The following is a 106,271-nucleotide window of genomic DNA, read 5'->3' on the forward strand; positions in this document are numbered from 1 at the left end:
AATTTCTAAGTTCTGTTTTATTTAATTAAATATAAAATTTAAAACAATTTTTCTTTCCTAAATTTTATCTTTCCAAAGTAATAATTGTGGATAAATTAAACTGGAGTTTTGTACCTACAGATTGATTATCGTGCATATATTCTTGGATTACGGTCAAAGTTGGTAAGTCTATAAATCATGTTATAGAGTAATTTTAAAGTTTTAGGTTCTCTAAAAAAAACACTCGGATAAAAAAATTGTGCAAACTCTAATTTTTCGAGCAAGCTGGACAAAAATTGGTGTTTTTAAAAACTTTAGCATGTTTTAAATACTTTGGATATGATTTAAGTTTCTGATCGGCAAATCAGCGGCCAACAAAGAAAACACCAGTAAAGCGGTCATCATGGCGGGTCCATCAGTTCTGACGATGGACACTACAGGGCTGTCTGAAACCACTTAATTTTTCTCAATTGTGGACTTACCAACTTTTGCCAGCAATCCCCCGTAATACGATAGTTGCCAAGCAACGCGTCAAACAAATAAAATACAAACATAGCGACGAAAACCTGCGAACGAGTCTTGTAAACTCACGTCAACAATACAGTTGTAAGTCCAGTTGCAAGCAAAAGCTGAATCGCGAATGGCCACTTCGACAGAAGATAATATTATAGTTCATCGAGTCGTGTGTTTTATTATTGTTGTCTGTGCAAACAATCCACGGTGGCGACCTGCATGGAGAAATGGTTCGGTGAAAAGCGACTGTGGCTTTTCGGAAACCATTTACCGCTTTTGCCGCGGAGGTATGTAATCAAACCCCATCAAAATATACTAATATATCCATAAACTATCCATCACGCATAAACTGCGTACCTACACAAGTATATTAATAGATTTAAAATTGGTAAATTATGCAGTTTCTATGACGAAATCTATTGTGATTTTTAATATGTTTACGTTTGTTACATGACATCCAATATAATATATTTTATTAGATGATTGTGAAAGCGAATGTGTTTTTGATATCAACGTTGTGGAATTATGTTTTATTAGCATTCATACGCAGTGCTATTTGTGTAGAAAATTAGGTTCTGCAACGCCGGTTTGGGTTACCCTTTGGAACAGGTTGTCCTGATGTAGTCCCTGCTTTAATGAATATACACTGCGATTGGGGTCAATTAATTTAAATTGCAGAACTCTGCTGCACGCTTCATACGCTAAAGTTTTTCAAAAATAATACGTAGTTCCAACTTAAGTACTACAATAAACATCTATTCATGTCGAAGGCGATAGTAAAAGATGCACAAAAGTAATTTTGGTAAATATTCGGAATCGCTGGACACGGATTATACGAAATATTTTTTAATAAAACCTTCTGATTGTCCAGCGATTCCGAATAATTACCGTAATTTTTTTCTCAATCAAAGTTTAAAATCTCACCATGTCGTTTGTCAAGTTAAGTTTGAAGGTTAGGAAATAATTTAAAATAAAAACCAAACTGATAACCTAATAGTTTATTGTGTGCGTGATTTTTCTTTCTCCCCCGAAGTTAAGAGTTGTTTCGTGGAATTATTAACTTGAACGCAATTTTTTTGCAAGCAGTGTAAATTCTGCAACTTCCACCACAAATTTAAAACAAAGTTTAAAAAAATATATGTAAGTATTTACATGTACAAAGACACACTAACTGGAGTTATCCTCCATTTTTTACGGATTATCTGCGATTTCGCTTATCTATAGTAAACAGATAAAGAAAACAATTTACAAAATAACGTGATATAGGCAGAAAAAAGAAAACAATGGCATAAAGATGACACAGGTGACAAATATTTTTCTCTGGCCTTCTGTAGCTTGCCGCGTAGCTCGTTATCGGGCTTACTAATAGCCAGATTTCTAGAGTTGGACTGAAAGAAGATTGATGTTTAGACAATGATGTATTATATTACCTTTGTATAAACGTTTTCTTTCTTTCTTGGATAAGATTGGTGAGTTAAGATCATCTTTCGAAGAAAAATTTGCCGATTCTAAAATATTCAAGTCCATATTAGATTTATTAAATTACCCCTTCGGAATTGTGCTTTAAAGTCTACAAAACGATGGTAATCTCGTCATAAAATGACTTTAATAATGGTTATCTGGTAAATTTATATCGATTTTTAGCAAAGAAAAAATTCACTCTCGGTGGAAAAATTATTAAAATGTTTGTCCACCACAAAATTTTCACCAAATGCGAAAGTAATGTGAACTAACTGTCAAATAAAGATAGGTACTTGTGTAAAAATACATATTGCAATACATACAGTAAATTTTTCAACATTAATTATTAAAGATGAATTTTGATATCTTCGTATGCGGCCCTCCTCTCGAAAAGTATATGTACTCCGGATTTAATTAACATTGACTGAAACTTCCAAACTTTATCCCCGCGCCCCTTTGTAATTCGAATCACTGAGATAAATGTACTGCACGGCACCTCTAACTGGAATTAGTGCCATGCGTACCGTCGGTCGACCGACGACGTAGCGCTGCCAGCTGGGCTCGTATGCAGCGTGTGGCGAATCGCGTGGCACTACAGCTCTTCATTAATTCACCTACATATTACCGCAAGCGACCGACGTACACGTGCATTATTTCCAACCATAAAATAAAGATTCTAAGTATATTGGAGCCATGTACGATATGTATGCGAAGAAATACAAATTTTCAGGCCGCCTCAGAACAGGAAATTTAGTGAGGACTGTGAAAACTGTGACAAAATTCTTATGTCATGCTGTATTCTTACATCATGTACAATGAAGGCCTCAGCACGGGCAAGCCACCCAGTGAGGCCTACATTACTGGAAAACATAAATTGTAACAAAATAATGTACCAAATAAAAAAAAAAAAAAAAAAAACATTGGCGTAGAAACTAATAAATAGATTAAAAAGAAAGAGAAATCAAGGCTTTATGATAAGATATTCACCTCGTGAACTTTAAAAACATTAGGACGGCTTGTTTCACAGAATTTGAACAATTCATCAATTTTCATGGTTAATTTTCAAGTTCCGTGAAAGTTTTTTTCAAGTTCTGTGCAACAATTGGCCCGTAATGATATAATAACAGAACTTGAATAGAACTTTAACCATGAAAATTGATGAATTGTTGTGAAACAAATGGCCTGTGATATTTCTTGTTATATTTAACCCTTTCAGCCCTAGTGTTAATTCAAATTAACATGAACTTTGTGATTTTTTTACCGTAACGATTTAGAAAAGTCATGTTTTTGTTTTCTTATGGCTTGTAGTCTTTTCTGTGGCGTTTTTCCGCTTTGTTGAAATCCTTATTCCCGCCACAACAACGATAAATATTTTGACTTCTGCTGATTGTGAGTTTCATCGAATTTCTGCCTTTATTGATTACTTAATTTAAGGTAAGGTATCAATATTTTCTACTCGAATTACAAATATTTTAACGCATTAAGATGTGTTCTATAATAATAACATCAGTTCAATTCACTGTTCACAGTCATTTGCCAGAATATTGTAAATGAATTTCAATGTTCATTCAAATTAACACTGGTAGTGACGGACATGTTTTCGACTAGTATGGCGAATTTTTAAAGATTTATTATCCTAGATTATTTCTTTATTTCTGAATGAATTTTAGTTAGAATGTTATTTGTTTGTACCTTAGAGACATGAAACAGTTATTTGTATTACGTTTTTGTTATGTTTATTTTACCTTACTATTTAAAAAATACCCTCTGACGCCCAGTGTTAATCCAAATTAACATAGAATAATATCTAAAAAATTAAACACCAAAAATTTTCAAATAATTTTCTGAGGTATTATCAAGCATTACATATTTTATATAGTGGAAAAAATAATGCAGATGTGAAAGGGTCAAATAATTCTAAAGGTTTTTTTACGTGTGAATACGTTGAATCTTACTTCGGCGGATGAAGGTATGAGTACATTAAGTATTTCATTTTAGCCACAAATCCATTACAAATTATAATAAATAAAAGAATATTGCTTAAACTTCGTAAAATTTTACACCTCGTTTAATTTTATAATTTATTGAAAAATAAATAAAATACCACATCATTCAAAACAATCTGACTCAAAATCTTATTGCCCTACAAATATTAAATCAGATATACCGTAAAAATAAAACAGGCTTAAATGAACAGGATTCTGAATTTTTGTACATAACATATATTGCAACATGCTTCCATACTAGAACTATTGTCGTGTCTAACGATCTGTGAACTGTAAGTAAGTAATGTTTTTCTTTAGCATATTATTATTTCCCAGTTTCACAGGCTGTTGGCAATTATTTGTAACCAGTTATTAAAAGGAATATAATTAAACGGGTGCCTAACTACGTCCCTAATTACACCAATGGTGAAATCTAGAATATTTTCAAAGACAACACACTACTTGTGTTGACGCAACTATATGTATCTCCCTCTTACATATGTTTCTGCTTTCCCACCCAAACTGTTATCCAATTACCTGTCCCTGTCTGACAGTGTGGAGTACCTTCATCAATGACATTTGTAACAATTTATGTTTACGTGACCAGTCGGTTAAGAAAACCGGCACAGTAAACGTGTTCCTTCAGTGCGTTTAATTCGAGTCTATTACGGAAGCCGTGCAGTGATGACCACGGAGTGTCGAAAAGGCGAAGGGTAAGTCATAATCCTTTCCAATTCACTGTTAACTACAGCTATTAGTTATAGCAATTAGTTGTGTCAAATATTGATTACACTCCGCAATAAAACCACAAACTGATTGGCAAACAATATTGCGACTAAAACTAGTAATCTATCTATATTCTATAAGTATAAATAAAAATGTAAGTGTTCGTTTATCAAAATCTTACATCTCGGAAAGTTTTTCACCGATTGCTTTAAAATTTTGACACAACATTGATACTGAAAAAATACAATTACAGAATAATGAATCTTTGACTGTCCAACTGGGAAGGTATGATCAAATTGTTAGGTTTAGTTCATATGAAGTGTGTAATGTAACACAAATACAAAACAATAAATTCATGTCATTGGAGAAATTACTTTTTACATTACAATAAATTCATATCATTGGAGAAATTACTTTTTACATTACAATAAATTCATATCATTGGAGAAATAACTTTTTACATTATAATAAATTCATATCATTTGAGAAATTACTTTTTACATTACAATAAATTCATATCATTTGAGAAATTACTTTTTACATTATAATAAATTCATATCATTGGAGAAATTACTTTTTACATTACAATAAATTCATATCATTGGAGAAATTACTTTTTACATTACAATAAATTCATAACATTGGAGAAATTATTTTTTATATTACAATAAATTCATGACATGAATGTTTATTTTCTTTAAAAATTCATATATCTTCAATTCACTATACACAAGAAACCATTATCATATTTATTTTATTTTAATTTAAAGAAAACTTCTTTATTTATTTATACGTATATTGGTTATTGCGGACCACAATTAATAATAATATAATTGGTAGCAGACTTAACTCTGGAATCAAAAATGATTGACAGATCCCTAATTATGTTCAAGAAATCTAGTCTACATAATTAATTATCATTTAATGTTGGTTTCGTTCCAAAAAAATACAAAATTAAAAATATTATGTTCCAAAAACAAGCATTAATTTACGATATTTTTTATTAATTACGTTGGCCCTTTTCACGATAATGAGTTCCGATCCCCGTGCAAAAATTTTATCTTATCGTTTGCGTGTGCATTTTTTAAAACTCGCGCCAATCTTTTACAATTTGTTAACAATTCTTTCGTATTGATAAATTCTATCTACCGTAGAATTTCAAAAGCGAATATAATATGACCTTCAAAACAAACTCAATCAGCATTGTTTTCCGACAAACAAACAGACATTCGTACGTCACAGCTACCCCATACTTTAAGGGCGAAAGAGCCAAACGACGCCTGGCACCAATAAAAACCCCAAGGTATTATCAGCGCCTTGGCTCCTTCGCTCCTTGGCGTATCGGCAAGTTCGCGCCCCGAGCAGACTGCTCCAGTTGTGCCTGCACATGGCTGGCCCTGTACAGAAGAAAACTAGAATTGGCTTCCATACAAATTTGGATGGAAACAAATGTTCCATTTAGCCCACTACCCAGCGATCTGTATCACTTACACTCGCCCGCAATCATAGATCTCCATCCCATTAAAATTTCGTAAAACACAGTTTTGTATTGGAAATTAAATGAACGATTGGACAAATATTTGGATCATGAACCACATCCACAAGGCATTTCTTGCATTCTCCTTTATTCCATGGTTACGAGTCGATACGTATATAATTCAATATTATACACGTTGCCACTGGGTCTTTATGAAAATTTTGTAATGAAGAAAGTTCTTTGTATAAAACCACTTTATATGTTTGTAGACGTTTGAGCGGTTTCGGTTGACCTCAACCTTCGTCAGGACAATAAACATATAAACTATTTAATGTCCTAGTAAAGGTTGAAATCAACCAAAATCAATCGACGTGCAAAACTGAAATAATGTGGTTTAAAAAAAAATATTTCAACCCAAAGTGTTTTCTTTCTTTGATAAGGTAACAATAATATATAAACTGTTAATTTTAAATGACGCCGTTTAGTGATTTAATCACCTCAAGAACCTCTGTGATGGACTCGCCCTGGGATAAATTTTTGTTATTGTTGATTTATTATGGTTAGAAAGAATTTTTCAGTTGATTTCACGAAGTAGGAGTTTACCAGATGTTGGCCTTAAAGCTGCTTTAGAAACAAGTGTTTAGATTTATTAGGGTAGAGAAAAAAAAATAGGAACATGCGCTGTATCGTCACAGACCTCCGTGATGGTCGTTTGAATTCTTAGATTTTATTCAGTGGGGTAGCAATGGATTTGCCAGAGTAGGGGGGGGATAGGAAAAAAAACCTAACGAGGTCGATAAGAAACAATTCAACTAGGTTGAGCAATGCTACTAAGAGGCTTTCTAAGTATGAAATACGCCGTTAAATATAGTTACGTAATTTTCTAAGGATTCAGACGAATTATAATTATGAATAGCGAGGTAAATAACATTTTAACAGGACGAGTTTCGAATTTGCCTAATTAAATTAAAATCTCGCAAGAAGATTAAAAAAATTAAAACTATCACATCATAATTATTTACTACATTCTAGAATTAGGTTGGTAATTTGAAAAGAGGCCAAAATGCTGGTGGGCCAACACGCCGCTGGACTGGGGGTAGTCAAGTTTCATCCTTTGAACAAAGAATTAGACTTTACTGGAGAAGTAACAATTTATTGGTTTTGAAACGATTTAAAATTAATGTGACAGGTTCTAGGGCCATAATTGATGTGTTCCTTTAGTGCATTTCTGTCTTTTGAAAACAAAAAGCATTCAGAATTCAAAAGAACATAAATTAGAAATCGCATATGGTGATTTGGGGGGTTGGTTTGAGAAGGGGGAGTCTGGATTTGAAAGCGCGGGGAGACGGTCAAGACAGTCAGCGTTGAAGGTCGGAAGAAGCAAGTCGATAGTCGTGGTTAAGGAGCGCGGGCGGGTAGTCAGTTTTGATAGTCAGGTTTTGAAAACGGTGGGAGACGGTCAGGAATAATCAGGATCGGTCAGCGTTTTAAGATAGTCGAGTTAGTAAAAACTAAGAAGCGCGTCAACAAGAATTAATCGTCGGGACGCAAACACGGCTAAAATCTTTTAGTGTAGAAGGTGCGGTTTTCTAACAGCATGAGTTTTCTGCATGTGACTGTGTTTGTTTTTTTATAATTATTTGGATTGTTGACACTAAGATGTATCGGTAAGTCTATTATAATCTAATTATTAACACTTATTTCCTTAATGTAAACCGAATAGTCCAATTGTATTTTGAAGTAAGGGTATTTAACTTGAGCACTATAGGTCCGGACCTGTTAGCAAGGGAGGCCATAAATCACCTAATGCGTTGAAGTGACCGGGTCTTGGCGATTACAAAAGGACTAAGAGCGGTTACCCTGAAGCCGCTTAAGATCATTCAACAATAGACATTGTTTATGAGCTAGACAATTTTGTTTTCTGCAATTTAAGATGATTTAATAATTCTCCAGTAATAATATTTAACGATTAGGTTATACGGAATTCATAAAATATATTTAATTAAATATAACTTATTCAAACATCACTCTTTTCATTCATTTTGAATCGGGATAACGCAGCGGGTTACAGCTAGCCGCCGGGAGAATTCATCTGTCTGGCATTCCTATTCTATGAAGTGAGATTTTCATTTTTCATAAGTTTGACGGGGACGGAGTGTACGAATTTTCCGTAGGCTGTCCTATCTTACCAAAGCGACAAAAGCGAAGGGAACGAAATTTGTAATTTGGCTTGCCTAATAGGGACTCTTGTGTTAGCAAAGTCGATAACCCTGGATACCGATATAACGTCTATTTTAGTATAGCAGCGCCGGCTTTTTCCCCTGCTATTGGTGTGGTTGAGTTATTCCCGTACAAGCACCGGTTTCTGTCGAAGGTGTTGGCGGACCAGCCTTAGATAGTCACCTGGAATAGACCCCTGTTTCGAGTATTTTCAGCTGGTGAGAGGACGCTTTCACTGAGTTCAGATCGAAGGGAACGAAAATTGCTAATGGGCTTTCCTACTTGAGTTAGCTGGTAGACGAAGGAACAAAGCGGATAAGGGCTATGCTATTCTTGGCTGGCGTGTGAGGAGGATTTTCTCGCTGACAGAACGAAGGGATCGTGACTAATATGAAGTTGTTTCGGCGCTTTCTGACGTCCTTCCTGTCAAATTCAATAAGTATTTACCCCACTATAGGAGGAGAAGTCATCCAGAATTAGGTTGGAAATTGACTCCGACTGAAACCGTTTGAGCTGACGGAGATCGGATGATTTCAGATTCACGACCTGATGATTCCAGTATCCCTGATCCTTAGCGCCGGAAGTCGAGGATATCAATTTCTACCATTCTTTGATATTTGAAGCGAACGGAGGGTAACAAACGATAGAGCGAGTGACCATGACTTTGAAGTGGGGTAAAATCTCCCGTCTAGGAAACATTCGTTATGTCGGATGGACGCCCTCATCCAAATTAAATATTGACATGACTATTTTGAGTGTGGACGAAAGACTTGAAGTATGTTCTGTATTGTACATATGATAAATATGTGTCATTACCTCTACTGGAACGAGAAGCTGTATAGACTGGAGCCAGGAGCTATTTGGAGTAGCGTGACTGCAGAGGCGAAGTCGAACAAACTGAAGCTGAATTCATCATTATCCTTACGAGCGTAAACCAGAGGGGTGTTCACGGGACTCCCGAACTCCTGACGTTGCTGATGCAAACCACTTCAGTATATGTTTATGTTTGAGGTTAGTAGAGTGGACTCCTAATTTTCGGCATGCTGGCGAAGCTCAACTCATCATCGATTTGGGGGAGGTTGACGCGACCTAAACCTCGCGCTACCCACGTGGCCCAAATGGTTCCTGACACCAGGCTATCATGCCACCGGACCAGAGCAGCTCCTTGTACCTAACGGTATAAGATGAATCTTCATCATTCATCATCAACATCAACATCAACAGCTACCACCAAGGACCCACATTCCACCTTCATCACCCTCCGGCAGGAGGCAAAACATGTCATTATCTCATCTGTCGCTGAGCGATATTCAATTCATTTCTGGAGGTGTTGGGATTGGACCATCAACTTGGCTGCTCTCGAGCTGGTCACGTTGATGGGTGGGATTTGGACGGAGACCAATCGAAAGCAACACATGTTTTGTCTCTAGCTATTCCCGAAAATACCTACTCATAGAAATAACTCACAAAACTAACAATCCATAGTCAAATCATTAACTTAGAATCTTGTGCATCTTGAATTGAATTGTCTATAGTGAATTTTATGTACTTAATTTGTAATTAATTGTCTCATTATATTAGCATATTATCAACTGCAGCAACCGGAAACGTTTGGGCGAGCAAACAAGGTAGGAAAAGGTAGTTAAAATCAGGGTAGTCGGTCATTGTCTTATTTTCAAACCATACAGAATGTAACACGCCTCATCTAAAAAGAACCAAAGTTACCACAACCAATTAACAGGATCCTTCAATGAATTAATCCCTGTCGAAACAAAAAAATTGACACAACGTGACATATTAATTCGTTAAGATTGAAGGGTTGATAAACCGCGAGAAGATGCAAAACAAACGAGCAAAATATTAATCCGTTAATAAGATCTATCTGGCTTCTTTCCTTTGTTTTGACGAAAGGAACGTTAAAAACATTACAGTGGTGCCGTGACCAGGAGGTGGGGTTTTAAAATGTTTTACATTCTGTTTGGTTCAAGACAATGGAAAAAATATATAAAAAGCTAGGGCTAACAGTTCAGTATTTTAAATACAAAACTGCGAAAAGTAGTGAATTTCTACAATAATAGTGAGCTATACGTGAATTTATCAGTAGGGTAAAAATCAGTTTATTTAAATTCCAAATAAAAATATACGAACGAAATTTTATGATGTTATCCAACCTCCGATAGGACACAGTGAGTAAAGGTATTACATTGTGGAGGGAGAAAATAGTCCCTTCAGTAGTAGACCTAACACCAGCGCATTAGTTTATTTGCTTTAAATGCTAAATATCCGTAATAAAAATATCCGTGAATTTATCAGTCGGGAATAAATTAGATTATTTAAATTTTAAATAAAATTGTAAAACAAAATTTTGTATTGTCATCCAACCTCCGATAAGACATAGTTATTAAAGGTATTACATTGTGGAGGGAGAAAATAGTTCCTTCAGTAGTAGACCTAAACCAGCGCATTAGTTTATTTGCTTTAAATGCAAATTATCCGAAATAAAAATATCTGTGAATTATAAGCAGAGAATAAATTAGTTTATTTAAATTTTAAATAAAATTGTATCCGTAATAAAAATATCCGTGAATTTATCAGTAGGGAATAAATTAGATTATTTAAATTTTAAATAAAATTGTAAAACAAAATTTTGTATTGTCATCCAACCTCCGATAAGACATAGTTATTAAAGGTATTACATTGTGGAGGGAGAAAATAGTTTCTTCAAGTAGTAGACACAAACCCAGTTCATTCTAGAGGCTGATGTCCAACCTCCGATAAGGACTGAATTAACAGATAAAACTTTTTTTTATGTTTCCTTATTCATTGAAATTATTTATTAAATGCATTTAGTATTTTTTCGACCACCATGCTAGGCACATACCCGTGTTACTTTGGGGGTAGAAAACCAGGGACAACAAAAAAAAATCACTTATGATAACAGTTTTTTTTGAAGTTCAACTTTGAAGGGAGAGTGCAATTTAAACAAAACATTTTAAAGTCAATAATACGTACGGTGAGAAAGTTAAGGCGGTTGTAAAATCTAAACAAAGATGTATTGTACTACTAGACCGGAGCCTCTTCCCGGGGGGGACAAAACCAAATAATAGCTTATTACGTCACTTATTATGAACTTGACCATTTATAAGTGGGTCGACGGAACAGATTTATATTATCTTGAAATGTTAGAAAAAATTCAGTGAACAATAAAAGTTGCGTATTATGAATAAAGGGTTCGTGAAAAAAAAAAATATGTATACATATAAACATATTTATACCTAGGGTTTCCCTGATACTTTTCAGACTCCCCATCGAATCAACATTAATTACCTCGGTAGTGTTGTCAACATTACTAAACCTTCCTTTGTCCCGATTTTCGACCAACGATTAAACTTCATAATTGGAGAATTAGATAGTTTCGCTGTCAAAATAATATCACACAAATATTAGCAAGCCGAAATGGTTTTTTTTTCCTGCGCTATCGCGTGGACGAAGACTCCAACATAAACTGGACAGTTCAGCGCGGCGTACTGAAAGCTTCACCCTTTCGCGGTTTTATGCAATGAAAAGGGGAATGACAGACAGGGTGAGAAGACATGAGTGACTCTGGGATGAAAAGAGCGTAATTCGCTGTTGAAGGCGTCTAGCTGAAGGTAACCTGCGAGGTTCCTGCAAGGTTATGTGGAAGAGATGTTCGCGCGATATTCCGTAGGAATAAACCCGTTAAAGTTCTATCAAATACTCCAATGGCGTCGACCTGGAACCTGATGTAAGCCAACGCAATCTTGGCTTAATTACAACAGATTCTAAGAGGTGAAGTGTAGGTCTGACAGCACGTGGAAGGAGGGCTTCATCAGACGAAACTTACATGACACATTTTCGCGTCAGCATCGTGATATGGGATGCAATTACTTTCCCCATTTAGAGACAGTAAAGTAGGTTCACAGAAGTGAATACGCTGGAACAGTATCTGGAAGTGTTGGGAAGTCTCAGTTCGTTTTCCTTCAGGCGTGGTGGGTTCTGGTAGGTCACGGTACCTTTGAGAAGTGGGTCGCCAGCTATTAGAGTATAGCCTAAGACACGCTGAGGTCAATGTTTGAGTTCTGATCACCATTCACCGTTATTGTTTGGCTAATGTAAGACAGCGTAGTTTGAAAGAGATTTCATTTGTATAGTTTACCCCTTTTTCCTTCCCCTCCCCCTCCACACTTCCTTTCCCATAATACGACTTAGTTGTTCAACAAAACTCTTATCAAAATATAAGTAGCTACTACAACATTAGGTTCCTTGATGTAGCCTTTCACGAAAACGGCGCTATATAAATTATTCAATAATAATAATTATTATTATTAGGCGTCCTGTAAGGAGGAATAGGAAATAAGGCACACGGTTTTACGAGAAATAATTTATCAATTAAATTGGTAAAGAGATTATCCACTCTAATTAGACGGAACTGAATTACCGCAAAACATATAGGTACACTAATAGATTGTTCATATAGAAGGAGTCCTATTCACATGAATTAAAACATCAAAACAAATTACCCAACGCTTAAAAATGCAAATAATTAGTGCGAAATAACTCTCAAGATCTTGGTTACTGTATGCTCAGTCATAAAACAATTAACAACGGCAGGAACACACAAAAAGTTAACAAAAGGGCCCCATAACGGACAAACCAGAGGTTTAACTGATAGCGTTCGGCCTAGGGAGAAAGATAAGATATAACGTCAAGTGAGACAGGGGCGGATTGGGAAATCTTTCGTAGAAAAAAAATAAATATATAAAAAAAAAAAAAAAAATAACATAAAAGGTAAAAGGGATTAGGAGTTTTTAACAATTTTAACAACAAGAACAGAGCAGTGGGGAGCAAGTGAAACCTAGGAAGGTTTGGGAAAAAAAAATGTATTATTGGCGAGTTCAAACGTGTTCTGCTGCTAAGGGTGATGGAACAATAATAGCTGACAATAGCTTATCTCCGTATCTACTCCCACTATTATTTTTCCAGAAGGGAGCTGTGATGGACTCGCCCTGGGATAAATTTTTGTTATTGTTGATTTATTATGGTTAGAAAGAATTTTTCAGTTGATTTCACGAAGTAGGAGTTTACCAGATGTTGGCCTTAAAGCTGCTTTAGAAACAAGTGTTTAGATTTATTAGGGTAGAGAAAAAAAAATAGGAACATGCGCTGTATCGTCACAGACCTCCGTGATGGTCGTTTGAATTCTTAGATTTTATTCAGTGGGGTAGCAATGGATTTGCCAGAGTAGGGGGGGGGATAGGAAAAAAAACCTAACGAGGTCGATAAGAAACAATTCAACTAGGTTGAGCAATGCTACTAAGAGGCTTTCTAAGTATGAAATACGCCGTTAAATATAGTTACGTAATTTTCTAAGGATTCAGACGAATTATAATTATGAATAGCGAGGTAAATAACATTTTAACAGGACGAGTTTCGAATTTGCCTAATTAAATTAAAATCTCGCAAGAAGATTAAAAAAATTAAAACTATCACATCATAATTATTTACTACATTCTAGAATTAGGTTGGTAATTTGAAAAGAGGCCAAAATGCTGGTGGGCCAACACGCCGCTGGACTGGGGGTAGTCAAGTTTCATCCTTTGAACAAAGAATTAGACTTTACTGGAGAAGTAACAATTTATTGGTTTTGAAACGATTTAAAATTAATGTGACAGGTTCTAGGGCCATAATTGATGTGTTCCTTTAGTGCATTTCTGTCTTTTGAAAACAAAAAGCATTCAGAATTCAAAAGAACATAAATTAGAAATCGCATATGGTGATTTGGGGGGTTGGTTTGAGAAGGGGGAGTCTGGATTTGAAAGCGCGGGGAGACGGTCAAGACAGTCAGCGTTGAAGGTCGGAAGAAGCAAGTCGATAGTCGTGGTTAAGGAGCGCGGGCGGGTAGTCTGTTTTTGGGAGTCTGGATTTGAAAGCGCGGGGAGACGGTCAAGACAGTCAGCGTTGAAGGTCGGAAGAAGCAAGTCGATAGTCGTGGTTAAGGAGCGCGGGCGGGTAGTCAGTTTTGATAGTCAGGTTTTGAAAACGGTGGGAGACGGTCAGGAATAATCAGGATCGGTCAGCGTTTTAAGATAGTCGAGTTAGTAAAAACTAAGAAGCGCGTCAACAAGAATTAATCGTCGGGACGCAAACACGGCTAAAATCTTTTAGTGTAGAAGGTGCGGTTTTCTAACAGCATGAGTTTTCTGCATGTGACTGTGTTTGTTTTTTTATAATTATTTGGATTGTTGACACTAAGATGTATCGGTAAGTCTATTATAATCTAATTATTAACACTTATTTCCTTAATGTAAACCGAATAGTCCAATTGTATTTTGAAGTAAGGGTATTTAACTTGAGCACTATAGGTCCGGACCTGTTAGCAAGGGAGGCCATAAATCACCTAATGCGTTGAAGTGACCGGGTCTTGGCGATTACAAAAGGACTAAGAGCGGTTACCCTGAAGCCGCTTAAGATCATTCAACAATAGACATTGTTTATGAGCTAGACAATTTTGTTTTCTGCAATTTAAGATGATTTAATAATTCTCCAGTAATAATATTTAACGATTAGGTTATACGGAATTCATAAAATATATTTAATTAAATATAACTTATTCAAACATCACTCTTTTCATTCATTTTGAATCGGGATAACGCAGCGGGTTACAGCTAGCCGCCGGGAGAATTCATCTGTCTGGCATTCCTATTCTATGAAGTGAGATTTTCATTTTTCATAAGTTTGACGGGGACGGAGTGTACGAATTTTCCGTAGGCTGTCCTATCTTACCAAAGCGACAAAAGCGAAGGGAACGAAATTTGTAATTTGGCTTGCCTAATAGGGACTCTTGTGTTAGCAAAGTCGATAACCCTGGATACCGATATAACGTCTATTTTAGTATAGCAGCGCCGGCTTTTTCCCCTGCTATTGGTGTGGTTGAGTTATTCCCGTACAAGCACCGGTTTCTGTCGAAGGTGTTGGCGGACCAGCCTTAGATAGTCACCTGGAATAGACCCCTGTTTCGAGTATTTTCAGCTGGTGAGAGGACGCTTTCACTGAGTTCAGATCGAAGGGAACGAAAATTGCTAATGGGCTTTCCTACTTGAGTTAGCTGGTAGACGAAGGAACAAAGCGGATAAGGGCTATGCTATTCTTGGCTGGCGTGTGAGGAGGATTTTCTCGCTGACAGAACGAAGGGATCGTGACTAATATGAAGTTGTTTCGGCGCTTTCTGACGTCCTTCCTGTCAAATTCAATAAGTATTTACCCCACTATAGGAGGAGAAGTCATCCAGAATTAGGTTGGAAATTGACTCCGACTGAAACCGTTTGAGCTGACGGAGATCGGATGATTTCAGATTCACGACCTGATGATTCCAGTATCCCTGATCCTTAGCGCCGGAAGTCGAGGATATCAATTTCTACCATTCTTTGATATTTGAAGCGAACGGAGGGTAACAAACGATAGAGCGAGTGACCATGACTTTGAAGTGGGGTAAAATCTCCCGTCTAGGAAACATTCGTTATGTCGGATGGACGCCCTCATCCAAATTAAATATTGACATGACTATTTTGAGTGTGGACGAAAGACTTGAAGTATGTTCTGTATTGTACATATGATAAATATGTGTCATTACCTCTACTGGAACGAGAAGCTGTATAGACTGGAGCCAGGAGCTATTTGGAGTAGCGTGACTGCAGAGGCGAAGTCGAACAAACTGAAGCTGAATTCATCATTATCCTTACGAGCGTAAACCAGAGGGGTGTTCACGGGACTCCCGAACTCCTGACGTTGCTGATGCAAACCACTTCAGTATATGTTTATGTTTGAGGTTAGTAGAGTGGACTCCTAATTTTCGGCATGCTGGCGAAGCTCAACTCATCATCGATTTGGGGGAGGTTGACGCGACCTAAACCTCGCGCTACCCACGTGGCCCAAATGGTTCCTGACACCAGGCTATCATGCCACCGGACCAGAGCAGCTCCTTGTACCTAACGGTATAAGATGAATCTTCATCATTCATCATCAACATCAACATCAACAGCTACCACCAAGGACCCACATTCCACCTTCATCACCCTCCGGCAGGAGGCAAAACATGTCATTATCTCATCTGTCGCTGAGCGATATTCAATTCATTTCTGGAGGTGTTGGGATTGGACCATCAACTTGGCTGCTCTCGAGCTGGTCACGTTGATGGGTGGGATTTGGACGGAGACCAATCGAAAGCAACACATGTTTTGTCTCTAGCTATTCCCGAAAATACCTACTCATAGAAATAACTCACAAAACTAACAATCCATAGTCAAATCATTAACTTAGAATCTTGTGCATCTTGAATTGAATTGTCTATAGTGAATTTTATGTACTTAATTTGTAATTAATTGTCTCATTATATTAGCATATTATCAACTGCAGCAACCGGAAACGTTTGGGCGAGCAAACAAGGTAGGAAAAGGTAGTTAAAATCAGGGTAGTCGGTCATTGTCTTATTTTCAAACCATACAGAATGTAACACGCCTCATCTAAAAAGAACCAAAGTTACCACAACCAATTAACAGGATCCTTCAATGAATTAATCCCTGTCGAAACAAAAAAATTGACACAACGTGACATATTAATTCGTTAAGATTGAAGGGTTGATAAACCGCGAGAAGATGCAAAACAAACGAGCAAAATATTAATCCGTTAATAAGATCTATCTGGCTTCTTTCCTTTGTTTTGACGAAAGGAACGTTAAAAACATTACACCTCATATCGAGCTTCATCCTGTTTAAATTATGTTAAGTGAAAAACCTGTTAGTTTGAAAGATATGGTGATTGTTAAAATTGCGAAGTATGCTTAACGCGCATACAAAAACTAGACTTGTCCAGGGCTATTAGACTTACCTCTAAATAGTATAAAATAAAGTCGCTATCTGAGTCTGTCTGTGCGATTAGTTCTTCTAAACAACGCACTGGATTTTGATTGTGTTTTTACAATCGTTTAGAAAAAAAAATTCGGAAGGTTTATGTATATAATACATGCATATTATATTTATAGAAAATAGAGAAAAATTGATGTTTTGAAATCAAGTCGTAAAAACATACATAAATACTAATTTAATGTTTCAGAATGTAATTACAAAGATACTAAAATGGAACAACTTCACACTCATACATCAAAAGATTTTCTACTTTATATTGGTCAGATAGACAGTAGCGTATAAAAAAACTGCAAAATATATCTTTTATCATATTTTAGGATAAATCATGTTTTTTTTTTTTTTTTATAGTGAATACCTCACAAGAGTTCCAACTGCTCCCGTCTGGAGCCAGTGAGACTATGGCATCCCCAATTGGGGGATGTTGTGAGGCTGAAGGTAAGTGGGGAAGGGAAAGAGGAAGGTGGGGAAGTACCTGGCTATTCAGATCTAGTCACTAAACACGACTAAAGCCATTTGGAGCAACGTTTCAATTCTGAATGGTGGTCTTACACCAGGGCGATACTGGTAGTATCTTCCACTCTGGAACGTGCCGCAAATATACTATATATTATTTTAATTAATTAATTGTGAAATAACACAAATTAATCAAATAAAATTTACTTGCGCACGCCGGGTTCGAACCCGCGACCTTCGGAATGGCAGTCCAATGCGTTACCACTGGACTATGCCGGCCGTCAGTTTTGTTTTTCTTATTATTATTTTTTTGTGGTTATTATTTGAATTTTTTTTATAACTTACTTCTTTATTACCAATCTTTTTTACTGAAATGCTAATGCTCCGTTTTGATCTAATTTTTGTATAATTCATGTTTTATTATATTTAAAATAATAGTTCATTTCGGAATATACGCTGGGGTAGTGCAATGCAATACATTCCATATTTTTAAATAACTATAAATAATAAAAATAAATCAGACATATAATAAAAATACATTAGACAAAATAACAATAAATAGATAGGCAATAAAAAATATATGTTTATTTTATTTATCTCTTTATAGCGTGATTACTTATTTTTCTTGTTCTAATCTAATTATCAAATTCACCTATTATCTTGTTTTTATTTAATTATCACATTCACGTATTATCTTGTCTTGTCTAATTATCACATTCACCTATTATCTTGTTCTTATCTAATTATCACATTCACCTATTATCTTTACAAATGGTCGTGTTACATTTAGTTTGTACATATAAAATCTTTTTTGAGCATTGTAATCCAAAAAGGGGAAAAATACGTTTTATAATTTTATTTAATAGATAATATTTTTCCTTGTAGTTTTGAACAAAGGCGGTTATGTGAAGAAATTTGTTATAATATTGGCCTCGTTAAATTAATGATACTACGAAATATAATTGATAAGTTTTATTCTTTAGAACACACATCACTGGTAACAAAAAATGACCACCCTCGAATTCCGTAATTATTTCATTGTTGTTATTGATCCGTTATTTAGAGAGAGAAGAGAAAGAAAATGGGCTTGCAAGCCTATTTATAAACTAATTCATTTGAATGTATTGATACATAATCACAATTATTGCCCTTAAGGGAGACATCTGTCGGATATTTCAATTACTCAATACAGATACAGGTGGCATTTTCGTTGGTTTGATTCTTGGCTAAAGTCGGAACATGCTGCCACAGCACGGAAGAATTTTTTTTTTTTTACACATAAACAAAAAAAATAATTTTTTAAAAATAACCATAATATAAACAAAAAATAATTTGAAAAATAAACATAATATAAATATGGACAAATTAATTTGAAAAACAATCATGAGATGAATATGAAAAAAAAGTTCTAAAATAAGAGAATCATAATATGAACAAGTTAATTCGATGTTCCTAGGTCATCCTTCAGGTAGGTTGCTAATTCTTCTCCTTTTTATGATTGCTAGCAAAAATTTGATGGTCCAAGGTCACCCTTCAGGTGGTTTTTTGATTTTTCTCTTTTTTATGACTGCAGGAACTTATTTATTCAGTCCGGGGGGTACATCGGGCGTCCCTGTAGCAATGCTTGAATCCCTTTCCATGGGTAATAAACATATTTTGCTGATAGGTCTCTTCAATGTTCCTTGTGCGGTTTTGAGGGTAACCACCCGCCCTTTCCCGTCAGCTCCAGGGTGAGTAGCTAGGATCCTGGCTAGTTTCCACATATTAGGCGGCAGGTTGTCCTCCTTTAATATGACCATGTCGTCCCTTTCAACAGTCCTGAGGCCCTTGTCTTCCTTCCATTTGGTACGTCTTTGTAATTCTGCAAGATATTCCAGTTTCCACCTGCACCAAAATGTTTGAATCAGTGCATTTAATTTTTGATATTGATTCAATCGATTATATTGTATCTCCCGAACATCCTTCTCAGAGGTAGAAGCTATCCCTCCGCCAATCAGGAAATGATTTGGAGTCAAAGGATTCAGATCAGTCGGATCGTTGGACAGAGGAGTGAGCGGACGTGAATTTAAACAGCATTCTACCTGACACAATAAAGTATATAATTGTTCAAAGGTTAAACTTGAATTATCGGTTATTCTTTTTAAATGATATTTGGCGGATTTCACTGCTGCTTCCCAGAGTCCAGCGAAATTCGGTGACCGTGGTGGGATAAATCCCCACAGTATTGACAAATCAGCTAAATATTTTTGAATCTTGTCATCAGATTTCTTTAACTTATCATACAATTCTCTCAGTTGATTATATGCTCCCTTAAAATTGGTCGCATTATCTGAATATATTTTAAAGGGTTTGCCCCTCCGCGCAATGAAACGTTTTAAACAATTTAAAAAGTTGTCAGTGGTGAGGTCCGTTACCAGTTCCAAATGCACAGCTTTCGTTGAGAAACAAACAAAAATGCATAAATAAGATTTCACCAATGGAGCCTTCCTGGTGATACCGCTTTTCATCATGATAGGACCTGCGTAATCAATCCCGGTAACCTCGAACGGCCTGCTAGGTGTTATTCTGTTTTCCGGCAAGTCACCCATGATAACTTGACTGGTTTCTGGATTTTTTCTGAAACATACTATACATTTATGTAATATTTGCTTAACAGTGGTTTTTCCGGCAATCGGCCAGAACTGTAATCTCACTAGAGATAACAAAGTTTGTGTCCCTGCATGTAAATGTACATAATGAAGATGTCGAATAATTAATTCTGTTAACTTATTATTTTTTGGTAAAATTATTGGGTGTCGTTGCTGGTATGATAAATGTTTCGCCTTTGTTAGCCTGCCCCCGACACAAATTAATCCATTATTTATAAATGGATTAAGCGACAAAATAACGCTACGTTTATCCAGTGAACATTTATTACTCAAAGCCCTGAACTCATCCTTAAAATGGTAGCGTTGAATTATTGCTATTAGACGATGCAATGTATTGTCCAGCTCCGGCACGCTTAACCTCCCGGTTAATTTACAGTTTTTTGTGTTACAATTATTAAAGAAACGCAATATATATGCAGTTACTCTCTGTAGCTTGTTGAGAGAGGAAAATTTTGAAAAGATGTCCCACTCCGTGACATTAGTAGACACGCATACCGCCTTGGTTTTTATCGCTGGAGGATTTATACAGGAATTTTCTGGCTTCGGCCAGCGATCGGCCTCTCTTATTAGCCAATCTGGACCCTTCCACCAAATATCTGCTTGTAATAGTTTGTTTGCTGTAACTCCTCTTGATAAAATATCAGCGGCGTTTTCCTGCGATGAAACATGTCGCCAATGGGCGGGATCGCCGGCCTCTTGTATCTCGGCAACCCTGTTGGCCACAAAGGTATTCCATCTAGCTGGCTGTCCTCTTATCCAGCATAGTGCGATGGTAGAGTCACACCAGTAGTATGTATCCACCTCAACCATGTTGAGCGCTTCTTTGATGTTTTTTAATAATTTCGTTAATAGCACCGCACCACAAAGTTCCAATTTTGGCAGGGATATGCTTTTTAATGGCGCTATCCTGGACCTGGAAGATATTAACTGAGAGTGCATCTTACCCTCGGCGTCCCTGGATACTAGATACGCACAGGCTCCGTAGGCCTTTTCCGATGCGTCGCAAAAACCATGGATTTGTAGGCCGTTTTGACCCCACAAGATTCTTCTCTTTATTTTCAACAGGTTTATTTGAGATAAATTTTTCATGTAATTTTCCCAATCTTTTAATATTCCCTCGGGTATTTCTTCGTCCCAGGAAGTCTTAGATATCCATAATCTCTGCATAATTAGTTTTGCTACAACCGTTACTGGTCCTAGCAGTCCTAAAGGATCGAACGTTGAGGCGATACTTGACAATATCCGCCGTTTGCTTTGTACGGTACATACTGGTTTTTTCACTACATATGAAAAGTAATCAAACTCACTGTTTCAGATTAATCCTAGTATTTTTTCTTCTTGGGGTTCTTTAGATATCAATCCTTGCATATCTTGACCTGGTTCGGAAGATAATTCTGCCGCGTTCGATCTCCATTTTCTTAGATTCATCCCTGCAGATTTTAGTAAACTGATTACCTGTTGTTTTAGAAGGTGGCACGATTCAACGTCATTTCCTCCCGTTAATAGGTCGTCCATGTAAAAGTCGTTTTCAATGACATTGCTTGCTATAGGAAATGAAAGTCTATTTTCAATACCTATTTGCTTCAGGCATCTTGTCGCCAGGAAAGATGACGGTCCTAATCCATAAGTCACTGTCCTTAGCTTGTAATGCTTCAAATCCTCACCCTGTGAAAAGCGCCAAACAATTTTCTGTAGATTGCGGTCGCTTTCCTGCACGTTTATCTGACGGTACATTTTCTCTATGTCCGCAGTTATGACTACAGGATGTTTTCTGAAATGTAAAATTTGAATATTTAAATCCTTTTGTATGTTAGGTCCGACCATCAGAGCATCATTAAGGGAAATACCAGAAGATGTTTTTGCCGATCCATCGAACACCACGCGAACTTTAGTGGTGGTGCTTGACTCCTTCATCACCGCATGATGTGGTAAAAAATATGATCTCGCATCGCATTCGGATTTTCGGCACTCTTCCATATGACCCAATTGTAAATATTCTCTCATAAACATGCTATATCGACATTTCAATTCTTTATTGGTGGAAAATTTTCTTTCCAATGTATGAAACCTTTTTTCAGCCATTGACAAAGAACTCCCTAGTTGGTCTATACAAGGGCGGGTTGGTAAGGCTACCGTAAATCTGCCCTCCGTGTCTCTACTATGACACTCTGTAAAGTTGACTTCGCAAGCCTTTTCTCCAAAATTCTGAGGTTTCATGGCATCCACCTCTTCTAGTTTCCAGAATCTTTCCATCTGGTTACCTATTTTATTAATGGCTAGATTACAATTAATTGATACTGGCCTTGTTTTAGTGATGATGTCGATCGCTCCGGAAACAATCCAACCGAGTTCAGTCCTTTGAATAGTTGGCCCGCCCTCCGTTAAGCGTATTCGATCATTATTCATTATTTCCCAAAAAACTTCCGCACCCAACAGGATGTCAATTGGAGACGTGACATTGAAATCCTTATCCGCTAGTTGCAAGCCAGATGGGATCTTCAACTCTTGTTTCTTGAAGGTCATTTGGGGTAGGTCGGTTGTTATAGCCTGCAATACTAAACAAGAAATTTTCTTATTATAATCACTATTCACTGCTAACATGTCAATTGTAACTCTTCGATTGATATGTGTGATGCGATTTTGTATTCCAGACACCGGCGTATTTATTTTTTCTGTTTTTAATTCTAATTTTTTTGCAAAACTCTCTCTTATGAAATTCGATTGGGCGCCTGAATCCAATAATACCCTCGCTTTGTGTAAACGGTTGTCGCTACCTACGATATTCACGATCGCTGTAGATAATAAAATTATCTTTTCATTTTTATTTAACACCGTATGATTTGCCACTGATGTCGAGCTGTGTGCCTCTTCATTTGTGTTTTCACTATTTAATTCATTAACATGTATCAAAGTATTATGTTGATCACTTGCACAGATTTTACATTTGAATTTATTTTTGCAATCTTGTGTAAAATGTCCTACCCTCAAACATTTGAAACAGGCTCGGGCCTTTCTTAAAAATTCTAATCTTCCCTGGATATTTAATTTGAGAAATTTTTTACAATAATACACTGGATGATTTTCTTTACATAGGATGCATCCGTGTTTGTTTGCTATCAATGAGACAGACAAATCTTTCTTGCGATCATCACGTGTTGTAACATTCTTGTAGGTAGGCCTTTTTTCTTGCAAATTTGCGAACTCCAGTACCTCAACACGTTTGGTTAGACATGTAATAAATTCTTTCAACGTTGGGAGTGCACCATCTATTGGCTGCTCTTCCCAAAATCTACGAGTTGATCCATCCAATTTATTAGATATTAAATATATCATAATCGCGTCCCAGGAATCAACATGTAATCCTAGATTTTTTAACGCTTCTAAATTTATATTAGCCTGATCAATAATATGCCTTAACGCGACTGGACATTCTTGTTTCATATCTTTTAACTGAAATAAGGATGCAACATGCCTATGAACTATTATTTTTTTATTCGCGTACCGTTCCTGCAGTATCTGCCACGCAGATTCGTAATTGTCGTGCGATATGGTCAAGGAGGCAATCAATTTAGCTGCGTCTTTTTTAAGGCACGATTGTAAATAAAAGAATTTTTGAGAATTGTTTAACGTATTATTTTCATGAACTAGTGCTTTAAAGGTCTCAGCGAATTTAGCATAGTCAGTAATTTCACCATGAAATTCAATAAGTTTCAAAGTTGTTAATTTAATTTCACATTTTTCATGATTTACTGAATTCAATAAACCTTTTGCTAATGCAAGTACAGAGAAATATTGATTTTCAAAGGATTCACGTTGACTTACGTTTTCTGCCTCGTCATCCGAAAGTTCTTCGATTTGAGATTGAATTTTTTCAAAGTCATCTAACAATTTTTCGACATTTTTATAACGTAATTATAGTTCCGTTTTATCGAGTGTCTTAAAAATATCATTAAACCTTGTCAATTTCGCTTTCAAAACTCCACGCTTGTTGATTAACGGCTTTAACTTTTCCATCTTTAATGGTAAATAATAAACAATTTAACTTTTAACCTCAAACAACTGACAGTTTACGAATGAAGACACGGCGGTGTTAGTAAAAATGCTTGCCAGTGCCAGGGCTGACAACTTTTTAAATCAGAAATTCGCTGAAATTATTTTGTAGCGAAATTTTACCCGGTAAATTTGAACATTCGCGTGAATTATTTTTAATTAAATAAATCCAATGACAAAACTCTTACAATTGAGATGCTCATTTAACAATAATCGTATCAATTTGCAATGTAGGTAGCTATTAAAATTTTATACAACTGAAAAATCAGAAACAACAATAATTTTTTTTTCAATCTTTGTTGCATATTTAAATATTTCATTTGGGATAATTTGAAATAGGAAGGATTCGGGATTCGGTCACAGTTTTGATAAGATGGCATTGGGATACTTATCTGATGATGATCTGCATCTTCTTGATTTTTTGCTGGTTCATATTTCGGCTCTTTATGGTGCACGATGCAGCTCGATTGGACCATATGTTATAATATTGGCCTCGTTAAATTAATGATACTACGAAATATAATTGATAAGTTTTATTCTTTAGAACACACATCACTGGTAACAAAAAATGACCACCCTCGAATTCCGTAATTATTTCATTGTTGTTATTGATCCGTTATTTAGAGAGAGAAGAGAAAGAAAATGGGCTTGCAAGCCTATTTATAAACTAATTCATTTGAATGTATTGATACATAATCACAATTATTGCCCTTAAGGGAGACATCTGTCGGATATTTCAATTACTCAATACAGATACAGGTGGCATTTTCGTTGGTTTGATTCTTGGCTAAAGTCGGAACAAAATTAAAACGTTAATTCAAAACTACTACTATTCATAATGTTAATATTTTTACCACCATACTAATGGGCGTGTTTTGGATTATGTGCAGCTGAGAAACAACTGTTTACTCTTCATTAATGATTAGTTATAATACCTAACAGTCTTAACATATCGCTCTTGTGATATTTTTTTATAAAAACGGCGCTACACAAATACCCAAATACGCAAATCATCCGAATATTATTGATTACGGTGATCACCTAGACGTTCACTGGTTTTGACAAGGGGCGTCAAAATTTTATATGATTTGTAAATGTCAATTAAATAAAATTTATTTTATGAATAAATAAATACATTCGAATGCTGTTTGAATACATAGCAGAATTGGATTGTTTTAACGACTACCTAACTGAATTAAAATAATCTGCCTATACTAGACACCTACGCCAGTGACATCGACTGTAAAATGCCGGTTTTCTCTCGGGGTTACCTTGGGTAAGGATTTGCAATGAAACACAACTTCGCGAATGTCGTCTCGTCGGACAACTGACTGGTTGGGCCAGTTGTTTGCGTATTTATTGGGTTGAAACACAGTTTCTACACGTGTTAATGGAGAGCAATTATTCTTATATCTAAACAAAAATATTATAAGGCGTCAAAGCGCCGAGAATTAATTACTAAGGTCCCACAGTTTTGTAGTGCGAGTAATTCATCCTTGAACTGGCGATATGACACGTTTACGGTGATTTAAAATCTTATCATCGTGCGAGGTGAGCCTCAAAGGAGTCGGCATCGTAAAACGTGTGATATCAGAATATTTCTTAATTATTTAGGTACATCCATCTGCTGTCCGGTACACTGCCTATAAACAAAGTTTTTTATAGGGGTCGCGCAATTTTAGAGTTGACACAAACAACACACACTTAGGATGGTGTGTATTGGTTCATATCCGCTTATGTGTATATTCAACAGTGTTACTTGCGAATCGTCACTGAGAAAGAGCCCTTTGTCTTGCTTACACCTACTTATTGATTTTAGCGAAAGGGATAACAAGTAAAAAAATGAATGGAATTTGAATACTCGCAAAGTTTTGTGTTATTTTCTTAATTACTCAGGTAGGTAGGTGAGCTTCTTTTTTTCAATTTCTCTGGAATTTTCTTTTCTAAAGATAGAAGAGTAACAAGAATTAAACATTTTAATAATCTTGTTTTATATCTACCACACGCTGAAAACATACTGAGATTAAAAAATGCTATTTTATTTTTAAAAACTGGCCTTTAACGAATAAATTCACAGATTTCTTAACGAACAACAATGCGTTATGAGGATGTTGAAACACGTGTTAGTAAAAAATCTAATATTGCCGCATTTTCTCATTAAATTTTATCAGGAAATCGCAGCTGCATGAACACTTGTTCCGATATATTCTAAATGAACTAATATTTTACTAGGTAATTGGCTTGCCATCACTTAACAGGATTTTATAAATTAGCCATACTCATTTTTCTCCGTGCACTATCGGTATAAGTTTCTGTTATTCGTATAAATGATACTCGGAGACACTTAGTAGAATAGAACCTTCACGGAACTTGAAAATCAGCTTTGAAATTTGATTAATTGTTAAAACTAGTATAGATTAAGTAAACTTATATTAACCCATCAGTATTCTAATTTTTATTTGTGACATCTATGCATACTTTAGAAGGATTATTACTGTACAGTATTGCACCCCATATTTCCCCAAATTAAATACTTTTTATGCTTTTATATAGATTATAATTTTATTGTGAACTCTCTAAGTATGTCGGAAATGTTTTAGTCGCTTCAATGGGGCGGGCAATGCCGATGCGAAAGAAGTGCAGCCCCCCAATCTTGGCGGCAGGTATGCCGATGGGTTAAGGGTACAATATACCATTATCCAATTTCAGGGAGTTAATATTCTTTTTGAATTGTTCATATTTAAATGTTTTTGTTGCATTAATTTTATTTTTGGATATTGATGTATTGTATCATTTCACACCTAAATACAAGTAGTGATGCCATTTGTTTGACTTTGTTGCTTATGCTATCTAAGGATTGAATTTTATTTGTGTAATATTATTTATAAATTTAATATATGCGTTTCTCTTATACAATTCTGTGATAGTTGTAACATTATTTCTCGTAAGTCCTATTATTCCCTAAGGATACTTATAATTATTCTTTGAATTGTAATTATGGGCTGCAAGGTAGCTTTTATCATGAACGTACCCAAGTTCGCAATTGAAATTTGAATACCCTTGGCCCTGAAGTGCAAACAAAAGCTTGTCGGAGTCATGAAATATATAAAAAATTTATAATAATAACTGTTCAGTATACGATGTGTTTTTCACCATCGATTGGTTTACAATCGTATTATATTCGAGTATTACAATAATGACAGTTATAACCGTTCCTGTGGGCGGCACGGGTCGCTAGGCGACGGAAATGGAGCACAATACAACCCCTTTAATGCACAATTAATTGCCCTTATTTTATTGTTAGTTGTTTTATTGACTCAGTTAGGTCACCATCTTTTCAAAGTTCGTATCTTATTGTCTAATTCCGGATTTTTTTTTGTAATTTTTAATTATAATTGATTTATTTATGTTAGTACGTACCGCACAACATGTGTCAGTAGCACAAGTTTAAAGCTACAACTGTTGAGTGTAAAAAGAATGAAGAATGGAATAACAATATAAGTATATAAGTGTAAAAAATATTAAATAAATATATATAAAGGTAGGCATAAAAAAGTTTAAAAAAAAATATTTTTCTTAATGCAGTATTGAATATTAATAATATTATGAAATAATAATATATAAGAATAATAATCCCAAATACAATTATTTTCCGATTATGCCAAACTGTAAAAACCCGTACATAATCTAAATGATTGTATCAAATAACAAGCTGACACAATACCATAAAATACAGTCGGAATCTTAACGTCGTAAATTAAGAAGCTGTGTACACAAATATACGTCGCGCCACCACGGTGTATTGGATATACGTACGGTCGAATTTGCCCTATCAAAATTACCTAAAATAAAGTCGGAATTTTAACAACAAAACATTCGGCGGGCGGCCCGGCACGGTCCTACCGTCGAATTTGCCCAAGCAGGCCTAGAAAATTTATCTTTCCGCGGGGTTTGTTTTAATTAATTCTGATAAACATATTACTAAATTCTCAGATGTTTCTAAACGAATACTCTGGAAAGTAACCAATTCATCGTAAAAAAAATAAAATCTGGTGCTTACCGCTAATTTTATAGTTGAAAAACGTTTTATATTTTTTCAAACCGTGTTACAAAAAATATATTAATGGTAAAGTACTCTTTTTATTAATCTTAAAATCTCGAGCGAACCCCCGTTATTAGAATCTCGTGTCTTAAATAGCGTAGCTCTCGATTGTCAGAGTAACAAGCAATTTTTAAATGGTTCAAAGTGACATTACATAATATTCTCAATAAATTTAAAAAAATGACATCTGTATCAAATGAAAACAAAATTGTAGCTCCAATATGCCCGATCTTGGTGTGATTCTCGACAATTAGTTGCAATTTTTTAAATTTTAATCAAATCACAAACAAAGCAGCCAAAAATATGATTTTCTTTATAAAATTCTACAGGGTTAACGTTATTACCAACAATTTACGTATAGGTAGGTGTATCGTGTAGATTTATAATATTGCAAATAAATGTGCAGTTTTCACTCAAACCAACTAACCATAAAGTGCGAATCAAAATAACCACCTACGGAAAACCATGACAACCTTAAACGCTTTATTACGTCATAATTTTACAGTATACCACATTAATAATTTTTAATTAAATACAGTAATTAAAAAGTACGTAATTAAAAACACATTGTACAATGTGGGCCGCATGTACGGTTATAGGTATATGAATAAGTTTGTTCTGTAATGATATTCTATATACTCGTATATTCTTTTGCGTTGTAATATTGGTTTTTATTTTTTTTATATTAACTCCACACTGGAGGGCCTGAAGAAAATAATTTCCCTCAGGGCCTATGTCATCTTTGGGGATGCTGTGTGGATGTTATTCTTTAATCCATCTTTAATTTTGTATCTGAAATGTTTTTTTTTGTTTTCCTAACTTTTTATATCGAGTTAAAGATTGTCTTTGTCAAAGACTTGTGTTTATATTCGATGTTTCTATGTTTTTGTACACTTCTCTAACTGGTCCATTAATGATAGTGTGTATTTGTTGTAATTGTTTTTTTTTTTTTTTAAATGTACAATTGTCTAATATCTAGTACGTCAAACATGATGAATATTCGGTCCATGTCAGTAATTCTATGTTTTTTTAAGTATTAGCTGTATGGCTTTCTGTGCTATTTCCATATGACAGATATTGGAATGTCATAATCAACTGGCTCCGGACAGTTGGCAGCAGTTGAAACTTGAGCGGAATTTACATTTAAAAATTGAGATAAAAACTCACCTACGTTGAAAATATTCTGTAAATTTTTTCTTTCCTAAGATAATAGGAAAATTACTCAATTACAAGAAAATGTCAAGTGCCCGGTGAACATTTAACTATACCATATTATTAAATTAATATAATTTTCAAAATATTAATATTGAAACATTATTGTTCTTTGCGAATGAATCCAGCTAGATTTCGCTGCTTATTTATTTTTATTTATTAATCTTAAGTTAGCTCACATCTTCGTGTGTGCTAATAGTTTTATAAACATATAAACATGTACATTGTTTGGCAAACATAATCTTTCTTTAAATATTTCAATAAAGTCACAAAAAAAAGAAACATTAATAATTGAGATAGACATATTTTTTTAATTCATTTTTGAACTTATTAATATTTTCTATCACAGCAATTTCCTTCGGGATTTTGTTATAGAGTTGAACGGCATATATTTATATTTATCCCATATTTTTAGTTTCTATAAATTAACATTACGACAAGCGATCGCTCAAAACGTTTTGAGCGATCGCTAAAAATCAATGATCGATCAAACTTGCCACAAAAATTGAAAAAAATTCGTGTTCTTAAATTTGACAAATGACTATATCCGACTAATACTCGAACCTTAATAAAATATTTATTTATTTATATTATACGCCCATGGGGGCTTTTACAAACATGTGATGTACAGAATAATTTAGTGGAACAGTACTCAAGTTAATTTTATTATTTAAATTATATAGAACCCATGCAAGGGAATATTATACGAACATCAATTATTATTATTATTATTGAGGTATGTTATTATAGTCTTGTTTTAACTATATTCCTTGCAGTTGAATACTTCTACTATTTCTGCGAAAGTATGGACAGCATGCAATCTATTTATTGTTTTTGTGTTTAATTCGTAGAACTCCATTTAATTTTTTTATAAATTTAATTTAGATTAAATTTGATAATATTATTATTAAGTTCTGCAAGTGTTTTAGTTTTTTATTATTGTGACAGCTGTTTCGGCTTACAAGGCCATTTTCAAACTGTTTGAAAATGGAAATGGAAAAGTTTGAAAATGGCCTTGTAAGCCGAAACAGCTGTCACAATAATAAAAAACTAAAACACTTGCAGAACTTAATAATAATATTATCAAATTTAATCTAAATTAAATTTATAAAAAAAAAAAAATAAATAAAAAAAAAAAAAAAAATAAAAAAAAATAAAAAAGCATGCAATCTAGTTACAAACGAATATCTAAATGACTCAGTCCTGATATTGTTATTGCAATTAAAAATATTTTTTAATAGTAGTTCTAGTTGGTATACGGAAGAAAATTATGCTGGGTTAATCAGGGCTGTCTATAATTTAAAAGTCAAGTCCAAAACAAGTCTTCTATCTGAGAGTTTTAATAATTTTAATTCTTTTATAAAGTGGTCGTAATTTATAATTTCTATTAGATAGGTAGACCAAGTTTATAGTTATATATTAATGCTGAATGATGTACTTACTTATTAACCAGTTCTCTGTTCTATGCCCTTAGTGGATTTTAATTGTAAGCCGATGATAAAGTATGAGACTACCTATTTGTAATGTAGGTACTGTAATTGTTCGTGAAGCCAAGGTTTATTCAGAGTTTGTCAATAATTGATTGTGTATTGTACGTAAACTATATCAGACAAGTATCCACGTGACTAGGTAGAATAAATTAATACTATATGATTTATACTACAATGGACGATTATTGAAGGAAAACACTGGTAAGCGTGTCGTGAAGCGATCACTAAAATCCGCAATTTTTTATTAGTGCAGACTTGTAAAAAAATCGTTGTTTGTGATTTTACTGTCACTCGGCAATACATGTTTATAAAAATAACCGAATTGAAATAGGTACCCAATAAAATTTCTGTGCTCCTGGTATTTTGTATTGTCATGAAATTAATTTTTGTATATTTTTTTTGTATAATTGTGACATCTGTGAATTTGGGAGGCGGGCCGCCCCGGGAAATTATTGAATAACCAACATGCCTGCCGTTGGTCACCCTAAGTGGTATTTTTGGTGACTTAGCAGAGATGCCCTGGTTGCCCACCTACTGCGTGGCGTGTTGGGTCGGGAGAGACTAGTTGAGGGATACCTTTTGAACTCTCTAACCGGACTCTCGCTCGGACGTTTATTTTATTTGTAATATACATAGCGCAGACGCTTGAAAATTTGCGGATACAAATCAGCCTCAATTTAAAAAATGGCATTTTTAATAAGTCTGAATTCTCCAAACAAATACTTCCAATTCCAACCTTGTAATCTTATGAACGAATTATCTGATGTTAAATTTCAACTGTTCAGAATCAGTAAGGACTATGCACGGATAAAAAATTACTAATATGGAATAGTGCAAATTTTTTAAGAACCTCTCAGATTATTCGTAATCCGGTTAAGGTCCTTCCGAATGGATTGACAGGTTTCCTAATAAACTTTTAGTAAAATCTGAATGTATTATCACGACTTCGAAACATTTTCATGAAAATCCTAATATTTCCACATTTCGTTTTTGTATATTATCAAGGAAAATTCAGGTGCATGAACACATTTCGATGTATGGGGAATTTACTAAAATTTTATCAGCAAACGGCCTGCAATCCCGTTTCTAACCGCATTACCAATAAATTGAAGAGATCTTTAATAAATTAGCAATACTATCTTTTCTACGTCTGGCATCTCCGACACGAGCAATCTTACGATTGTAAAGTAAGTGGGAAATCAAATGAGGTGCTAGAGAGAAAGTTCAGGAAATAGTTCCTGGCTGTACAGATCTGATCACCAAATGTAACTTTTTTACCAGGGCAACACTGAGAGTATAACATACATGTAAGATATTTGGTGATTAATATACTCGTAACTAATAAATGTTTGTCATTTCCAAATTCTGATGCGAACTTTGTTTTTTCTGATATCGATCTTTATACTACAAACACGCGTGGACATAAAATAACTTCATGCACCATTAACATTTCACTATCCCTATAACATCATTATCGAATTTCGTCAAATAACTTTATAAAAATAATAATCTTTAATTTAATTTTTGCTGTTTCGTCATTTTTTTAAATTTACGGACAGACTAATCAAACATACTAATTTCGATTGTCTGTGAAGAGCGTCAGTAATCCTGCATGTAATATGGTTTAATTAACTAAAGTTTGCTTTGAAGTTAAGTGTCATTTTTAAAAAATGGAACTGATTGTGTGAAGAATAATTCAGACAAGCGATAAAATAAGGATCAAACTAAAATATAATATACTATCAGAAAATTATTTTCATCGTTTTTTTTCAAAATTTTAATTAAAATATTCCCTGATTTTCCTCGTGTTTCCTGCGTGAAATTATTCACATCATTTTCAAAATTGAAAGTGCTTATGTGAAAAATTTAATTGTCTTTTTCAAAATTGGAATTATATCTAATATATACAATAATTTTTTGTGTATATCTTTCGATAAATATCTTCAAGTGCATTAAACAAATGGTTTGTGATATTATGACAACTATTAAGTAAAACAGTGTTAATAAGTTAATCATAAATATTTAATGTTGGGTAACTAATTTTTTATCTCTATGACGATATTACGGGACGGTTTTGAATAAAAAAAGAAGAGGAAGCGTTTCTGATGCCGAGTTCAAACGATGACAATACGAAAAACAGTACAATATTGTTCTGTCTCAGCTCCGTGAACATCCTCGACCGCGCATGTCGATCTTTTGATCAGTAGGTCTTTTAATCAATGCTTATTATATTTTTTCCGTTTACGCGACACTTTTAACCCTTAAATGCATGATTTATTTATTTTTCTGGAAAAAAATATATTTTGTAGATATTTACATGCATATACAAGGAAATATAAAGAATTTAATTTTTTTGTAATTTTTTAATGATATTTGATAAAAAAAAAAATTGTTGCAGGTTTACAACACCATGTATTTAATGAAAATTAATATGAACAATTAACGTATGAAAAAAAAATAAAAAACCTAAAAAAGTTTCTCAAAACTAATAAGTGTATCGGAAAAATACGAGTTATTACATATAAGTATTGTATCATTGTATCTACTTACCTAAGAAAATCAAAATAATAACAGCAAAACAAAACTGTAATTCTAACCTCCAACCAATTTTCGAGAATCTTCACTTTGTTAAAGAAAAAGTGACATTATTTGACATTCGCGAAAGAAAAAAAATGTGATGCCACTCTATAAAATATATTACTGTGAACTTGATAATTCTAAAACGGCATGCATTAAGTATACACCAAAGAGTTAAAGGTGGTTTGAACGGTATGTTGCAGTTTTGCAACAGTATGCATTTAAGGGTTAAGCCGAAATGCGAGATCCGAGCGTCGAAAGCCGAGATACATACGCGCGGAGCTTCTGGCTATTGTCCTACTGTATTGTCAAAGCGCATTTGCACGCGGAAAATGCGACCGGGTGGGGATGAGATATCGCCCAGCGGAGATGGCCTGTCAGTCTATCTCTAGGACAATTATTTATTGTACAGTCCTCCAAATTTCTATTACACACTAGAACAATAGATCCGGAGCTAGGACGATACAATACTGTCCTGTCCTCGTGTGAACTAAATAAAATAGCATAAAAAAACAGACCTTTTGATTAACGTAAATATTTGAACCCGAAATCACGGACCAAAAAACTGGTATTCTAAACTTCTAACTACTGTCCGCAGATTTTAAGATTTACTTTCAGAGTTCACAAGAAAAATAAAATGTCTATACACAACAAATTCTTCTACCCTAATATTAACACCAAAAACGTTGGTAAAACTAGCATCATTCGTCCTATAACACTTTCGCAAATGGAAGATACATTATATTATTCGTTCGAGACTTAATATTTGTCATGTTTTCATTGGAGAGGTCAATCTTAACTTCTAGTATTTTCTAGGTCACATACAATGCTTCCACACGAACTACGTTATAGCTGGTATTTATACAGCCCACAAGTTTTACGTAAATGCAGACGCCATTGATTAACATTCCCACATTCCAGTTTGCGTGTCAATTCCACAACTGTCTCTGAAACTTGGCTAATTTGTGTGCCGCAAAGTAACAAGTTATGGAGTTTAAAAGCGACCTTTTGCATCTGAAGTTTGTGACCTTTGCAACAATAGCAATGCCAGGAAGGTGGCACATGTTGTTGGGGTAGACTTTAACAGGTTAAAATCTCACCTACATATTGTTACACTTAGTGACCTATTAAAATCCGCAACACTTTCTGCTTGCCTGTATCCTCTTCTTCGTTTATCTGTTATTTTTATTTCATTTCGACAGTATTATTTTATTTATTAAAACGCCCATTGGGTTTTGACAAGCACAGGTATCAAAAAATATATACGTACATTAATAACAATAACATAACAAACAACAGTTAAGGATTATTACATATTTTACTTTTTAAATGAACCAATGTTATTAAAATTAAATATATCGATAAAGCACGTTTCATTCCTTACACTATGCCATCTCTGTGAACAATAATTGTACATAAAATCAGTGCGAGAAGCAACCACATGAAATGGAGCACGGAGTCAGGAATTGTATTTATTGTAGGGCTGTCTAAATCTCCGTTAATGATTTTAAACATTAATAAAATATCGCTATTTTTTTTATTATCTGTGACAATTCGGGTAGTTTAAGTAATTGCCTTAAATTTGCTATTTTATTTAGATTACCAATTGAAATATGAACCTAAATTATAAATCATATGCCTTAAAATTGTATGCTTTTTTAAAATTTTATTCATTTTGTACGTTGGATATATATGTGGAAATTATAATAAAAATGCATAGTTTTGAGTGTAAATATATTTAGGTAAATATATCTAGGTAATAAACATAAGATCTTCCGACGATTTATTAGAAAACCGATACATTTTAAGTGCTTTATTTTTAATAACAACAATATTGCGTATGTATCATATTATGTATTACGAATCTTTTCACTGTATTTTTTTAGTAATTGAATTATTGTAACACACATTTAAAAATCCGGTATGTTATAAATAAACCACTTGAATTGGAGAGATTTGAGATATCAAAAAAATATATTAATTATAATTTCACAGTTATAGTGATTTGTTTTTTTCTTCTTTAGCCAACGTTTCGGACAGCATTGCAGTGTCCATCATCAGGGCAGATATATAATCAGATGATGATAATAATACCCCAAAAACAAATCACTATAATAATATTTAATAATAAATCACTATAATAATAAGGCCGTGGAAATCTCAAATCACAGGTTTAAACAATGTACAGTTTCACTACCAATTTTCGACTGATATTTCAACATCCCTCTGTTGTGTTCCATATTGAATATGGCGTCTTTTATTACTTTATTACGAGAGAATAATACCTATACAATGAAATTTGCATCGTAAATGCCATGGCAAGCTGAACAACGTTACCTAAATAGATCTAGAAAGTCTATAAAGCTGACCAAAGCTTTAGCTGTTTGTGATATATTTTTTTAAAAATATTTCCCCTTTCTATCAAGTCAGTGAACCTAGATGCATATCTTGATTTTTGAATATCTAGGTCAGTCTATAGATGTTATTTCAACTTTCCTTTCCCTTGTTTGTAAACTAATCTGCATATAGGGATTACGTAACCTAGAATTAAAGGAATTGACAAAATGTCTTATTTTATTTTAAAGTATTATAAGATGTGATATTATTTGTTTTTAATAATCCGGATTAAGATTTTTTTGCTTATAATTAACCAGAACATATTCTATTAGACGATCGAGTCTTATATCAAACTAGTATGACGATAAGAAATTCCTAATTGGTGTTGTTTTTTTTTTCAAGATTTTCACGGTAAAATATGTTTTACCTTGATTTTGTGTAAATCTGTCCACTTTGAAGTGGTAAGTGGCGCCAAAAGGGATTTGGAACAGATGACGTCACATAGATGAAAATCTCATTAACGATAGCGTTCCTGACGGTTAAGTGTGACGTCAGAACTAAGCCAGAGCGTTCACATTAAATTTGTTTTTTTTTTCACGATCAATATATTATTTTTCTTTTACATACTAGATATGAAATTAATTTTATAAAATGCTTACTGTGTGTAATATGTACTCAGTTCATAGCCACTGAAGTAGTGATGAGTCGTTCATGTACGAGCCGCAAAATTGAGCTAGCTCTTTTTGATGAGTTTTATTCTACGACTCTCGGTAAACTGTATCACGGCTCAATTGACTCTTCTTTTTAAAATTATCCAAACCTTAATTGTTATTACATACTCAGAGACGTGAACGGTGTCTGGCAGTCCGATATCTAGACTTGATCGAAATGTACCTACACAACTACCCAGTATCTTATTTTTCTCATGACATGAGGTGGCGCAGCGGTAACAGGTTCATGGTTAAACCTTTCAATGTCGGTGCTCTTAACTGAGTGGACATCGTCTCTAATTACTAAAATATATCTGTAAATATACAAAACACAAAGTTCATATTTTATATATTCTTCCGCAATACATTTATGTATTGGAAGACATAATTACAATGTATAAATATTCACAGAGTGGACAGCACCGGTGCATAACAATTACCGAGCACGGTAAGTTAATTACTCTTATGCTCTGAGCTCGCAGATCTCGTTCAATTGAGTCGTCTCTTTGAGCCGTACCTAAATATTGAACTGATACCGTGACTCCCGCTCTTAATAAAATTAGTCATGACCCATCACTACACTGAAAGCACATTTAATGTCTAAAACGTGTTGGTGGCATGTCACGAGTACAAAATAACGATTTTATTGATAAGCAAACATTCATAAATAAACCTGAACATTCGATTGACCTTGAATATCACATGAAATATCACTGGTGTAATATAATGGTTTTAAAGCAATGACGGAATATTTTTATACGAGGTAATAAGCATGTTATTGATGAAAACGATCAAATTGCCTGCAATACACACATAATTGATGTAGTATTAACCATTACCTACATGTAGGTACGTAGATGAATTATTACTATTAGAGTAGATTAGCGATAAGAAATTCATATAATTTCACTATGAACGTTTATTGGAAAATAATATCTATTTGTGTATAAACAATAATAAATTTTATTAGAGAATGCAATCGTATCATAAATCACACTCTTTTAATTATACTTCGACTAAGAGATACCAATAAATTATTATAACTAATAATTAGTCGCCTGAAATATCAATGCAAATTGAAAATATCTACCGAGTAAAAATAAATACCGCAGACGGGAATTGAACCCGCGCCTTTTAATGCCCGGTCAGACGCTCTGGACCACTGAGCCACGTCGGCTTATTTCCAACCCGCCAAATAATTCAATATTTACTAGTACTTCAATAAAAAATTACTGCTTATTATATTTCTTTCACCTGTAAACAACCAACTTCCGGTCGGCGGCATTTATTTTTACTCGGGAGATATTTTCAATTTGAATTGATATTACAGGCGACTAATTATTTTTTATAATAATTTATTGTCCTTTGTGCTATGCATATAGATCAACCCGACAATCTGATTTATTTTATCTACGCTCGTGTAGAACAAACATTCGAAAAAATTCCCCAATTCCTCGTATATGTGCACAATATAATAAAAAAATTTACAGCATTGACATTTTTGGAAATAACCTAAAGAAATATCCATATGAAGTAATGCGTACGATCGATTATTAATATGAGAGTATGGAATGTATCGGCAGCATCTCCTATCCTCTTCCTATCCTTTTCCTATTTTCCTCTTCCTCTCCCCTTCCTTTAACACCAAATTAATTTTAAGAAACTAAAACTTCATTTCTAATGCTCTTTAACATAAGAAACTTCTGTGGCTTGACTTCAATTAACTTGTGAATTTATATCTATCACTGCATATTATATAAAAGCTGTGTGTTTCTTACAAAATAAATAAATAAAAACGTTGTCTTATAAACATTAGTTTATCATAAAAAAAAGAAATGCCAACATTATCTTCATTTCCTTAACATATATTTTTTTCTAGCCGCTATCTTTATGTATGATACAGCGCCCTTGAGGTGTTTTTGCACAAAAACGGCGCTTTACAAGTCATCCAAGTATTATTATGTATTATTATTATGATTGCAAAATTTTTCCCGAACTTAATGCAATCCAGATAGTGTCTTGGCTAAATATATCCATTTTTATTTTAATGTGCGACATCTATGATACAGATTAATATGACCGAGGGAAATAGCTTAGTGGTAGAGCAGCGCCCCAGCAAGGCTAAGGTCTCGGGTTCAATTCATAGATGTAACCGTATCTTTTTATGATTTTTCTGTTTCAGATTTTGAATTATTATTATAACTTTTATGCTACCAATATTGCCTAACAGCCAGGCGCTCGATTTTCAATATTGACCAAGGATGAATTTAGTTCTTGGTGAACTTACCATGTACCATTACCATTTTACCATTACCATTTTACCATTTAATCATGTTGTATAAAAAAGAGAGCGTGTCTTTGGTCTCCTCTATTAGAGGTTGACAGCACAAAGTACTGTACTGCTGTCATAACCAAAAAGCAACTATTTAACAAAAATGGCAAATGAAATATGAGGAAATGTTCTCCATTAAATTCTGGACTCTTTGTAATAAAGCAAAATTTTATAATATGATAAACAATTTTATATATTTATAATTTTTTATTTTATTTTTGTTTATTGCAGAAACAAACAGTACATAATTACATAGATGACAATAGTTACAAAATTATAAAAGTTAGTACAATAATTGGTACCAATGACATGTCGCTGACATATATGCATATGAGGTATATTATACATTTTACGGTTAAGTTACATTTTTAAGTTAAATTAAATTAGTGTGCTGGGGAAGGAGAGAGGTGTGTGTGAGTGTTTGTGTGTGTGTGTGTTTACGTGTGCATGTGTGTCTGTGTGTGGTTGTGTGTGTTATGTGGGCGAATTCAGTGTGCTAAAAAAGTTTTTCTTAAATAGAGGGAGAGAATCAAAAAATATATCGGTATTTGTGCTTGTTTGAATTGAGTTGAATGTTTGAAGGATGCGAGAAATAGAGGAATTGGCTGCAGCGTTTTTATTATTACTAGTTGTGTAAAAAAGGTTGGTGTGTATATATATATATATAATATTATTAATGTATTTTGTTATAACGTATTTTTTTCACTACAGCGGCAACATAACCAAGCTATAATAGAGCATTTCGTCTTTCTGTAAAGTTGTTACGTTCCGGTTCCGGTTAATGATGGTGGCCGTTTTAATGGTTAACTAAATATTATTTTTTCAAATATGGTCTATCGTCAAATCGTCGTATTTATTGAATACAAATCAGAGCTGCAAGTGTATGTTATTATTTTATATTTGCTTTCTTACACAAATTGCATTTTAAAATAAGCAAAATAAAAAAGTCCAATTTATAATGTATTAGGTTGATGAAAGGTTTCGTATTTTAGAATATGACCTTTGCAAATAGCTGTTTTTTACTTATGGCGGCAATATAGCATGTTCATCGACGCTACAGCTATCGCATAGAGTCTTACAATGTCTTCTTCTTTTGGAAACTCTTCCTCTCTGTCTCCTATTTTCTTACTCCTGTTCTGTTTGCATTTAGTTTTGGTGTCTACCTCCCCACTATCTAGACACCCAAATAAGCGAATGCTTCCAGAAATCAATGCAGGTTTATTATAGAGAACTCTCCAAGAGAGCCATAACGGCAGGCTTTCTTCCATCCTTGTACACACGTGGGAGCCATTCCCGTAGCGTTTTATAAATTTTGTTTGCTCTCTTTGAGTGGAATTTCCCAAGACCGTTGAAGTAATAACAAGCAAGAAAATTGTTTCAGGCGGAATATCATAACAATGTGTAACTGCGAGCTACACTAATTGTTTTAGATCAATTTGATCTCATTTGATCAAGCTTAGAATACTCCATCATATTCAGATGCATGATAGCGCCATGTGATGCCACATGTTTCGAAGCTTATAATACTCTAATATATTCAGATGAATGATGACGACATGTGATACCACATATTTCGAAGCTTAGAATACTCCACCATATTCAGATGCATGATAGCGCCATGTAATGCCACATATTTCGAAGCTTAGAATACTCTATCATATTCAGATGAATGATGACGACATGTGATACCACTTATTTCGAAGCTTAGAATACTCCATCATATTCAGATGCATGATGGCGTCATGTGATGCCACATGTTTCGAAGCTTAGAATACTCCATCATATTCAGATGCATGATGGCGTCATGTGATGCCACATGTTTCGAAGCTTAGAATACTCTATCATATTCAGATGTATGATGGCGTCATGTGATGCCACATGTTTCGAAGCTTAGCATACTCCATCATATTCAGATGCCTGATGGCGTCATGTGATGCCACATGTTTCGAAGCTTAGAATACTCTATCATATTCAGATGCATGATGGTGTCATTTGATGCCAAATGTTTCGAAGCTTAATCATTCATAATAAAAACACATAAATTTGTTTTTGACCATATAGTATAGTATTTAACTATAGTGGTCAAAAACAAATTTATGTGTTTTTATTATAAATTATGATGAGCCACAAAGTGAATGCTTTTTACAATTACTTAATCATTCAAGCTAATTTGTTGCAATCCATATGGTCTCACAAAAATCGCTATGTCTACCTTAATTTGTTGGTGGGAAATATGATCAAAAAGTTAATATCTTGTTATCAAGAGAAAACACCACGCTTTATCTTCTATCTATATAAATAAAAATGTTATTGTTCTTTTGCTTAAAATCTTAATTCTTCGAAAGTTCTTAATCGATTGCTTTGAAATTTTGACACAACATTGCATTGGAATATGCGTGGGTTTTTATTTACCTTTATTATATAGATGTCACCTGTGACCGGTTAAACTTTAAAAAAAAACAGCGCCATTTTTTGGAAAAGCACGCTTTTTGTTTGTGCCATTTGTTAGACGTAAAAGCAACAGTCGCTCTTGTTTCTCTGTTTGCATAGAGAGATTGATACACAGTAATGTGTGGCGGGGTATAGCTAGTAGTGAATGAATAGCTACTAACCCTGTACACATCTCAAGTATATCCAACAATTGAATGTGTGAGCCACTTCTGGGATGGAGTACAAAAATATCTGATAAAAATACTCAAAGAGGGCGGTTCGTCTGCTCTCCAATGGACAAACGCAATGTACGCATGCTGAGTCTGTTCCACAGGTATTCTAAATAGTAACGCGTCATCCGTTCGGTTGGTGTCGGCTTCAGTGGGTCATTTCTACGACTTGTTTTTGTGTAAGTCGGATCGCACGTAGAACCGGCAGCTGTTTTCCTCCTTCATAGAATCGTCTTTAATACCCGCATTAATAAATCCTTCTCTACAGCCCCTGCATTGACCCGCCTTACAACGCTACTCGACAATAGCGATATAGTCCCCCTTTTTACACCGTTCAGACAGACGCTTCTCTTGTTAGGTATAACACAAAAAATAAGGTATAATAAAACCACTGTGAAATAGCCAGGTTTTATTTTTTTACGATCAGCCTTTACAAATCTTATTCGGGGTAGAATTTTGTACAGAAATTTTCGTTCTCCTTTTTTTTCTCACACATTGTATTAACATTAAATGACATCACGAGTCCAATATTTCGTTTCAACCCTTATTATGTTAATAATGAACCCTTACGTTTAGTCGTGAAGTAGACCACCGAACTCGTCCGATCTTAGCCCAATATTACCGGAAAACCTAAATGATGCTGACCTCTTTATACAGCAGTTTGGGGTTGTTTCCACAGTAGTAGCCGTTTCCAAAAGTGTTGTGCGCCCGCTTAAAAATCAATGAAATAACGGGACAAATTAACTGTTTTCAGATGTTGTGAATATCTAGTTTTAAATTGCGAAAACCTGTGCAAAGAACGGGGTAATCTTCTTTTCCTAACTAACATCGTACAGAAGTGCTTTGAAATAAATTATCACTGAAGGTCTCCTAACTTGAATATTATATTGAATGTTTCATGGTAAAAACAAAGCACGATTACACAAAGCATGATAAAACAGCGGTTAAACAGAACAGTGGTAAAATAGAACAGTGATCTAACAGAACAGTGGTCATACAGAATAGTGATCAAAAAGAACAGTGATCAAACAGGACAGTCATTAAACCGAACGATGACCAATCAATCGAATAGTGATCAAATAGAACAGTGATCGAACTGGACGGCGATAAAACAAAATAGTGTTCAAATATAACAGTGAACGATCTTAACGGCGATAAAACAGAACAGTGATCAAACAGGACAGTGATCAAACAAAACAGTGATCAAACAAAACAGTGATTAAACAGAAAAGTGATCAAACAGAACAGTGATCAAACAAAACAGTGATTAAACAGAACAGTGATCAAAGAGAACAGTAGTCAAACAGCACAGTGATCAAACAGAGCAGTCAGTAAACAGAACAGTGATCAAACAAAACAGTGATTAAACAAAATCGTTAAGAAAAATAACCTAACCTAACTTTACATTTTTATGCATATTTACTTTGTTTCTTATAAAAATTCTATTATGTATTTGATTATATCGAGTTACGACCGAAAAAGAGTTATTATTATTTTCATTGTTCTATATTTCTACAGATCTCTTTTATCACTGTTCTATTTAACTGTGTTCTGTTTGTTCCGGTTACCAAATAACGAAATAACCCGCAAACGGCTCGGGTTTCAACATTTTATTAAATAACCATTTAAACGCCTCTTTTAGTTTCAAATTACTTCGGTAAAACAATATCATGAGAATTGTTTTAGGCGGCGCACTTTAGTTTCACTAACTTCGGGTTTCTTTAAACATTCGTGAAAACAACGCAGAATTCATCGCCATCTCTAATGACTGTTATTGTTACAAGAATTACAAGAATTGCAAAACAGCAAACTACACGGACAAAAATGATTATTATTAATTTATTAAGAATTTCTTCAAAATATTGGTAATCCGGTTAAACACGGGATTGCAGGCCCTTAACGAATGAATTGATAGGTTTCCTGATTTTTTTTTAGTAAAATACAAATATATTATCACGTCGTCGGAACAGGTGTTCATAAAAATCCTAGTATGTTACGTGTTACGATATATTACGAATTTCCTAAAAGTTTATCATGAAACGGTTTGCAATCCCGTTTTAACCAGATTACCAATAATTTGATGATATTCTATTTAAAGCTCTCTAGATTATTTCATTTGAGCCAAATGCCAAAATGTGCAAAACCCTTTGCTTGGGGATGGACACTATCGTAATCTGTATGTGTAAAATTAGAATGTTGGTATGAGAAATAAACCCTTAAAAATGATATATATGAAAATTTGACATTTATTAATTTCACCAAAAGTAATGAAAACATGATCTTAATTCGGGCGCACTGACACGCTCACAAAACACTTCTACCGGCTATCTCTTCAGCGCCCTTGATGTTGATAATACAACCGGTAAAACCATATCGTTAAAGTTCATAAAGTTCACGTAACATATATAAATGCACTTATTCTTATAAGTATCTCATTTCCCGGGGTGTTGGCAACTGTGCGACAGGCCCTAAGCTACGTTGGACTCCTGTCCACAGCACGTAGCTATTTAGTATTCCCCAAGGTTTATCGACCAGTGGTCAAACCGTAATGCCGAAGCAAAATGGAAATTTAATTCCACCGAGTTTAGTAATAATGTGCTGATGTTATCGTTGGGCGGCATGGATTCGCGTACCATATTTCACATGTACCTATTGAAGCAAAGCCTCTTTTTATATGTACCTTCTGCTTTAATGATGTTGAACATTGAACAGTATCTAAATACGAGAGGCTAGAGGTGCACAATGTTGTGCTGATACAAACCCTAATGAATGGCAGTGAGATGTGGTACAGGCAGAGAATAGATTACAGTAAATTGAATGCTACGGAAATGACATCCACTGTATGGTAAAATCATATATGTTACATTGGCGGAGATCCAAAAAATATACAAGGTTGATAAGCGTAATGGATAAGCGAACTATTCTTATGTTTAAAAAAGACTGCAAGATTTACCTTTAATACAAATGTAATGAACGTATGTTTAAAATGATGAAGGAGACATTCAGATATGAAAGAGATAGTGAACAGTGAAAGAGATATGTCGAACGCATAAAAGGGTATGTCTGCTTTTTTATCTCGCAGCGCGACAATAAACAGTATAAATATGATACCGACACTCTAATTATTATAGTCTACCCATCATTAATAATTCACTGGATCCTCCAGTGATTCTCTAAAAGAAGAAGTGCCACAATTTACACAGTCAGTACGACAATAGCCATAGAACCTATTGTGGTTCTATTTTATTTATTTATTTTTTGTTTACTTCTGAAAGTATTTTCACAGTTTATTCTTTTAAAATACATAACACATTTTTTTAAATATTGTTACAAAAATACATAGTGAATGGCATAAGAACATAATAGTGAAAAAATATGTTTTTTAGTATTTCTACACCAATGAAGAGAACTAGCTCTTGAGTTCGGTGTAGGAGTAAGAAGTAATATCATAGAGTGTATCGAGTGATGTTATCGTGTTCAGTTATCTCTAAATAGTATAAAACTAATTCGCTTTCGACGTCTGTCTGTTTGTGCACTTAGTTCTTCTAAACGACGCCAAAGATTTTAATAGGGTTTTCACTATCAGTTAGAGAATTTCTTCTGGAAGGTTTATATATATATATTATACAAGCATATTATATTTATAGATAGTAGAGAAGAGACGATGTTTTGTAATCAAATCGTAAAGAATATATTTTCGGGCGCTTACATTGCGAACGCTGGCTACACCTTAGATACAACAAAATAATGTACTAGGGAATGGTATATCTTAAAAAGACGTACAGAAAAGTCTCCTAATGTTGTGTTACGGGTACATATCAGCTAGTTTAAATATAATTTTACTTTTTTCTTTGAATAATATCAAATATGTTATTTTTTTAATTCTTCGGGAAAACTATTAAAATTATACATTTGAAAATATAATTACTGTGCATTTGTTATGTAAAAAATAGAAATATTTAGATGTTATATTTATGTCTTAATGATGAATTAATTTTTAATTTCTTCGATATATTATCTTTGAATACTTGTAATATTGAGTCTTTTTTGTAGATGTCTTCAAATTTTGAATTTGTTTTTGCCGAATGTAGGTTTTTTAATTAAAGTGCGTGTTCCTATGGAGGGCTGATTTACGTGTGCACCAAGCCAGACGTGATATTTTCCCTTGTAGCAAAGTATTCTGTACTTCCTACACCCACCCCCAGCGCTGGGGTAGCATGATTCACAATAATAATTGATTCGTCTACCAAACTACTTAACGACGTTTACAATTAAGCGGCACTTGAGGTGAATGAGGTCCTCTCTTCAATTTTTTTCTAATATTATGAAAATATATTATATTTTAGATATTAACGGCGTTAAATTTAGTTTTTCAATATCTCCAAAACTGACGAAGTTGAGTTTTTAAAGTGAACTTGGGTAAAACGTATGCAGTGATGTTTCGTGACGTCACACATTCACGGCCGCGGCGCTGCAGTCCCGCCGCGCGTGTAGGTACCGGGTTGTCACAAGCTTTTCGGCCGGCTGCAAATATAAACATTATGACGCCTTATATCGTCGATACTGTTCGGTATTATCGGAAAATTTAATAAGTTGTGTCCGCAGCATGCTCTAATTTTAAACCTGTAAAAAATACATCAAAATTTAGTTGCAGGAAACGACCTTGTTATCATTAAATACATTTTTGGTTAAATGTTGATTGCTATTGCGATTCACAATGATTGCACCAACGTCCTCGATTTACTTTGTAAATCTTGGACTTTGTGGTAATGATTTGCATAAACCGAGAATTTATTGTCATCTCTGTATATTATAAAATTATGTCGCTATCCACGCCTGTCTGTGTGCTAAGTTCTTTTAAACTATGCAACGAATTGTAATAAGGTTTTCATTGTCCTTTAGAGAATTTCTGTCGGAAAGTTTATTTATATATAAAATATGAATATTACATTTATAGAAAGTAAAATAAAGTCGATGTTTTGTAATCAAGTCGTAGTAAAATATTTTCGGTCGCTTTCATAGAGAATAGAAATAGAGATATATACAAAACAATGTAGGTACTACGGAATTGTATATTTTTAAAGGTCTACAGAAAAGTCATCGATCGTATATGTCTATCACTTAAGATCGTATATGTCTATCACTTAAGATCGTATATGTCTATCACTTAAGATCATATATGTCTATCACTTAAGATCGTATATGTCTATCACTTAAGATCGTATATGTCTATCACTTAAGATCGTACCTATATGCTAATCACCTCAGCAACGCTGGGTATACGTCAGCTAGTATTTATTATTAAACTAGCTGGCGTTACTCGTCTTTTCTCTACATTTTATAAATATAATATACGTGTATCATATTATATTATGTATTTATAAACCTTCCGGAAGAAATTCTCTAAATGAAAGTGAAAATCATATCGAAATCCGTTGTGTAGCTTAGAAAAACTAAGGGCACAAACAGACAGACGGGATAGTAACTTTGTTTATACTATTTAATTAAATATATTCATATTACAAGAATTTTAACAATAACAAAAAAGTTGTCTTGCAAAGCTGCCACATGCCAGCTAGTCTGCAGGTTCTGCAATTTGTATTTATTCAATACGTGATATTTTTTGATACATTTAGTTTAACTGAATTTCACGACAATGTCTTTATTATGTAACCCACTATTTATCCTCCTCTTCTTCTGATTGTTCTCTTCTTTAGGAGTTTGTCTACTATCGAAATAACTCTCATAAATGGCAGAGTACAGCTACATCCTATCATGTTTTCACTTTTCCCTCTTGGATTATCAGTTGTGGTAAATCGTGTAGGTATCTCAAATTCCAAAGACACTTGAGCGAGTCAATTTTAAAAAAATCCTCCAAGAATCAATTTGGTCAATTTTGAATCTCAGAATAAAATTAAACAATCGGGAGTCTAGGCGAGCCCATTTCAAATTTGCGAATGACAGCAGAAAGACAGTGGCATCCATAGTTAAACGTAAAAAAGTTAAAGTAGATGGATTGTTACCAACTTTGATAGCTCTTTCGATAAATACAATAAAATTCTAACGAGGATTGCGTCTATTTACAGTAAGCTAAGCAATCTTCCTAATATGCGTTCATCTGTTTGGTGTAACTCTAAGTGACCAGCACGAGAGCTCCCATCGAAGCCAGAATGAAATGTTAACCTCTCAGAAGCTGGGCGTATTACTCACTGTACAGGTCCCGCAGATACTATAATATTACACAACTGTTGACTCTATACCCATCGCAAGTGCGCCTCATCGTTGAATTTGGTTGCCTCCTCAGGTCTGGAAAACCAAAATACTTGAAAACTCTTCACTCTGTGCAGGAACGGGCTGTCCATTTTGTAGATTCAGGCGTGAGGTGGGAATTCTATGCTTGTGTTTACCGATATTTCAATGGAAGATGTTCCGAGGAACTAGCGTCATTGACACACCAAACGCGCTCGCAACATTTATACATGAATGAAATTTGTCACAAAAGTACAGGTCGTTTCTACGACTCGTTCTAGAGTTGGAACCATTTGCCGGTCTCTGTGTTTCCTTACTCCTACAATATTTGTTTCTCAAGATCCATGTTCACTCCTTCCTCTTCTCAAAAAGACCCTCCACGCAGCGTACCCAAAGATGACAGGCCCTAAGGAATGGCTTCCTGGGAGGCGTTAATTAAACAACAAAAAAGCTAAGCGGTTTGTTGTAACCGAGAATTTCATCAGAGCACAAGTTGTAAGGTATTGTTACGGAGAAGCTATAAGCGTATCAATTGGTTTTCAGAAACATAGTCTATTTTAGAAATGTTGGATGGGTATGGTATAACATTGAAGGTTGATTGTTGTTTCGATAGCTCTTGAAAAACTTTAGCGTCTGTGTCGGGTGCAATTAATCGATATACGGGAACGGGAATAGGAAGTTGAGGATGCCACCAGAATTAAGGGAAAGTCCTACCTTGTACTGGTATCTCCTTACAGCCTCCGTAGTAGCACCAAACTCACACAGTATTAATCTATTTCCGTCACTAGATATCGACCACGAAAGAAATGTCCATTGAAATGTATGACCCGAGACGCGTATGGGTAGGTGGTAGAAATTGTACTGGTCCGCGCCGGTCGAACGAAATCCCTATATCCCGATGGCAAGGTGGGAACAAATAGGATGTAGGTAATAAAATAATTATAATTTATTAGCGTTATGCCCGAACATATACCGCCCGCCGAAATTAACAATTTTTCAATACCCATCGAAACTGGTCGAACCCGAAAAAAAAAAAAAATAAACAAATAAGCTACAAGAAAACAGTAGGTATATGAAAAGAAACTTAATCCTAACAGTTAGTCTATTACTTACAAACTAGATGCACGCGAAACTAAAATTACACGTGCAAAATACAAAAAATATATATACGAACGTTACTATTTATTCTATGGGTAATAGGCAAAGCTTTGTCACAGGCCGTAGATATACCCCGTCGTTGGTTTGAACTGAGGCTACTCTAACGACCCCGTCCGAACCTGGTTTCACCTCCCTTATCCTGCCGAGCGGCCATTTTAAAGGAGGACTCCTGGTATCCTTAATGACTACCAGGTCATTTACTTGGAGGTTACGTGTAGCCTTGTACCATTTAACGCGATTTTGTAACTCTTGTAAGTACTCGGTATTCCAGCGCTGCCAAAAATGTTGCGTGATTTTCTGCAGGTGTTCCCAGCGATTGAGTCGGTTGGTCTTAACCTCGGAATAATTATATTCGGGAATTGAAATTAGAGGTTCACCTATTAAGAAATGACCTGGAGTGAGAGCTTGAATGTCTTCAGGGTCTGATGATAAGGAACACAACGGTCGCGAGTTTAGTATGGCCTCAATCTTGGTTAAAATAGTAGTAAACTCCTCGTACGTTAACGAACTATCTCCTAATACCCTCTTTAAATGATTCTTTACCACTCTTATGTTACCTTCCCATAGTCCCCCGAAGTGGGGACTGGAAGGAGGATTAAAATTCCATACTATTCCCCTTTCCGAACATGTGCGCATTAAAAGTTCATCATCACGACATTTATTTAAGAATTTTTGTGCTCCAATCAAATGGCGTTTAGCCCCAACGAAATTTGTACCACAATCAGAATAAATGGCTTGACAGATACCCCGTCTTGAAACGAATCTATTAAGTGTAGCGATAAAGGCCTCGGACGAAAGATCCGAGAGTACCTCGAGATGTATCGCCTTCGTTGACATGCAAACAAAAATCGCAAAGTAAGCCTTGTATGTTTTAGCACCTCTGCGTTTTCCTTCCTTTATGCTATATGGGCCCGCTAAATCCACCCCTACACGACTGAATACGCGACTCGGTGTGACACGAGCTTCTGGCAGGCTGGCCATGAGAGGAGTTGATGGTAAGGCTCGCAATCGTGCGCATCTCACACATTTTGAGACTAAATTCTTTATTTTATTGCGGGCAAATATAATCCAGTAATTTTGCTGAATCAGGAACTGCAAGGTTCGTGATCCGGCATGCAAATATATATTATGGTAATATAATATAAGAAGCTCAGCTATTTTACTATTCTTCGCAAGGATTATTGGAAACTTAGTATTGTAATTTAAACGAGAATTGCAGAGCCGCCCGCCAACGCGAAGTAAATTCTCGTTGTCAATGAAAACATTTAATTTTTGAAAAGCCACTGTGGTCACCCCATCTCCTTTGAGCTTTTGGAATTCAGCAGGAAAATTAAACTGCTGATCGCATTTTAACAAGACCATAGTCGCGTGGTTTATTTCTGAGCAGGTTAGAATTCCACGCTTACAACCGCTCTTGCTCTGTTGCCTAGCATTGTTTATGAATCTGAGGGACCAAGCAACCACATTCACGAGACGTGTCCATGATGAAAACCGGAAAAATCCTAGGCCCTTAAAATAGTCATGCGGCTCATGAACCGTTGAGACATGAGACTTTACCTCTGGCAATTGTTCAACCTTTAATGTTTCCGGTAAGGCTAACGGCCACTTCTGTAACGACTGAACTAGCCACGGAGGGCCTTGAAACCATAATTCATTATCTATTATTTGAGGCGGATATAAACCGCGAGAAGCTAAATCTGCTGGATTCTCCTTTGAAACAACGTGATACCACTTTGCGTCCTCGACTTGATCGAGTATTTTAATTACGCGGTTCGCGACAAATGTTTTTAAGGTATGAGGAGGTGCCTTAATCCATGATAAAACAATTGTAGAATCCGAAAATAATATTATATCTGTAATTGGTATAAGAGTTTCAATCGACGATTTCGTCATTTTTATCAGTTTTGAAAGCAGATGAGCTCCCAGGAGCTCAAGGCGCGGTATTGACAATGTCTTCAGTGGCGCAACTTTAGATTTACTAGTAAGCAATGTCACTTTAGGGTGTGCTTCCTTCGTAACCAAATATACACAAGCAGCATAACCCAACTCACTAGCATCTGAAAATCCTACTAAAATACAGTTTGACTGTTTAATTGTATTGCAATGTCTAGGTATTTGTAAAAAACGTAACGATGGTAATCCTTTTAAGAAATTTTGCCACAAAATGACAATATTTTCAGGGAGCGAGTCATCCCAACCTATCTTGATTTTCCATATCTCTTGCAAAAGGCATTTTACTTTGAAAACCACAGGGGTTATTAATCCAATAGGATCGAATATGCGAGCAACACAGCTTAGTATTGCACGCTTTGAAAATACCGTTAACTTTTCTTCCACGGAGTATGAAAAGGTATCCTTTTCTGGATCCCAAATTAAACCTAAAATTTTTAACGAACCAGATGTTTCATCATTAAATACAACCTGACCACTTGAGTGGATCCGATGTTCACTCGGGATGTCCTTTAATACCGGCAGCGAATTACTCATCCATTTTCTTAATTGAAAGCCTCCTTTCGCAAGTAGTTCTTTTAGCTCTCTCTGAAGCTGAAAGGCGCTGTCTGGCTCCCAATCACCAGTAACAATATCGTCCACGTATGTATCCGACAACAGTGCCTTGGAAGCTTTTGGGAATTGTGCACTCTCATCCTGCACTAGCTGATGTAAAGTTCTGATTGCCAAATAGGGCGAAGAAGTCACACCAAACGTGACTGTGCTAAGTGTGTATTGCCCTACCGGCTGCAAAGGAGAAAAACGCCAAAAAATCCTTTGATAGCTAGTGTCTTCTTCTCTTATTCGAATTTGCAAAAACATTTTTTGAATATCCGTAGTAAATACTACCGGGTATATACGAAACTTTAATAAAATTTGTCCTATCTCATTTTGTAATTTGGGACCTGAATATAAACAATCGTTTAAAGAAATTTGTCGGTCTGATTTACAGGAAGCGTCAAAAACCACTCGAATTTTAATATCATTACTAATTTTTTGCACGACCGGATGATGGGGAATGTAATTGGTATTCCGTATCTCAGTCGATTGGGTAACTCTTGACATGAAGCCTTGCTCTATAAAATCCTTCATATATTTACGATAATGTTCCGCTAAGGTTGGATTTAACGACAAACGTTTTTCCAAATTATATAATCTCTTAAGAGCGATATCATATGTACTTCCTAAATTTACTTCCGATTTATTTTTAAAAGGTAGCGCTACTACATATCTGCCACAAATATCCCGTTTAACCGTTGCCTTAAATATCTTTTCGCATTCACTATCATCTTTATTATGAATAATTTCGTTAGAAATCTCTTCGACTTCCCAGAAACGTCTTACCGCGTAATTTAAGTCGTTGTTTTCGACTGCAGTTAAAGCTGACGTCACAAAGGCCTGTGTTTCATCTTTCATTTGTGCTACACATGAACCCATGACTACGTATCCGAATATTGTATTCACGGCCAGCAAATTACATTTACGGCTTGAAATACATCCTGGTCTCCATATTTTTGATATCAAGTAAGTCCCCACTAAGAAGTCGATATCGCCTGGAAATTGAAAATCTGGATCCGCCAGGTTTAACTGTTTGAATTCTTCAAACGGTTCATGCATATTAACGGGCGGAAGCTTGGACGTAATATTTGAAATAACTATCGCTTGTCCTGACACAAAAGAATGATTCTGAATGGGATATATTTTACAAGTAACTAAACCTTGCACATTATTGACTATTGCATTATTGACCCCAGTGACAGTACCTAACCATTTCTTCGATTTTAATCCCAAAGCATTATATAATTTTTCAGACATGAACGAAATTTCACTGCCAGAGTCAATTAATATTCTGGCGCGTTTTCTGCGTCCTGAAATTTCAAGGAATTCTGCCAGCGCGGTAGGTAAAATAGAGCGTTTTGTCACTGTGTACGCAGCATTACAGTTTGCTGAGTTATCGTTTTCAGAATCGCGGTTCGGTGAAGGTGACCTTTCGTCACTATGTAAAAACGTATTGTGTGACTTGTTACAACTTCTACATCGGAATTTAGATCGGCAATTTTTAATTAGATGTGGATTTAAACAATTGAAACATAATTTTTCTCTTTTGACGAAGTCCCTCCTACTGTCTACTTGTAATCCAAGAAATATTTTACATTTTGTAATGTGGTGATCGGCTTTGCAATGATTGCAAATAATTTTCTTCGTGTAATCATTTTTAACAAATAGAACCCGTTTAGACTTACGATTTTCTTTTAAATCTGAAAGCATATTTACGCGGTTTTGCGTTGCCAAGAAATCAATTAATTTTTCGACATTCGGAATTTCATTCTTCTCAATCCTAGATTCAAATAACCGCCGCGTATTAAAATCTATTTTTTGTAAAACAAAATGGCAAATAAATTCCTCGAATAATTTGTGTCGTTTTAGTTCGTATAGACCGGAAAGATTTTCACGTAAACCATTTAATATCTCCACATTGCTAGTGAAATCGCAATTTAAAATAGAGTTTGCATAGTGTATAAATAATGCTCTCGACTCCGAAAATTGATTTAATAATGTTTCCCAGGCTAATTCATAGTTTTCTCGTATTATTGGAATTTTTTTAACCAGGGATAATGCTGTGCCCTTCAAAGAACTTAGTAGGTAGTGAAATTTTTCAAGAACTGTATTTTCGTGAACGAGACTCCTAAATAAATAAAAAAAAAAACGGAGGCCAATCTCTAATGTGGCCACTGAACGATGGTATTTTTATTTCTGGGGCCAGAAAACTTCGTCCCGGGCGCTGCAATTCCTCGCCTGATGAGTCATTATGACCATTCTTATTCGCCTCGAGAGTGTCACGCGCCGACGTGACCTCGAAGTACAGTTCATCAAACACACGGGAAACTTCCAAATAATCATTCTTTGACTCAAATTCGGGAAGTGAAACCAGGTCCGACAGTTCGCATTGTATGCTTTGAAATTCCTCATATGTCGACTCGATTTTATCCATTCTAGCCTTAAATTGACATAACTTTGAACTTATACTTAAATCTTTAATAAGATCATATGCGGCTTGTATACGCCCAAATAATCTTTGCCTTTTTAACTTTAAAGAAGCAATCTTAGTTTCATTCTTGTCCATTTTGAAACATGTACTGAAATTACTACCCACCTATGAAATGCAACCGCGGCGCGCGGTAAGAAATAATAACTACTTGAAATAATCTTTTAATCGTACGATTATTGAACCATTTAAAACTATTTGAATACAATTTCTACGCAAAACTAATCTTATCCGGCTCGAAGGACCAATGTTTCGATAGCTCTTGAAAAACTTTAGCGTCTGTGTCGGGTGCAATTAATCGATATACGGGAACGGGAATAGGAAGTTGAGGATGCCACCAGAATTAAGGGAAAGTCCTACCTTGTACTGGTATCTCCTTACAGCCTCCGTAGTAGCACCAAACTCACACAGTATTAATCTATTTCCGTCACTAGATATCGACCACGAAAGAAATGTCCATTGAAATGTATGACCCGAGACGCGTATGGGTAGGTGGTAGAAATTGTACTGGTCCGCGCCGGTCGAACGAAATCCCTATATCCCGATGGCAAGGTGGGAACAAATAGGATGTAGGTAATAAAATAATTATAATTTATTAGCGTTATGCCCGAACTTATTACGGAGAAGCTATAAGCGTATCAATTGGTTTTCAGAAACATAGTCTATTTTAGAAATGTTGGATGGGTATGGTATAACATTGAAGGTTGATTGTTTAATGTCCAATTTCAGGTCTCGCGCCAGCAGCCGCCTGATGGAGCGCTACGAGAAGATCTCCAAGCTGGGTGAGGGCTCTTACGGGCTGGTGTACAAGTGCCGGAACAGGGACACCGGGGAGATGGTGGCCATTAAGAAGTTCGTGGAAAATGAGGATGACCCTCTCATCCGGAAGATTGCCCTAAGGGAGATTAGAATGCTCAAGGTACTGTTCTGTTTTCTTCGTAACATTATCCTATTTGATAATATATTTACTGCTGAAGTTGTCTGAGAGCGTCGATTTGGGTAAACAAAAGAATCAATCTTTCCACGTCAGATAACTTTGCTTATTTGCTCTTAATTCCAGGTTCGTTATAAATTAAAGGTACGTGATGTATGTTTGAAAATCGTTCTAGAGTAGATGATACTCCTAAAATTGTGTTGATAAGAAACCACCTTTATTATATCATTTATTAATTACGATTCCAGTCCAAGCGTACAACCTTGTTGTGTTTGTTTATCATATTTTTCTATGATTTTCTTATCTTCATGTTTGATTTACTCATCTTCAATTTTTTTGTTTGTTGATTTCCTCATCTTCGCGTTTGTTTAATTGATTTCCTCATCTAAATTCCCATTTCAAAAGTGTGCTTTAAATGGTTAATTATGTTTAGTCACCAGATCAGAATAGCCAATTACTTTATTTGATTAATCGACTCTTTTACGGCAATTTCACACTGGGTACATGATAAGTTTTAATTTTTATACGCAAGGGTTAATATTAAAAAGTGGTTGTGAAAAATAATAACTTTCCGTTACATTGATTACAATGGTTTAAAATTGAATACAAATTTTTAAAAAAATTGTATCCAATTTGATATTTTAAATTTGATATGTCAAAAATATGTATAAAATTTTTGTATTTGTTTGTTAAACTATATAGGTAGGCGAGAAATTGGCGATTTTGCTAAATAATTTGTTTGTGAACGGTAACATTTAAATATGTCCTTGGGCCTAGTGTTACATCCGAAACTGTTCACCAATTACAGCTTCAGATGCACTTAAAAATGAATTGTAAATAATTTAAATGCAATTAAATTAATTGGTGTTTGCTGGAAATGGGTGACAGTATGTGTAGGTATGAACAAGGTATGGAAGGAAGGAAAACGGGAAGACCAATCACTAGATCAATATCTTCGGCCTTTTGTATGAAACAAATGAGTCCTCTATTTAACCATAGATATACTACGTCAACACTACGTCACACACCATCGACGAGGATAGAGGAAAAGGCGCAAACATACACAATATAATTCTCATTCGGTGCCTACTTATTAGCCTAAAATATTTTCAAAATAAAAATATTTGAAATGTCAAAATACTACGTCACGACAGGAAAATGAAAAACTCAGTTACATTTTAATCATTTTTATTTCAGCTAGACAATAAATTATAGGTAGTTACAGGTTAAATCATTAGTGAATAAGGTAGAAAGATGGAATTTTACCTAGCATGATATAATCACGATCCAGTACGGCCTCACAATACGCACATTCCTGGCAGGAACACAAATACTGTCTGAAAAAGAAAATAGATTCATTTCTGCGTTTAAGTTAAATTAAGGCTATTACAAATTAGCAAATTAGGAACAACGGGATATACTCACCGGTTTTTTGGTTACAAACACGTGTTCTATTTTGTGTTCGAGATGTCAAGATTAAGCGTTGTTAACGCGTATTTTCATAATGAATCACTCGGCCTTTTGCTTCCAATTGAGAAATGAGAGCCACAAACTGACGGACATATCGCTAATATTTGATAAACAATATATTAAAATCCGCCAAACCTACACGACAACTGCGTAGTTCGAGATCAAAATATTAAACCACCATAGATGTACCACTCAGCTAGCAAAAGTTTTATTCAGAGTTTTTCATTGGTGGATATAGTTAGGCAACAATATGACGTCACAAGCCATGGAGATTACCGTGTCTTTTCTACGGTTCCAATTTTCGATCGGAGTTATACCCCCTGCTTCCAAGGTAGCCCCAATCCTTCTTCTGTTTTCAAAAACAAACGCACTCGAATTTGCGCTATTTATTTTTAATCGTCATGTTCCATAATTCAAATACTTTTTAAAGTATGGTGATGGTTACGGTGAGGTAGGAACTGGATAAAGTGTTTCGAGTGGGTACTTTTAGATGAACTTAGGAGTTCGAGAACAATTAGGTTTTCTGTAATCCTCTTCTTATTCCTCTCCCTTACTTTTCTTTCTGTCTTACAACATTCCAAAATGCTAAATGGGAAGTGTGTACCTATATCACATAATTGATAGAATTATTACAACTACTTTTACCATAATAATAGAACTAGTGTGCTGTACCTAATAATATTTTGACAAAGCATCAAGCCAATGACACGTGCCAAATTAATTATGACATTGTGATAACATTGATTACCCGGACAATAACAAATAATATTCTCGCAGTGAACGATATAATATTTGGGCATACATTTTACGAGTCATCAGATTTGAGGAGTCAGATTTTAAAACGAGGGGTACAATAATATGTACCTACATATTGCGAACTGACTAGGAAATTTTTATTTATTATTAAATTGACTGGCAACAAATAAAGCATCGGAGCTGATTGCATGCCAAAAAGCCGAACACGGATCCTTTTGTGTTCATGTTTGGCAGAAGGTATCAGGTACCTACGTAATATGATTAGGGTCGATCTGGCCAATGAACTCCTGAAAATGTTTGCCAAAATATTAGAAGTTGTCACAAATATCTACGCCATTTTAAAAGTTTCAGCATTATTTTATTTCCGTGATATATTTTTTTAATAATTGGTGAAATCGGAATTTTAATGGCGGGTACTTATTTGAATGCCATCGAAAAAGTTTGCAAAGAATATTAAAAGTTAGCACATTTTTGTTTCTTTTTAGCCGTAAGTAAAATTTTATACTATTCTCGGTTCACAAAACTAGTGGGTAATTTATTTAGTCAATTATGCTTTGTTTTGTGTAAATGTTACTTATGCACGCCGGGATTTGAACCCGCGACCTTTGGATTGCTAGTCGAGAGCCTCACCCCTCGACCACGGAGGCCGTCGATTTTTCAACCAAATGCAAAAAAATATTCACATATCAAAACTAACGTCTTTCTTAACGAAAATGCTCATAGTATATTTTGTGCCGTTGGCTTTTTTGTAGATATAAATTCGGTTAGAACCGTTTCCCAAAGATTTCACAAACATGATGGTATTCCGATTTGGTCCCGAATTGGAACTAGGGCTGCCACCTTTCCGGGTTTGACCCGGAGTCTACGGGTTTGCATGGCACATGTCCGGGCTACTATCTCCGGGTCAGACCGGGCAGTGGCAGCGAAGCGAAAGACGACCATCACTGCGCTGACCAAAAAATTAATGAGAAATATTCTGACACCAAATTCGTTAAAGCAAATTGTAACTGTCATGTTCTTCACAACGCTGGAAGAAATGGCATGAAAGCTTTAACATAGACGTGGAAAACTTGATTATAAAAGTGTATGCGGAATTTTCGAACAGTGCAAAATGCACGAGAGAATTACAAACATTTTTTGAGGAGGTCGAAATAGAATACAGAAAAGTTTTACGACATGGGCCAACTAGATGGTTAAGTTTGGGGAGAGCTGTTGACCGTTTGACATTGTCGTGGCCTGCTGTATCAGCGTATTTTAAAAGTCGTGGTCAAGCAACATGCCATAAAATAATATGGGAATTCGTAAAAGAGTGTGGCGAAGGCAAATCCAATGACGCTAGAAGTTTATCTACAAAGATCACACTACAGGAATGTTATTTATATTTCAAGAACCCATAATATTGCTATAAAAAAACTCCGTGACAGCTGCTGAGTTGCACCCAATTATGAGAAACATAAAAGACAAGGTTGAAAGCCGACTGCATGATGAATTTTACGGTGCCAAAATAATGAGAAACATAAAGTTTTTGAGGCCTTCTGATCAGGATTAATTAAAAAAAGAAGCCAATGAGGTTTACAGGAGAACTCTTGAATACATACAGAAATATTATGATTTTGAGGATTCTGTATTAAAAATCTTTTCCAAATTCGATCTAACAAGTGCAGAAAGTTGGATTGCAACAATAACATTTGGCTGTCATCAGTTGTTTTGTTTTGCTCTATCTAAAATTAATTTTTTACCATTCTTTTTTGTTTTCTGGCAAAAAAAAAGTGTAGTGTGTTGTGCCTTGAGGTTTCTTCTCCCTCCTGATCTTCCAGGAGTCACTTTTCGCTGCTGATTTCCAGATATTTATAAACTTTTTTACTTCTGTCATTTTTCATACTATTATTGTAGTTGTTTACTGTTGTGAATAATGGAGGAAGATTTCCCCCCTGGAGCCCCTACAAAGCCCCCAGATCCCTCTCCAGACCCCCCAGACAGGGAAAATGTAGAAATTTCTGACAGTGATTCTGTCATCTTGACTTCTACCAAAAAAAGGAAATTTACTCCTTCTTCCCCAATAAAACTTGACTTGCCTTCGACTTCACTGTCCCCACCAGCACTTTCTCAACTTCCTCCAACAAACTTTTATTCTCCTCATTCCCGTGGCCCATTCATAGCATACGCCCAAAAAACTGAGCAAGGAAAAACCATCCACCCTCTTGAATTTGGCAAATTCCTATCAAATAGCAAGAATCTTTCAATCAAACCTGGAGGTGTAAAAGCCGAGGGTCGCTTCCGAATCTCCGTCGAATTCCTCTCAGGGCCAGCTGCCAACAGTTTCATCAAAAATATCTTCATTTCATCTAATTCAAAGTTCAAGGCATATATCCCTACTTTTAATGTCACTCGCATGGGCCTGGTCAGAGGTATCTCGACCGATCTGTCCATCGAAGAAATTCTGTCTTCACTTTCAACCCCCCAACATATTGGCAATCCCATAAAAGCCAGGAGGCTAAATTACAAGGACTCCTCTGAGGGTATAATTACCTGGAAGCCCTCCCAATCTGTTGTTATCACCTTTGAAGGTCAATCTCTTCCCTCCCATATATATTTATTCTTCAACTCATTACCAGTTGAAATGTATACATATCCCACCACTCAATGTTTCAATTGCTGCCGTTTTGGTCATACCAAAGCTGCATGCAGATCTCAACCCAGATGTTTTAAATGTGGAGAAAACCACGCAGCTGACCAATGTCCTTCTTCCTCCTCACCTAAATGTTTTAACTGCTCAGGCTCACATACAGCTATCAACACATCTTGCCCAGAACAATCTCGCCAAAAAAATATTAAAATTTCAATGGCCTCTCAGAACTTGTCTTTTCTGCAGGCTTCTAAATTATTCCCGCCTGTCAAAAAATCATTTGCTGAGGCTTTATCCAGCAACTCCTCATCCAACCCTCTTCCCTCCACTACAACAACTTCTTCTCGTTCAACTAAATTCACATACAAAAACGCTATCTCTAAACCGGCTCCTGGATACGATCAGCAACAACACAACTCACTGCTCTTAAATCCCAATGGTTCACCTCTTTCAAATGCCACAAATGGGTGTGCAAATAATTATAATCCTTCCTCAATGAACTCTCTTAAACTTTCTGAAAAACTCTCCCAAGACAATTCTTCATTTATCCAAACTCTTATTATGCTTCTAATTGACCTTATTTCTTCTCAAACTAATCTACCGTCCAACGCTGCTACTATTATTTCCACATTAAAATCATTTATTCAAAATGGCTCTTCAAGATGTCAGAATACTTCAGTGGAATAGCCGAAGTGCTATTTCTAACAAATCTGATCTCCTTAACCTATTAAATTCCAACTTTATTTCTTTGGCTGCTATCTCGGAGACTTGGTTTACTCCATCCACCCACTTTAATGTGGGAGGGTATTCCTGTCTCCGCGACGATTGCCCGGAAGGTTCGGGCGGCGGTGCTGCCCTTTTTATTAAAAAATCCATATCATTTTCCCCAATAAATAATATCAAACCCCCCAATGCTGACTTCCAAATGGTTGCAGCTAAAATAAAGGACACATCCTTTATTTCAGTCTATCTTCCCCCAACAGCCCACTTCAATAAACAAACTTGGTTGCAAATTGTAAGTCAACTAAGCCCTCCTTTCTTTATATTAGGCGATTTTAATGCCCATTCCCCCGTCTGGGGTTCTGCTTTCTCCGACCGAGATGGTCGAAGTGTGATGGATTTCCTAGATCAATCCAACCTTTTCCTTTTGAATGACGGATCTCCTACTAGGATCTCACGCCCCAGCACAAACCCCAGTGCAGTGGATCTCTCGATATGTTCTACTAGTCTGGCTTCTCTCTCCTCGTGGGTGGTGTCCCCCGACCCTTGCTCCAGTGATCATTTCCCGATCATCATTACTTATCAAACTTCTTTCCAATCGGACAAGTCTCATATTTCGACAAAGATTAAAACGAAACACACCAAATGGGATGAATTTAACTCTCATATGGACAAGTTCCTACTAAATTCACCCGCCACCGATATATTTTCCGTCAAAGATGATTATAATAACTTCAAATCACTGCTCATAACTGCAATAAATAAATCAAATCCTCCCCCTAAAACTAAATCTCTCAAAAAACTCCCTCCAACTCCCTGGTGGGATGAGGAATGTTCCAAAGTAGTAAGAATTCGGAAAGCTAAATCTTTTTCCTATCGTTACAATATGACTATGGAGAACTATCTTATATACAAAAACGCTGAATCCAATGCCAAAAGGGTATTGAGGTCAAAAAAAAGATCCGGGTGGTACAACTTTTGCAGTTCAGTATCTCCGAACACTCCAATTTCGGAAGTTTGGTCTATGATCCGAAGATTTCGATCCTCCTTCAGTTCACCATCTCCTCGAGCGTCCCATTCTAAATGGATAGATGAATTCTTGGACAAAATTGCCCCCCCTTCTGTTCCTAACTTAGATGAAATAACGCCCATCTATAATACTCCCATGTCTAATCATTGGCTAGACTCTCCATTCACCTTAATTGAGCTAAAAAATTGTTTATCAACAGTCATGGACTCATCTCCAGGCAGAGATGGTATACCTTACAGCATAATCAAAAATAGTAATGATAATGTTCTAAACCACTTCTTAAGCATCTTAAATAAAATCTTCCAGACTGGTATAATGCCTGATGACTGGAGTTCTCAAATAATCATCCCTATTTTAAAAACAAACAAATCTCCAAATTTTGGATCCAACTACAGGCCAATCGCTCTTTCATCCACCCTCAGTAAACTTTATGAAAAATTAATTAAAAACCGATTAGAATTTTTTGTCGAGAGTAAACAGCTTCTCTCTCCATCTCAATTTGGATTTAGGAAAAAAAAATCCACTCAGGATAACCTTGCCATCATCAGCACTGATATTAATTTATCAATTTCTAAACAGGAAGTTTGTCTTGCCGTCTTTATAGATATAGAAGGCGCCTTTGACAATGTTTCCATCCCAATCCTGAAAAAAAAACTTCTAGGCCTTGGCCTTCCCCCCATGTTTGTCCAATCAATTATTAATCTATTTCTAGATAGAAAAATTTTCATTGAACTTCCAGATATTTCTCCTCAAAGTAGGTCTATTTGGAAGGGTTTACCACAAGGCGATGTATTGTCCCCCTTACTGTATAATATATACACATATGATATGCATGTCACTATTCCCCCACAAATAAAAATTATCGAGTTCGCAGATGACATAGCTTTCTTCTTATCATCCAAAATCATCCCTCTCGCCGTCAAATATCTTAACGAAGCCATGAATGCCCTTTGCACATGGCTCACGTTACATGGTCTTGAACTTTCAATCCAAAAGACTCAGTGTGTCACCTTCTCAAACCGCCATAAAAACCCCCCCGTTCAAATTTTATTTAAAAATTCTCCAATCTCCAACGCTTCTGAAGTAAAATTTTTGGGAGTAACATTTGATAGGAAACTTAAATGGTCTTCCCATATTAATAATTTAGTTACTAAATGCGAAAAAAATTTAAATATCATCAGATCATTATCTGGCGTTTGGTGGGGAGCTCACCCTACTTGCATTAAGTTGCTTTACAATGCACTTATTCGAAGCCATCTCGACTATGCCTGCCCACTTTTTAGTACCGCCTCAAAAAATGTACTTAATAAATTAGACAAAATTCAATCTAAATCTTTGCGAATAATAACTGGAGCGATGCAATCGTCACCCATCAATTCCCTTCAAGTAGAATGTTCTGATCCTCCTCTTTATTTAAGGCGTCAACTATTTGCTGACAAATTTGTTCTTAAATGTTTAAATTCTAAATGTCATCAGGTTATCCCCAGCGTCTCGTTGTTCATTGACTCAACCCATTCATCTACAATCAGAGCTTCAACTAAACCTATTCCTGACATCTGTAAAAATTTTAAGTCTCTCTCAGAGCTCCACATCATCCAAAATGATCTACTTCCCTTATACAAACTAAAATATAGTCACGTCACCCTATCCCCAACAATAATAGAAGGGATCGGAATCTTTAAAAGTCATTCCAATCTCCCGGCCCGAACTGTCAATAATATGTTCAATGACATTATTTTATCTAAATGGCCCAACTTTTCTCTTTTATTTACTGATGGATCCAAATCTCCCGACTCTCCTAACTGTGGTATAGGTATTAACGTTTACCACAATAATTCTAATGATAGAATATTTCATTCAATTTCAAATCAATTTTCAATATTTTCAGCTGAGTGCATTGCAATAATAGAATCTCTCAAATATATAATCAAAAATAATTTTGAACATTCCCTCGTTCTCTCTGACTCTCTCAGTTCCCTCCAAAAACTTAAATCCAGTCCTCTTCTTCATCCTGATGATCATTTTGTATGCCTTATTCGAGAGATGATAGCATCCATTCAAAGCTCTGGTAAATCTGTAACTCTGATTTGGATTCCTGGACATGTTGGTATCATGGGTAATGATATTGCGGATGCCTTGGCAAAACAAGGAGCGTCCAACCCTGTTGTTACCCTCGTAAACCACATTCCCTTATCTGACATTTTTTCCATCATCAAAGAAAGATCCCGCAATGTTTGGTCAGAGTATTGGCACATTGCTAGTCAATCCAAGGGAGCCTGCTATGCCTCAATACAAAGGACTATTCCATCAAAACCGTGGTTTCAGCAATTCCCTCATTTTTCCAAAAAAGAAATTTCTTCACTCATTCGAATGAGGATCGGTCATTGTTCCGTTCCTTCCCATCTTTTTAAAATTCACGTCCTTGACTCCCCAGATTGTACATTCTGTGGTCTAGAAGTGGGAACTTTAGATCACATATTTTTTGGTTGTCCCTCTCTAAACAAATATCCTCTCTTCTATCAAGCCTTAACTAAAATTGCCTCCCCTCCATTCAACATTTCATCTCTTTTAAGTCTGAACTCGACTCCAATTTTCATTATAATTTTGAAATTTGCCTATTTAAATAAAATTAATATTTAAATTCAACTTTCAATACACCTTTCTCAATAATTTTAAATGATGGCCAAGAACACCCTTGAAGGGTGAAAGCCAGAAATAATGGAAAAAAAAAAAAAAAAGTGCAGAAAGTTACGAAGATACTGTGGAAGCTGTCGAATCACTTGGTTTGAAAAATTTCGACGAAGATAAACTTTATGACGAGACCCGAAAATTAAACCAAGTATTTCCTCAGTTCGTACAATCTAATGATTCCACATTGCCTGTTGATTTACGATGGATTCAGTTATTCAAAGTCACCTCAACCTTCACCAAACTGCCAAAAATAATTGGAAAATACAAGCAAATGCTTTCAATGGAAGAGTAGTAAAAATACCCAAGATGTAAAATGAATTATGTACCATGTAAACATATTATTAAAAATAAAAAATAATTACAAAAAAAAAAAAAATTTCAATCCCTATAAGCAATGCTTTTGTTGAACGCGTCTTTTCTTTAATGGGAAATTTGTGGACAAACGAGCGAAACTGCTTGTCAGTGGATATGGTGAAGGCAGAGTTAATTGTGAAGATTAATTACAATTTGAATTGCCAAGAATTTTTGAAGTTTTGAAGAAACCTGAGCAAGAAAAGATGCTTAAACAATGCCTTCAGAATGAGAAATATGGTTTCAAGTTCTAAGCTGGCCCAAATCAGCTTAGCACTAGCTATGTCATTTTCATCAAAAAGATTTATTTTAATAAAAAAATTCTGAAATCTCCGGGTCTACTGTTTTTTAAAGGTGGCAACCCTAATTGAAACCCGCTCAGTTTTGACGTAAATAATATTAATATTATTGTAAACCTAGTGATATAGCTTACATAATCAGACATGCCGGACCAAAATCCATCCACGTTATTATATTCGGCTGGTCGCAAGTCTACATTTTTTTTCCGTCTCTTCCGCTTAAAAAGGAACACAATAATTGGAAGATCGCGTGTCGAATTTAAATTTGCATATTCGCAATTCTAGCGATCAACACCAAACTCGAATTTTAGTTGAAAAGAAAAACATTTTCAAAGTAGTAGACGCTCTCAGTATCACCCTGGTGAAAGACCACCATTTAGGATCGAAACGTTGCTTGAAATGAATTTAACCGTATTTGGTGACTAGATCTGACTATCTAGTTTCTTCCCCATCTCCTTCCCCAACCTATACCCTTTGGCCTCACAACTTAGTAACCCAATTAGGAAAACCTATATAAAATATGCTTAAATAGTGCATAAAGATAATAAAAAACAAATATCTAAGTGTAATATTGGATTAAATACTAAATTTCACAGCAAATTTGAATATGTGGTAAAGAAGATATCAAAAAGTATAATATACTCGTACATTGAATAGAAACACTACAGAACTCATTTTTTAAACTATAAATTCTCCACATTAAGGAATTTGAACAATTCATCAAAATCAAAAGTAGATTTTCAAGTTCTTTGAAGGTTCTATTCAAGTTCTATTATTATTTAAGTTTTGTGAAATAACTGGGAAATATAAAAATAGAACTTGAAATTCGAACCTTCACAGAACTTTAAAATCATCATTGAAATTTGATGAATTGTTCAAATTCTATGAAAAATCCAACCTCCACGATATTATATTTGGCCAATGAAGGAAACCTGAACAAGCTGGAATTTATTCAAAATAGAGCAATGAGATGTATACTATGACAGGCAAATATACAAAGATTAATCAAATGAGAGAGGGGCTGAAATGGATTCCAATAAAAAACGTGACAGCTATATAATGACTTAATTCTTATTCACAAAAATATGAATTACCAAATGCCTAAATACTTAAAGGATGAATAAAAATATTCATAATTATAAAACCAGAAATGTAAATAGAATTAAATTGCCGCATATGATAAAAACAGAATTGCTTAATGTATAAAGGATTAAAGATATACAATGAAATGCCTGAAAGCTTGAAGGATCAAGGATGAAATAATGTATTTAAAAAAATATATGCTTACTGCATAAACATAATTTTATATACAGGGTGTATCGGCACGTACCGGACAAACTTTAACCAGCTATTCCTTAGCACATTTGGAGTAAAAAATGTTATAGGCACTTTGCTGTCCGGTAACTTTTTTTTTTTAATAAAAAAATTTTCATTCATATTTTCACCACATGTCACCACAGTTTTATCCTTTGTCAAAGTTTTAAAACAAACATAATGTTTTAAAACATTTGGCAATATTTTATTCGAGTTTCGTTGAATAATGTACGTACGTACCTACATTGGCGCGCTTTTACAATCACAACGAAATAGTATGGCACCATTCGTCTCATTTTTAACTATTATTATTTAGTGTGTATGAAACAGCGAAGATGCTTTTTGATACACTTGCTAATAACAGCTGTTGAAAACGAGAAACAATGCCAATGACAGTGACGGAGTGTGGATTTTTTTATAATTTTTTGTTTTTAATTGAAAAAAAATGTTACCGGACAGCAAAGTGCCCTTAACATTTTTTACTCCAAATGTGCTGAGGAAAAGCTGGTTAAAGTTTGTCGGGTACGTGCCGATACACCCTGTATAAAGACAAGAAACCATGTACATATTAGTCTATACTCAATATTCAACAAAAAGTATATGACTGAGGGAAATTGTGTGAAAATATTTTTTTAAATTACAAAATAGATCACTATAGTTTTCTTATTTAGTTTTCATCGTTGAGGTATCTTTCCACTTTGCATAAAGTTTAAATTTATCTAATTCATCATCGTTCATTCTATTAAAAGGTCGACTTTGAAAACATTCCTAAAACAACTGTTGTACAGAAATACATAACTCATGCGGCCTGCGGCGGAAACAAAGTGAAAATATTCGTGCTTCCTAACATTGGAGAAACCATTTACATAACAATGAAAGGTAGATTTCTAGATAAGTACGTATCACGATTAAGCTGTGTTAAAGAACAAAAAAAAATGATATAAAATAATTGGTATAATTTTGAATGTATTTTAATCTTATTTTTGATAGTTTTATTTCTATTTTCTTTAACATATCTTTTTATCAGTTTAATCTTTATTTTTATTTCTAATATGGTTTCCATAACAATATGTTTTTGTTTTACCATATCATGTATTTTTTCCTTAAGTAATATTATCTGTTTTACAAAACATTTTTTTGTCATTCTTAGATAGATCATGTACGACTTACATAATACGCTCATGAGCCTAGTATGGTAGTTGAGAAAATCACCAAAATTGAAATCTTTTAAAATTTATAAAATAAAAATACTAACTGAATTAAAATAGAATACGAGCAAAAAAAGATAACGGTCGCAACTGAGATTCGAACCCAAATATGTACTAAACGATCCAGCACTCTACCAATTGAATTAAATTTTATCATTATTATCGACTAATAACATAACTCTAGAATATAATATTCTTCAAATATATTCTACAGAAACCGAACATAATAATGTAATTACCGAAAATTCACAATGCATGATTCATTAATAATTTTTTATCAAAATTCAAGAGGTTTGCGCTCGAAAACACTAGAATTTCATCAAAATATACTGCTCAATAATTATGACATGATCTTCATTACCGAAAGTTGGTTGGTTGATAGTATCCGAGATGAGGAATTATTCGATAATCGCTATTCTGTTTACACAAATGATAGGGATATACACCGCACTAGTAAATCAACTGGCGGAGGCGTACTCATGGGAATTAAAAAAGAATTTTTTGTTACCCCTCGCTCTTGGAAATCAGACGCTGAGGATATCTGGATAACTGTCAATACATCAAAATCAAATCGTCATTGTTATAATATTCATATGTGCTGTGTGTATTTACCTAGCGTCGGTCCAAAATTAATATCATCAGAAAGATTAGCATTATTTACTAGTCATACCAATACTATTTCTGACTTAACAATCCGTTTTCCCAATGACAAGTTTTTAATCATTGGCGACTATAACATGCCCAATATCGAATGGAATAATCAACAAATGCCAAGTAATAGAGAGCAATGCGCACTCGCGTTACTTAACTGCTTATCTTTTGCAAATTTAACCCAATTTAACCATTTACCTAACAAATACGGTCGAATTTTGGACCTCGTCTTCTGTAACACTTCAGTTAATGTGTCGCTTGCCGACCACCCATTAGTTAAAGAAGATGCTCATCATAAATCATTGATTGTAGAACTAGAATTTCCATCCACTATTGCAACCCTCTCAACTCCTCGAAAAATAAAATTATTCCATAAAGCAGATTATGCAGAGATCAATGAGAGACTGAAAAAAACCGACTAGTCAACCGTTATAAATGCACCGGATGTAAATACAGCGTTAAATTCGTTTTATGTTATAATTGAACAGATTATCGAAACGTTTATTCCTAAGAAAGTTGTGAAATCTGGAAAATATCCACTATGGTACACGGCAGCCTTAATAAAAATAACAAACGAAAAATTAAAATTCTTTAGAAAATGGAAGCGTTATCGGAACCCCCTTGATTATCTCTCATTTTCATTGCTTCGCAAAAGGCAAAAAACAGTCGCTTGTGATATTTTCGCCTTTTCACCATTTTCTTTTATTTTTATTTGTTTAAAACAATATAAAATTTTCTTCTCTCTTGGCTATGACCGATATTTATTTTTTTCTCTAAGGCTTTGCATATGTGTTCGCAGGGATGGAAAATTCCTCCCCTACAACACATAAGCCTCCATGAAAATTGGACCCTTTTCTTTGATATCTACAGAAAGCTACTTAAAGCTCTCTTGTACTATATATCTTCATAGACATATGTACTCAACTAATTAATACGTTATTTACGAACTTGAACGCAAATATTTCCGTATTTATATTGTAATTAAATTCCATCAAACGTTGTGTAATTTTTTTGATTTATGATATAGGATTTTAATTACCTTCATTTTTGTGGTAACCCCCTTGGTTCTGATCGAGGTGTTGAGTTTCACAATTTAATTGGTCTTTCCATTGCAAACCTAGACTTAAATGAATTCTCTGGATGAGCTAACTTTCCTATTGTAATTTTCTGATTCCCTGCACCCTAACAAAATCGTAGTTAAACGCTGATAAAAGATATTATACATGTTTATTTGGACAGGTAATTTGATATAACTCAAATGGTTAATTGTTAGTAAATTTGATTTTGGTAAACTCTTGGGTCTGTTTGGCGCCACTCCTTTTTGATTCTGCTGCTATAAGGTACATGTAAAGATTGATTTAGTAGGTTAATGTAATTAGTTAATTGCATATTTGACGAACTCGGAATAGCCCATTTGCTGGCATAATTTGGCTCCAAATCCTCCTGCAAGTAAACGAGATGATCGTGAGTCAACAAGAAATTTGCACAATCCTTTGACACGGCTCTTTGATTGATACCTAAGTTATCGCGTCCCAAAGAGCCTTCCACGTCATCATGTACTGCCTTCAAGTTTCCCCTCGAGTCCCGATACCCCCAAATTCCGACCCCTCCTTGGACTACAATTTACTTAGGGCGAACCGGTTTCGTCCTATATACAATCATATACTCACGGTTGGTGTGGACTTACGGGTCGTGAATCCTCATTCCACGTTTAAAAGAAAATGCGAGAGCGGTCTATAAGACCTAAAATGCAAGCTGTATGCAGGTCCGCATTCTCCAGTAAACAGTACATACGAATAAATATATGTATACATACAGTTTGGGAAAGGTTTATAACTCGCAATACGAGGCTATCTACCTCGCATTCCGAGCTCGGATCTCGCACGAAGAGTTCTGCGAAACCCTACGATTGGTAACCGAATATATACGTAAGAATAAGGTTATACTAATAAATACTAGTAGAATAAGATATTATTTGATAGTTTGTTTTGGAGAGCTATCGAACTCCAGGCTTTTGTTTGTTTGGTTTTAACGTTTTTATTTAAGAGAATCGTCATCTCTATTTGGTTTGGTTAATGGTCTTGTTGTAGGAGCGACCACTGCCTCCTGTTTGATGAACTGTATTTGTTTTAAATTTTTCCTCCAGGGTTCAACATTAATTTTTGTTCATCCTATCCCGTGATTTTCCAATTGTTTCAAGTAGTTGATTGCCACATTAGAGAGTACTCGACTCTCAAATGTCTCAGGCAACTGATGGGGTTCTGTATGAGCACCCAATCAATAATATTCAAATGTTTCGTACAATTATTCGATATAATCCTACTAACCCGTGATTTTCCAATTGTCGATTGTGAATGATAAGTATTTGAGAGCACGCATCTTCCAGCTGTTTCGGGTAACTAATAAAATCTATGCGACTATCTAAAAAATGATATTTAAATGTTTCATGTAATTTTTTGATATAAATCTGGCTAACCCGTGATTTTTCAATTGTCGTTTGTGATTGATAGGCATTTGTGAATGACCCAAACCGCTGCACATTGCACAATAACATCCTGATGATTATCCTTATAACTCTGATAAATTATCTAGTTACGGCCAAGGTCGTTTCCAAACTATGCAGTTGACCCAGTTCCCCGTACGTCTTTATTTGTAAACAAATAATATAACCATCTCCTGACACACTAACCTAAATGTGAGATTTGTTTATTTTAAAATTCCTTAGAAGTCATTTGTGCCTCTTTACTTTTATTGTGCATTGTTAATTTAAATATTTTTAAATCCTTTATTGAAGTTAAACTATTTTTCATTTTCCGAATTTAGTAAATTTACTAGGTTAAATGAAGATAATATAAATACATATATATGTACACATATCTCGATTGTCAAAATACGTTAAATAAGATTACATATATTAAGAAATAAATATAAGGTATATGATTCTACATGGTCTTGAATATTAATAAATACATATTTTCTTTTTCAATAATATAGATATGTCCATGAGTAGGTATTCTAAATCGTTACCATTCCGATGTTTTGATTAATAAATAAAATATATAAATACATTACATATATATTTATTCTTTATATACAATATATTACTTTATTTTATATAAATAAATACATAATATACATATATTAATGTGTAATTCTTTGTTTTGTTGTTTTAATTTAATATTCAATTGATATACTTCCACTTCACAGCCCTTCTGTGTCTCCTGGGACCTGAAAATTATTTATAAAAGGAAAACTCACCCACGTCAAGGTATTTCCGGTCGGGTAGTACACAACAACCTTGATGAAGAAATCCTACCTAATTAATTGTATTTTTCAACTAATTTCAAAATAAATCTTTTCGACTATTTATTCCTATTTAATATTTTATTTTCGCTTGAATCGTATAAATTAGCAGATAATTGATTTTTCTTCCGAACGAAATCCTAATCCAGAAAACCCGTTGATTTAATAACACTTTTCTAGTTTAGGCTTTTGAATGATAGCTGTTAAAATTCTTTTTCGAAATGATAGATTGATGTTTAGAATTCCGGTTAAAATGACAAACACTTTTAACACTGTCGCTATACGCACGATGGATTTTAATTGATCAAATTTTTTGATTCTAAATTTCTTTTTATATATTTTTATAAGAAAATTTTTTCCGAATTGCGCAGACTTTTAATTATCTCGATTCTTAATAAATTAATTTCTTTTCCGAACTGTTAATTTTAGAACAAAGGTTTAAACGTTTATTATTATCGAATCCTTTTTTTTTGTTTTTGTGTTTCTTTTAACCTAAGATGAAGTATTTACTATTAATAATTTTAAACAAAATTATAATCTATTTTTAAATATCAATTCACGAGCACATCCACTTTAATTTAACGATAACAAACTCTTAAATTTAATTTGAATGTTTTCACTTTGAATGAAATAATTATTTTTAAATTTTAATTATTCACTTTTAACACTTTTTGCACTATCCACTTTTAACACTTTTAAGCACTTCACACTTTACTTTTAAAGCACTGAGTTTAAACTGTATTTATTTTCACTGTTTGATTTAATTTAACTGACTTATTAAATTTCACTGACTCTAGCACTTGTATTTTTCACAAAATTTTCCTAAGTCCAGGGCTTATTTAAAATTTAACACTTAAAGATTTTTCACTGTTAATCCTACCAAAGACGTAGTACTGCCACGTAACAACTTTTCGAATCCTCGGCGCGACTGTCTCCTGACTGATGTGTTCCATCTTTTATACCCCTCTCAGGTTCCAAAAGACGTATCTGAATTTCTTTTGATGCTTAATTCTATCTCCTATCAACTCGTAAATCCGAACACCCCTTCCATCAATATCGATTGTGCTTCCATAAGATGTTCTGCTTTCCGGCTCAAGGCGGTGGTCAGTTTCCATCTCACAAATCTAAATCGATAGGGTCCGAATCGGGTAAGTCTGTGTTAATCGCCCAAGCTTCCTTTGTCCTGTGTTCATACAAAATGTAGTTAAATTCTCATGATTTTGTGTTCCTTTTTTTTCTCAATTTGCGATAGGTCCGTCCTCAATAATATATATACAGATCTCAATTTTATGCATCTCGTGCGAAAATTGTTTAAATCCATGTCGAAATCTTTACTACGCATTTTTGAATTTCGATTTGTTTAAATTCTACTTAATTTTATTGTTACTTATATGAGCTTTTCCATTTCCACCCGTACTTTCTATCTCCCTGTCGCAGATTTGAGTTTTTCCTTTATCTTTGAATTTTATTTTTATCCGCGACGTTTTCTTGCACAATTTCTTCTTGATTCTTATGTCATTTCTCATAACTCTTATAATTACTCATTTTCCAAGTCGTATTTATTAATTTCACGGATAAATTCGAATTGTATCGCTTTTCTCCACATGGATCATTTCCTATCTCCGTTCTTTACCCTTCCTTTTATCTTTTCTTCACTTTTCCCGATGTGTGTGGTCTGCTGGGAAATTTCATACTTCATTTATTATTAATTAATATATAGTTTTCCACACTTCTATGGGAGATATACCTAATTAGACTCTGGGATATCTGTCATTTTTATTGTTTTATTCAATCTCCGCCCAATTTTCTATCTTTCTCATACCAGGATTCACATAAAACATATGCATTGACATCTGTTTACGTTTAAAATTTTGGTACTAGACTCGTAAATTTAGTTTAATTTCAAACCTATTAATTTTAATCTCTTTTGCCTAATCTAAATACTTCCATAAGGTCCACGTTAAAGTTAATCGTCTCTCCAATCGTTTATTACCTTAACGTAAATAAAAATCATGTTCAAATTTTGATTGTTTATCCTTCAAAATATACATGAGACCGCCAACCTTTTATCTTGTTTCGATCCCTCTGTAATATTGGGTAACTCTAATATATATCTAACCTAATAATTATGTAAAATGTCTACTTTTCCTGAATCTAATCTATCGCTATATGTTTAGTTTTACTGTCTTCTTCTGATACTCGATTTTCACGTCCCTAGGACCTTCGTAGCAGTCCAAAATCTCTGTATTATCCTTCCATTCGATCGCCGCACTTTTCTAAAATGTGTATTTTTTTTTGCGAGATTTTTCATTCAAAATTGATTTACCAATATGTCCGTTTCATCTTAAATTGATAACGATTAATTTCCATTGTTTCCAACACTCACTCCTCTCTTTAGTACGATTTTTATCGAACATGACACCCTCCTTCTATCATAAATAATTGCACTACAGTTGAAATTCCGCCAGTAACTTTCCTTCGCTTTTCCCGTCCTTTTTTTATACTATCACGTTTATAATTTTTTTCATTGCATTTTTATGTGTACTTTTTGTGTGTACTGCGCTTTACAACTTGTAAAACTTCCAAGCACCCGATTTCAATGGTTCGATACCCCATAAATGTCTCAGTTATTGTAAACATTCCCAGAAGTTTGTCACCTTGAAAGTCGATGTTGACCCTAAAGTGCGTTCACCTCTAATTTCTGTGAGAATCGAAATGTCGTTAATTATCTTTTTTATTGCCCGATCCACAGTTCATTCCTTTGTCTGTATTTGGTGTACGCCTCTCCGTTCACTGATTGGTTACTCAAAATTTTATAGCTCTTTGTTCAGATCTATTGGTTGACAAAATTCAATATTTATTTTTAGGCCTAGGAAAGGGGAAGTACCAGTCGTCCTAGACGATTTTACGACCTCTCTGCTTTCGTCCCGGAACCTTGATTTAATTTCAACTATAACAGGTGTCTACTGCAAGCAAGCTGGATCAATTCTTTCTCCGCCAGATGTCGTTAGCATGTCCGTTTTCATAAATAATTTGCATATTTTCTTGCAGCTATGGTTTATCTGTTTTTTTTTTTTTTTCACTGTGATTTAAAGCCTTTCATCACAGTTCCCCCCTCTGAACTCAATTTGCTGTGGCTAACGTTGTATACTACTTTAGACATCGAAATTGTGTTCAAATGTAGTCTAACTATTCTCCCCCCCTCGTTCTGTTATTCCTTTTCCTACATCACTTCCTGTTATTTCCTTTCTCTACCTCACTCTATCATTCCCTATCTCTCTCTCCATTCTGTTATTTCCTTTCTCCCCCCCCCTCATTCTGTTATTCCCTATCTCTCTTTCCATTCTGTTATTTCCTTTCTCCCCCCCCTCATTCTGTTATTCCCTATCTCTCTTTCCATTCTGTTATTTCCTTTCTCCCCCCCCTCATTCTGTTATTCCCTATCCTCCCCCCCCCTCATTCTGTTATTCCCTATCTCTCTTTCCATTCTGTTATTTCCTTTCTCCCCCCCCTCATTCTGTTATTCCCTATCTCTCTTTCCATTCTGTTTGGATTGTTAACAACCTTGACTTTGAATCACATTGTATTTTCTATTTTCTTTTCGCGTAGATTTTATTTTATGGAATTTTCTCTAATTTTGATAAACTCAAAATTAATCTCTTTTTTTTTTCTGGGAAAAAACACGCCCCTCGACTCGCGTGTTTAGGTGGTCCTCAACCTGGTTGGACTAAGACCTCCCTTACAATGATTCAGGTAAAGATTGTTTGCAATCTCGCGGTCTATTGACCAACTGAAGGGCGGGTGGTCTCTTGGTGTGCAAATAATTGTTTGTTTTGGTTTTGTAAGTATTATATTTTTGTGAAATGTATATCTTTGCACGACCTCACCCAATCCGACAATCAGTGGTATACATGTTTCATTTAAACTTTTCCAGCATTTTGTTTTTTTTTTTTTTTTTTTTTTTTATTCGCTAAAAATTTTTTTGTGTAATTTCTAATTGTCTTTTCATAGATCATTCAAACAAGTTGTTCTAGCCTAGGTGTTGTCCATCCTAATTTTTTTATTTCATAACTGTTCTTAACTAACCTCCAATTTTCTCATCGTTCCTGTTTCCTTTTAAATTTTTTTTTTTTTTTTTGAAAATTTAACCTAACCATATCGTAATTTCTAATGTTCCCTTTTTATCTTTACCTAATGTCTACTCTAAACCTATAGACAACCTTATTTCAAGTTTTCAAAAAAAATTCTAACTCTATGCATTGTCAATTTAAAATCTTGTTTTATAAAACGTACCCTATCCTATTTATAATATTTTTTTTTTTTTGTTCCTTTTGTGGGTATATAACTCCCATACGTTTTCCTTCTGTGTTCTTACTTTTCTAACAAAATTTTCCTACACACTAACACACAAAAATTTTTCTAAACTAGAAAATCAATACTATCGAAAAATTTTTCTCTTACTCTATTTGTAAATTAGAATATGATTGTCGCTTATTAAGAAATTTGTTCACTCAACCTTAAAGACTTAAGGACGACCCGCCCCTCGCAAACAAACTGATAGTCTAATATTTCAGTATTTTTTTCTTTCTCCCTCCCTCCTTAAATTCATATCGTATTCTAACAGATTCTTATTTGTATTTCTCAATCGTTTGTTTATTTAAAGTTTCAAATTTTTGTAAATTTCGCATTTCATTCGTTGATTTCCACTATCTCTAAACTCGGTTTTTGTTCCTTATTACATGTATAATATTTCGCTAAATGAATTGCGCTATAATCTCCTTTTATTTCCCGAGTTACCGGATCAATTAGCGTATACGTGTTACTATAAACTTCTGACCCAATTACATAAGGTCCATCGTAAAGCAGATTGAATTTTTTTATTTCTTTTTTGAGTAGGTTTGATTGTGTAAATGTTTTCAACTTGACCAGGGTCCCAATCTCATAAGTTATTAATCTTTTGTTGAGATTATAGTATTTCTGTCGATTTGCAGCGCTTTTCTCTAAATTTTTCCGTGCTGCTAATCTTATTTCATTTATTGTTTTCGTAGATTTTCCGCAGCCTTGAGTATACCTGTCTAAACTATAAGTTGGTGATTTCCCAAAAGCTATTTCATTAGGTGAGAATCCTGTTGAACAGTGTATCGAATTATTGTAGGTTTGTTCTATTTCTTTAAGGAAAGCCGCCCACTTGGTATGTTTTTCGTGACAATAAATACGGAAAATTCTACCTAATTCTTTATGCACGCGCTCTGTTATGTTCGGTCCGGGATTTCGTATTGAAGTATGTACGATTCGTATGCCCATCCTATTTAAGTTGCTTTCCCATTTCTTCGATGTAAATTGAGATCCGTTGTCAGTTAACAAAGCATCTATTTGTATTGTTTTATTAAAATCCTCTACACAATTTAACACGGTCTTAGTACTTGCTATCCTCAATTTATATAATTTTACAAATCGACTGAATGAATCTTGGATCACGAAAATGAATTTAACCCCTCCTATTCCTCTCGGTAAAGGTCCGTATAAATCTGCCATAGCTAATTGTCCTACTTCTTTGGTAATTATGGATTTACTCGGCCCTACAGTTGGTCGAATTTCGCGCTTCGCCAGCTGACATAGGTGACACCCTCTCACTATGCGTTTTATATCTCGGTGCATGCCTGGCCAATAATACCTATCTCCCAAAGCTGTCCCTGTTTTAAAAACTCCTCCGTGTCCAATTTCTAAATGTATCATTTTTATTAGTTCTTCAGTCAACTCTTGTGGTACTGCTAACACCGTTTTGTTTAGTCCTGTTGTGTAATATAAAGTCTTGCCTATTTTTTTGTAATTTTTCAAATACCTATTAACATCTTTTGTCGGCGGCCCAAATTTTCCCTTGCGCAAATATCCGGAAATTTCTCCCAAAAATGTGTCTTGTTTCTGTAGTTCAGTTATATTTTCTAAGTGTTTTCGAATCTGTTGTCTACCTTTAACTGCAAAAGCTGCTATCTCTGGGCACGTGTTTTTCTCCTCCTGTACATTTTTTGCATCACAAGAATAACGAGATAAAATATCAGGCCCTATATTTTCCTTCCCTTTGACGTACTCTACAGTGAAGTTAAATTGATTTAAATATAAAATCCACCGTGTTAGTCGGCCACTGTACATCTTCCAGCTCTTTAAAAATGTCAATGCTTGATGATCCGTTCTAATTATTAAATGTACTCCTCTTAAATATGTCTCAAATTTATGTAAAGCATATATTATCGCCCATAACTCTTGCTCTGACGTGGTCCATTTCAACTCCGGTCCTCTTAAAGCTTTGCTAATAAATCCAATAACGTGGTGATTCCCTTCCTCATCCAACTGATATAATTCTCCTCCTATGGCGAACCCCGAACTATCTGTCTGTAAATAATAAGTACTATTTGGGTCATGATGATGTAAAATAACTGTCTCTAAAAATAATGTTTTCACCCTCTCGAATGCGCGCTGTTCTGAGTCACCCCATCGCCAGGTTCTATTTTTCTGAAGTAAATCGCACAAAACCCGTGTTGTTTCCCCATATTTATTCGCGAATCTACGGTAATAATTACAAAGTCCAAGAAAGGCTCTAACTTGTTTTATTTTCTTGGGTACCGGAAAATTTTTTATGGCGTCAATCTTTTCCGGATCCATTTGAACTCCCAAAGGCGTTATAATATGTCCTAACATACGTACTTCTGTGAATAAAAATTGACATTTTTCGAGTTTACAAGTCATGTTTGCTTCCTTTAACCTCTCAAGCACTGCGTTTACATGTTCAAAATGATCTTCTTGACTACCACATGTATATATTATTAAATCGTCTAAGTAATTAGCGCAGAATTCCCTCACCCCTGGTCCTAGAATTTTGTCCATTCCTCTTGAAAAACTCCCTACTGATGTTTTTAACCCCTGCGGTAATACCTTGTATACGTAAGATTTTCCATTGTATACAAACCCAGTATACTTGCGACTTTCTGGACTGATAGGTATTTGAAAGTAAGCTGAATTTAGATCTATTGTGGTTATGAATTTTACACCATGAAAACGCTGTATAATTTCTGAAGTTAATGGTGGTTTTTCTACTTCCGCCTGCATTCTGGTGTTTAAGAATCTAGCATCTAAGAGTATCCTAACCGTCCCATCTTTTTTCAAGGTAAATGTTAGAGGACTAGAAAACTGCGTGGCCTCTCTACTGATGATTCCTAATGACTCCAATTCTCTAATTTTTTCATCAATCTTATCTCTGTAAGCAAAAGGTACTGGGTAGGATCGCTTAACGAAAGGCGTCTCGTCCGTCATTCTTATTTCGTGAGTGTACAAAGTAGTTAGACCCGGTTTGTCTATAAATACATTCTTATGTTTAATTAAAATCTTTTCTAACCCTTCTTTTCCTTTTGAATCTAAATTTAACTCGGACACAAAGGTCGTTATTCTACGCTCGAGGCACGCCGTATTATTTATTTCAGGGTTTACTTCAATACTAATTATTTTTCCACTTGTGAAATTTTGATTTCTAACCTCCTGTTTAGGTTTCCTATGAATTACGGTTGAATTTACTAACTCTATTTCCTTCTTCCCATTTCCTGTTTTTATTTTTAACTTTCTGTTTTCTCCACATTTAAATTCAGCTGTATATTCGTCTAACCAGTTGATACCCAATATAATTGGCCTAATTAACTTTGGTATTATTAAACACGGCGTATTTATTATAACATCTCCAAATCGCAACGGTACTAGAACCAACCTAGATATTCTCTGACTTTTGTGTCCTATCGCTACTTTAATCTGTATAGTCGTTACAGGCATAATAGGATAAATTGTTTGATCATTTAAATAATTTTCATAAAACTCTTGAGAAACGCACGTGATTTGACTTCCGGTATCTATTAAACAGTGAACTTCCGTGTTATCTATCTGTGCTTTGGCTTCCGGTAATAACGGTAAAGTGCTACCCTTTTCTACTTCCTCATAATCTCTGTCTTCGAAAATGTTGTTGAACCCACTAATTTCCCTTCTTGTTTTCTCTTCGTTCACTTTCAATTGATTCCATTCATCCGTTATTTGTTGTAAGGAATTGACACATACTTCCACATCTATTTCCGCTTCCGTTCTCGTTTCTTCCGCTCCATCCTTTCGTCTTCTCACATTCCTTTCTGCTTTTATTGGAACAGTCATCCCTTGTTCATTTCTTCCCAATCCTTTCATTGGATTCCACCCCCATTTCATCATAATCTTCAATGCAGTGTTGTGTTTTGGTGCCGGCGTCCCTCTCCCTGTGTGAGTCGTATTCATGAGGGCTAATGAATCAACCCTCGGCCGTTTCCCGAATTGTTTGCGATGACTAGCTCCGTGCCGCTCGTAGTTATTGTAGAACCTCCCTTTGAAGATGTCGTAGTTTCGGCACACTTGCTGCAGCTAGCGCCTCCTTCCACACTCTCTATTGCGTGAATTCTCTTCTTTATAGCGTGGTAACGGTCACGGTATTTGTCCTTCTTGGCGAACTCCTCCCCACTCCTTTTCTTTGTGTTCCGTTCTTCCGGTGTGCAAACCATTGTATCTAGTTTTCGAAGAAACTCAGCAGCGACAATCTCATCTCCTGACTGTCCTGAAAACCATAGCGATTGAACTTCTTTAGGGTAATGTCTCATAATTTCGTCAACTACGCTTAACGGTGCTTCTGTGATTTTTAATGCTTTCGCTAAATCCCAATAATTCGCGAAATGAGTGAGCATGGATATATCTCTCTTGGCATCATATACCCCTTCTGCAAGACGACGGCGAACCTCATTCTTCTTTATGTCTCCCCAATAGGTAGCTAAAAAATCTCTTTCGAAATCCAACATTGTTTCCCATCGCTTGTTGTATAGTTTGGCCCACGTTTTTGCTTCCCCTTTCAAATTCTCCCGCACGACAATTAATGGATCTGTACGTTTCACTTTTCTAGTGTATTCTTTTATATCTTCTAAGAAACTTATGGGGTTTTGATTTCCACCGGAAAATGAAGGTCGTTCTTGCTGCGGTAGCATTTCCACTACTTGGAGAACGTTTTTCGGCGCACTATCCTCTCCTTTCACCGCCACTGTTGTTGGTCTTCCTAATTGTTTCTCAAGTTCCTGCATTTTATCAACAAGCGGTGCTAAAGCTGCTTGAATTATTGTAGTAATATCTCCGATGTTCACTGCTGACGTCCCAGCTGTAGCATTTTCCTCGATTGCCGTCACTAAAGCTTCTGTTTGCCTCCCCATTCCACGTTTTCCCACCATTTTCTTAGCTCTTCCGAGTGTTACCGGCTTATGTATCTATATTTTTTTCTTACTAAGCGACAACCTTAATATTCCTATTTTAACTTCCTTAATTATTTATATATATGTTGCCTTTCTTATTCTATTTTTTTTTTTTTTTTCCAATTTTCTCGTTTTTCTTATTTTTTTTGTTTTTTTTGTTTTTCTAGATTTTTTTCTGTGTTTTGTCACCTGGCTGTTCCTGTAAAATTTCAAGTTCGTTTATGATTTTCACATCACTCTCTTGTATACCCTCGTCTTGTTTGATATCCGAATATGTTCTAGCCTCCCCCTCTGACTGACCCATATTTTCAGGTGCCTTAAGATTTTCAACTTGTAACGAACTTTTTCGCGATCGTTTGAATATTTCTCTTAGTTCATCAACTAAAGGAACTGTTTCGGTGCTAACCTTCGCGTCATCGAGTTTTCTTTTCTCTGCCATATTTATTTATTGTTGAGTTCAAATCTATATTCAATTTGCAAAATTTGCAAAATCTATTATGATTTTTTTTTTTCAATGCCTAACATGAATTTCTTTTCAATAGGTATATATATACACATATATATATATCCCATCATAAACATTCGTCAACGACATTAAAAATCTCGAGCCAACTCTGAATTGTTTTTTTTTCTTTGAAATTGAAACTCGAATTCTCAACTAACACTTTGTCTTTTCAAAACAACGTTTATTTGTTTGGCCTATACTTGAATTCTTTATCGAATCCATTGACTGGGTTCTCTGTGTCTTAAAATATGTCATAATAGTCAACAACCTGATCCGAATGTCAACAAAATTATCATGAGTAAATCTGACGTTATTTCAACTTTCCCGTTTATATGGTAAATTATATTATGTAAGATTAATCTTACCTCACAAAACATCAAATGTTTCACCCTCATTAATGTCTCTGTCGATTATCGAGATTTGTGATCCTGACAACAAGTATCTACATTGGCGGCACGTAGCGCGACCATTTGAATCTAACACGTGGTCCTAATGAGTAACTATGATGTAATACAATTACACTTTTCTATTTTGATTATTGTTATTATAGATCTATCTATCACATGATATGGGTGTAATATTTCCGCTATTTATTATGTTACAACATGATCATAATAGATTACACCCCAACATCTCAAAATAATTGTTTTTCTTTTGTTTTATAATGATATTGATGTTAATCAAAAAAAAATATTTTTTTTTTTGTTAATCAATTGATATTAATCAATTTTATATTTTTCGTAATTATTATTTTTGCAAAACCAATGATATCTAGTAAGGTACATTGGATATTGTAAAACATTAATCAATTTTAATTTGTCTAAACCTTTCTATTCTTCTAATAAATCTGTCGAATGTCTAACGATGAAATAATAATATCTTTTCCTGACTTTCTGAATAATTTGTTAAGTACCACGGCCCGCCGCTGGTCTGTATTTTCGGATTTAAGATAAACAATAATTGTTTAAGTCAATACTCCACGATATCCGAATGCAATGTTTATGTTATATTTGTTCCAGCTATCTCGTTTTTGTGTCATTGTTTATTTAATCTCGACGTTTGTTATTTAATTTTTTGTTCCTCGGAGTGATACGTATTATTCAACGATGTTTCCGACTTTTAAAATCTTGATGTTTTTACGCTCGATGTTTATCTTATCAATTTTTAGATGTTCTTTGTTGTCCCAATAAGTTCGATGTTTTTCGGGTTTGTCTGTTTATTAAACTTGCTTTATATCAACATTCCGATTTGTTCGGTGAACCCAAAACATAAACAATGTTTTTGTTTACGGAACGCATTCCTCTCGAGTGAATGACATCATTAACCTACTTCTTTCATATTGTTTATATTATCGTATGAAAGGTATTTTTATTGACTCTAAAGTTCACGGTCATTTGAATTAACACATTTTTATTTATAAGGACACTTTTTGTATTATAAGATTTATTCGTTAACACTTTCTTTTTGGATTATTGTTTGTTTACGTTAATCTATTATTATTTTTAAATTTTACTGTATATTTATGTAATGTCGCACTTTTCTGATAAATTTTTTTTTTTTTTTGTTAACTCCTTAATTAATTTCGTCCTATTTATTATTATTATTTTCTCCGTTTTTGCAATAGGTTGACCAATAACTTTGTTTTTTTTTCTCTCAAAGACTTATAAAACCTGAACCTCCTGGACACGGCTATCCAGTTGTAATGTTTTCGCCTTTTCACCATTTTCTTTTATTTTTATTTGTTTAAAACAATATAAAATTTTCTTCTCTCTTGGCTATGACCGATATTTAATTTTTTCTCTAAGGCTTTGCATATGTGTTCGCAGGGATGGAAAATTCCTCCCCTACAACACATAAGCCTCCATGAAAATTGGACCCTTTTCTTTGATATCTACAGAAAGCTACTTAAAGCTCTCTTGTACTATATATCTTCATAGACATATGTACTCAACTAATTAATACGTTATTTACGAACTTGAACGCAAATATTTCCGTATTTATATTGTAATTAAATTCCATCAAACGTTGTGTAATTTTTTTGATTTATGATATAGGATTTTAATTACCTTCATTTTTGTGGTAACCCCCTTGGTTCTGATCGAGGTGTTGAGTTTCACAATTTAATTGGTCTTTCCATTGCAAACCTAGACTTAAATGAATTCTCTGGATGAGCTAACTTTCCTATTGTAATTTTCTGATTCCCTGCACCCTAACAAAATCGTAGTTAAACGCTGATAAAAGATATTATACATGTTTATTTGGACAGGTAATTTGATATAACTCAAATGGTTAATTGTTAGTAAATTTGATTTTGGTAAACTCTTGGGTCTGTTTGGCGCCACTCCTTTTTGATTCTGCTGCTATAAGGTACATGTAAAGATTGATTTAGTAGGTTAATGTAATTAGTTAATTGCATATTTGACGAACTCGGAATAGCCCATTTGCTGGCATAATTTGGCTCCAAATCCTCCTGCAAGTAAACGAGATGATCGTGAGTCAACAAGAAATTTGCACAATCCTTTGACACGGCTCTTTGATTGATACCTAAGTTATCGCGTCCCAAAGAGCCTTCCACGTCATCATGTACTGCCTTCAAGTTTCCCCTCGAGTCCCGATACCCCCAAATTCCGACCCCTCCTTGGACTACAATTTACTTAGGGCGAACCGGTTTCGTCCTATATACAATCATATACTCACGGTTGGTGTGGACTTACGGGTCGTGAATCCTCATTCCACGTTTAAAAGAAAATGCGAGAGCGGTCTATAAGACCTAAAATGCAAGCTGTATGCAGGTCCGCATTCTCCAGTAAACAGTACATACGAATAAATATATGTATACATACAGTTTGGGAAAGGTTTATAACTCGCAATACGAGGCTATCTACCTCGCATTCCGAGCTCGGATCTCGCACGAAGAGTTCTGCGAAACCCTACGATTGGTAACCGAATATATACGTAAGAATAAGGTTATACTAATAAATACTAGTAGAATAAGATATTATTTGATAGTTTGTTTTGGAGAGCTATCGAACTCCAGGCTTTTGTTTGTTTGGTTTTAACGTTTTTATTTAAGAGAATCGTCATCTCTATTTGGTTTGGTTAATGGTCTTGTTGTAGGAGCGACCACTGCCTCCTGTTTGATGAACTGTATTTGTTTTAAATTTTTCCTCCAGGGTTCAACATTAATTTTTGTTCATCCTATCCCGTGATTTTCCAATTGTTTCAAGTAGTTGATTGCCACATTAGAGAGTACTCGACTCTCAAATGTCTCAGGCAACTGATGGGGTTCTGTATGAGCACCCAATCAATAATATTCAAATGTTTCGTACAATTATTCGATATAATCCTACTAACCCGTGATTTTCCAATTGTCGATTGTGAATGATAAGTATTTGAGAGCACGCATCTTCCAGCTGTTTCGGGTAACTAATAAAATCTATGCGACTATCTAAAAAATGATATTTAAATGTTTCATGTAATTTTTTGATATAAATCTGGCTAACCCGTGATTTTTCAATTGTCGTTTGTGATTGATAGGCATTTGTGAATGACCCAAACCGCTGCACATTGCACAATAACATCCTGATGATTATCCTTATAACTCTGATAAATTATCTAGTTACGGCCAAGGTCGTTTCCAAACTATGCAGTTGACCCAGTTCCCCGTACGTCTTTATTTGTAAACAAATAATATAACCATCTCCTGACACACTAACCTAAATGTGAGATTTGTTTATTTTAAAATTCCTTAGAAGTCATTTGTGCCTCTTTACTTTTATTGTGCATTGTTAATTTAAATATTTTTAAATCCTTTATTGAAGTTAAACTATTTTTCATTTTCCGAATTTAGTAAATTTACTAGGTTAAATGAAGATAATATAAATACATATATATGTACACATATCTCGATTGTCAAAATACGTTAAATAAGATTACATATATTAAGAAATAAATATAAGGTATATGATTCTACATGGTCTTGAATATTAATAAATACATATTTTCTTTTTCAATAATATAGATATGTCCATGAGTAGGTATTCTAAATCGTTACCATTCCGATGTTTTGATTAATAAATAAAATATATAAATACATTACATATATATTTATTCTTTATATACAATATATTACTTTATTTTATATAAATAAATACATAATATACATATATTAATGTGTAATTCTTTGTTTTGTTGTTTTAATTTAATATTCAATTGATATACTTCCACTTCACAGCCCTTCTGTGTCTCCTGGGACCTGAAAATTATTTATAAAAGGAAAACTCACCCACGTCAAGGTATTCCCGGTCGGGTAGTACACAACAACCTTGATGAAGAAATCCTACCTAATTAATTGTATTTTTCAACTAATTTCAAAATAAATCTTTTCGACTATTTATTCCTATTTAATATTTTATTTTCGCTTGAATCGTATAAATTAGCAGATAATTGATTTTTCTTCCGAACGAAATCCTAATCCAGAAAACCCGTTGATTTAATAACACTTTTCTAGTTTAGGCTTTTGAATGATAGCTGTTAAAATTCTTTTTCGAAATGATAGATTGATGTTTAGAATTCCGGTTAAAATGACAAACACTTTTAACACTGTCGCTATACGCACGATGGATTTTAATTGATCAAATTTTTTGATTCTAAATTTCTTTTTATATATTTTTATAAGAAAATTTTTTCCGAATTGCGCAGACTTTTAATTATCTCGATTCTTAATAAATTAATTTCTTTTCCGAACTGTTAATTTTAGAACAAAGGTTTAAACGTGTATTATTATCGAATCCTTTTTTTTTGTTTTTGTGTTTCTTTTAACCTAAGATGAAGTATTTACTATTAATAATTTTAAACAAAATTATAATCTATTTTTAAATATCAATTCACGAGCACATCCACTTTAATTTAACGATAACAAACTCTTAAATTTAATTTGAATGTTTTCACTTTGAATGAAATAATTATTTTTAAATTTTAATTATTCACTTTTAACACTTTTTGCACTATCCACTTTTAACACTTTTAAGCACTTCACACTTTACTTTTAAAGCACTGAGTTTAAACTGTATTTATTTTCACTGTTTGATTTAATTTAACTGACTTATTAAATTTCACTGACTCTAGCACTTGTATTTTTCACAAAATTTTCCTAAGTCCAGGGCTTATTTAAAATTTAACACTTAAAGATTTTTCACTGTTAATCCTACCAAAGACGTAGTACTGCCACGTAACAACTTTTCGAATCCTCGGCGCGACTGTCTCCTGACTGATGTGTTCCATCTTTTATACCCCTCTCAGGTTCCAAAAGACGTATCTGAATTTCTTTTGATGCTTAATTCTATCTCCTATCAACTCATAAATCCGAACACCCCTTCCATCAATATCGATTGTGCTTCCATAAGATGTTCTGCTTTCCGGCTCAAGGCGGTGGTCAGTTTCCATCTCACAAATCTAAATCGATAGGGTCCGAATCGGGTAAGTCTGTGTTAATCGCCCAAGCTTCCTTTGTCCTGTGTTCATACAAAATGTAGTTAAATTCTCATGATTTTGTGTTCCTTTTTTTTCTCAATTTGCGATAGGTCCGTCCTCAATAATATATATACAGATCTCAATTTTATGCATCTCGTGCGAAAATTGTTTAAATCCATGTCGAAATCTTTACTACGCATTTTTGAATTTCGATTTGTTTAAATTCTACTTAATTTTATTGTTACTTATATGAGCTTTTCCATTTCCACCCGTACTTTCTATCTCCCTGTCGCAGATTTGAGTTTTTCCTTTATCTTTGAATTTTATTTTTATCCGCGACGTTTTCTTGCACAATTTCTTCTTGATTCTTATGTCATTTCTGATAACTCTTATAATTACTCATTTTCCAAGTCGTATTTATTAATTTCACGGATAAATTCGAATTGTATCGCTTTTCTCCACATGGATCATTTCCTATCTCCGTTCTTTACCCTTCCTTTTATCTTTTCTTCACTTTTCCCGATGTGTGTGGTCTGCTGGGAAATTTCATACTTCATTTATTATTAATTAATATATAGTTTTCCACACTTCTATGGGAGATATACCTAATTAGACTCTGGGATATCTGTCATTTTTATTGTTTTATTCAATCTCCGCCCAATTTTCTATCTTTCTCATACCAGGATTCACATAAAACATATGCATTGACATCTGTTTACGTTTAAAATTTTGGTACTAGACTCGTAAATTTAGTTTAATTTCAAACCTATTAATTTTAATCTCTTTTGCCTAATCTAAATACTTCCATAAGGTCCACGTTAAAGTTAATCGTCTCTCCAATCGTTTATTACCTTAACGTAAATAAAAATCATGTTCAAATTTTGATTGTTTATCCTTCAAAATATACATGAGACCGCCAACCTTTTATCTTGTTTCGATCCCTCTGTAATATTGGGTAACTCTAATATATATCTAACCTAATAATTATGTAAAATGTCTACTTTTCCTGAATCTAATCTATCGCTATATGTTTAGTTTTACTGTCTTCTTCTGATACTCGATTTTCACGTCCCTAGGACCTTCGTAGCAGTCCAAAATCTCTGTATTATCCTTCCATTCGATCGCCGCACTTTTCTAAAATGTGTATTTTTTTTTGCGAGATTTTTCATTCAAAATTGATTTACCAATATGTCCGTTTCATCTTAAATTGATAACGATTAATTTCCATTGTTTCCAACACTCACTCCTCTCTTTAGTACGATTTTTATCGAACATGACACCCTCCTTCTATCATAAATAATTGCACTACAGTTGAAATTCCGCCAGTAACTTTCCTTCGCTTTTCCCGTCCTTTTTTTATACTATCACGTTTATAATTTTTTTCATTGCATTTTTGTGTGTGCGCTTTACAACTTGTAAAACTTCCAAGCACCCGATTTCAATGGTTCGATACCCCATAAATGTCTCAGTTATTGTAAACATTCCCAGAAGTTTGTCACCTTGAAAGTCGATGTTGACCCTAAAGTGCGTTCACCTCTAATTTCTGTGAGAATCGAAATGTCGTTAATTATCTTTTTTATTGCCCGATCCACAGTTCATTCCTTTGTCTGTATTTGGTGTACGCCTCTCCGTTCACTGATTGGTTACTCAAAATTTTATAGCTCTTTGTTCAGATCTATTGGTTGACAAAATTCAATATTTATTTTTAGGCCTAGGAAAGGGGAAGTACCAGTCGTCCTAGACGATTTTACGACCTCTCTGCTTTCGTCCCGGAACCTTGATTTAATTTCAACTATTACAGGTGTCTACTACAAGCAAGCTGGATCAATTCTTTCTCCGCCAGATGTCGTTAGCATGTCCGTTTTCATAAATAATTTGCATATTTTCTTGCAGCTATGGTTTATCTGTTTTTTTTTTTTTTTCACTGTGATTTAAAGCCTTTCATCACACGCTTCAGCAGCTTACAAAACCTACATTTCTACAATAGAATCCGGTATACAGCATAATGTTAAAAAATATGGTCCTACGTCAATTCTCAAAGAAAATCTCCTGCCATCCCTGATCATATGATTTACGGTGAAAGAACTGCTAATGACAGTAGAGGAGTAGCCAACTTATTTTCTGAGTATTTTGGATCTGTATTTTCGAATGCTCAACCTGCACATACAAGCAATGCCAGTCTTTGCTCTAATTCAAATAGCATAATCAACTCAATCAAGATCAATGAAGACATCACATTCAAATACCTTAAGTCCATTGATATCAAAAAGGGGCCAGGGGATGATCAACTTCCAGGGATCTTCATAAATTATTGTAGTAAACAATTGACAGCCCCCATTTTTGTTATTTTCAAACTATCGCTATCTGAAGGAACATTTCCCTACAAGTGGAAAACAGCCTTGATTACCCCAATATATAAAAATGGCAGTAAAACTGATGTCTCAAACTATCGACCTATATCCAAATTACCAATACTAAGTAAAGTATTGGAAAAAATTGTTTACGATCAATTATATTCTACTATCTCACCCTCACTCTTAAATAATCAACACGGCTTCATGAAAAATCGCTCCACAACTTCAAATCTTGCATTTTTTACAAATTTTCTTCATGCTCAAATGGATATGCGATGCCAGGTAGATGCCATTTATACGGATTATTCTAAAGCATTTGACCGTGTTAATCATTATATTCTTTTACAAAAGTTATTAGGTCTAGGAATTCACGGTAACCTCTATAGATGGATCGCATCATACGTCAATAATCGTCACCAAATCACGGTTGTCAATGGTTTTGCATCTTGCTTAACGGAAATCGTCTCAGGTGTGCCCCAGGGGTCGCATCTTGGACCACTCTTATTTAATATTTATATAAATGACATTTACGTTTGCTTTAAAAATAGTTACTTTGTTTTATACGCGGATGACATGAAAATTTATAAAGCTATACAGTGTTTATCCGATTGTATGGAATTGCAAAGCGATCTTGATAATTTGTACATATATTGTGAATCAAATTTACTGTCCTTAAACATATCTAAGTGTCACTCGATTACATTTACTAGAAATAAAAACAAAATCATCTATCCATACAACTTGAATAACAAACCTTTACAACCTATGTCTACGTGTAAAGATCTAGGTGTTTACTTAGATAGCAAATTAATTTTTGACAAGCACATTGAACATATTATTTCAAAATCCTACAGAATGCTAGGTTTCTTATTAAGAATATGCAAAGTTTTCAAAAGTGCTAAGACTCTGAAAATGTTGTTTTGTTCATTGGTCAGAAGTCCACTGGAGTATGCTTCCACAATATGGAATCCTCAATATAAGGTATACATAGACTTAGTAGAAAGTATACAGAATAAATTTTCGAAACATTTACTCAAGAAACACAACAATACTACAAATAATATGTTAACTTTACAAAAAAGACACACATTGTCAGACCTGTTGTTTCTACATAATCTGCTAAATAATAAAATAGATAGTCCCGAATTGCTATCCGTCATTGGTTTAAATGTTCCAACGAGGCGTACCAGGCACACTACACTATTTCATATTGAAGCCAACAATACCAATGCAGCAAACAATTCAGTTATTACTCGCGCAATCACAACATACACCCATTACGAAAAATTACTACATTTAGACATCTTTCATGATTCCTTTCTAACATACAAAACTAACTTATTAAATTTCTTAGCATGACATACATATTTCAAAAATATTTTCACATCATTTTTCAAAACTCCTATTTATTAACAGTCAATTACAATTCGTGAGCTTATTATAATTCTTGTTTTCAATTCATTTATTATTTATTATTTTTATTATTATCCACACACTTCCTTCCTTTTATAACAATCTCAGGCGAAATCACGTAATGATATTTTATGGACGTACGTAATAGGTACTACAACTATGTAATAACTAAAAATATCTAATTGTATCTAATTGTACTGTGTATGTCTTAACAAATAAATAAATAAAAAAAATCGATATTATATTACATACTAACATTATCTTCACTTATTTTTCCATATTTTTAGAGCTGCACCATCTTTGTAGATTTAGTCCAGTGTTGGTCCTAGCAAGACTAGAAGATCTGAGTTCAAGTTACAATTGCGACCGTTAATTTTTTTGTAATTTTCCGTGCCTTTTCCCGTTTCATGTTTCATTCGGAGTTGTCAATATGATCTGATGCATCGTTTACAAATTAAATAAATTACATTTTTGCGCATGCTTGGTTTCGAACTTCCTCTGACCTGCATCCGAGTCATCTTTCAGAGGATATATACACACTGAAAGCACTTTACACTCTAGTATGTGTTCTTTTAATACAAAAATGTTCTTTACGAATCTATCTTTATTGCTTCAGAAAGCTTTCAAGTTTGTCCCAATTTGATATACGAGGATAATCCCGAAATTAAAGTCTCCAAAGCGCTGGGGACGCAGGAAAACTCTTATGTGGCTGTTGGCAACAATGTTGTTTTTGTTTCTTCACTCACTCCCAAGCAAGTCCACGCACACCTCACTGAACGCTCAATTTAGGCTTGGCAGGTGATTGGTTTATTGATGCTGGCAGCAGAGGCGGATTTGCAGTCTTGGCCGCCCTAGGCCCCAGACCATGTAGCCGCCCCTTTCTCAGTACCCATCATAGGTGTGGCGAGGGCGGCTGCGGGGCGTGGGGGCGCGCTGTGTGCTGTGTGTGAACACGCTCTTGCATATCGCCATTTAATATTTTGGTACTTAGGAAGTAATTTCTTGTTATCATCTGTGACTTTTATGTCACGATTGGCCGCCCCTAATATCTGGCCGCCCTAGGCCCGGGCCTACATAGGCCTAAGGGCAAATCCGCCTCTGGCTGGCAGCCTTTTGTAATTGAGCTTCATTTATGAATGGAGCTCTCGCCGTGTTGTACCGCCAAGTGCGAATTTCGCGCAGTTATTCGGTTTTTAAAAAATATATATTACAATCATAAACAAAAAAATATTTTTCTTTACAAAATATACAAATAAATAAAATACCTACAGTCACAAAAAAAAATACAAAAAAGATAGTATTTCAGTCGTATAAGTTGCTGTAGGCAGCCCACTCATCGGGTAGAAAAAAACCATCCCCCAGGTACTTTACACCCTCAGTTCACGAGACATGGAGATTAATTTCCCCGAACCTCGTCAATTTACAATAGGATACCAAAAGGTGTTGAACCAATTAAAGGGAATTGGGGAGTCATGCATGGAAATCAAAAACGTCTGTAAGTGCGAAGAGACGGGGGAGACAGTCATTTTCCAACTAGTCAGGCGCAAATGTTGGACAAACTATACATTTTGCATTTTGGTTCTTGAGTTTTCCCGTGGCAACATTCATAAGATTTTCGGGAAAGCTGCAATATCGAAAGGTGTACGCAAGATGGATTCCTTGAAAGTTCACACAAGACCACAAATGCACTTCAGCAACGACGACAAGGTAAAAGATTCAACGCTTCCTTAAAGACATGGCGGCGAGCTTGTTTGACATGGGTGTACAAAAATTGACACAGCGCTTACAAAAATGCATCGACTGAAATGGCGATTATGTAGAAAAGTAGATAAATATTCAGGCTTTAAAAAAAGTAAAAATAATATCTAAATAAATGTTTCTTTATGTTTCTAAAAAATATGAGAAATATCATAATTTTGTGGTTGTAACCGGACACTTTTTGTAAACCGAGTAGATTTGCCATGTATTGCAATTTGCAATCGCGTGTATTTCACATGCAAGGTTTTCTAGGGAGCTTTAAATAATGTAAAAGCTATGCTAATTACTTGACCTCATCCTTATCTCACGACAATGCATAATGTGGAACAGGAACCCGCTGCACAAGTCCGGTATTAACCCTACCGGCACTAGCCCAGCGAAAACAATAAATAACATGAAACATTCGTTACCAAGCTCGAATACTTCCTATTACTCCCAAGTCGATACCTAGCATTACCGTGGTATCTCGGATATTAACTATGAAAACGAAATAAACAAAAACATTATATTGAAGACTCAATAAAGATATACTTTAACGAATCGTTATGGGAATCCCATAATTCCCTCTTTATCCCTATTGTCAATCAACCCTGACATTAAGCAACCCTGTTATCGAGAAGTGAACGATATAAGTATAGAAGAGGACTGGACTTGAGAACTGGACTGGACAGGACTGAACTTGTGGACTGGAGAAGCAGATTTCTTACAGTCTGCTGTTATTATTATTTATTTATTGACGCCCTATTGGGCTATTAAGTACATAACAATTACAAATTTCATTTTTAACAACAGTATAAAACAAACAATAGAAAATCGAAATAAAATATAATGATTTCTAATACATTATTTACATTTAAAAAGTGGTGAACTTATTTGGCTTTAAATGTTTTGAAGTTTAAATTAAATATGTCAGCGACATCACTTAGTTCATTGCCCAACCTATATATTCTTTCTAACACAGAATTCGTAGTGAAGTTATTGTTGTAGAATAAAATATTCCGTCTAGTATATTTTGGAGGTATGTATATGTAAAGATAGCAAATTTATAGTGTCAGGGCAGTCCAACCTTGAATGAACAATTTTATATAATAAAAGGAGATCAAATATTTTTCGCCTTTCAGATAATTTCAATAAGTTAAGTTTACTGCGTACATTGACATAATTGATTTCAATAACAGGAATACTAATTTTGAAATAAAACGTAAAAATTTATTTAGAATTTTTTCAATTTGTATACAATGATAGTTGAGATGAGGACACCAAATGGTTGAATTGTATTCAACTTGACTTCTAACCAGAGACGTGTATAGTAATTTTATAGTTTTTATGTTATTAAAGTCTAAAGCGATTCTGAGAATAAATCCAAGCATTTTTAATCCCTTACTGGTAATGCTATTAATGTGATTCAAGAAGCGTAATTTGGAGTCAAAGATAACTCCAAGGTCATTGAATTCAAATACTCTTTTTAGATTGGCATTGTTAATTGAGTAGTCCAATAATAAAGGGGTTTTAGATCTATGGAAACTGATCTTTGGCATTTGTTGATATTAAGATGTAATTTGTTTAAGATTCACCATTCATAAAGTTTATTTAAGTTCATTTGTAGAGTTAAACAATCAGAAGAATTACCGATCGATTTAAACATCTTTAGATCGTCGGTGAATAGAAGAAAGTGAATATTATCGAAAATTAGTGAAATGTCATTAATAAATAGTAGGAAAAGAATTGGTCCTAGGCGGGAACCTTGGGGGACCCTACTTAAGGCAAAAAAAGTATCCAACATGAACGAATACCGAGGCACCCAAATCCTTCAGTAACCAATAAAATGACTGCTGCCCAAACAATGGAAAGGAGGAATCGAATAATTAATATTACTCGTCTCGTAGATTACATTCTTGGATATTTTTTATAAACTAGGTAACGTGAGTTGTCATCTTGGTAGGGGAATTTTACTCTACATTTATGTACACAATCTATGTACTTATCTAATTCCCAGCATCCATATAATAAAAAATTATAGCTGTCTCCCTCGCAATGTAGGTATACATAGATCACCCTATGAAAGCTCGCTTCATACCACAATTTGAATTAAAAATTATGTATAATATTATATGTAAATATTCGTACCTGCAAACCCGCTTTTAACCGGATTACAAATAATTTGAAGAGATTCTTTATAAATTAGCAGTACTCATTTTCCTCCGTGTACATAAAAAATAATACCCGTCTTTTTATATATTTACATATTAACATAATATACCCGGCTAATAATATTATGTCCAAATATACATACCTACATAAAAATAATATCTTTCTTATTGTATATTAGCATATGTACATACTATATACCCGGCTAATAATATTACGTCCAAATATTCATAACTACATAAAAATAATATCTTTTTATTGTATATTCACATATATACATATTATATACCCAGCTAACAATATTACGTCCAAACATTTATACCTAATAAAAATAATATCTTTCGTACACGTGTAGTATTATAATAAAATTCGGATAAATAGGAAATTAAGCAATTATATTGTAAATGGTTGAATAGTTCTAACATAGGTACCTACCCCGATAATCATTTTAAGTAACCCTTTATCGGATTTAGTTTAGGTGATTACCTACCTAAAGCTAACTAAAAAAATATATGCCCTTGGTTAAATCCCAACAAAGTAAATTGACCTTCGAAAATTTGTGAGTAAAACAATAAAATTTGTACGTATAAAATATTATGGTAGGTTTAAGGTTACAGTTCAAACACAGACGTCCCTGAATTTACACAAGAACAAAAGGTTTTCGGAATGATTTTTCAGAGAACTTTATTGAACGGAATATCTCTTATTATTTTTAAATCAAATTTTTGTCTTTTTTTAAATGGGACTTTTAAATATAATTGAACGATCATATAATAAGATAAGACGTATTTTTTTCATGAAAAAAATAAGAGCATTTGTTATGTACAGCATAGATATATGTACTATTATTACTTGAGTCTGGTCGTTTTAAGATTACCTACCCGAGGCACTAGGCCTAAGGACCTATTTCAATGTCACCATTCAGAAACAAATGTTGTAGTTAACTCGCCAATTCTTCGCCTACAAAGTTTAGCAAATGAAATCACCAATGATATCTTTAATGTAGGCCTGTAGTTTTTAAACTTTTGTATTTAGTTTCAAGTTGTCTTTACGTCGTCTTAATAATATTTTAAAGTTGATATCTAATGCTAGCTTAAATATTTTTTTGAAGATAAATAAAATAAAATTAATATCTAATCTTTTTAAAAGTTCATGCATAAAAAAAATTGTACCATACACGTTATGGCGGGTGAAGTTAACAGATTGAATTTATTCATAATATAGTCGATAACTACTAAATAATTTTACAGGGCCAAGTGAAAATTTCTTTTAACTAACCTACATTTAGTTTATTAATATTTAACCTTCTAATCTAGCAGCCCCATTGAGTCATATGTGAATAGAGTCTACATTCCTTGAAATATCAGTTTGAAATATTGTTCCTGTGCGGGAAGTAGGAAGGAGGTGTGGCGGCTGTCGATGTCGCCCGAATCCTACCGACCGCGAACGAACTCAACGAACGAGTAGAACGCAAATGCAAATGCTCCACGAGTTTTTAACATTATTTAGACAATTTACACAACTACTGATTATGGTAAAACCTCACTTACGTATTAAAGATTATACCATTGCTTTCACTATAATTTCCAGTACGACTTGTACAATATCTCTGCGTGCATGTCAGCATTTTGAGGTTATCACCGGAGACCTGTCGTGGCGAGCGCTTGTAACCTACTGATGCTCGTGATATCTCACAGCGGACAATGATCCTATATGCGTGGCCCATACTTCGAACGCCAAAGCTGACTCTATCTAAATACGTCAAACAGCCCACCAGTTTTATATTGATACGATTTGAATGAATATTACATTCGAACGATCATTGTTCTTGTGGCCCACGTACAAAATACCTCCATACGTAACACGCGATATGCTTGCCCTTATCTTCTAATATGGATTTGGGAAATTCATGATGGATAATTATTGAACAAGGGATACGTAATATTTACGTTCTTACCCGAGTTCTGTAAATGAGCGAAAAACAATTACGATGATACGATTAGCGCTTGAGTAACCACGGCGTGTATGACGCAAATATGTTATAATTATTTTATATTTGTCCCAACTGCCCGGAGTCCGTTGGATTATGATGTTATGTTGCGAGGCAGGCTGGAAGGATTGAGAAAGGGAAGTACGAGGAAGGTGGAGGTCGCAGGTTCTAATCTCGGCGTGCGAAAGTAAATTTTAGTTTATTAATTTTTGTTATTTCACAAATGAATTATAAAAATAATACATAGTAAATTTGCGGCAAATTCTAGAATGGAAGATAATCTTAGTATTGTCCTCGGTGTAAGACAACCATTCAGAATTGAAACATTGCTTGAAATGGGTTTGGTCATGTTTGGTGACAAGATCTGAATAGCCAGGTACTTCCCCACTTTACTCTTCCCCATCTCCTTCCCCTCCTCAATACCTTCAGCCTCACAACACAACACACCCCCATTAGGGATGTCATAGTCTTTTTAAAGATAGGGAAGAGGAATGTTGGAATGTATTGGCTATTCAGATCTGGTCACTAAAGACGGCTAAAATTTTTGTTTTTTTTTACATTAGATTACACAGGAGGCCATGTCATATTTTTGGCTATAAAACGCTGTGAGGGTAGGGAGGAAGGGTGGGTATGAATCTGCGGGTCAATGTATGAATCCATTCCTCTCACTGCGGAGCAAAGCGATGGATCGAGAGAGTCCGGTTGGAGAAGTCAAATGGTCTCCCTCAATCAGTCTCTCTCGATGCGGCCCGCCACACAGTGGGATGGCAAACGCATCCGCCATCAAAACCTAGACAAACCTAACCCCCAAGAACCCGGGCACCCCCTGTTAAAAAACCACAGAAAACCACTTGGGGTGACCTATGGCAGGGGTGTTGGTTATCCAATAACTAGTCCCCGGGGCGGCGGTACCCATGCCTGCCCCCAAATCGAAAGTTATTTTAAGCAATATTTCGATGCGGAATGCGGTGATCTTTCTCCGGGGTGACACTGATTATAGCTACCACTTTGGAACGTGCCACAAATATACTATGTATTATTGATATCAGTGAAATTTATTGCATATTTTTAATTTAGTAAAAATAATTTGCGCGCATTTTGTTTCGAAATTCTGGATTTTGGGATTTTAACGCTGATGTCGGTGTAAATATTCCTCGAATGCTGAAACAATTTTATAAAAGGCCTTTTTTCGTAATGAAAACGAACTCCCGGACCCCAAAAACATGTTTGACCCCTCCAACGTTTTTGGGTCAATTATGAACGGGCGTCTATATTTTATAAAATTATTTTTTATATTTATCATGCGGAAAGACTTAATTTTTTTGACGTTCGAAAGAGAAATAATAATTCTTTCCAGTTTGCCTCAAATATTTATGCTGGAATCCATTAATAAAATCCTAAAAATAACCAAAATTATTCATTAATATTTTGCTCTGCTATCGTAACAATTGGATTAACTTTAAAAATTATTTCTTAGGACAAGTTGTTTCGCAGAATTAGAACAATTCATCAAATTTCAAAGTTGATTTTCAAATTCTATGAAGGTTCTATTTAAGTTCTGTTATTATATCATTATTAGCCAGTTGTTTCACAAAACTGGAATGATGAAAGAACTTGCATAGAACCTTCACAGAACTTGAAAATTAACTTTGAAATTTGATGTGTATAGTTCAAATTCTGTGAAACAATCAGTTCTTATTTTTTATTCTATGAACGAGATAAAAGTGAAGGTACAATTTTCTTAGAAATTCCCCAAACAAAATGAACGTGTTTTCGAAATATCAAGTTCTCTCAATATTTATATGATTGGAGTAAAAAATTAAGCAAAAATGTGGTTTGCGTTTATGACAACATTTTTTTAGTTTGATTTTAAAATTATGCTATTCAGAAATAGTAATGTTTTTTTAAATGCGTACACCGGAAAGTTATTTTTATGTAGTTTCTAAAAATAATTAGGCGAGTAATTAATGCTTATGATGATTTCTTATCCTTTGTGCTATGCATAAAAATCGTGTCTTATAAACATTAATTCATCACTAAAAAATAATATTTGACATTCAAAATATATTTAACTAACAAATGTAGATATAATATATCTCGACGCCATCTAGTGGGAAATTCAGCGCTAACAAAGCCTTTTCTACAAAAAAAAAATTGTTGTTTACAGGTGAAAAAAAAAGCAGTAATTGTCGATAGTACTTGTACATATTGAATTATTTGGCGTGTTGGGAATAACCCGACGTAGCTCAGTGGTCCAGAGCAACTGAAGGGACATCAGAAGGTTTATTTATTTATTTTTACTCGGGAGATATTTTCAATTTGTATTGGATATTTCAGGCGAGTAATTAATTAATATTTTTTAATTATCTAAAAAAGTATTTGTTCTTACGAAAAATTAAAAAATAAGTTGCATACAGCGCGTTTTGAAATATACAGAAAACATCGCAAACTGAACAAAAGTTTGTGGGAAAGTATAGATTTTCAATTCATGTAACATTGAAGGTAACACATTTCCTAGCGAGAAGAATATATAGTAAAAATCAGTTCGAAGCGCTGCTAGTACCTAGTATTACAAACTGTATTAGATTGGGAACAATTGATTTGGGTCAGACACCAAACCTTTGAGCCAAAGTGATTCAAATAACTTTTAAAGTACGGGAAGTTGGTTTAAATGCCTTTCTTTCAAAGGCAAAAATTTATTGTAAATAGAGCCGTCATTGTCATTGATAATAAATAACACGGGAACCACTAACAAAATGTTACAAATACATTCCTTTATTTATTATTCAGGGTGTAACAGGACGTACACAGAGAATGTTGATGCTAACACAGTTACCTACCCACACATGCATTGCTTGCATAGAGCAAGTTTCAAATTTGTTATTCGACTTCAGAAAATAAAATTCAAGTGAAAGTGAAAAGAAATTAAGCAATTTTTTTATGTCCCACGGCTAACTGCTGTCTACCGTCAGGAGCCAGTGAGACTATGGCATCCGCAATTGGGGTGAGGCTTAAGGTAGTGGGGGGAAGGATATGTGGAAGAGGAAGGTGTGGGACTGCCTGGCTATTCAGATCTGGTCACCAAACACGGCTAAAGCCATTTTAAGCAACGTTGCAATTCTGAATAGTGGTCTTACACCGGGGCGATTCTGAGAGTATCTTCCACTATGGAACGTGCCACAAGCATACCATACTATTTTTAATTACTAAATTGTGAAATAACACAAATTCGTCAAATAAAATTTACTTGCGCACGCCGGGGTTTGAAGCCTTCGGATTGCTAGTCGAGAGCCTGACCCCTCTACCACGGAGGCCGTGAATATTTTATATTTTAAAGAATTGTAAAAATTAGAACGGGTTGAATTTTTTAAATTTCAAAGTTAATTTTCAAGTTCTGTGAAAGTTCTATTATTATTTCAGTTCTGTCAAGCAACTAGCCTATAATGATATAATAACAGAACTTGAATAGGACTTTCACAGAACCCGAAAATGAATGTTGAAATTCGATGAATTGTTCAAATTTTCCAAAACAACCCGTCCTCAAAGTTCTGAATTTTAATAAATATTGTTTTTTTTTCAGAATCTGAAGCACCCCAACCTAGTGAACCTAATAGAAGTATTTAGAAGAAAACGGAAACTTCATTTAGTGTTCGAGTTTTGCGACCACACTGTATTGCATGAATTGGAGAAATACCCACAGGTAACGTTTCAACTAAATAAAATTACGGAGTTTTAAAACGCAAGGGAAACTTATATTTATCGTGCAAAAATATTCCGTGAATTTTAAAAACTCGACTTGCGCCTGTTTCCTGCAATATGCATACACGCGTGCTGTTTGAATTTGACTTTTTGGATAATGTCGTTCGTTATTTATTGAACTAAGTTCTTTCAACTGAAAGAAATCATATTCTTGATCCTTAGATTTAATTAATTCTTATAAGATGCAATCAATTGATTCCGTTCCAGATTCAAGAAACAAAAGTTTTTAGCTATGACTAAAGACCTCATGAACTAATTAATTCCCTTTTTAATGTCAAAATTTACATGCGGACTTCCAATCTATATTAAATTTAATACATATTTCAATTCGACATTGTCAATTTATTAGTATTTTTAACTATTGCTTAGCCGTCTGACGTTTAGGAATGTCAATACATGGACAGATGCGCCAGTGTTGCCAGCGTGTATCTATTTCTTATTTAATGCATTATTAATATCGGTCTGGCTATCAACAGCGCAATCGTGCTCGGAAAATCGGTATAAAATCATTGGTAGTTAATCTTATTGATCAAGTTATCGATTTCACTGTCCTAGACCTCCTGGTGAACTTTTAAAGGAACTGTAGGGCTTAAGTATGGTGTGAGGGTTTACAAGTCTTAATCAGGCTGTCACCTTATCAATACCATGCCATCAATTAAATACCATCATAAGCAAAGTACCTAGTGAGGCCCACATTATCATATATTGTTTGTATCAATAAAAAATAACATAATTAAATAAGTTTTCATGTCACATATCATTACATGTTTTGAATGTCACCAGGGTTGTCCCGAGTTGCTAACCAAGCAAATCACCTGGCAGACCCTCCAGGGGGTGGCCTACTGCCACCAGCACAACTGCATCCATCGAGACGTCAAACCAGAGAACATCTTGCTCACATCACGAGGAGTGGTTAAACTTTGTGACTTTGGCTTCGCCAGGATGATAAGTAAGACTGATGCAGATAATAATGACTAATATTTACGGCAATGTAAAGTTGGCTTTGTAATAACCCAACTTTACATTGCCAAAATATTTTCTTTATAAGATGACATGCTTTAACTGCTACTAATTTAATTTACAATAACACTTTATCTAAAACATGCGAACACCTCAGCACGTTGTACAGGTACACCTCAACACCTCAGGTGTTGGCATGTTTTAGATAAAGTGTTATTGTAAATACTGATTATAATTACTGCCATGTTTTATTACAGGAATATTTTTTTTCCTTTACTTTTTCCCAATAATTTTAACACATTTCCAGAATAAAAAAATACATATGTATAAATGTTTAAAGCATTTTTATGTTAAGGGCACCCACAAAGGCACTAACTTTACATAAGTAATATAAAAAAATACTAATAAAATATGAATAAAAATAAACTTTTTAAACAAGATAAAATTCAACACATTTATATACTTACTATGTAGGTATACTTTGTAATTAGATAATAAAAAATAAATTTTGCCGATAACTGTACAAACAAAATAGATATTTTGTTTTATGGAAGTGTTGAAAACTGTACGCAGATTTGATGTTAAAAATTAACAGAATTTTTTGTTTTTGTTCTATGTGTGCTAGTCAAACGTAACACGATATTTATTTTTATTTTTGTATTTCAGGTCCTGGCGAGAATTATACGGATTACGTGGCCACACGATGGTACCGGGCGCCAGAATTACTGGTGGGAGACACAATGTACAGCACGCCAGTGGACGTTTGGGCAGTCGGTGGGTACCAATTACCAATCCATCTAATAGAATTTTGAAATGATAGTCTTCATGATTTTATTGGAATATTATGTAGAGGCAGAGTGAGTATCGTTCTGTGAGACACCGCCATAAAAGAAATGAAACTTAACTTTAGTTGGCTTTAGCTTTGTTTAGTAACCATATATAGTTTTAATAACCAGAAACTTTGTAACCTTTTTCTTTCTTCTCTCACTTCTTTAAATGTCACAACTTACAACATTCCCTGAATGGAAAATTATAATACCGTTAGCAGCAGACTTTTGTGGGATATCAAATTAAAGCGTATAAAACATCTTTACTTTGTGCTTAGTTTGCTGAGTAGACAACAATATAATATTATTGTGTCGACTAGTATTTTCATCTATAAGAAAGTATAAAAAAGTTTATGGCTTTGATTCCTTTCAGGATGCGTATTTGCTGAGCTTATCTCCGGTGAAGCCCTGTGGCCGGGGAAGAGTGACATGGATCAACTCTATCTCATCCGACGCACCCTGGGAGACTTGCTGCCCCGGCACATGACTATATTCTCACAAAATGATTTCTTTCAGGTAAGGTTTCAAACAAACCCGCACTGCGAATAAATCAATGCTTATATTTTGTTCCAATTGTGATGGATTCCCCGTCGAATATGAACCCTATGACACATCCCATCCTGGATTTTTAAAGTCTTCAACAATACACTTATTTAATGGAACCTCTCTACCCTGGATTTTAATGTATTTCCTTTATCTGTGTTTAACTTATTTATTACTTGTTTTTTGTCACCAGGGAATGACTTTACCAGAACCATCTTCAATTGAGCCGCTATCTAAGAAAATACCTCAAAGATATGCAAATGAAAGAAACATTCAAGACTTCATGGAGGTAAATACCCATATGATAATTCAAAATACTAACAAATTTTCAAATTGTTATTCGCTTTCAAAACTTAATTTTATTTCAGAAATGCCTTGACAAAGACCCCGCCAGGAGGTGGACTTGTGAACAGCTGCTGAGACACACAATATTCCAGAACTTCTACTACAGGTTACCGGAGTCAGAAATAGAAGAATTTGAGAAAATGAAGAGGGATAAATCAAGGGTATAATACTACCTTTCTAATTATGAATATTATTTTTTAATGACAGATTCGAAAGTTTAACACCAAGCTCGCTGTACAAAAAATTATTTTGACACAAAATTCCTTAATAGAATCCTAAACCAGTAGCATAATTTCAATTTGGGAGGCAGGTATGAGTACCGCCGCCCCGAGAACCATTCATTGGATAACCAAAACCTCTGCCGTAGGTCACCCCAAGTGATTCACTACGTTTGATGACTTTGCAGAGGTGTCTGGATTCATGGGGTGAGGTTTGTTCAGGTCTTGGTGGCGGTTTTTCATCTGCTCACCAGCAGCATGGCAGGGTGGGTCTGGAGAGGCCTCTTGAGGGAGACCCCTTGACCTCTCCACTCGGGACTGTCTTGACCCAATGCCTTGCACTAGAGTGGAAGGGATAGGTTCATTCGCCACTCCTGGTCACACTGACCCCCAGATTCCACCCATCATACCTTTTTCTTTTCCAGAACTTGTTCTCCTTTCTTTACTTTAAACAACCCTTCACACAGCATCCCTAAAGATAATATGGGTCCTGATGGAAATTATTTATTTATTTTCAATCATTTACATATTTCCCGATTTCTAAGTTATCAGAAAATAATAACCATAGCGAAATATAGACACATGGTATTTTGTTTGAAATAAAGATAAATAAATAAAACTCTCAGAAGCCAAAAAAATTGAGCATTAACAATAATAAATTGTATTATTCATTTATTTACGTATTGTATGCCCATGTGGGCTTTTACAAACATGTGATAAGTGCATAGTAATTAAGTGGAAGAGTAATCAAAAGAAAAAAATTGCATTTAAATTTGTATAGAACCTACGCAGAAGAATAGTATTATTGAGGTATGTTATTATAGCCTTTTTGTAACTATATTCCGTACAGTTGAACTCGTCTACAATATCTGCATGCAATCTAGGTACAAGCGATTATCTAAATGACTCAGTTCTAATATTATTGTTGCAATTAAAAAGATTTTGTGATTGAGTAGTTCTAGTTGGTAGGTTAAAGGTCTAAGTGACTCAGTAAATCAGGGCTGTCTATAATTCTAATAATATTTTGAAAATAAAATAAATATGCCTGTCTAATAAATAATCCTATTTCTCCCCAGGGTTCTGTTCAGATCAACACCACATCCCTGCCGCAGCTGCAACTTCCGAACCAGGACAACCGCCTGCAGCAGGCCAAGAACAAACGGAATCCCAACAAGATGGATCACCTCCCGACCATATGACTCAATTTCAACGGGTCCAATCAAAAAAGATCCTTCAAAGACTTTAAATAAACACAAAGCAGTGCGGTACCTTGTGATTTATAATTATTCTTCTTAAATAATACATTTTTATACACAAAACAATAATGAACAAAGTACCTATCTACCTTATTTTGCAATTCTCTGTAATGTGAATGATGTGATCATGCAATACCTCCTATTTAAAAAATATCTAGACAATGACGGTGCGAGAATGGCATGAGTAGATGCAAAGGCAAATGTAATTTGTTTGTTTCGATTCATCATATTATATGCATAAATCTTTTGCTGAATTTTAACATTTGGCTGCTATGTTAACTGCTGATAAGAACTTAATAAGTATCCACCACGCATAGAGAGATAATAAATAGAGTAGCGAGTGACAGGGTGACCTGGGTTGTGTCTGGTAAACTCTGGTTCTCCATCATGCTGTTATCAGATGCTCCCACTGCCGCTGTGCCCACATGATGCATAGGCGGGGCCTTAAACAATCAGCGATGTGTGAATGCGGTGCGGTGCAGACCACCGAATGTGTGGTCAATGAATGTACGCTCCGTTCATTGCCCACGGGGATAGATGGGGTCCACATGGTGACACTCCACCATAAGGAAAAATAATTAATTGACTATTCAGCTCATATGCACGCAACTTGACCATGTTCCATTTAATTGTGGGGAGGCACATAGCGTCAATAGGGGATTATCGTGTTTAACAGTCACTTGATTTTTAATGGAATTTTCCGAACTCTATATTATACTGTGTTGGAGAGAGACTGCCCTATACGACAGTTATTTTAACCTTTTTGGTAATGTTTTTGCCTCTGCTTTGGCAGTAGATATATCAAAATTTTACGGCAGAGTTGTTTGGCTAACAAAATATCTTGCACCGAGAAACGCTTGCGGGCTGGTTAAACAGCAGTTTAATTGGTCTCTAATAAAGCGGAGCTTCTTCAAGCGTCTAATATGATATCTAATAATTATATACCATCTACCCCACCATGAAAGAAAATATTTTAACAAGATCGACGGCTATCTTAGCTGTCAGTGTCTGGACATATGTATTATTTAGGAAGATTGAGGCATTGATGTGGCTTTATCATTAAATTGATGTGTTTTACCTCATTCTGTTTCAATTTGCTTTATTATTACAATTACTTTTTCCCGTGTGAAACAGCAATAATATATTTATAATTGTGTGTATAATGTGTTAATGAAAGATGTATAGTGTAGGTATATTTGTTATGAGCGCTAACTTGATAATCATTAAATAAAATTTGCCAGTACTGTAAAAAGTTGCCCTGACGATTTATAGAAATTGACAAGTTTAAATCCTTGATAGAGAACTTTTGTAAATCAAAAATGACCTACAGACTTACAAAATTATTTATGCAGAAGGCTAGAAGAAGAATTTAATAATATCGAATGACCAAACTTTTTTCTAAAACAGTCACGCCATGTTTATAAATGTATATGTTTATAAATCTGTACATAATTTGTGTTGTTTAGATGTATTTTTATGTGTAACAACTCTATTTGCATTTTAAATAATAGAAATATCATGGCAAATGATCTTATATTCCATAAAAAATATGATGCAGTTTTATTATTTAAAAATTGTACAATTTCAATGTTGCGCAATTTGAGTTGACCCAAACAACACAACCTTAAAATTCTGTGTATTGGTGCACATGCATACGCTTCCGACAGTGATGTCCTTGCCAAACGTCACTGAGAAACTGCCTTTTGTCCTGCTTAAGTCTAGTTATTGTTATTAGCGAGAAAGGGACAACTTAAACATTCT

The 106,271-nt window shown here is 34.6% G+C and overlaps 1 protein-coding gene across 1 annotated transcript; it reads left to right on the forward strand.

Annotated features, from left to right (window-relative positions):
• The first annotated feature begins 613 nt into the window (after nucleotides 1–613).
• LOC149416552 (cyclin-dependent kinase-like 4) lies at nucleotides 614–104,752 on the forward strand. Its single transcript, XM_089640812.1, has 9 exons — nucleotides 614–779; nucleotides 55,046–55,235; nucleotides 100,183–100,302; nucleotides 101,145–101,310; nucleotides 101,988–102,095; nucleotides 102,522–102,664; nucleotides 102,885–102,980; nucleotides 103,060–103,197; nucleotides 104,331–104,752. The coding sequence occupies exons 1-9, from the start codon at nucleotides 712–714 to the stop codon at nucleotides 104,451–104,453; spliced, it is 1,152 nt and encodes a 383-aa protein (XP_089496938.1). The 5' UTR covers nucleotides 614–711; the 3' UTR covers nucleotides 104,454–104,752.
• Nucleotides 104,753–106,271: the final 1,519 nt, after the last annotated feature.

Source organism: Hesperophylax consimilis, chromosome 16 (assembly GCF_061612785.1).
Source record: "Hesperophylax consimilis isolate HC1 chromosome 16, BYU_Hcon_1.0, whole genome shotgun sequence".
Classification (NCBI taxonomy): domain Eukaryota; kingdom Metazoa; phylum Arthropoda; class Insecta; order Trichoptera; family Limnephilidae; genus Hesperophylax; species Hesperophylax consimilis.

Coding starts and splice junctions, on each gene's coding strand:
- LOC149416552 (XM_089640812.1), top strand. CDS start 712: ATGGAGAAATGGTTCGGTGAAAAGCGACTGTGGCTTTTCGGAAACCAT. Junction 101,311..101,987: donor TGGCTTCGCCAGGATGATAA/GTAAGACTGATG, acceptor TTTGTATTTCAG/GTCCTGGCGAGAATTATACG. Junction 103,198..104,330: donor TGAAGAGGGATAAATCAAGG/GTATAATACTAC, acceptor ATTTCTCCCCAG/GGTTCTGTTCAGATCAACAC.